This window comes from Mustelus asterias, chromosome 23 (assembly GCF_964213995.1).
Source record: "Mustelus asterias chromosome 23, sMusAst1.hap1.1, whole genome shotgun sequence".
Taxonomy (NCBI): Eukaryota; Metazoa; Chordata; class Chondrichthyes; order Carcharhiniformes; family Triakidae; genus Mustelus; species Mustelus asterias.
This window is the reverse complement of record NC_135823.1, coordinates 37,804,818-37,948,996: the sequence shown is the minus strand read 5'-3', so window position 1 is coordinate 37,948,996 and position 144,179 is coordinate 37,804,818. Positions and strand designations below refer to the sequence as shown.

The following is a 144,179-nucleotide window of genomic DNA, read 5'->3' as shown; positions in this document are numbered from 1 at the left end:
TTTCCTAAAGGAATCTGATGGGTTTTTACAACAATCGATGATAATTTCATGGTCGTCATTACTGAGGCTAGTTTTATATTCCAGGTTTACTAATTGAATTGAACTTCTACCAGCGGTCATGGTGTGATTTGAACCCAAGCCCCCAGGGCTCTGGATTAATAATTCAGTGACATTACCACTCGCCTCCACCTCACAGAAGGAACGCATCACTGGTGGCACTTCTCCAGTGCTTACAATCAATGACAGACATGCACACAGGTCAAGCTCTACACACACATGCATAAACATAGGGCGGGACTTTTCACACAACTGCAGTGGAGGCAGCAGGATCTTCTGGTCCTGCCATTGTCAATGGAGTTTCCTGTTAAATGCACCACTCGTCACCTGGAGACCCACAGTGGGGGTGCGCCATCAGCAGGACTGGAAGATCAGACCAGTAAATTCCAACCACAGTTCAGTCAGATTCCTCACACTCTCAGTACAAATGTACACAAGCACAAAATCTCTACATGGACAGACTATTTTTGAAAGGAATAGTTCCTGAGTTTTCTACTGAACGGATGATGAAAATATGGTCTATTCCAAATTTTGCATACTCCCCATAATAAAAAATACTTTTTTCTTCCCATATCAGGGAGAGCAGATACAGATGCAAACAGAGACAGCAAAGATGCAGATAACACCAACACAGATAAACAGACAACACAAGTGCAGGTTATGCAGACAGAGAGCCTGCAACACAGACAGAGAGAAGGAAAACAGATAGTTCTTTAATTTCATAGCTACTGGCTCAATAACAAGCCTGTCGTGAATGTGTTAAAATCTCCCCACAAGCAAAGCAAACTCTCCCATGGGCTGATCACAATGAAGCTCTGGGTTCTCCACAGTTTGCTGCATCAAGGGTCCAGTTTCTGTCCCCGGTGTGGAAACTGCTCTGTCCTTGAATGCTTTAACTGTCCTTGTAGAATGAGCAGCAAGCTGAGCTGCCTGCTGTCTATTCTGCTACCATCAGCCAGTATAACTCATTACAACAGTCAGTGATGTGTCCCCTGACAGTAAGCCTCCTTTCCTAATTACTAGCAGGCTGTTGATAAGATTGAAATGGTAGGAGTCACGCCATTCGCTGCCTGAATACCGTATGGAACTGTAAGTGTTCCTCTAGTGATCCTGCCAGATCAGATGAAAAATAAAGCTATGTGTCTGATAACAAGTTGTGTTTATACAGCACTCTTAATGTCGTAAAACATCTCAAGGTGCTTTGCAAAAAATAATCAAGTGTTTGACACTGAACCACATTCTGAGATATTAGGACAAATGACCAAAAGCTTGGTCAAACAGGTAGATTTGAAGAAGTATCTTAAAGAAAAAGAGGAGGGAATTCCAGAGCTTAGGATAGAGGAAACTGAAGGCATAGCCGTCAGTGCTGGAGCCAATTAAAATCAAGGATGTGTCAGAGGCCAGAATTGGAAGAGTGCAGATGTCTTGGCGGGTTATAGGGCTGTGGAGGTTACAGAGATGGGTTGAGATGAGGCCATGGAGAATCTTAAAAGGCATGCCACACTGGGTGCTAAGGTATATTAGAGAATCCTGTTTGTCAATATCATGCGTGTGACTGACATCCCAGTTAGGACACTGTTATTCTGCTGGCAAACAATTTTGGTATGTGCTGGGGCAGTTCTGCGCTCATTTCTTCTGGAACTTTCTAATTTGTTTCTCATTTCATCAGCTCATGTTTCAAGGGAAGAGACCTTGGTTGTTATCTCTAAGCTGTCCATGTGCACAACCAAACAGTGGTCGGAAATGCATTGCACAAGCATTGTTCCCTTTAAGATGTATGCATATGTGGTTCTACACCAAAGGACCACAAAGTGCAACAAACCAACCATGCTCAGCAAAGAGTTAGAGGGAACATTGCTATCAGTGGGATGCTGAATGTCCCTCACTGCTTTATTGAATTTCCAATCTCAGTCAGATGGCCAAGATGTCTAAGAGCTCAATCCACAAGACAACTGGTTAGACTTAATTTTAGGGAACGAACTGGGGCAGGTAGAAGGGGTATCAACAATACAACATTTTGATGGTAGCAATCATAATTTAGTTTGGCAATTTCAAAGACAGACTAAAAGAAAAAGTTTTAAATTGGGCAAAGGCCAAATTTTCTAAAGCTGCAATGTGATTTGGCAACATATATATGAACACATGAATTAGGAAAAGGAGTAAGCCACTCAGCCTCTCAAGCCTGCTCCAATAATGGCTGACCTGATTGTAACTTCAACTCACATTCCCCACCTACTCCCAATAATCTTTCACCGCAATATCTACCTCTTTCTTAAAAATATTCAAATATTCTGCTTCCACTGCTTTTTGATGAAGAGAGTTCCAAAGACTCATGTTCCTTAGAGAAAAACATCTCCTCAACTCTGTCTTAAATAGGCAATCCCTTATTTTTAAACAGTGATCCTTATTTCTTTATTATCCCACAAGAGGACACAGCATTTTCACATTCACCTTGTCAATATCCCTCAGGATCTTGTTTCAAACAAATCGCCTCTTACTCTTCTAATCTCCAGCAGATAAAGGACTAGCCTGTCTAACCTTTTCTCATAAGACAACCTTCCTATTCCAGGTTTTTACTCGAGTAAACCTTCTCTGTACTGCTTCCTATGCATTTACATCCTTCCTTAAATAAGGACACCAAAACTGAACACAATACTCCAGATGTACTCATCTTTGCCCTTTATAACTGAAGCATAATTCCTTAACTCTTGTATTCAATCTCCGTTGCAATAAATAATAGCGTTCTATTAGTTTTCCTAACTATTTGCTGTACTTGCATAACCTTTAATAATTCATGTACTACGATACCTAGATCCCTCTGAATGTTAGAGCCCTGCTATCTCTCACCATTTAGACACTACGCTTCTTTATTTTTCCTGCCAAAATGGACAATTTCACATTTTCCAGGACATTGTGCGGCCCCATATTTAAAATTCTTCCACGGGCTTTGCTTGTCAGCGTTTGTTGCCCATTCTGAATTGTCCTTGAGAAGGTGGTGATGATGAGCTGCCCTCTTGAAGTGCTGCAGTCCATGTGGTGTAAGTACACCCAGAGTAGTGTTAGGAAAGGAGTTCCAGGGTGAACAACAGTGAATGATTGGTGATATAGTTCCAAGTCAGATGATGTGTGGCTTGGAAGGGAACTTGCAGTTGATGATCACAGAATCATAGAATCCCTGCTGTGTAAAAGGAGGCCACTCAGCTCATCAAGTCTGTACCAATTCTCTGACAGAGCATCTTACCCAGGCCCCATACCCGTAGACCCACATACTTATCCCGCTAATCCCCCTAACCTGCACATTTTGGGATACTAAGGGACAATTTAGCATGGCCAATCCACCTAACCTGCACATCATTGGACTTTGGGGGGAAACCGGAGCACCCAGAAGAAACCTACGCAGACACGGAGAACGTGCAAACTCATACAGGCAGTCACCCAAGGACAGAATTGAACCCGGATCCTTGGCACTGTGGGACAGCAGTGCTAACCACTTGAAATGGAATTCACCCTGAAGAAGTGTGAGGTAATGCATTTGGAGAGATCAAGTGGAAACACAATAAATGGTAGGATACTGAAAAGTGCAGAGGAGCAGAAGGACCTGGAATTGCATACCTAAAGACTCCTTAAGCAGGAGCAGGTAAGGTTATTGAAAGACATTATTTTTAATTCATTTACAGGACGTAGCAAGGCCAGCATGTATTGTCCACACCTAATTGCCCTGGAGTAGGTGAGCCACCTTCCTGAGTACAACTGAGTAACTTGCTAGGTCATTTCAGAGAGAAGTTAAGAATCAATTATATTGCCGTGAATCTGAAACCACATAAAGGTCAGACCTGGTAAGGATGGCAGATCTTCCTTCCTGAAGAACATTGGAAAACCAGATCGGTCTTTATGACCATGGTCAGCATTACTGATACTAGTTTTTTTTTATTCCAGTTTAAATCTCCTTTATTCCAGTTAAATCTCCTTCCAGCTTTCATTTAAATCTGCATTGTAACCCTCTATTCTCTTCTCTCACATATGCTTGTCTAGCTTCTTCTTACATGTATCTATACTATTCGCTTCAACCACTTACTGGGGTAGCGAGTTCCATTTTCTTACCACTCTCTGGGTAAAGAAAGTGTCTTTTGATTTCGCTATTATATCCATTCCCCTTACAATAGCAACGTTTAAAAGACATCTTGCCAGTTACACGAATATGCAATGATTTGAGGGCTATGGACTGTGTAGAGACAAAAGGTCTTTAATTTAGACAGGTGTCATATGTCGGTGGGCCGAAGGGCCTGTCCCTGTGCTGTATTTAGTCAGAGAGGTCAATAACAAGGGGACATTTGATTTACAACAATATGGAGAAGGATGAGTAGGGAGGAGAATTTGTTTGTGAGATTTTGAAACTCATCATCTGGAAGGGTCGTAGAGGCAGAAACCTCTAAAATGTACTTGGATATGCACTTGGTGCGCCAGAATCCAAAGGCTATGAACTGACAGCTGGGAATTGGGATAAGACAGAATAACTCTTTTTCAGCTGGCACAGACATAATGGATTGAACAGTCTCCTGTGCCACAAATTTCTATGATTCTATAGATCTCTCAGAAGGAAGGGAGAGTTCCAATACTAGGGTAGGAGTCACACAAATAAGTAGTTAAAGAGCAAAGAAAACCCAGAAACTCTGGGAGCTGGATACAGTCCCTCTACTCAGGGACAGGGATAGTTCCTGGCACAGGGAGAGGGGCATAAGTCAAATCCTCAAGAGGATGGAGAATAGTTGAAGGGAAGCAGTGACCCACTGGTACTGAAAGGGGTGTGGGAAGGCAATCAGTCAAAGCATAACATTACACACCATCTGCTCTTAACTCCTTCAAAACAAGGGGCTAGATTAGTGTCCTTTTGGGGTTATAGGGTGATCAAATTTTCTTTGCAGCAATAGTATTTCATTGGTTGCTGGGAGTGCGGGTGTTGACCGTTATAATAACTCCAGGAGTTAGCTGTAAAGGAACAGTGCTTTATTGCACAAAACAAAGTAAAGCAAAATCATAAGCCTGTGGTGAACACATACAGGTCCCAACCAGGTCAATACAATAATGGACCCACTCAGGGGCCTGCTTTATAAAGGGCTTGGTATACAAGCTCCACACCAGGGAGCTCATGTTCCACCAGTCCTACATGGAGGTCAATCAGTGATTCCCCCTACAAGTCCTGGGGGTTATTTACAGGTCTTCAGACACGCACCAAAATAGAAAAAAAAAGGAAATAAATACCTAGCTCTTCCTTGGGCCTAACTTTACACATAATTCTGCACAGTAAATCCTTCCCACTCCAGGACAGCCTCCTCTCATTCACAAGTGGGCTTGCTTCTCTCCTTATCAGGACTCAGTACTTTGCTTATACAGTCTGATAAGGCTGCACAACTGCATCAATTCTTGAGCAGTCTGCCATGTGACTTCCTGGTAGGGGAAGCTGGAGGATATCATGAGGGAAATACCGCCCTTCCAGCACACAGCCCCTGGTGACTCAATGCGGCAATGCCACAGAACATGATGGACCAGTCAGCTGAACACCAATTGTAAAAAATTGAGGTTAGCAAGGGCACAGATGTAATCTAGGTGCAGGACATCAATGACCATCATCAAGAGTGACTCGGTAACACTGACCAAGCTGGCCAAGTCCTGAAGGTCGCAATAGTAGATGATTAATGTTTCATATGTGGGCCATGGAGCTCCATCTTATCTTGTACAACTCTAGCCTGACTCAGGAGGGTTACTTCAAACTGCTTTATTAACGCTATGAGCTACGAAGCAGACACATCTCTCGAGTGCAGACTATTCCATTTGCTCTGCACAATCGATAACACTTGATTATGCCTATCCAATAGCTTCTTAAATGTTCCTAAAGTTTCTGACTCCACTATCCCTGCAGGCAGTCCATTCCACACCCCAACCACTCTCTGAGTAAAGAACCTACCTCGGACATCCTTCCTATATCTCCCACCATGAACTCTATAGTTATGCCCCCTAGTTACCGCTCCATTCACCTGAGGAAATAGTCTTTGAACGTTCACTCTATCTATCCCCCTCATCATCTTATAAACCTCTATCAAGTCTCCTCTCAACCTCCTCCACTCCAAAGAGAAAAGCCCAAGTTCCCTCAACCTTTCCTCATAAGACCTACCCTCCAAACCAGGCAGCAACCTGGTAAATCTCCTTTGCACTCTTTCCAGTGTCTCCACATCCTTCTTGTAGTGAGGTGACCAGAACTGCACACAATATTCCAAATGTGGTCTCACCAAGGTCCTGTACAGTTGCAGCATAACCCCACGGCTCTTAAACTCAAACCCCCTGTTAATGAACGCCAACACACTATAGGCCTTCTTCACAGCTCTATCCACTTGAGTGGCAACCTTCAGAGATCTATGGATATGAACCCCAAGATCTCTCTGTTCCTCCACATTCTTCAGAACCCTACCTTTGACCCTGTAATCCACATTTAAATTTGTCCTACCAAAATGAATCACCTCGCATTTGCCAGGGTTAAACTCCATTTGCCATTTTTCAGCCCAGCTCTGCATCCTATCTATATCTATTTGCAGCCTACAACAGCCCTCCACCTCATCCACTACTCCACCAATCTTGGTGTCATCAGCAAATTTACTGATCCACCCTTCAGCCCCCTCCTCCAAGTCATTTATAAAAATTACAAAGAGCAGAGGACCAAGCACTGATCCCTGTGGCACTCCGCTGGTAACCGGTTTCCAGTCCGAAAATTTTCCATCCACCACCACCCTCTGTCTTCTGTTAGATAGCCAGTTACCTATCCAATCAGCCAAACTTCCCTCTATCCCACACATCCTTACTTTCTTCATAAGCCGACCGTGGGGGACTTTATCAAACGCCTTACTAAAATCCATGTATATGACATCAACTGCACTACCTTCATCTACACACTTAGTTACCTCCTCAAAAAATTCTATCAAATTTGTGAGGCAAGACTTGCCCTTCACAAATCCGTGCTGACTATCCCGGATTAAGCTGCATCTTTCTAAATGGTCGTAAATCCTATCCCTAAGGACCTTTTCCATCAACTTACCGACCACCGAAGTAAGACTAACCAGCCTATAATTACCAGGGTCATTTCTATTCCCTTTCTTAAACAGAGGAACCACATTCGCCACTCTCCAGTCCTCTGGCACCACCCCCATGGACAGTGAGGACGCAAAGATCAATGCCAAAGGCTCTGCTATCTCATCCCTTGCCTCCCAAAGAATCCTAGGATATATTTCATCAGGCCCAGGGGACTTATCAACTTTCAGTTTATTCAAAATTGCTAGTACATCTTCCCTCCGAACATCTACTTCCTCCAGTCTATCAGCCTGTGACACCATCTCTTCCTCAAAAACATGGCCCCTCTCCTTGGTGAACACCGAAGAAAAGTATTCATTCATCACCTCTCCTATCTCTTCTGACTCCATGCACAAATTCTCACTGCCGTCCTTGACCAGCCCCAGCCTCACCCTGGTCATTCTTTTATTCCTCACATAAGAGTAAAAAGCCTTGGGGTTTTCCTTGATCCGACCCGCCAAGGACTTCTCATGTCCCCTCCTAGCTCTCCTAAGCCCCTTTTTCAGCTCATTCCTTGCTAACTTGTAACCCTCCATCGAGCCAACCGAACCTTGTTTACTCAACCGAACATACGCTTCCTTCTTCCTCTTGACAAGACATTCCACCTCTTTTGTGAACCATGGTTCCCTCACTCGGCCATTTCCTCTCTGCCTGGCAGGGACATACCTATCAAGGACACGCAGTATTTGTCCCTTGAAAAAGTTCCACTTATCATTAGTGCCTTTGCCTGACAATTTTTGTTCCCATCCAATGCTTCCTAATTCCCGCCTGATTGCATCATAATTACCTCTCCCCCAATTGTAAACTATGCCCTGCCGTATGGCCCTCTCCCTCTCCATTGCAATAACAAAAGACACCGAATTGTGGTCACTATCTCCAAAGTGCTCTCCCACAACCAAATCCAACACTTGGCCCGGCGCATTTCCCATTACCAAATCCAATGTGGCCCCACCTCTTATCGGCTTATCCACATATTGAGTCAGGAACCCCTCCTGCACACACTGCACAAAAACTGCCCCATCCGAACTATTCGACCTATAAAGGTTCCAATCAATATTTGGAAGGTTAAAGTCCCCCATGACAACTACCCTGTGACCTCCACACCTATCCATAATCTGCTTAGCAATTTCTTGCTCCACATCTCTATTACTATTTGGGGGCCTATAGTAAACTCCTAACAACGTGACCGCTCCTTTCCTATTCCTAACCTCAGCCCTTATTACCTCTGTAGGCAGATCCCCTTCGAAATGCCTTTCTGCAGCCGTTACACTCTCCTTGATTAACAGTGCCACTCCTCCACCTCTTTTACCAGCTACCCTACACTTACTGAAACATCTATACCCCGGAACTTCCAACCACCATTCCTGTCCTTGTTCTACCCATGTCTCCGTAATGGCCACAACATCGTAGTCCCAAGTGCCAATCCACGCCCCAAGTTCACCTACCTTATTTCGGATGCTCCTTGCATTGAAGTAGACGTTGCATTGATGTAGCGTAGACCAGAAAAGGATAGCAGTTCTCCATCCCTGAACAGCATCAGTGAACCAGATGGGTTTTTCGAAGAATCAACAATAGTTTGATCATCACCATATTTTCTTTCATAAAGAGTGAGAGGGGAGTTAATTAAGGTGTTATAAATAAAATAGGAAATAAATAGCTGTTTGGTAGTATGGAACTTGTGTATTGCTGAAAAAAATACATATTGTCAAACTTTTTCATTTTGCACTCAGCAGAATGCAGCAGGGAAACCCAGGTTTCTTCTGGATGCTCCAGTTTTCTCCCACCGTCCAAAGATTTGCGGGTTAGGTTGACTGGCCATGCTAAATTGCCTCTTAGTGTCAGGGGGTTAGTAGTCGGTGCAGACTCGATGGGCCGACTGGCCTCCTGCACTGTAGGGATTCTATGATTCTATGAATGTTATATATTAATGTGGTCAGCTCACTTGTACAGCAAGACAAAAAGATGAAAAGGCTGCCACACGGTGGGTTACTTAACTAGTTAGTCGAGCTTTATTAGATCGTTAAAAGCAAATTACTGCGGATGCTGGAATCTGAAGCAAAACAAGAAAAATGCTGAAAAATCTCAACAGGTCTGACAGCATCTGTGGAGAGAGAATAGAGCTGATGTTTCAAGTCTGGATGACCCTTCTGTTCTCCTTCCCCAGATGCAGTCAGACCTGCTGAGATTTTCCAGCATTTTCTGTTATTAGATAGGTGTTGCGTGCTTATAGCCCAAGAAGGAAGAGAGGGGAAAACCTGCAAATGTCTGATGATGTCACTCCACATTATGTGACTAATCAAACAGAGATGTATTAGTTTACAATTAATAACATCCCTGCCCCTTCACTTCAATAGTACAACAACGAACTTTAAACATTAACACTGCTCACTATGAACATGGGTTACATTACCAAATATTATTATATACATAGGTACAGTTAATACAATAGTATTTTTGGTGAATGTCAATTTCATTTTGGTAAGATACAATGTTCTGGAGTCTTACCTGCAATATCCTCAGTAGACTGTTCTTCACTAATATCAGGTACTTCATCTTCACCTTGTGAAGTTGCTTCCTTGTCGGTTTCCATAGATGTGGGTTGTTCTACCGGAGTAGAATCTGAACTCAGTCCTGAAGTGATCCTTGGTTCAGGAATTTCACAACTGAGAGTGTCTGATGTAACCCTTTCTGATTCAGACTCCACTAATTCACTCTTTGAAGCGACGATTTGATCTGTGCACCTCTTCCAAATCCTCGTCATCAAGTTGTACAGTATAAGAAATCGGATCTGTCTTGGCTAGAATGTTTGCAAGTAGCCACTTCTCACTTGTAGAGTAGTTTCTCACTAAAACTCTGTCTCCTTGATTCGAGCTCCTGTTTCGATGTTTGTTCACAGTGAGTAACTTGCGCTTGTTGTCACTCGACTATTGTAGTAGCATCAAGTGGTATGAGTAAATCAAATTTACTTCACAGTTTCCTTCTCAAGAACAACATTGCCAACGGATTTTGTGTTATCATATTAGCAATTTTCCGATAGGACATGAGTTTACTCTCCTGGATAACGAATTTTCACCTTTTAACACTTCAATGGCATTCTTCAGTGACTGTACAAGCCTCCCCGCCAATCCATTAGTGGACGGCACACTAGCACAGTGGTTAGCACTACTGCCTCACAGCGCCAGGGTCCCAGGTTCAATTCCAGCCTTGGGTTACTGTCTGTGTGGACTTTGCACATTCTCCCTATGTCTACGTGAGTTTCCTCCGGGTGCTCCGGTCTCCTCCCACAATCCAAAGATGTGCGAGTTAGGTTGATTGGCTATATTAAATTGACCCTAATGTCAGGGGGATTAGCAGGGTTAATGCATGGGGTTACGGGAGTGTAGGGCCCAGGGTGGGATTGTGGTCGATGGGCTGAATGGCCTCCTGTACTGTAGGGATTCTATGACGGGTGATATGGTGCAGTTCTTATGTGCTGTTGCATTGCTCTTACAAATTCCTTAGATGTAAGTTGTGTTGTTATCACTGACTAGTTGTTCAGGCTTTTCAAATCTTGCAAATAATTCATCTAACTTCTCTATGGTTCTCTCTGTTGTGGCAGATTCCAGATTGGAGCCATTTTGAAAGCACATCAACTGGAACATAAAATATACACCCTCCGAATGGTCCTGAAAAGTCTATGGTGTGTTCTCTGCCATGGCTGTTTTGGCCATTCCCAGGGATGAAGTGGTTGTAGATTTAGAGTATTTTGTAATCTCGTGCAGGATTAGCATTGCTCTAATTTTTCTCCTATTTGTGAGTCAAGTCCCAGCCATCAGGAAAAGCTTTTTGCAAGCTCTTTAATTCTTACTATCCCTCAATGACCTTCAAGTAGTTGATCCAAGATTTGGTTTCGCAAACATGGAGGAATTATCACTCTGATCTCCATCGTAGACTCCATTTTGGACAGTTACCTCGTGATATAAGGTCTGAATTCAGGATTCTTCCTTTGTTTCTCCAGTGATGTTTCTCATAAGACAATGTCCATAACCTTCCCCATCACCGGATTATTCCTTGTGTGCCTCTGCAGCTGAGACAATGTTATTGCTACACTACCTTGGGAAAGTATAATATATTGATGGAGCTGTCCTGTAATTCAGTTTTGTCCTGAATTGGCAATCTCAAGTGTTGGCATGTTGCTCTGATCTCCTATATTTGATACCATAATTATCCGCTGATAGTATTATAGACCATCTTTGTACACAACTTGAAGCTAAGGATGAAATTTCCTTATATAGATCAAAAATTGTCAACGGCCTGTGGTCAAAGTGAAGCATCTCCCATATGTGGTGAAATAATTTGATTCCAAAAATTATGGTCAGGGCTTCTTTCTCAAATTGAGCTAAGTTCTGTTCAGAACTCAATAAAGTTTAAGATGCGAATGCTATTGGTTGTTCTTTCCCTGTTGGCATGCTATGTGAGACAACTGCATCCACCCCACTGGGTGATGTGTCACACGGCAGTTGAATTTTCAACTTTGGGTTAAAATGGACCAATACTTCAGATTTCATACACACTTCCACACTCTTTCATCCAATTCCATTGTTGATTAGCACACAATAAGGAATTAAGTGGTTTTAGTAGTGTTGCAAGGTTTGAAATGAATTTTCCATAATAATTTATCAGTCATAAATTGATCACAACTGTGACACATTCTGTAGTCTTGGCACCTTTAGGATTGCTGTCATTTTCTTTGGTTCTTTTTGGAGACCATCTTTATCTATTATGTAATCTAGAAAATGATTGATGATTTTTTTTTAAATCACATTTTTCTTTCTTTACACAGAAATTGTGCTTCTCTCGATGCTCCAGTGTTTTTTTCTAAGTTTTGTAAATGTTCCTGTTCATTTTTGTCTATGATTAGAATGTCATTCAGACAACAATGGACACCTTTGGAGCCAGTTAGGATTTGATCCATAGATTTTTTGGAATAACGGCGGTGTCGATGTTATTCCAAACATAAACGATGTTTATGCTGGGACAATCCTTTGTGAGTAACAATCGTTAGCAGTGGTTGCGACTAAGTTGCCAGCTTCATTTGAAGGTATGCTTGGGACAGGTCTATACTAATGAACTGCTAACCACCAGACAGTCCAGCAACAGTGGTTAGCATTGCTGCCTCACAGTGCCGAGTACCCGGGTTCGATTTCTACTTGGGTCACTGTCTGCACATTCTCCCCATGTGGGGTTTCCTCTGGGTGCTCCAGTTTCCAACCACAATCTGAAAGAAGTGCTGGTTAGGTGCATTGACCATACTCAATTCTTCCTCAGTATACCCGAACAGGTGCTGGAGTGTGGCAACTAGGGGATTTTCCCAGTAACTTCATGGCAGTATGTTAATGTAAGCCTACTTGTGACACTAATAAATAAACTTTAAACTTAAAATAGGTCCTCTATTAATGGTAAGAGGTACTGGTCAACACACACCACTGGATTTATCGTCATCTTGAAGTCCATAGGACAATATCTTAACCAGAGTCAAGCTGCCTGGTGTAAATTTCAAACTATGCTTGTCAGTTAACTGTCAGTCATCATCAGCTGATGCATTACCCATGTCAGTGCCTCTGCTAATCAGAGTATACTTGCCAACCAATCAGCACACTCTTCTCATACAGTACAAAGTTCTTGTATCCCCGTCATTGTTTTTTTTGTAATTGTTCTGATGTGTACAAGATGAAAAGCTTCAATAAAGTGTCTTTTTTCAGCAATACTCAATAAGATATATAAAGAGAATCTATTCCCTCCAATGGAGAAATTCTGAACAGGGGGGCAAAATTTCAAAATGAGAGCCAGGGCATTAGGGAGTGAAATCAGAAAACACTTCTTCATATAAAAGATACTTACTGAAAATCTGGAACTTCCTCCCTCAAAAGAATGTTTTGACCAATTGGAGCTCCAAAACTGAGACAGACAGATTTTTTTCTGAGTAGGTTCATCAAGGGAAATGAAGCAAAGGACTAAATAGAGTTAAGGTCCAGATTAGCCATCACCTGATTGAATGGCAGAACAGGCTCAAGGGGCTGAATTGTCTCATTCTATTCCTAGTAGATCAGAAATAGTGATAAAGCAGGGGAGAAATTGGTGGTTATGTTAAAATGTTTGGCGCAGGAGTTGGTTAGTTGCAACTGGGATTTGTTCAGTTACAAGGGGAAAGTTACAAAAGGTCAAACTGCTGGAATAAAATGGATGTACTAGCACATCAAACCTTGTAATGTGTCAAGTTGAAAAATAACACTCTGTATTTTCAATAAGATTTCTAAAGGGCATCTTTACCAAAGTGTCAACAGCTCTTAGCCTGGACAAAGGTCACTTAGTGTCCCATTACAGTCAATTTGTGCTCATGTCCCACTGACTAATGGGGTGCAGCGCAGAGTGAAGTACATTCACAGAGAATGAGAAGGGATAGTCACTGGCTCGACAGAATCAATGGACCTGGCTAGAGTCACCAGGCACTTTAGCTCATAAACCAATGAGTGCTGAGGGAGCGCAGCACTGTGGGAGAAGCAGTACTGAGGGAAAGCGAGCTCTGGAGGAGTGCTGCACTGTCAGAGGGGCAGTGCCGAGAACGAGCTGCGCTGTCAGAGGGGCAGTACTGAGGGAGAGCTGCCCTGCTGGAGGAGCTGTGCTGAGGGAGAGCTGCCCTGCTGGAGGAGCAATGCTGAGGGAGAGCTGCCCTGCTGGAGGAGCTGTGCTGAGGGAGAGCTGCCCTGTCGGAGGAGCTGTGCTGAGGGAGAGCTGCCCTGCTGGAGGAGCAGTGCTGAGGGAGAGCTGCCCTGCTGGAGGAGCTGTGCTGAGGGAGAGCTGCCCTGTCGGAGGAGCTGTGCTGAGGGAGCGCTGCCCTGTCGGAGGAGCAGTGCTGAGGGAGCGCTGCCCTGCTGGAGGAGCAGTGCTGAGGGAGAGCTGCCCTGCTGGAGGAGCAGTGCTGAGGGAGAGCTGCCCTGCTGGAGGAGCTGTGCTGAGGGAGAGCTGCCCTGTTGGAGGAGCTGTGCTGAGGGAGAGCTGCCCTGCTGGAGGAGCTGTGCTGAGGGAGAGCTGCCGAGGCCCGGAGAAGGGTCTGCACGAGGTGCGAAATACCATCACCAATGCAAGGAGGGGGGGGGGGGGCGGAGGTAATTGAAGAAAATATGTTCGACACACACAATACCTCAGGCGGTCAAAGTGATAAACAGAAAATCCGTCAAGTGATGATCAGCTGTTGTGCAGCTCGTGGGCCCTGATTCAGGCGAGAGGCGGCTCGCGGGCCCTGATTCAGGCGAGAGGCGGCTCGCGGGCCCTGATTCAGGCGAGAGGCGGCTCGCGGGCCCTGATTCAGGCGAGAGGCGGCTCGCGGGCCCTGATTCAGGCAGGAAGCGGCTCGCGGGCCCTGATTCAGGCGGGAAGCAGTTCACCGGTGGCAGTTAACGGTCACTGCTGAGGGCCACGTGTTCGGCAGCATGATGGGGTCAGCGGGGCTGGTCAATGATTGGTGGTGATGGGGGGTCACATGTTGGGTGGGATGAGTCCCCGGGAGTCGTTGGGATCTGTTGGAAGGGAATGAGAGCCGAGGCAGTGGTTGGATTGGTGAAGAGCAGGTAGGAATCAGATTGGAAACATTGCCAGGCTGTGTGTGTCCCAGGTTGGTCCAGATACTTGGCGGGGATTTCTATCCTGTAAAGCTGGTGTTTAAGGTGGGAGAGGATTAGTGAAGGCACATGTGCCTGGCCTCTGGCTTCAAGGCCCCTGTTCTCTCCACGCTGGCCTTCCACACTGCTAACCAAAAAACATTTCCCTCTCGGCTGCTTTAACTGGAGATTAAAGATCCCACGGCCCCTGGTTGAAGAACGTTTTCTTTGTGAAATAACCAACATTACTCTTTCCTATCTCTCATCATTCCTCATTATTAAGGGCTTGGGGGGATGAGGGGCCTGGAAACAGGAGAAGCACCAGGGTCCATGATTTATCTCCTGGCACTACGCCCTACATTGTGGGAGGGGCCGTACTGAGGTAATGCTGCACTGTCAGACATGCGACCCTTCAGATGAGACATTAAGCCAAGGTTCTGACAACTGCCTGAGGTTCAAGTTTATTAGTGTAAGAAATACACTTATGTTAACACTGCAGTGGAGTTACTGTGAAGATAGGTGGACACAATCGGGAGCTGTGTCATTCTCCTTGGTGTCCTGGCCAAGATTTATCTCTTAGCCAGCATCACAAAAACAGATTAACTTGATTGTCATGTTGTAGGATCTCGCTCTCCACAAATTGGTTGCAACATTATCCACATTACAATAGTAAGTGGTACTCAATTAATGCATGCTGCATTATCCTGAGGTGGGATATAAATGTGATCTTTCTTTCCCTTTACACAAGAGTACTCAATTTATATTTTAAAGATTGGTTGTTCTTTTCCTTCCTGTCCTGTGTGAAGGTTGTTACCAGGACAAGGGACCAAAATGTCCCGATGTAATCCTGAGAGCAAGTGACCTATTGCAGCAAGTTTAGACACAGTGAAGATCCTCCAAATGAGCATTCTAAATGTCCTTAAATTTGAGTATCCAGAGCACTGCTTGAACACTTAATAAATTCCTATCCCCTGACCATTGCCCCTCGCCAGAATAGTGCAACCGCTCCCACTTCTCTCCATGTCCATCCCAATTCTGAATGAAATTCACATATTTTGGGGCAAACTGTGTGCTCACTCTAAATTCACTGATCAAGCAGCTTTAATTTTCTGAGTACGCACTGGAAATGTCACCACTCCCCCCCCCCCCCCCAGCCTGTGTTTGTTGGAGCAGTGTATTATCCTGAGCTGCTGTATAAATGCAATCTTTCTTTCCCACTGCAGATACTTTAATCAGTACCTGACCCATGATCAAACTGTGCCTGATCCTGTATCCACATCCCAGTACTCAGACTCATCAGAACAGTTCACCCAATGCCTAATCCAGGGGATGCCAAGTGAGCACGCACTTGAGCAGGGGGGGGGCGGGGGCAGGGGGGGATTAGGGATGGGATATAACCTTGGTTGTGACCTCTTCAATTAGGAATAATTGATAGAAAGCTAATATGTCATGACTGTCAATGCCTGTGACACCAGAGAAAGATAACACATTGACCTGGGAGCAGAGAGTGTTTGTGTTCTGTAATGTGAATTGATGACCCATTACATTCCTCAGTATTAACCACCATCTGCTCCTCATCTGTGTACACCTGTCTCTTGTGGATTTTAGCCTTTCGCTTGGAGCAGATCTCATGAAATTATTTGGAACATTATTAAAATCTTCAGCAAAGTTGTTCATAATTTTGCAAAACAGGAGTTTACCAATAGAAAGCAAATATTTCAGCTGTAAATCTCCCTCGACACTGTCCCATCCAACACTCCTGTGTGGATTAGATACAGAGTAAATCTCCCTCTACCACTGTCACATCAAACACTCCTGGAGAAGAAACATCGCGGGATACATAAAGAATAAAGTTTATTCCACACTATCCCATCAAATTAAAGGGAGTCCTAAGAGTGAGAATCCCATTTTGCAGGTAATTGTAGTACTTGTCATAATGATGCAAGGATTTTTAAAAATCTGTTGAACTTAAGTGCTCAATCTATCACCCACTGCCTCAAACTCTTCTCTATTACCTGCACTCTTATTTCTGGCTGCAGTACTATCTCTACACTGCACATATCTCTGCATGGTATGGGCTATCTAACATTCTACAGGAAATGAATCATCATTTGCCAAGAACACATTGAGAATTCCCACACCACACTAGGAATGATAAAGGGCATTCTCGTCTTGACAGTCTTCCCGGCCTCTGTCAGCAATTGCTTCCAATTGTATCTGACACTCATTACATAATTCAGCAGGATAATACGCCACAATTTTCAGCATTAGCAGCAAGAACTCGCAGCTGTGATTTCTTATCAACCCAATGAGGAATGGAGTCATGATAATTGGGGATCAGCACTTCACCAATGGTGAGCAGGTTAGCAGTGGAAATAATTCGCTGCTGCTTAAAACCTGTCATAAACATAAACTGCTGTCATCATAGCAAACAATTCCACCTGCCTCCATGACAAAAGTTCCAATTCAGGGGCTGGATAAAGTGTTAATATTTCTGTCCTGCTTTGTCTTTAATCACTCTCTGCCAATATTAATAAAATTTTTCACATAATCGTTTGACGAGAACATGTGTGACCCACAAGTTTGCAATTTTTGGTACCCCTTCCTTTCTCCTTCCATTCACTGTGTTGCAATCTCTTCTGTCATAGACCCTGCCCACCCATTGAATTTCCTCCCATACCCAGTGTACAATCTGTTCTATGGTCTCCGCAGTGAACAGCCTCTCTGCATTCAAGTTTCCCTCTGTGATCTCTGCAGCATTCGAATCATCATCTTACTGTACAGAATAGACCAGATTTTACTGTCAAAATAATGGAGAGGCTAACGATGTTCACAGTTATTTATGCATAATAGCCACAAGTTCAGGTGAGGGGCAGAGATACATTTAAAAAGTCAATATCCATATGTTCTATCCAAGATGGCCAATCTACTGCTGAATTTACACAAACAGCGTCTTTGCTTGATTCACTATCAAAAGACATTGAACAATGTGAAGAATGTATTTGTGTGCTCGATACAACATTAGAATCATTGGGGGGACAGAGTACTGCTTTAATGGAGGGGCAGTACTGAGGGAGTAGTGCACAGTCGAAGGGTCAGTACTGATGGAGCGGTGCATTGTCAGAGGGGAGTAGTAAGGGAGCGCTGTACTGTTGGAGGGGCAGTACTGAGGTGCTGTGTATGGTGGGCATGAAGCACCTTTAAGGGAACGGGGTCAGGTGAGCTGGGTGTGGGTGATCTGCCCGGGGACCGTACCTGGGAGGGCAGTTGTAGGTTTGGAATGTGGAATGAGTAAGATCTGAATAAATACCTTTGTTCCCTGATGTCTGTCTGTGGAGTGAGTCTTAGGGATAACATGAGGGAGAGCTGCACTGTCAGAGGGGCAGAAGTGAGTCGGGGAGAGGGGCTGCAGAGTCATGGGCAATACTGCGGGACAGCCGCACCCTCAAGGGGAAGTACCGAGGAAGAGCTGCACTATCAAAGAGTAGTACCGAGAAAGCTGCACTGTCAGAAGGGCAGTACCGAGGGAGTGCTGGACTCTGTCGGAGGGGTAGTGCCGAGGGAGTGCTGCACTGTTGGGGGGGAGCTGTGCCGCCAGTCGGGGCAGTACGGGGGGGGGGGTGGGGGTTGCTGCGCCTCCAGGTCGGGGCAGTACTGAGTGAGGGGGTTGCTGCCGGGCAGGGCAGTATCGGGGGGAGATGTTGCGCCGCCAGTCGGGGCAGTACCGAGGCAGTACTGCACCGACTGAGAGAGCACTGCAATGTGAGGGGCAGAACTGAGCGATTGCTATAATATCAAAAGTGCCGCAGTTTGATGCAAATTTAAACTGAGACCCCCATCTTCCCTCTCCAGTGAATGTCAATGATTCCCATTGTGTTTGACAAGTCTTTCCTTCCTCCTCCACTGGAAACCAATTCATTGGTATTTGTCCACAGCCCTTCACTGAATCAATCTATTTGTAAAACTAGGCTCACAGAATCAATCACCGTAGAATCCCTACAGTGCAAAAGGAGTCGGCCCATCGAGTCTGCACCAACTCTCTGACAGAGTATCTTCCCCAGGCCCTCTCTCCCACTTTATCCCCATAACCCTTTACCATGGCTAATCCATTTAACCTACGCATCTTGGGACACTAAGGGGCAATTTAGCACGGCCAATCCACCTAACCTGCACATCTTTGGACTGTGGGAGGAAACCGGAGCACCCGGAGGAAACCCACGCAGACACGGGGAGAATGTGCAAACTCCACACGGACAGCCACCCTGGGCCAGAATTGAACTTGGCACCTTGGTAGCAGTGCTAACACTGTGCCACCATCTCATCCACACAACAGGTTTGTAAAATTGATGAGACTCAGTACAATATTCACCTTCACTCTTTTATTGTCTGTGAGTTCATACTTAACCTCTCTGACCCTGAATGTGAGTCATGATGTGGAGATGCCGGCGTTGGACTGGGAGAAAACAGTACCACTGCAGGGAAGTCCATTGTCAACTTGTCGGACTACACACTTCAACCTGAATGTGGGCACATTAATTGTCCTGTGTGTGAATTGTCAACATTCTGAGCTACACCATGTCTCCTGCCATCTGGTGGCAGTGCTGACTATTGCAACGTGCCAGATTTTCACAGAAAAGGAATTCGGCAGGTTTCCCTAAAAATCACCGGTGGGATTTTACCACCTTGCTGCGCCCAGCGATCAGTGTGACGAGCCAGAAAAATAGCAAACGATGCTAAAAATCTGATTTGCACCCAGCTGCGGTGAATCATTACTGCTCTAGTGTGCTTCAGGTGCAGCAGGAGTGAACAAAGAACAGTACAGCACAGGAAACAGGCCCTTCGGCCCTCCAAGCCTGTGCCGCTCATTGAAGGGGAATGAGGAGGTGAGTACCACTGAGCACCAACCTTCGAGGGGGGGGTTCTCAGCCACTGCCGTGATGCAGGATGGGTGGGGTGTTAGTTGGGTGCAGGGTTTTGTGGGGGGGGTGGGGGGTTGCCGTGCCGGTCCAGGGACCCTCAGGTTGAGGGTTGTGCGCATTCCCCCTGCCCACAGAGTGACCTCCAAGGGGTTTCATATGAGGTCAACTCCCAGCCCCCACTAATGTAGCATTAGTTACTCTGCCATCTGTCTGCTGGACAGGCTCTGTGGCTGACTGCAGAATCCCATCCCCAGGCCCCAATAACAGTGACAAGCACCAGGCCTGGCAGCTGCTGCTCCAATCAAGGGAGCTCGGCAGGTGTTAACACGTCTTCTCACACTGCTTGGACTCTGCAGTGTTGCGCTCGATGGGAACCCATCTCCTGCTAGTAATGAGGGTGCTTCCCCAATGTCTGGACTGCAGGCCATTCCAGGAAGCCACTGCACTAGACATTCAGGTCTGTGCACCCCTGTCTACTCTTCAGGAGTTCTCAATGGGCCCTCCTCACAGCCACCCCCAAGAACAATAATGGATTTTGCATTGGAGCCAGTAGAACTGCCAGTTATTCTTGTGGCTGCTGTGCAAGGCCAGCCCAGGCCGGAAGCCGCAGCCAGAGGACAGGGACTGGCTGCCAGCCGGGGGCAGATGTGGCTGCCCATCGAAGTGCAGCACCTGTGTCAGGTCATCGCGGACCTGGCACCTTGTGGTGCAAGAGGACACCCACTTCCTTTGGCAGTGAATGTCACAGCGGCCCTCAATCTTGACACCACCGGGTTCTTCCAGGCCTCCAGGGGAAACCTCTGTGACATCTCCCAGTCCTCTATCTGTGAGGTGATGGATGCCCTGTATGCCAGGAAAACCAACTACATTCACTTTGTGGATCAGGCCCAACAGGAAGCCTGGGATGCAGGCTTCATTGGGTTGCCCCATGTGTAGGGGGCTATCAACAGATCGCACGTCACCCAGTGTGCCCCATACGATCAAGGGGTGCCTTTCATTAACAGGAAGGTGTTCCACTCCCTTAACATTCAGATTCTGTGTGACCATCAGATGAACATCATGCAGATGTTTGCATGGCACCCGGGGAATGTACATAATAGCTACATCTTGCACAGCTCGGACATCCCGAGCTCTTCGAGGACCACCCCTGGCTGCCAGGATGGCTCGTAGGGTATCAAGGCTACACGCTTGGGTCATAACTGATGACGCCAGTGCGATGCCTGAGTCCGAAGCAGAGACCCACTACAATGAGGCCCATGCTGCCACCCAGTCCGTCATAGAGCGGTGCATTGGGCTACTGAAGATGCAGTCCGCTGCCAACCGCTCTGGCAGTGCCCTGCAGTGCAGCCCCCAGAGGGTCTCCCGCATAGTTGTGGTCTGGTGTGCGCTCCACAACATGGTGGAACAGTGGGGAGAAAAACTGGAGGAGGAGGAGGGAGGTCAGGTGACTGTCCCTGGGGAGGAGGAAAAGGGGCCCAGGAGGATATGAAGGACAAGGCCGAGGAGGAGCTGTTGGATGGGGGATAGACCCAACAACAGTCTTGCAGGGCAGGAAGGCGACGGAGGCCCTCATCACAGCAAGGTTCACTGACTAGAAGACGTGGTGTCCAGCAGCTCCAAACTACACCACCCCGCCCCACCTTGGAAGCTTTCAACACATCCCACGCATCCTGCCATGGGTCCCACTGACATCACACTAGGGTGATGGGCCTAGGTGACTGTGTTAGCGAATTATTGGTCCAGGCAGGAGGGTGATGACGACTCGCTCTGCGGCATGCTGTGATGCTGCCAGGGTGCCACACAAGTCTGACTTCTGCCTGTTCTCTGCCTGCACACTGGCAAAATTCCCTGGGGTGGGCTGGGGGGGGGGGGGGGGAGGAGGGGGTTTCTAGGGTCCGGTGGGTTTGGAAGATGCCATCCCGGATTGTCATTATGGGCCTAGAGGGCAACCACTGCTGAAACTGCTCGGGGAGCGGTGGAAACTGGAGCAGAGGAGCTCATGCCGTGAGAGCCCATCGGCGATGGAAGCCGGTGACCTCACGCCCTAACAGCATTTTCGGATGAGTTGCTTGGAGTACCATTGGCAGTCAGGGGTCTGGCACAGGTGCTGGGAACTGGAAATTGTAGACTTGTTGGGCCAAAGGGCCTTTCTCATGCAGAACGACACTGTGAGCCTCTATGGATATGGTTGGGGTATGGACATCTCTGTGGGAGGCGGATCACAGAGGAGTCACTATAGTGACTGCCTTTACCTGTGCCCTCATGGTGACCCTACAACTTCTAATCTTACGTGGCCTACTGCCCACAGTATGCACATCAAAGGTGGAGGGGTCAGCTGGGTTCTGTGCCCCATGGTTTGTGATGCCTTTGCAGGGTATCCTCTGGGGGAGACCAAGACCTGGAGGGCCCTGGCCAACTTTCAAGTGACGCGAGATGCACCAATGTCAGGAAGGAGAGATTCAGAAGGGCTGGGGACGGCCAAAGTCTCCTGAGTGGAAAGCCCCGGCTTGGACTCCGGCCTTTACTTCTCCCTCAGGGTGCCTGTGGGCCCCAGGACACTCCATGGGATGGCAAGGTAGCCTGACTGAGCTCCAGAAGCCTCTGTGTCACCTGGCTTTGCCAATCCTGGAGGCCCAACTGCATCTGCCCCATGGCGTGCGAGCCCTCAGCGATGGCCCTTTTCTGGGTCAAGCTCTGGAGCCCCTCAGTGATGGCCTGCTGTGACCGGGCCAAGCTCTCAAGGCCTGCAGCCATGACTCTCTGTGCTCAGGCATGCTCCCTGGTCCCTCAGCCATGGTCCTCAGCGACTCGGCCATGCCTTGAACCCTATCATCCATGGCGACCATTTCCAACCCCAGACTTTCCACTGCTGGTGCCACCCTTGCAGTGTTGACCTGGGTGCCATGCAGTACCAGCACCATCTTGGCACCTGAAGGCTGTGGACTCCTCCAAGTGGCCTTGCAGTTGTTGGAATGTTGCTGACAGCCCCTTCTGCAATCCCTGGCTCTGCTTCTGTATCTCCAGCAGCTTTGGGAGAACTGATCCCAATGGCTCAGCACCTGGCTGTGTGACAGCTATTTCCTTGGCTCCGGGAGACCTGCCTGAGCCCTTGGACATTCCTACATCCACCTGATGTGCATCAATGACTGTGTTGTGTGCACCAGAAAGTGTCCCAGAATTCTCACCACTAATATGTCCCACTGTGATGACTGTATCTGCACTGGTGGATGGGGTGTGTGATGCCTGTGTTGACTGGTTGGTGTTTTCCTTGGAGCTTCCCTCCGAGGTTTCTTCAGAGCTCTCCTCTGATGTATCGATGGGGGTCTCAGTGGTGGCTGCAGGGGTGCGACAACTCCTGACCACCCAGACTCATCCGGGTCATTTCCTGCAACAGAGGACACATGCAAGTGTAGGGGAGAGACAGGTATCTGGGCAGATTGCAACTTAGTTGAGATAGATCATTTGAATGAAAGTTTTGTGGCTCCTCACTTCCATGGCGAACCCCAACCTGGCTGTCCGTCATGGCTCTGTCCTTGGCCTCTCCCGACAGCTCCGGTGCTCGCTCCTCAAATGGAATGGGCTTATACTCGGGAACCCCCCCTCTGGTTTTCTCCCTCTCCCAGCGATTTATGGGCTATCTTCTCCTGCGGGGACATAAGAGGGGATTTAAAACCTAATGGCTCGAAGGGCACGGGGTGTTGGGCGCATTGGAATGGGAACAATCAGGTGGTGTCTGTTAGCAGCGTGCCCCAGCAGGCAGGGTTGTGACGGCGGGGGGGGGGTTGCCAGAATGGTTGGAAGAAGGTACTGGGGGGGGGTAGGGTGCTGGAAGGCTATGAGGGTCTCAGGGAATGGATCGACGTTGACATTCCAGGTGAAACAGACGGGACTGATGCCAGGACGGGGTGGACAATCACCCTTGCTGCCTGAAGGAGGTCGTTCGGCACTGGTCCTTTGTGCCAGTGGGCACTCGCTGCTGCCATCGCTTCCCAGGCCGCATTGACGGCCTGACCTCTGGGTTGCTGACTGTCTCGAGAGAAGATGATGACCCTCCTCTCCTCCACGGTGTCCAGTAGCCGTCCCAACTCTCCCTCCGTGAACCATGGAGCTGCTCTGCGTGATGCCATCTTCCTGGTGTGACTGACTGTGTGTGCATCGTTTGTGTTTAAATGCAGCTCCCCTGTGTAACGGCAGTCACTTTGGCTGAATCATGCGCCTGGAACCTCCACAATGACGTGATTCGCATGGAGGCTCTTTCATTGCACTGAGTGTCAAAAGATTGCAGTGCAGAGTGCGCCCAAACGACAGGCACAGAGGACTCGGTTTTCTCACCACTATGATATTTAGAATATTTTGGGGAAAATTCCACCATTTTTTAAATGGTGGCTCTGGAGGAAACTGAAATATGGAAATCACAATCCCTTCACTAATGAATAATTTAAAGTTATCCTTGGTGTGATAAACTGGCCATTCATTTTATAAGGTGTGCGAGTCAAGGGACATAGGAGCTTACGAATCAGGGGCAGAAGGAGGCAATTCAGCCCTTCGAGCCTGCTCTGACATTCAATCAGATCATGGCTGATCTCTTCCTGGTCTCAAATCCACCTCCCCACCTGTTCCCCATATCTCTTTAACCCATTTTTTTTCCAGATATATATCTATTTCCTTCTTGAAACCATTTAATGGTTCAGACTCCACCGCGCTCTGGGGCAGCAAGTTCCACTAATTCACTACCCTCTGAGAGTAGTAGTTCTTCCTCATCTGAGTTTTAAATCTACCGCCTCTCAACCTATACCTGTGACCTCTTGTTCGAGATTGCCCCAGGGGAAACACGTGGTCTACGTTAACTTTATCAATATTTTAAAATATTTTCTATACCTCGATCATCCTTCTAGACTCCAGCGAGTATAAGCCCAAATTGTTTAACCTCTCCTCATGTGCCAACCCTTTCATCCCCGGAATCAATCTGGTGAACCTCCTCTGAACTGCCTCCAACACCACCACATCGTTCCTCAAATAAGGAGACCAAAACTGGACACAATACTCCAGATGTGGTCTCACCAACACCATGTATAATTGCAACACTTCTGTACTTTTATACCCCAGTCTTTTTGCAATAAATGCTCATGTTCCATTTGCCTTTTTTATTACATGCTGTGCCTGCATTCTGACTTTCTGCAAAGACATCCAGATCCCACGGGTAAATGGTGCTTAATGGGCTGAATGGCCACCTCCTGCTCCTGTACCAACAGGTTCAACTCCTTTGAAATGGGAAGGAGATAAATCAGCCAAAGCTAAATCTCCCAATAGTTATCCAACTGGAAATTGCTGACATTAAATGAGAACAGGGTTAGAATCATTTGTAATGCACTCCAAACTTGAGTAGCTGAATGACTGCCTCAGTCTGACCTCACATACACAAGTTCAGACAGTTAAACTATTCAACATGCAGTCACAAATTGAACTTTTTTTTATGACAATTGGCACTGCAGTCATTCATCTGGGAGTGGTCGTAATTGTGAGTATTGTCAGCAAGATCAAAACTAACCATTGAACCGCGACCACACCGCTTCACTTTAATCCCAAATAGTAAACACTCAGCTCCAGCACCTGTCTAGCCAGTTAAAACACTCCTTTCAATAATTATTTCATAAAGCTTTTCTGATTCTTGAAGACATACAGTCCTGAGTTACAGTGAGGATGAAATGTAATGGAGGGGAGAGCTTAGTGAAAGAGAGAACCTGACCCACCTCATAAATTATGCAATATGCTCATAATTCATCCTAAAAGGAATGGACTGAGCAGCTTGGAGATCTATTATTTATCAGCCAAGGACCAACATCTTCACTTTACCAAGCTGGTTCCAAGCAATGGTCAGTCATTAAGGTTTATTAAGTACCTGAAAGAAACAAATGTTAAATATGTGCCAATGTATTGATGAGAGCCTGGGTTAATACCTATATTACACCTGTGCAGCTTGCTCAGGAATATTTTCATCCCTCGGATGGTATAGATTTCTGTGTCTATGCACTGTTTGAGAGCAGATATCCACTCCATCTGACAAAGGAGCAGTGCTCCGAAAGCTTATGGTATTTGCTACCAAATAAACCTGTTGGACTTTAACCTGGTGTTGTGAGACTTCTTACTGTGCTTACCCCAGTCCAACGCCAGCATCGCCACATCATAAATGACACTTGTCAGAGTGGAAGGTCTCAGAATGGACACAAGCAGTGCAACCAAACAACCATCTCCTGAGGAATGGGATTAGCAGTTCTTGGGATAGAACTGAGATGGTCAATCACTGCAAGGACCACAATAGTTTAGTCACCCAGAAGGAGCTTTGCCCGGGGTATCATAGTCCATTTCCCAGATCCTGGCTCTTTGGTAGTTTCCCCGAGTGTTTATCTCATATCTTCATAAAGACATTAGTGACTGTGTTTCCATTGTGCCTTGTGGAAATAGATTCCAATGTTAATAATCCCAACTGTTCAGCCAACCACATTGGTGTGGGGCTGCAACCCGTATAAAGGCAGGTTTCCTTCACTAAAGGACATTAGTGAATGAGGGCATACCAGGGTCCACGGGCACCCTGAGGGAGAAGGAAGGGTCGGAGTCCATGCCACAAAAGTCCACGCGAGAGGTTTCGAGTACAGGAGCGGGGATGTGTTGTTGCAACTATACAGGGCCTTGGTGAGGCCACACCGTGTGTGTAATGTGTGCAGTTTTGGTCTTCTTTTCTGCGCAAGGATGTTCTTGCTCTCGAGGGAGTGCAGCGAAGGTTTACCAGGGGATGACGGGACTGATGTATGAGGTGAGATTGACTAGGTTAGGATTGTTTTCACTGGAGTTCAGACGAACTTATAAAATTCTAACAGGTCTAGACAGGATAGATGCAGGGAGGATGTTCCTGATGGTGGGGGAGTCCGGAACCAGGGGTCATAGTCTGAGGATTCAGTGTACACGATTTAGGACGGAGGTGAGAAGACATTTCTTTACCCAAAGAGTGGTGAGCCTGTGGAATTCATTATCACAGGAGGTAGTTGATGCCAAAACATTGAATTCACTCAAGAAGTGGCTGGATATAGCACTTGGGGCAAATGGGATCAAAGGTTATGGGGAAAAAGTAGGATTAGGCTATTGAGTTGCATAATCACAGCCATGATCTTAATGAATGGCGGAGCAGGCTCGAAGGGCCAAATGGCCTCTCTTGCTTCTATCTTTCCATGTTTCTAAAACAGGCTTTATGGGATGTTTGTCCGCTGCCCAAGAGTTAAACCTTAAAAAGTCAGAGATAAAACCAGAGATAGAACGTGCATAATAGAGGGAGAAATACAAGCAGAGGGAAGGAGGGAGAGAAAGAAAGAAACACAGAGAGGGAGAGAGAAACAGAGAAAGAGAGAAACAAAGACAGCGAGAGATACAGAGAGAAAGAGACAGAAAAGAGAGGCAGAAGAAGGGGTAAGAGAGAGACGGGGTGAAGAGATCACGCGGAGGTAGAGGGACATAGAGAGGGAGACACAGAGTGAAGGAGGAGAGGGGAGAGGTTATTTACAGTCCTGATATTGGTGCCTTTTAAATCGTTGAAGGCGTTGCTTGGGAGAGTTCGTGACTTGGAGCCAACTGGAACAGTGACCACAGTGGGGTTGCAGCAAGTGACTTGGGATTAGTTACCATCCTTGGTAAAATGGCATCTGTTTAATGAAAGAAGACAGCTCAATTCTACCTGTCAGCTCCAATTTCCCTTCCCTGTATACAGCCCACAACTCTGTACCTGCGCAGCGTTCAACTGGGTAATGAGACATACCTGATCTCCTGTTAGCCATCCCTTCACTGTGATCTGCTGCTCCGAAATATCCAAGGATTAAGTTCACAGGCAAGACACATCAATAGTAATAGCATCCTGGGACTTTCATTGCAGATATCATCAGAATTAACTTGCTACATTTCACCTGAAACAGCTGTTCATCTAATATTACAAATGATTAATCACTACATGGAATTAATTTATTCCTAGTTTCGCCAAAAGTGTCAGCAAATGCAGCCCTAAAGAAAATGCAAGGTTATGGAGAAAGAGCCTGCACAGGCACAATGAACTGAATGGCCTCCTTCCCAACTGTGTAGATGCAATGATAAACTGAAATTTGAATTTTTGACAATGCCTCCAATGTCCTGTGCAATTGATTGCATCAGACCAATGCACATAAAAGATCTAACATCACTAATGGAAGAAGAACATAGAGGTTCTCCCCCTGTGTTCCAACCATTTTTTTTTCTCTCAACAACATCATTAAAACATGATCTAGCTATTTATCACATTGCTGTTTGTGGAAGCTTGCTAAGTACAAATTGGTTGCCTCATTTCATAGAAATCATAGAAACCCTACAGTGCAGAAACAGGCCATTCGGCCCATCGAGTCTGCACCGACCACAATCCCACCCAGCCCCTACTCCCATATCCCTACACATTTACCCGCTAATCCCTCTAACCTACGCATCTCAGGACACTAAGGGGCAATTTTAGAATGGCCAATCAACCTAACCCGCACATCTTTGGACTGTGGGAGGAAACCGGAGCACCCGGAGGAAACCCACGCAGACACGAGGAGAATGTGCAAACTCCACGCAGTGACCCAAGCCGGGAATCGAACCCAGGTCCGTGGAGCTGTGAAGCAGCAGTGCTAACCACTGTGCTACCGTGCCGCCCACTTAATCATTTCCTAGAGAACAAAGACTACACTTTAGTTGGAATGATGACACACCATTGGCTGAAATAGTTCCCTGTTACATAAATGAAAATCTCATGCTGGCTTTGACACGTGGGGAGATGATCTGAGTACTGTAGATTAAATGATGATAGGAGCAACACTTGCTGTTTTTAACCACTGTGCTAATTTATCATATTCTGAGTGAGAGGGGGTGATAAATTTTTAGACCTGTGCATAGAAACCTGCAGGGGTATTGATCCTGTTGGTGACATTTATGTATCATCTTAAAGGAGCCCTACTACTGAATTGTTGGGAGTTTAGTGTCAGCTATAAATTCTAACCAGTTATCAAGATAATCACCGAGACTGGGTTACTGTCAATTCAGGAGGCACATCACTGAAAAAGGGAGGAAATGTTTCCAATCAGAGCAGAATTTAGAAGCTCAGCGGGTACAAGTGAGTCTCCAACCCAAAAACACCAAAGGATCTTTGTTAAAAGCAGAAAATGCTGGAAAATCTCAGCAGGTCTAACAATATCTGTGAAGAACAAACAGAGCCAACATTTCAAGTCTGGATAACTCCTCATCAGAGCTAAACAGTAGATCATAGATAGATAGATAGATAGATAGATAGATAGATAGATAGATAGATAGATAGATACCCTACAGTGCAGAAAGAGGCCATTTGGCCCATCGAGCCTGCACCGACCACAATCCCACCCAGGCCCTACCCCCATATCCCTATGTATTTACCCACTAATCCCTCTAACCTACACATCTCAGGACACTAAGGGGCAATTTTAGCACGGCCAATCAACCTAACCCGCACATCTTTGGACTGGAATTATGAATTGGAGTACTGGAATTAGGATGAGATATAGACTATTGTGGGGGAGTGGATGGGGGATGCGGGGGGTGGATGGAACAGTGGTGGCTAGATAGAGGGCCAGTGATAGGTGGAGGTGAGGGAGAGATTGATAAAAATGTCAAAGGGATCTGGGTGTACAGGTACACAGGTCACTGAAAGTGGCAATGCAGGTGGAGGAGGTAGTCAAAAAGGCATACGGCATGCTTGCCTTCATCGGCCGGAGCATTGAGTTTAAAAATTGGCAAGTCATGTTGCAGCTTTATAGAACCTTAGTTAGGCCGCACTTAGAATATAGTGTTCAATTTTGGTTGCCACACTACCAGAAGGCTTTGGAGAGGGTACAGAAAAGATTTACCAGGATGTTGCCTGGTATGGAGGGCATTACCTATGAGGAGAGGTTGGAGAAACTTGGTTTGTTCTCACTGGAACAACGGAGGTTGAGAGGCGACCTGACAAAAGTCTACAAGATTATGAGAGGCATGGACAGAATGGATAGTCAGAAGCGTTTTTCCAGGGTGGAAGAGTCAATTACTAGGGGGCACAGGTTTAAGGTGCGAGGGGCAAGATTTAAAGGAGATGTACAATGCAGTTTATTTACACAGAGGGTGGTGGGTGCCTGGAACTCGTTGCCGGGGGAGGTAGTGGAAGTGGATACAGTAGTGACTTTTAAGGGGCGTCTTGACAAATACATGAATAGGATGGGAATGGAGGGATATGGTGCCCGGAAGGGTAGGGGGTTTTAGTTCAGTCGAGCAGCATGGTCGGTGCAGGCTTGGAGGACTGAAGGGCCTGTTCCTGTGCTGTAATTTTCTTTGTTCTTTGTCATGGACAAAAGGACAAAGGGAATGTAAGTGCTGGTGATCATGGCTAAGAACAGTGCAGATATTTAATTTGATTTATTGTCACGTGTATTGGTATACAGTGAAAAGTATTGTTCCTCACGCGCTGTACAGACAAAGCATACCATTCATAGAGGAACAAAGAACAATACAGCACAGGAACAGGCCCTTTGGCCCTCCAAGCCCGCGCCGCTCCCTGGTCCAAACTAGACCATTCTTTTGTATCCCTCCATTCCCACTCCGTTCCTATGGCTGTCTAGATAAGTCTTAAATGTTCCCAGTGTGTCCGCCTCCACCACCTTGCCTGGCAGCGCATTCCAGGCCCCCACCACCCTCTGTGTAAAATATGTCCGTCTGATATCTGTGTTAAACCTCCCCCCCTTCACCTTGAACCTATGACCCCTTGTGAACGTCACCACCGACCTGGGGAAAAGCTTCCCACCGTTCACCCTATCTATGCCTTTCATAATTTTATACACCTCTATTAAGTCTCCCCTCATCCTCCGTCTTTCCAGGGAGAACAACCCCAGTTTACCCAATCTCTCCTCATAACTAAGCCCCTCCATACCAGGTAACATCCTGGTAAACCTCCTCTGTACTCTCTCCAAAGCCTCCACGTCCTTCTGGTAGTGTGGCGACCAGAACTGGACGCAGTATTCCAGATGCGGCCGAACCAACGTTCTATACATCTGCAACATCAGACCCCAACTTTTATACTCTATGCCCCGTCCTATAAAGGCAAGCACGCCATATGCCTTCTTCACCACCTTCTCCACCTGTGATGTCACCTTCAAGGATCTGTGGACTTGCACACCCAGGTCCCTCTGTGTATCTACACCCTTTATGGTTCTGCCATTTATCGTATAGCTCCTCCCTACATTATTTCTACCAAAATGCATCACTTCGCATTTATCAGGATTGAACTCCATCTGCCATTTCTTTGCCCAAATTTCCAGCCTATCTATATCCTTCTGTAGCTTCTGACAATGCTCCTCACTATCTGCAAGTCCTGCCAATTTTGTGTCGTCCGCAAACTTACTGATCACCCCAGTTACACCTTCTTCCAGATCATTTATATAAATCACAAACAGCAGAGGTCCCAATACAGAGCCCTGCGGAACACCACTAGTCACAGGCCTCCAGCCGGAAAAAGACCCTTCCACTACCACCCCCCGTCTTCTGTGACCAAGCCAGTTCTCCACCCATCTAGCCACCTCCCCCTTTATCCCATGAGATCCAACCTTTTTCACCAGCCTACCATGAGGGAAAGGGTGCAGAATGTAGTGTTATAGTCATAGCTAGGGTGTAGAGAAAGATCAACTCAATATAAGGTAGGTCCATTCAAACGTCTGATAACAGCAGGGAAGAAGCTGTTCTTGAGTAGGTTGGTACGTGATCTCAGACTTTGATAGCGGCACGTTAAGAGATCAGAATGTGTTAATTGCAAAAGAAGAGCAATGTGTCAAAGGACAGCCTGGAACAGGTAATAGATGGTCCTAATGGGGTGGGGGGAGAAAATGGAAAACGGGATTAAAAAAAAGGGGATGGAAAATGAATCAATTTCAGAAATGAAAATAAATTGATAGAAATAAAAAATGGGATGAGGTGGAGGAGAGAGTTCACAGTCTGAAATTGTTGGACTCAAGCTTTAAGTCTGGAAGGCCTTAAAAAGGGTCTATGTTTCTGGTTCTGTTATAAAATGAATTTGTTGTCTCTTCACACCAAGACAGATGTTGGGTCAAAAGTCACGGTACAGATTGCCCTGCAATGTTTTTAGTAGCTTATGAGTTGGAAAAGAAAGATTTGAATTTTGATGGTTTCTTTCACAACCACAGAATGTCCCAAACAACTTTACAGACAATTGCTTCTTGAAGTGTAGTTGTTGTGATGTTATGAGAGTCCAATGCCCATAGCTCAGATTGGAGCTAAGCAGTATGTCCAAGAGTGAAAAAATACAAGTTATTCATTCCAGTCTAGTTAGATTCCCCAAGTTTGCTGGAGAGTTTGTGTCCAACATATTCATCTGTGTCTTTCCCCGTCCTGGATAATTGCTCCTCCCAGCCAGGTTTCTTTCTCAATGCTAAGCTTTGTTTACATTTACTGCTGTGAATCCAAATCTCATTTTCTTTTGGATATAATCCATTTTTAAACACACTGAGTGAAGCAGCTGTTTGTTCATTGTGTCAAAGTCAGGTCTATTTGAGAATATGAATCTTCAGCTCTCTCTCTCTCTACCTCTGTCCCATGGAATCAATTACCATTGATTTTCTTATTAGGTTTCAGGCGTTTTTCATTGGGTTATCTCAGCAAAGAGAACAGAAGATGACAATCCCAGTCGCACATGGGACAAGTCATCACTCAATTAAAACAGAAACCACATTTTACAAACAAATTCATTCTCGGGAAGTGGCTGCTGCTGTTATTTGTTACCCGTCCCTAGTTATCCCGAGTCTGGTATAAATGAGTAACTTGCTCAGCCACTTGAAACAACAGTTAAGAGTCAACCATATTGTGTAGGACTGGTGTAACATCCAGGCCAGGCATAATTATGGTTGTTAGGCACCATTGGCTCAGCCCCAGGACATTGCTGCAGGAGTTCCTCAAGGAATCACCTTTCCTCCATCATAAAGTAAGAAGTGGGGATGTTCACTGATAATTTCAGTGCTCAGCTCCATTTGGAACTCTTTAGATAATGAAGCAGTTCGTTGCCTTGCTGAAACAAGATCTGGACACCTGGGCTGATAAGTGCACAGTCACATTCATGCCACTGAATAACCATAACAAGAGAAAGTCTCCCAGACACTCAACAGCATTACCATCCTCTAATCTCCCACTATCAACATCCTGTGGGTAACCATTGAACAGAAACTGAACTGGTCAAGCCATGTGGCTACAAGAGCAGGTCAGAAGCGGGCTATACTGTAGCAAATGACTAATACTGTGGCAAACAACTAATCTTCTGACTCCAAAAAGCCTACCCAGCATCTACAAGGCAGAAGCAAGAAGTGTGATGGATTCTCACTTGTACCTCCAACAACACTCAAGAAGCTCAATGCCATCCAGGACAAAGCAGCTTGCTTGGTTGCTACCCTTTCCACCAATTAAAACATTCACTCACCCCACCACTGGCACACCACGGTTGCAGTATATAATAGCTACAAGATGCACTGCAGCAATTTGCCAAGGCTTCTTTGACAGTATATCCCAAACCTACAACTTAGAAGGACAAGGATTGCAGACACATAAGAACATGTGTGCAAGTTCCTCTCTTAAGTTGCATCCTAACTTGGAAATATAAAATCACCCAGGTCAAACTCCTGAAGCTCACCACCACCACCATCTCAGTTAGGGATGGGCAATAAAAGCTGGCCTTGCCAGCCAGAGGCACATCCCTTGACCAATAGATTTTCTTCCATAAAGGACATTGTTTATTTAAAGTTTTTTTTTAACCCAACAATTTTGTGGTCACCTTTACTGATTTATTTGCAGATTTTTGAAATGAAATTCAAATTCTTAAACTACCATGGTGGGATTTCAAGATTATTTTTACAGTGACATAATCATTACGCGCTGTGCCCTTCAGACTCACCCTATGAACGCAGGACATCAGTAGACCATTCAACCCTTGGCCCGTTCAATCAGATCTTACACTGAAAGCCAACTTACATTTTTATAATGCCATTCACAACCTCAGAACAAGAGTTTTAAGGTAATTAAGTATTTCTAATGTAGTCACTTGTAGGAAAAAACGACTGCCAATTTACAGACCGACAGCTCCCACAGTGAGATTAATGACCAGTGAATCAGTAATGTTTTACATTTGTCCAGGACACCCGAGAAAATTTGCGTGCTCTTCTACAAATTGTGTTGTTCACCTGATATGGCACAGAAATCTTGGTTCAAGGTCTCATTTATTAAAGATATATTGGGCTTCCTCACCTGAAGAAGGAGCAGCTCTCCGAAAGCTCGTGATTCCAAATAAACCTGTTGGACTTTAACCTGGTGTTGTGAGACTTCGTACTGTGTCCACCCCATTCCAAAACCGGCACCTCCACGTCAAATACAGCAGTGCTACCCCTCCAGGAGTGTGGCACTCTCGTAGTTTTGCCCTCCAGCAGTTGCCCCGACAGCAGTGCGGCACTCCAGCAGTGGGGCCCATAGTAAAGTGTTAGCTTAGATTTTAAGTCGTTTCTGGAATAGGATTTGAATCCATGACTTTGTGTACGACGAAAATATTACCAACTATGTTAACTTTAGGCGTGACAATCAATTGTCCATGTGCACAGGTCACTGTTCACCTTCGAGAATGTTTATAATGAGATCCTGTACCAATCACTGCACTTCAGATCCACTATTAAACACCTCAAACGTTTGATGGTCTAAGGTCCGACATAAATGCAAGAGTTAGATTTTTAGCATCACAATATATCTTTAATAAATTCGGGTATTTACTGTATTTGAAAGTTTGCCGTTATGCAGATTTTCACTCCAATTACAAGTTGGACACCCCACAGTCTGGATAAAGCAGATTCCACTTTACCACACTACCATCTGCAGGCAGCGAGGCGACACTTCAAGTACGTTTTTATTTTGTAAGATACACATTCGGCCCATCGTGCCTGTGCCGACTCTGAAAACTATCCGATTAGTCCCGCTCCCTTACTCTTCCTCACTCGCCTGTAAATTTATCTCATTCACATCGTTATGAAACTTCTCTTGATAATAACTATTGAATTTACTTGCATCACCCTTTCGTACAGTACATTGCAGGTCACAACTTGATGTGTTAAAGTCCTCATGAAACCAGTTTTTCCAGCACCTTTGGATTAAGGTACAGCAAGGTGACCAACGAGAAGTGTGCAAATCACCTCCTCCCCTGGAGAAGAGGAATTAAAAGTCAAACAGTAAGAGCATGAGACACGGGTTGGACTGATTTTTTTATTTTTTGCTCCTTGTTGATGGTTATTCTGACTTACATGAACTTTATACAAACTGTTCTCAAATAAACATTTTTAAAACATAGAAAACAATACAGACTCTGAATATTAAAAAGTGCATACACCTCCTGTTAATAAAACATATAAATAAATTATCGAAAGGCAGTAACACATCCTCATGCACCTGCCCAAAATAACTTAAAATGGTTTCAGCAACACCAAATGGGTGATCTAATTTACAAGGATTACACATGGATCTGGGAACTGGGCCAATATTGTTCACATCTCTCTACTTTTCCAAGTTCTTGCCGTGGTGCACATGGAGCCTCGCGGTCACGAGCACAGTTGAGGGTGAGCAGAGTCCAGTCAGCGACCGGGATGAGACTATTCCCTTCCCGCCCCTAACCCGACCTTGTGTCCCAGTATGAGGATGCAAACATTTGGTGGGGTCAAATCGGCGCCTGTGGGAAAAATCGACGAGCCATCGTTAAAAACCGAAGTTACGAAAACTGGTTAAAATAGGCTGTCCCCTCCAAAGATAATGATCGATCTAGCATGTGATTCCGGTATTGTCTACTTGTGTCAGATGTGCAGCATCCGCTGATATGTGATCCAGGTGGAATAGGCAGCCTGACCCGCAGCTTTTTTTTCATTCCAGTGTGTTCAATAAAACAAAATGGAAGCTAAATGGGCTCAAAACATATGAAAAATAAAATACAAAAGGTGCAACCTACAAACCATAAAGCTGTCCAGGTCGACTCCTGGTACAAAGATTAAAACCACCCACTTCTGATTGATCCGATTACATCCACACCAAAGTCTGGCAGCGGCTAACGAAGCAGCAAAGATTAAGTGTTTATAGCACTGCTATGTACAAGCCTGGAATTATGTTTCATATGGTACCGTGGGCCAGGGAGACTAGTCACAGGCAGCGATCCCCATCAAAGGGCTTCTTCCCCCGATTAACCAGTGGTGCATGCTCAAGATCGTTTTACAAATCTCATAGTAAAGTCACTAACTTTGGTTTATACAGAGTAATAGATTTAATCGTTCTATAACTCAGGTACATGATTTAATAGCTCTATTTACACAATCTAATAGGTTTTCTAGTCTCTCTAAAAGAAACTTCAATTTAACAACTATATTTTTGTTGGGTATTAGGGAGAATTTAGTTCACTACCGCTGTTATCTCAACATCTGTATAACCCAACTGTTGGGAGATATCAGGGAATTAGTACCACACAAAAAATTAAACACCATTTGTATATCGCACTCGGCGCAATATTGCCACCGGGCCACCAACTGGGAACTTGGACGTCGTTGGGTTACTCTTCCTCCCGTGAGGGAATTAACCTTAAACTGCTCGCATCTCTGCAAGATCTGGTAAGCGCAAGCACTTGTAGTTATATTGTTTCAGTTCTACTAACGGTCCCACAGCAGGCCGCTCTCACTGCTTGGCAGCAACCGTGGAATAAACACATGTCTTCCTAATGAACTCTGGACTTGTCCTTCTTTACCACATCCCGGAGATCGCACTGGGCCCCAAGATCGAGGTGCTCTGCTCCTTTCTGCCAGGTAGGTCCTGTTCAAGTGCCGACTAATTATTACAAAATACGACTCCCCCCCCCCCCCCAAATCTTAATCATTCTTATCGGAAACGTTCAGAAGGCAAAGGTTTTAAAAGGAAAACTACATTCCACTTGTAAATCATGAGGCCATGAAAATATGAAAGGCTGGGATTTTACAATGCAGTAACCGACAGCAACGTCAGTGAAGAAAAATTTGAACTTTTACTGAGATGTTTTGTTTCGATTCCAATGAACAAATGGGGAGTGAACTTCAATTTTGGGTCCGCATCTTTACAGCTTACGAATTTTTTCATTATAAACTAATCTACAACTATTCATATTGATCTCTCGCGCGGGAAAGAGAATCAAGTTGTGCAAACAAAGCAATGGAATCAGACAAACCCACAATCCGTAGTGTTAGGTAGGACTTTGTATCGAACGCAAAATCCAAAGGGATAAACTTACTACAAAGTACCTCAGTGCATTCAATGTCCGTGACACTTGCATAGTAATACATGTGTTAAGTGCATGCAGACAGGAGCACGAACAGGTGGAAGAGCAAGCTTATGCGGGAAGCTTCCGTTACACGCACACAAGTAACAGTGCAAACGACCCTGCGAATCAGCACATTGTCTGCACCTGAATTATTACAAAGCTGTACATTGGCCTGAGCAGGGAGCCCACCTCCCCAACCACCGGCTAGGCAGGAAGCCCACCTTCCCAACCACCGCCCTGGGCAGAGCTTCCCTCAATGTGTCTTTGCCACCTTCTCCCCCCACCCATGTCAGGAAAACACCATCAGAGCTGAGAGCTTATTCAGCACCGACATATCAGGATGGGAAGGTAAGGAATAGGCACACCGCGCTCGCTGGAATGGTGTTAAGGGCGAGCGGCTTCAAGGCAAAATGGACTGCTGTGTTTATAGATGTAACAGTGATTATACTTCAAATGTACCTCACTCATTGGCTATGAAGCACTTAAGGATATCCTGAGAAGGTGAAAGGTGCTATTATAAATGCAACTTTCCATCTCTCCAGTCCCACAATTTGAATAATTGCAGCCCTTCTGCTGTGAATCTCAGACCTTCAGCAATTTAAATTCTTGGTTGGTGAAGCATACACAATGTAGATGTTGACCCGGATGGTAGAAGATGTGAGATTACAGGCTTTACAGTCAGAGTACAGCCTCCAGTTAGGGCTCAGGAATCTACTTGTTGTTTCATTCTCAATTCAGCAGCCTCTGGTCAGGATTATCACATGCCTTTCCCATCCTGGTTCAGAAAAAGCAACTAAAAGCTTCATAAATACCTTAGAAGGCGAATCTCACCCATAATTGCAATCACCAACACCTTTGTGATGACAAGAGCAATAGAATACATGAAACTAGGCAACTCTAACTCAGTTTCACAATTGTATTTCCATTCGAGCCTTAATGGGAAGCCACATATCAAATTAAGTGGATCAGAACATTGGTTTGGTTTAGATGGTGTAACCATGTAGTATACAAGAGTCCTCCTTCTATGACCAATTTGGAGTAGAGTTTGCTTTTGCCCAGGAGGCTTGGGAATAGAAATCAGTTTTATAACCACTCTTTTCCAGATAACAGAAATTCTGCATGGGGTGTGGAAAGAGATGCAGTGGGTAGATATACTCTACAACATGTTATTGGCAAATTTCATAATTAAGACTGGTCATCACACCCTAAGTTTACATTATTACACCAGAGAATTAATCTGCCAATGTTTATGAAATGTGAGTGGACAAGAAAGAGTTAAAGGACAAATTTGGAATGCACTTCCTAAGTGGGAAGTACAAGTCAATTCAAGAGTAATTTTCAACAGGGAATTAAATACTTGAAGAAAAATGAAAAAAAACTGCAGAGTTATGGGAAAATTGGATCGTTCTTTCAAAGAACTAGTATACAAAGGATATGCCGCACAGATTCTCTGAAATCAGAAATGTAACTTCTAAAATGTTGAACCCTAAGATATTGAAATATAGACAGAAGAATAATATGATAAAAAACAAAGGGCAACATTTTTCCTCCTTAGTAAGAGTATGAATGAAATTTAATTGATTACTAACCTAGGTGAGGTGTGTGCTGGTAGACTATGCTTATTACCCATCTGAAAACTACCATTGATTATCATTGATGTTCAATAACCATAAACTTTCAACAGCAAGACAGAGTTCTCCATAACTCAACTGTTATGATCCAAGAAATACATTCGGTCAAGGTGTTGACGTCATTGCCTAGGACTGTAAACTTCAAATTTCAGATTCAAATACTGTGCACAAGACTCAATTTTCAATTATTTCTGACAGAACAACATTTGAGCTCAACTGTTTATCTGAAATGTTAATCACGGCGAGGCCTTTGCAACCAGGTGCAAATAGGTTGTTTCAGGCTGCAAAATGGTGGCAGGACAGGCGATGTGTTTGGGGCAGGTTATTGCAACAAAACCATTTATGTGAAGGGCTCTCAAGTCTCTGAGCAATAGGAGGATTCAAACTTTGACCCATGGAGTCTGAAGCCACAATTGAAGTTGAAATCCCCATTTCTATTCATCTGCAGATAGACCAAGCTGCTAATAAACAACAGACCACGTGCAATATGCTGATGCAGCGCTCACTTGTTAAGCTAACAAAAAATGGCAGAAGCTTTGCATCTCATTATACTCCATCACTCTCACCCTTCCTTCTGCTAAACATGGGGGGCTGTGGTTATTTTAGAAAGCGGGCACACTGTAATTAAAGCAGTCAATGCCTCCATTTGCTTCTCATGTTCACATGAAACTTGCTGTTAAACAGTACTTAACATGGCATCAAGCAAACAAACCCTTGCTGGAGAAAATAAAAGTGATTACTTAATTTGATGGCTTCCTCAGAGCATGCAGCAGTCACGTTAGTCTTAAAAAGAACATTTATAAAAAAAACCTTTTAAAATCAAACCATTCATTGAACAGTACATAGTGTTATTCAGCAACAAAAAGTTCTTTAGGTTGATACAAAGTGCTGTGTTAAAACCACCAGGGAAGGCCAGCCTCTGGGGAAAAGTAAAGGTAACCGATGAACTAGTTCCATGATCCTCGCATACCACATTTTCGTTATTTGGTTTGATGGCACAACAAAAGGCGCTTGAAATCAATAATCTCCCTAAACAATGTAGGCACACTAACCACAAAAAAAAACATTAAACCTTCCTCCAAACTGAAAGTCGGTGTAATAAATGGAGAAAGCGTCAGAAAGAAAGAGAAAGTGTCATAGTAACAAAACCAGACTAGCATTTCTGGGGAGCCTTTTCCTTTTTTTCCCTCACGTTTACTTTTTGTTATGGCGCACAGAAGACTGCATGCCACTAGTGACAATCTTTCTGGATTTAAATGTTTTTTCTGCAGGTTTCTTCCTGCTTGTCGGAGACTGAGCCCCCACCTCTGGTAGCGCCGACTTGGATTTGGTAGCTGGAAGAAGTGGGCGTTTGATGGGAGTGGTATCTTTGCTCGGCAGCTTCACTCGTGTAGCAGCTTTGCTGGTCAGGGTCAGGGCTGAGGCAGCGGCAGATGGCGGCTGTTCAGTTGTCAATCGTTTTCCTTCCTTGGCTGCCCCCTCACCTGGCACTTTTTTACTTGCCATTTTGGAAGGTCCATCTGCCGATTTCTTGGCAAGAATATTGCTTTTCCCCAAGTCAGCTGACCTCCGACTCTCCTTCTGCCTCAGCGCTGCCCGAAAGAATGACAGTCCTTTGTCATCCGACTTGCTGCTGTCTCTCCTCAAATCAGTCCTCGAGCTGGTATCCGATGACTTTGCTTCCGTCATGGAGGAGCTGCTGCTCGAATTCCTCAGTCTTCTGTTTTCCAATCGGTTCCCTGACTTAGCATGAGAGAGTCTGCTCATACTGCTAGCTTTAGAAGACGATGTCAGTCTGCGTTTTTCAGGAGAGGGACTGCGTTTGGACCGACCCTCAGAAGTCTTGGACCTTCCAGGCACCTTTTTCCGTGCTGGAGAAGGAGACTGGGGGGAAGGCGAGACCAACTTAGGTTTCTGCTGATACGCTGACAAGGCTGATTCCTGACCTTTGGCTGTGTCCTTTCGGAGAACTGAGTTTGAAGAAGAATGTCGGGCTCCCACTTTTGGTTCACTCTTTTCACGCGCAACTGAAACCTTTTGAGGGTTCTTGTGCGATGAAGACATAGCTAACTGAGCTCTGGACGAAGAGCCTTTGGCCTGTTCATGAAGCACTCTGGAAGCAGTGGTTTTCTTCTGCAGGCTCTCTGCATTCACAGCTCCCTTCACAAAGCCTTTCTTTTGTCTTTGCTCTTCTGCTGAAGAAGCTCCACTAATGCTTGGAGATAGAGGGCTTCCCAAGCCAGGCGTACCTTTTCTATTGTCTAGAGCATCTAGCAAAGGGGTCAGTGTGTCCAACCCTCCCGCGTCATTCCCACACTGGTCCAACTTTTTATCAAGGGGCAAAATGGGTCTGCTCTGCCCAGTTGCTTTTCCGGTGACTCTCAATTCCTCCTCACGGACCATGCTTTCCATGACTGCTAGGGGTGCTCTGCCTGATTGTGCGGCATGAGCTGCCCCCTGGCCTTGCAACGGGGAGGTGCCTTGGTTGGGGCTCCTGCGCCCGAGGACGTCTGCTGTTGGAGACGGGCTGTGAGTTGGAGACTCGAAGGAGAATGGTGATGGAGAACTGGACCGCATGTGCAGCTTGCTGGATAGCGACCTCTGAGATTTAATTCCGTTCTCATTGAGCACCAAGGGACTGGCAAACGAGGACCTAGACGACAAGCTCTGGCGCTGGACACTCCTCACAAAAGGCCGAGTAGAAAATCCACCTGAACAACAGAAATAATTAATTAATCTGACCTTCAAACTGATTAAAAATTATGAGCAGCTCTCATGTCACAAACCAAAGCGAAACCTCTTTATGAGGTCACATTAACTACATCAATAGTACAGACATCATAAAGCAGGATCAGCATCTTCTGTCTTGAGGGCTTGGAATTAAAACTGCACTGTTTTAACAATTTTACCATAAAATGTCATCTGATAGAAAGCAACATTGTGTTCAGGTATCAGTTGTGGCACATAGGCACTCTCACCCAGATCAGAGGATCATGGGTTTAACACCCTTCACCTCATCCCACCCCCATTCAAAGATTTGAGCACTTATTCAGATTAACACTCCAGTGAACTGAAGGAGTGTTGCACTGTCAGTAGTACTATCTTTCAATTGAGACATTAAAGCTCTTTCCCAAGATCCCAAAGAAGAGCTGGTGCTTCTTAATATCCTGGTCAGCATTTGCCCACTAACCAACATCACTAAAATGAATTAGCTGGTCTTTCGTATTGCTGTTTGTGGGATTTTACTGTGTACAATTACCATATTTCCTACATCAGAGACTGACTAGATTTCACAAAGTGCTTTACTGACAGAGAACTTCTTTTGAACATCGGGTGATTATAAAATAATCAGAGAGCGAATACAATGATATTGCACAGAAGGAAGCCATTTGGCCCATCCTGTCTGTGCCAGTTCCATGAAAGAGCTATCCAACTCATCCCACCTTCCTGCCCTCCTCTCTCAGTCCTATAAATCTTACACCTTGGTCATAAGGTGTGCTTTAAGCCAAATGATTTTTAATCCACCAGCTGGAAATCCGAATTCAGCTTTTAAAAACAGACTTTTAAAAAACGCAGGTTAAAGTGATTTGAACTCTCAGCCCAAGATGGCTAATCTCAATTTGTATTACTATACATTCCACATTCTAATTCACTGAGTGGAGTCAGTCTGCCTGCACAGCCCATCAAAGGCAATGACTTCAGGCAAGTGCAAAGGACTCTTATTTCCTGCCTCATGAGCAAGGCATTTATTGCAATGACCCCAGCTATTCAACTGTTGGAAACGGGACATTAAGACTAATTGCTTGGACAATGGGACCCTGGCTAAGTTTGAGACATGAGCTAATGTCTTCTTTTAAAATTCTCCTGGCAATTGGAGGTCACATGACAAGCCACCCCTTTGTAAAGTTTTAATTATTACCATTTCCTGAAGAACAACCAACTTAGTCACCTACATCTTTAAATTGGAAGCATCAGGGCCATAAAATTCAGCCAAGTGCCAAACTACGGACTATATACTCTTAATTATGGATTATAATTTGACCAACCTCTCCCTGCCCTCTCTATAATCTCTATTTATGTGTGTGTGTGTCCACACGCATCCAGAAGTCAGTACTTAAACAGTACTAAATAAGTATAATAAATCTTCCTTTGTTAAACTCAAGAAAATATGTCCTATTTATTTTATGATCACTACGTGTAAACAGTTAAGTACTCACTGAATTAAGTATATCCTTTTCGTACAAAAAAACCTGCTGCGGTCAAATGAGGAGAAGGCAAAGAGGGAAGCCTCTTTGATTCCTCCTCACCTGGTCATAACACCTAGTATTTATCCAATTTGCCCGCTGCATGCTCTCACAAATAGAATTGTGACAATAACCAGATAATTTGATTCTGTGAAGGTGATTGAGTAATTAAGATTGGCAAGGAAACCAGGGATAACTCCCTTTCTCTTTGAAATTGTGCCATGTGATCATTAACATTCACCCGCAAGGGCAGGCAGGGCTTTGTTATGATGTCCCACCCAAAAAGACAGTTTCTCCAGTAGCACACTCCCTCAATACAGTACTGGCATGTAAGCCTTAATTCCTGTGCTCAAGCTTTAGAATGGAATATGAACCTACGACCTACTGACTCAGAAGCAATATTGCTACCCACTGTCACAATATCTAGTGAACAATATTTCACAATTGCCCTTTACACATCTTGCACACAGGAAAATACCACAGGAATTAAGCAATGTTTTGACACTAGTGTGACAAAGTCACCTTGCAGCATAATTTCAACTTTTTTTTTGTAATACATATTAATAGAAATATCATGGGCACCTGAGATCTGTTTTCACATGATGAAGAGTCTTCAGTAACATTGACCTTAATTCTTGAAAGCAATGAATACTCCAGAAAGAGAAATAACAACATTCTGGGAGCAGTTGCATAGCCCCAAATACCAGGCAGTGGGGATGGGATTTCCTTAATAACATTGCGTTAATAACATCTTCACAATCCCTCACACCTTCAGGGATTACATTATCATTATTAATAAAAGAGCTATTCCTCTTTCTAAACAGGCGGGGGGGGGGGGGGGGGGGAGAAGAGAGATGGAGTTTCTATTTGTTAAAATGTATTTTGTTACAGGAGAAATTAACCTTGGCCCACACCCTCCTTTCTGATTTAAACACAATGCAGATGCGAGGTTGGGGAAGAGGAAAGAAATATGCATAGACTGTACCATCATCCTGATCACTGCGGTCCTGTGTAAATTCCACAGATTCTGAAAGCGAGACGAGAGATGTCCGCCGTGATGATGCAGTGGAAGTGATGCTAGGCTGCTTGCTGCCCGTGAGGCGATTTACCCAGTGTTCACACAGAGACGAGCTGGTGGATCCTGAAAAAAATTACCACACGTCGGTAATGGAGTAAAATTTATTTACAGAGTATCAAGCATATATAACCCACCAATAGTGATCAAAATTAGACATCTCACAAAAGCAGTCAACTGATTCTGCAGACAGCATAGCTGAAGTACTAAATGAGTACTTCACATCAGTCAGTATTAGAGAAGAGGCTGCCCACGTAGCAGTAAAATAAGCAATATCAATACTGTTCAGGATCCTTACTTGAGAAAGGATACACTGGCACTGGAGGGGGTGCAGAGGAGATTCACTAGGTTGATTCCGGAGTTGAGAGGGTTGGCTTTTGAGGAGAGACTGAGGAGAGACTGAGTAGACTGGGGCTATACTCATTGGAATTCAGAAGAATATGGGGAGATCTTATAGAAACATATAAGATTATGAAGGGAATATATAAGATAGAAGCAGGGAAGCTGTTTCTACGGGTGGGTGAAACTAGAACTAGGGGGCATAACCTCAAATTAAGGTGAAACAGATTTAGGACTGAGTTGAGGAGGAACTTCTTCACACAAAGGGTTGTGAATCTGTGGAATTCCCTGCCCAGCGAAGCAGTTGAGGCTACCTCATTGAATGTTTTTAGGCAAGGATAAATTTTTGAACAGTAAAAGAATTAAGGGTTATGGTGAGCAGGCGGGTAAGTGGAGCCGAGTCCATGAAAAGATCAGCCATGATCTTATTGAATGGCGGAGCAGGCTCGAGGGGCCAGATGGCCTACTCCTGCTCCTAGTTCTTATAAAAAAAGAAGGTACTTAAAAGATTGACAACCCTCAAGTTGAAAAGTAACCTAGTTTACTGAAGGAAGGGTAGGAATTGAAGATGCTCTGGTCAGAGTCTTCCAATCTTCTTTGGATATGAAAGTGATGCGAGAGAACTGGAGGATTGAAAAAGTTAATCTCCTGTTTTTAATAAAAGGAAAGAGGGACAAACTCAGCAACTGAAGGAAAGAATACTCATCAGCAGCGGGGAAACCTTGAGAGACAATAAATTGGGACAAAATTAAACATTTGTAAAAGTATACTTGATAAGTGAAAGTCAGCAAGGATTTGTTAAAGGCAAATTCTGTTTAACTAATCAGATCAAGTTCTTAGATGAAGTAACAGCAAGTTGATGATGATGGTGCAGTTAATATTACGTATATGGACTTTCAAAAGCCATTTGACAAAGTACCTATCAAAGCCGAATTAAAGCCCATAAGGTCAAACAGACAGTGGCATTATGGATGGAACACTGGCCGAAGAGGAGAAAGCAAAGAGTAGAAACAGTTGCTTTTCAGACTAGAGGGAGATGCACATCGTACTTCCAGGGGTTGGTACAAGAACCAATGCTCTTTTTGATATATATTGGGTATACAGGATATAATTTCAAAGTTTGCAGATGACATCAATCTCAAAAATGTAATGGAGGAATTAAATATGGTCACCATCACTAGAGAATTAGTTTTAGGCAAACGAACGGGCTTAAAGGCTGACAAGTCCCAGGAATCCTGAAGGAGGTGGTTACAGAGATCGTGGATGCATTGGTCTCTTTCCAAAAATCCCTGGATTCTGGAACTGTGCCAAAAACTGTCAACATGGTACCCTTGTTCAAAAAAGGGAAGGAAGCAAAATGCAGAAAACTACGGGCCAGTTAGTCTAACTTCAGTTATCGTAAAAATATTAGAATCAATTATTAAGGACATTTGGAAAGTCATAATCTGACCAAGCAAAGTCAACATGTTTTCATGAAAGGGAAATCATGCCTGACACATTTACGAGAGTTATTTGCTAAGATATCAGACAGAGTAGATAGAAGAGAACCAGTAAATGTTGTACATTTGGGTTTTCAAAAGGCATTTGATAAGGTGCCACACAAAAGGCAAGATAGGAGATCATGGTATTGGAGGTATATTCTGGGGATAGAGGATTGGTTAACTAACAGGATGCAGCGTGTAGCGATAAGGGGTCTTTCTCAAGTTGGAGGGCAGTAACCAGTGGAATCTCACAGGGATCAGCGCTGGGACTCTTCACAATATGTATTAATGATTTGGAGGAAGGAACAGGGGGTACTGTGGCCAAATTTGCAGATGATACAAAGATGGAAGGGAAGGCAGGTTGTAAAGAAACAAATAGTTTACAGAGAGATATTGACAGATTGTGAGTGGATAGAAAATTGGCAAATAGAATTTAATGTGGGAAAATGTGAGTTTGTTCATATTGGAAGAAAGAATGAGATGGAAGATTATTATTTAAATTGAGAGACTGCAGAAAGGTGATGCACAAAGAGTCTTGGAGGATCTCGTTCATGAAACCAGAAAGGTAGCATACAGGTTTAGAAAATAATATGGATGGCAAATACAATGCTGGCTTTTATTTCAAGGGGGCTGGAATGTAGAAGTAAAAAGGTGTTGCTGCAACTGTACAAGATACTAGTGATACTGTGTACCGTTTTGGTCCCCTTATTTAAGGAAAGGTACATCAATGGAGGCAGTACAGAGGAGGATTACTAAGATGATCCCAGGTATGCAGACTGCCATACGTGGAAAGATTAAACAGGTTGGGTTTGTACTCCTTGGAGTTCAGAAGAATCAGAGGTGATATGAGTGAAACATAAGATTCTTAGGGGGACAGACGGGGTAAATGTTGGGAGAATGGTTCCACTCATGCAAGTGTACGACTAGAGGGCATAGTCACAGAATAAGGGGGTGCTCATTTAAGATGGATTTGAGAAAGAATTTCTTCCCTCAAAGTGGTGAATCTTTGGAATTCTTTACCCCAGGAAGCTGTGGAGGCTGAGTCCTTGAACATTTTCAACGCTGAGATCGATAGATTTTTAATCAGTAGGGGAATTAAAGGTAATGAAGATAAGGCAGAAAAGTGGACTTAGTGAGCGTTAGATAAGCCATGGTTTTAAATGGCAGAGCAGGCTCACAAGGATAAATGGCCTACTCCTGTTCCTATTTCCTATAGTAATAAACAATGAGGAGGTTAGTAACAAACTTCAGGAGGACATAAATTGTTGGCAAATGCGAAGACACATGGCAGAAGTTAACAGAAGTGTGAAGTGATTTTGGTAGGAACAACAAGGGGTGACAACATAAACTAACTAGTACAATTCGTTCAAGTGTCTCATGAACGGAGACACCCGCGTCTGTGTTTACACACATCTTTGAGGGAAGCAGGATAAGTTCAGACGGATGTTAAAAAGAACATGGGATCCTTGACTTTATTAATAGAGGAATGGATTACAAAAGCAAAGGATGTTAAGTGTCAATAAAACACTAGTTAAGTAAAAGCTGGAGTTGTGTTCAATTCTGGAGACCTTACTTTAGGAAGGATTGTCAAGGCCTTGGAGAGGATGCAGAATAAATTTACACAAATGGCACCAGGTATGAGGGATTACCATTAGGTGAAAAGACTGGAGAAGCTGTGGTTGTTCTCCTTAAAGCCAGAGAAGGACAGAGATTTGACAGAAGTCTTCAAAATCATGATTAGTTTTGAGAGAGTTAATAAGGAGAAACAGTTTACATGTACAGAATGGTCAGTAACCAGAAGAGACAGAATTAAGGTGACAAATCAGAGGCAAAAAGGATTTAGAGGCTATGACCTGGAACTCACTCTGGAAAGGGTGGCAGGTACAATTGTACCTTTCGAAAGGTAACTGGAAAACATAAATTAGGAGCAGGAGTGGGCCACTCAACCCCCCTCGAGCCTACTCTGCCATTCAGTAAGATAATGGCTGATCTGTTTGTAACCTCCACATTGTTTGTTGCCTACCTCCGATAACCTTCACCCCTTTGCTCATCAAGATTCCATCTAGCTCTGCCTTAAAAATATTCAAAGACTCTGCTTCCACTTCCTTTTAAAGGCTGTCAACCCTCAGAAAGAACCCTCCTCACCTCACCTTTGTCTTAAATACGTAACCTCGTATTTTTAAATACTGACTCCTAGATCTAGCTTATTCTCATAAGAGGAAACATCCTCTCTACATCCACCCTTATAAGATCCTGAAGGTTCTTGATGTGTTTCAGTCAAGTTGCCTCTTACTCTGCTAAACCCCAGTGGGTACAAGCCTAGCCTATCCAACCTTGCCTCATAAGAAAACCTTGCCCATTCCAGGTATTAGTCTAGTAAACCTTCTCTGAAATGCTTCTAATGCATTTGCATCCTCCCTTAAATAAGGTGACTGTGCACAGTACTCCAGATGTGATCTCACCAGTGCCTTGTACAATGAAAGGACAACCTCCCTACTTTTGTATTCAATTCCCCTTGCAATAATCAGTAAAATTCTATTAACTTTTCTAATTGCTTGCTCTACCTGCTCAGTAACCTTTTGCAATTCATGCACGGACTCCCAGATCTCTCTCCATTTAGATAATACATTTTTTAATTCTTCCTGCCAAATGGACAATTTCACATTTTCCTGCATTTTACCCTATTTGTCAACTTTACCCACTCACTTAACCTATCAATATTTTTTATAGCCTCCATCTGCCCTCTTCACATCTTGTGCCCCTACCCATCTTGTGAAATCGGCAAATTTAGTAACCATACCTTCATTCCCTTCATCCAAGTCATTATATAAATTTTTAAAAGTTGAAGCTCCAGCATTGATCCCTGTAGCACACCATTGTTCCATCTTGCCAACCAGAAAATGACCCATTTATGCCTATTCTCTTGTTTCCTATTAGCTAGCTGATCTTCTATCCATGCCAATATATCTCCCCAACATCATGAGCATTTATTTTCTGTAAAAACCTTTGAGGCAACACCTTATCAAACGCCTTTTGGAAATCCAAGTACAATACATCCACCGGTTCTCCTTTATCCACAACACATGTTACTTCTTCAAAGAACGCTAATGAATTTGTTAAACATGATTTCCTTTTCAAAAAACCATGTTGACTGTGCCTGATTACCTTGAATTCTTTTTTTTAAGTGCCCTGCTCTAACATCTTTAATATTAGCTTCCAGCATTTTCCCAATGACAGATGTTAAGCTAACTTTTGTTACATTTACTGGGCTACAGGGAAAGGGTAGAGCACAGGTCTATCAAATAGCCAACAGGCATAATGAGCTAAGCAGCATCTTTGGGTGCTGTATCAAGCTATGATTTCCATTACACGTCCTGGAGAAGAAAAATACTTCCTCCTCCCATCACAGGCTCACTAGAATACCATTTGGCATCAACATATACAATATCAATAAAGGCTCAGAACTCGGCTTAAATATTACAACAAGGTAAATTAGATGATAATTTTAAATACTATGTCAAATCTATGAAAAGATGATAGAAGCAGCCTGTTCCTAGTAATTGAGGGTCTTGAGTGAGAGATAATAGATACTGTAATTGGAATCCTTTGCTCATGTGGAAGCTAAACAGTAACACAGACTGGTTGGGTTTTGACTTGTCATTATGTAGTAATTTCCATGTTTGGTTTGTTAGTACTGACAGTATCATAAACAACCTGCAAATGGCTCTGTTACCACCGCCTTGAACGGAGGGGGTAAAATCAAAATGTTACAAAAAAACAACTTTATAGTTTATTTGCAGCAAACTATACAACAGTAGTGATGGCATTAATCCCTCATTACTGTTGGATTGCCTGGGGCAACGGAACAGCATTAAATGATCTCTTGCTTTTGGTGATAGATCATCTCTCTCAATCTCCATTAATTGGTGGCAACTCCAAGTGGAATGGTTGATGGCATTTAGGCATGATCAACAAAACTGTCTTAAAAAAATAAAGTCATGATGTGGAGATGCCGGCGTTGGACTGGGGTAAACACAGTAAGAAGTTTAACAACACCAGGTTAAAGTCCAACAGGTTTATTTGGTAGCAAAAGCCACACAAGCTTTCGGAGCTGCAAGCCCCTTCTTCAGGTGAGTGGGAATTCTGTTCACAAACAGAGCATATAAAGACACAAACTCAATTTACATGAATAATGGTTGGAATGCGAATACTTACAACTAATCAAGTCTTGAAGAAACAAAACAGCATGAGTGGAGAGAGCATCAAGACAGGCTAAAAAGATGTGTAAAAAGAGACAATACACATCTTTTTAGCCTGTCTTGATGCTCTCTCCACTCATGCTGTTTTGTTTCTTCAAGACTTGATTAGTTGTAAGTATTCGCATTCCAACCATTATTCATGTAAATTGAGTCTGTGTCTTTATAAGCTCTGTTTGTGAACAGAATTCCCACTCACCTGAAGAAGGGGCTAAGAGCTCCGAAAGCTTGTGTAGCTTTTGCTACCAAATAAACCTGTTGGACTTTAACCTGGTGTTGTTAAACTTCTTACATTAAAAAAATAACACAATATCCTGTTTTGTAGGAACCATTGGAGCTTGATTGAGTCACTTCTGTACCAGTCACATCTCAGATCATTTACCAAATCTCTTATTCCAACGATTTGCCCATCTGGTTGTTATAGTTCAGGCTTTCTCCAAAAGCATTTGTATTCACAACAAAAAGGCCGCCCGCCTCCATTAGCATACAGGCTGCTTCAAAACAAACCCTGCACCCTTACACCAAACTCCTTTACACTGCATGAATATCAGACCACCGCTTTCAGGCTAAAACTAAATGAGAGTTATTTACAAGTGTAATGCACAGAAGCAGCAAGATACCAACAAAGATATAAAAATTCCACAAGGTTTCCAACAGTCTTTTAAAAATATACAGTATTTCTTTTGCTACTTAAGCCATAGGGCATTTGGATAAAGAGTTCTTCATAAACCCTTGCAACGCCAGATTGCACATAGATGACATGGCTGAACTATCTTTAGATAGCTTTGAATACTCAACTTCACTGCAATGGTTTATTGCCATGGGAAACTTCCACATCACAGCTTGCCCTACAAAGATGCAGAAATCCAAGATACAGGAGGACCCGGATATTATTTTCTTCCTCACAAAACACCTCCCGTAATGCTTCAAAGATTAAATTGGTATTTTCCCCTAGTCCACTGAGCTGCATATGTTAACATTCGAAACAGACTGTTCTGACCACCTTTGACTAACTCATTCACACCAACAAAATAAAATCTATCTGGACAGAAGGTTTTAAATTAAATATGAAGAGGGAGCGTCAGATCAATTCCATGCATTATCAATTGCCTGCTAAAAGGAGCTTTCTTTACAACATTTTAACATCACATTCACTCTATCTCAAGTAATAAAAAGTAGCAAAAATCTCCCATTTTGTTAAAGAATATTTAAAACCAGGGTTAGAAGATAATCTCTTAATGATCAACATTTTTGTATTACTCTAGGAAGGGCATTATAAGCAACAAAGTTTGGGTTGGTATTAAGTAAGATGCGTTAAAATAGGCAAAACATTGGCACACTCACCATGACTCCATATGCCCAGTAATAATCCTGAATATGTAAATCTTGCTGAGTAGAGCTGCATTAAAGCCAGCTGTTTCCTTGATAATCACCCATTATTAGCACGCTATTTGACTATAGAGTGGATCACAGACAAGTCTGAATCTACATTCACCAAATATCCACTTATGCACATTTTCTAGCTACAGTCACCAGAGAGCATCAGAACCTTGGCTAATTCTTTTGTAAGGTTTTTAAATTTATTTATTAGTGTCACAAATAGGCTTACATTAACACTGCAATGAAGTTACTATGAAAATCCTCTTGTCGCCACACTCCTGTTCGGGTACACTGAGAAAGAATTTGGCATGGCTAATGCATCTAACCAGCACATCTTTGGACTGTAGGAGGAAACCCATGCAGACATGGGGAGAACGTGCAGACTCTGCACAGATAGTGACCCAAGCCGGGAATCAAACCCAGGGTCCCTGGCATTGTGAGGCAGCAGTGCTAACCACTGTGCCACCCCAACTACTCCTTAGGGCACTGAAAGCAATTCCAGAGATATCTAACACATTACCTGCCAGAGAGCTATTTGCTGACCATGAAGGGATAGTACTTCGCCGCTGGTAGAACAGGATGTACGCAGTCTGCTTGCAGACATCATCTTCCATGAGCTGCTGAACATCACTGTCATCGAAACAGTACCACAGCCCATCCACAGAGTTCTTGCAGTAAGCTACATAATAGGATAGGAGAGGCATTGGTCAGTCAAACTCAACAACTTTGCGCACACAGACGAAAATAAAAACAGTGCACTTGGTAGTCACCAAATTGGTACTAGTGAAGTCAGATTGTCCACTGAGTTTTAGAGCAACAGCAGGATTCTTGGACTCTCCTTCACCCCCAGATAACAAAGGTGCTCTCCAGGGAAAGGTGGCTAACCAATGTAATTAACAGATTAGCTAATTCCAGTCTGCACACACAAAGGCAAAGGGTCCCGTCAAAAAGATTTGGGGAACTCCTGGATCCTTTCCCGCTCTTCATCCCATGAAAGAACACTGGCATTACTGAAAGCTATGTAGCATCTGCACAGCTGTAACAGGTACACACACTTGAGAAAAACAGTAGCTGGGAAGGCAGATAGTGACAAAAACTGAGCAACATGGGACTAGCTGCAGCGCTGGTTTGCAGTGGAGGTCCCTACCCGTGTAATGCCCTCCTTGCATGGTGCCATGATGATTGCACACCGCGTAAAGATCGTAGAGGTAGTCTTCGGGATCCCTGCCAAGCCCATAGGGCCGTCTCCATGGAGACCAGTGAGAAGGAAGGCTCCAGCTGCTCTGACTGCGCTTCACCACATGAGGAGTCATGTCCAGGCCTGTGAGAGGGAATTTCACCAGGTTCTGGAGCTTGGTTCTTTTATCTCCTTCCTTTGGAGGAAGACAAGACAAAATGTTTGTTTAAAACAAAGGTACGTAGTTACACAGCAAATACCAGGCCAAGGCAATGACAACAGCATGAAACCTTGGATGCTGGATACAACAAACACCAAATGCTATATAAAGCACCCACTTGCAATGTCCTATCTTAGGGGTTGTGGGTTTTACACAAAAGAAAAAGACGTGGTTTCCACAAGTAGATTCAAAGTAAGACACAACAGGTTTACCGAAAGAGATGTTCTTTGTACAGAACAGAAACTAAAAACAGGAGCCTCTGAAACACCTCAGTGACTTGACCATCAAATCATATGATCGGCTCTTAAAGCAATCATGCAACTATTTAAATATATAACACCACTGATGCATAGAAAATACCAGATTTACTCTATATAGGACACCCATCCTGACCAAAACATCACTTAAACAAAAACCACGTATTAGAAGGGTTTGCCTGATATCCCTCTCCCTCATGACAACTTGAATGGAATCAGAAGCAAGGACTGTGCTTTCGCTTTCCCCACCCCCCGCCCCTTTAAAGCACTCACCTGTTTAAAGCGTTTTAGATGGATGATGAGAACATCAGGAAGTGTCCACAAGCTCAGCTTGATGCTGCCCTGCTGAAGCTGCTTACAATGTGGGCAGCGCCAGGCGTCATCTGGTGCTAGCTGTCGAACAAAAGACAGTCAGAAAAGGCACTAACAAAAATCAAGAATTTAGAGGCAGGATAGGAGCCCAGGCACAGATCATTCAGCTGCTCTAACCTTTTATGATCAACCATATTCTGTCTGAATGCAGAAATCAGCAGTTATACCAATTATAAAACCTACAATGCTGCAATTTGTTTTTGGTCACAGCACTACAAGGCTGCTTTGGTGAAAAGAGGTTCTTCAGCTGATTGAAAGTGAAAGTGCTAACTGACTGAACCTTGCTAATACTTGCCAACACAGACAACCCACAGGAATTTACCATGTGTCCGCTTGAGCATTCCTGTATTTTAAAAGCACTGTGCAAGACATCCATGCCCCACCCAAATGCACACTTTGCAGTCACACACTTGCTAGTATTGTTTCCAGAGCTGGTGCCCTCTCTGTATTTACCTGTTCTTCTTTGGTGTAGAGATGAAAGCACTGGGATAAGCTGTAGGTCTGAGGTTGGTGATGAAGCTGCTGCTGTTGGCGAACACTCTCCGAGTCTGGCACATACTCATCCTCAGCGCTCCCAAACAAACTGCAAACCAAATCAGGGAACTTTAAATTTGGACACCAAAAAACGCAAAAGTATATTTTTTTGCACGTCATTCAGAAATATTTTAGAATGCATCCCTTCCCCCTCTTCAGCACTCACCCAATTAAGCCTTGGAACATCATACCACCTACTGAATGGGAATGTAACAGGACATTCAGCAGCTAATTTCCATCAGCTCGCATCCACTCAAGTATAATCGTCTTTCTTGCAACTTACTCGCAGTCACTGCTCCATGCAGGGGACAACATATTGGAAATGGTCTTCCTCTGCCCGCCCCCTCCCTCCCGCCCCAACACACGCACGCACGCACACAGAAAAAAATCTACCATGGTATCCTGCTTTCAAGACCCAAACTTTGACTGGATTAGATTGCTGGTCTGCGTTAATGCACAGGAAGCCATGGAGGGATGTGAAAAGAAAGAACAGCTTACGTTTACAGTAAGTTTGCAATGCTTACTATTCTTTTGTGTCTCTGTCCCACTCTACAATAATCTTAATGTGTTGGGGTCCACCAGGTCTGCAGGATTTCCACGCTCTGAAACAGGAGACATTCAGTTTAAGTCACATCAAATAGACATACTTTCAAAAGGAAATTGTACAGTTATCTTAAAAAGGAAAGTTGTAGGGTTATGGAAAGAAGACAGGAAAATGGCACTTTTGAATAGCTCATTTTGGAGAGCCGGTATGGATACAATGGGCCGAAGCCCTCCTTCTGCACTGTAACAATTCTGTGATTTTGGTCCTGGTTTCACGAGTGAAATCTCAAGAACAGCCTGCATTTAAATAATGCCTTTTAACTAAAGCTGACGTAATCCAAGCAATGAGTAGGTTTGTTTTTTTTTCAAACAGATTCAGTGGTACAGGTCCAATGACCAAATTCCAGCACCCCCAGGACTGAGATCATGTCGGATTTGGAATTATCCATCTGTGGAACAAGCAGCTCGTGTGTATGATCGATTCCCCTCTCCCATCTCATTGCAGAACTGGCAGCATCCGTAAAGAGAGAAAGCAAAGACAGCTCTAAGTCCTTTTGGCTCTTCATCAGAATTTCAGTTCCAAAGACTCGAAACATTGGCTCTGCTTTCTCTTCTTATAGATGTTGCTGGACCTCCTGAGTTTTTTTCTGGCAGCCTCTGTCCTTGTTTCAGATTCCAGCATCTACAGTATTTTACTTAATTCATTGTAGAGCTGTTCAGACGCAAGTTACCGTCAAACATTGGATAAAAGCAAATTACTGTGGATGCTGGAATCTGAAACCAACTGAGCTTTGACAAAGGGTCATCTGGACTCAGAACGTCAGCTCTTTTCTCTTCTTACAGGTGATGCCAGACCTGCTGAGATTTTCCAGCGTTTTCTCTTTTGGTCTCTACCGTCAAACATTAATAGGGTGCAATAATCATTCTCAAAACTAAAAACGCAGTTGTGACAGGCTCTGAGCAAGCAGATGAGCGAGGAGATCCTGCAGGTGGAGCAGAAATACAGCTCGCTGTGGAAACTGCACTTTGACTGCTGCAACCAGCTCATCGAGAACATCCCGCTGTATTCTTTCACCAGTGCATTGCACAACCTTCTCAGCTGATGCAGCCTACACAGAAACCCCACTCCCACCTTGCCTTACATTGCAGAACCTCTCAACTGGTGCAATTTAGAGAGAGAGAACGCCCACAGATACTAGGAGAGCACACTCTGACTGAATTTATATTCTTAAGTCAGGGGTGCCGAGACTAAAGGGGCGGCACGGTAGCACAGTGGTTAGCACTGCTGCTTCACAGCTCCAGGGACCTGGGTTCGATTCCCGGCTTGGGTCACTGTCTGTGTGGAGTTTGCACATTCTCCTCGTGTCTGCGTGGGTTTCCTCCGGGTGCTCCGGTTTCCTCCCACTGTCCAAAGATGTGCGGGTTAGGTTGATTGGCCATGCTAAAATTGCCCTTTAGTGTCCTGAGATGCGTAGGTTAGAGGGATTAGCGGGTAAATGTGTAGGGATATGGGGGTAGGGCCTGGGTGGGATTGTGGTCGGTGCAGACTTGATGGGCCGAATGGCCTGTTTCTGCACTGTAGGGTTCTATGATTTCTATGATTCTTGTAGCAATTCCTTCCCAGATCAGCTGATTTAACAAAGACTGGGAATTGAACCTAGAACTATAGAAACAGAAAGGAGGAGCAGGTGGAGGCCATTTGGCCCTTCGAACCTGCTTATTAACTAAATGCCTTAACCAACTGAAGCACTAAGGCCCCCAATGTGCACAACTCATGCTGATTCCATCCACTGGAATCGGACAGAGAAAAATGCCCAGTTTTTGGGCAGGACAATTTTGGATAATGTACCTGTATACACTGCCTGGAAGCTGATTCAACTCAAATATCATTAAAATCAACACAGGCTGAGTACATGGGTGGAGTACATACTGAGCATCATAACCAAGATAGGATGTAACTGTGAGGACAATAATGGGCCTTACGAGGGTGGGGTGTCCAAGAGAAAGAATTATTTGGAGATTTTTAAAAATCTATTGCACAAGGGGCTGTACATTTTTTTACTGCTTAAATTTTAAAGTGAACATTTGCTGATGAGACTAAGGAACAAACTCAATCTCACTCCAACTACATGTTGGGTACTGAATGTTTAACTATGCACTTTAACTTGATGAATGCCATTACTCGGAGATTCTCTGCCATCATTTATGAAACTAAACCAAAATCTCCATTTCCTGTTCGCAGCTTATCATGTCCCCAGTCTGGACTCTGATCCAGCTAACAAAATAGGAAACAAATACCAAATAAGGAACTACCTTTCGGCTGCTAATTGGCACAAGGGATATTCTTCCTGGGGTGAAAGGTATGACTTTCCCATGCCACCTCCAAGCACTCGCAAACTAAAAGGACCAACCTAGGGAAAGAGCAAAGAGAATGTAAAAATCATGAGGGCTCCAGCCCTTCACACAACTTTCAACACAAGACAGCAGGGAGTCAGTAAAATCACTCAGCAAGTTAGACAGCATCAGGAGAGCAGGATTATGTCCCATAGCGGTTAGCAATGCTGCCTCACAGCGCCAGGGACCTGGGTTTAATTCCCAGCTTGGGTCACTATCTGTGTGGAGTCTGCACGTTCCCCCCCGTCTCTGTGTGGGTTTCCTCCGGGTGCTCTGGTTTGCTCCCATAGTCTGAAAGACATGCTGGTTAGGTGCATTGACCATGCTAAATTCTCCCTCAGTGTACCTGAACAGGCGCTGGAATGTGGCGAGAAGGGAATTTTCACAGTAATTTCATTGCAATGTAAATGTAAGCCTACTTGTGACACTAATAAATAAACTTAAACTTTAAATCTATATCTTTTTCATGTTCTTTGCCTCTGCATTTTCCCAACCCTTCAGTTTCAAATTCCTCGTCTTCACAATCTTTCTTCAGTCTGAAACTTGATGCATTTAGCTTACTCTTCCAGAAAGTATCTACAGCTCCATCTTCCAAACCCTGCCCCCATCACAACACATGTTCAAGAACATCAGGAATTTCTCCCTTCACTAACTTATCTCTTTGCCTCTCTGAAGAACCTCTTGGCATCAATCCTAAATTTGCCTATTGGTACTTTGAATCTCTGCCTCCTTTTCTTGAATGCTACAGTTCAGTTTTAAATTTTCAATCCAGTTTGCTATCACATACAATCTAGGGTCCCTGCCCAGGCACCATCTTCCAAACTCAATTGCCTGAGTCTTTCCAACCCTCCCTTATAACTCAGTATTACGATGCTAATCTAACTCCTGAATCTCCACACTATGGATAAAGGGCACCAACTAACAAGGGGGTCTGTTATACCATTTAAAAAGAATGCATGTTCAAATCTAACAGCAGCAAAACTCAAGCCTTTTATAACAGATCGACTTAACCACAGATTAACTTATCCTGGCTAACATACCTTCCCAACACTGATGTTTAGTCATCACTTCCTGAGAGAGACCTACCATGCAATTTTTACCTTTAACATAACATGGAAAGCCAAGAAAAAAAAAAGCAGCAACCGAGACACATTTTTATATGTGCCTACGGGTGACAGGGATAGAGCAACAGGATATAAACATCAAAACATTGCCAACTAATCTCACTAATGCTTACATTGTAGATATTTCAATTACTAAAGAGCGTCATTAAATGTTTAAAAATGCCAAGTTATTGGTAAACATCAATTCCTCCATTTGATTGAATTGTAATGAAACGCACATCGCTTGCTTAATTATTAAACTTAAAAAGCTTGAAATATGGTCTGGTTTCTCACACTGGAATTTTCACAAAATTCCCAAACTCTCTGGATTTCTTTCCAGAGTTAGGCACACAGTTGCTCCACAATGCTACATCTACACTCACCACTCCCCCACATTTCTGTATTGCAATTATATGATATCACACATCAAATTCAATTGAAGGTGCAGGTGGGCAAGTGTCTTTTTACCCTCTTTCTCTCATATTTGAAGCGGTTAAATGCTCCACAAGAAAGATTGATTGACAATACAAAGCTGATCTTGGATCCTGTGCTGGTGTTGCTACTTCACCTGGAGTGTTCTTTTAAAAGACGACTCTCTAGGTCATGGGGACCCAGCAGCCTCCCTTACCTCAGTGAACATCCCTGGCCTAAACAAATGTCGCATCTTTTCCAAGATATCTTTTTGCAGTCCTTCCCATGTTATTTTACGATCCAAACAGAGTACAAAGGGATGACCAAACCTAGAAAACATATGTCAATAGGGAGTTGGAAACAGGAGAAACAGCTGAAAACATAATCAGACATTTAATGACAAAGTTTCAAGGACTCATTGAAAAGTCAGTGCAAAATCTTAACCCTAACTTTTATCCTTCTAAGAGATTAACCTGTAACCAGACTTCATTTTGTGTTAACCTGTTCATTGGATTAGTTAATTAAGCCACAGAGGTTGATTTTATTAATCATTTTGCCAACAAGGCTACAGAGTTAGAATTCTGAATTAACAAAATGAGTTTGTGTGTTTACGGAAGATGGCTGGAAAAGCCCGTATGGTGCCAACATCCCACAAAAAGTGGACATTAGCCTGTGCACTCGGTCCCACAGCATCCACAAGGAACCAGGAAATTTCTGCATCGGTTCGCAATTATATGTTTTGTCTTAAAAAAAAAATATTGAACACAGGTAAAAGCAATATTTAACACAGGGCTAGGCGATAAGAGAACTGGTAGATTAAAATGGATTATAGTTATATTAGCTAAATCTAACCTTCTCAGGTAAAGACCCTTTTAGCTTAGTTTTATTGATGGTATTGGCAACCCTTCACAACAGTTGATACCAAAATTATTTCCAGACTAACATGATGGAGGCAGGGGCAGATCACTCTGAATTGATCCAACTAAATGCTCAACCTCACATCACCACATGGTGCATTTCATTCAAAACAAAAATCCAGCACTAGAAGTGTCCTAATCTAACACATCACCACCCCCCAATCACTCACCCATTCCATCCATCTGATCTCAACTCAAACTTATATAGAGCAGCAACTACACCAATAGTCATCCCCAAGCAGCTGAAGGATTTGGGAGCTTACAATCACTGCCAGCAAAAGGGTTGGCTTTACCCTATTTTAGTATTGCAGTTTATGCTTTAGGTCACACTGGAAATGAAGCTATTAGGAACACAATTAGTATACATCAATTGAACTTTGAAGGACATAGATTCAATGCCAAAACAAGAGGTTGCTCAACACTGCCAGTCAATTTGTGACCCAAACATTACTCATTCTCTTGTTTAACACAACTCATTTATCAAGCAGTTATAATAACACAAATATTGCTGAAAATAGAGATATGTCACTGAATTTTTTTATTTTACATTCATCAGGACAAACACAAGAATGCCAAATTTCAAATCACAACAATTTATACTACAGGAGAAAAGGGTGCTGACTGGTTGGCAAGTTGACCATGGCTGAGGCATTGCCATGGAGAATGGAAAACTATAGGCTTCCCATGCATCCAAGGATTCAAAAAAGTCGCAAGGCTTGAACATATTCCTTTTGTTGACAATGAGCTCCCTGCGCATGAAGATATGTTCCCTCTAGTGAGTGCAAATGAGCCACATTACAAGCAAGATTGATTATCTTAAACTGTTTGATAATGTAGCTATTAACACACTCAGCAAAAATCGCATTTATTTTGGGCTGTGCAAGCGCAGGCTGGTTAAGTATGGTCTGGACTCTGCCTATTACAATAGTCGGAGGAACATGTTCAAGCATAAGTAGTCTATTGTTTTTCCCATTGCTTTCCCCACTGCAATGCCTTGGACCATCAGCGCTGATTAGCCATCCAATCATCACCCCTTTTTCCTGTGGTATAAATTGTTGTGAAAATTTAAAATTTGGCATTCATGCATTTGTCCTAATGTGTGCAAGGTGAAAATCTACAGCAACATGTCTCTATTTTCATCAATATTAAAGTTCTATACCACATGACTATATAACACTTGACAGTCAGGCTGCTCTAGGAAACGAACAATGGGCATTTGGCAAAAACAAACAGAATCATGGAAACTGATAGTGCCCAAAATGTGAGTTTTTTTAAAAATCCTGAATCCTGTGCAATAGAAACAGAATGGGATTTACTCAGCTCATTGTTAACCAGTAACTGATTATTTAATGAGGCTCTTTTCAGATTCAAGGTAATCCCAGAATATTGCTGTGCAAGATGAACAGTTATGCATGTGTTCTCATTGGTACCACATATTTAAACAACTGCACAACAATTCCATCCCTAAAACTACTACCCTACAAATTAGTAGAAATATTCAATTACTTATGAATTCAAAATAAATCAACATTTCAGTTTGCACTCCCAAGATAATTTACCTTTTTGCTTGCTGTCCAGAGCAGCATTGGTTACACACCAGCAGCATCCATTTCTCATGCCCCAAACCCTTGTTGTACACTCTCTCCAGTTTGATCTGTTTCACTCCTCCATGAGGGTAAACTGTGGATCTATGATCACTGCTGAACTTCAAGTTATTCTGATTTATGTTTGTAAGCATGGCTGAGAACAAATATAGAAACAGAGGATTAGAAACATGATCTGGTAAATTCAAAGACAGCTGTTAATTATCAAAAAAATAATCTGTGAAAGAGAGATTGATCATAGAATGGAAGCATGCTCTTTTAGCCAATGAGCTCCTGAGCAGAAGATCCAACCAAAAAACTATCCATGAAAAATGATCAATTACTTCTCAACTACCTATTTAACAGAGCTTGCCTAGAAATATATACAGTCACATTACAATATAAATAGTCTAACTAACTGAAGCTTTACAAAATCAAGCTGTTAGGTGCTGTGGTTTAATTCTTGGACACAAGCATACCTCTTTGACCAATATAGACATCAGGTATCTCAAAAGCATAGATACAGTCATTTTCATGAATAGTGTCCAGGGCATCACCATCACTGAAGGTGCGATGGAATCCATCATAATAAATTTCAGTTAGAACAATCTGAAACAAAAAAAAATGAGTTAATGAATGAAGGCACAATATTTGAATCATTGAAACAACTTGCTCAGTGATACATGGCACAGTAGTCCTCAGTGACAAACTATACACAATAAGCCCTAGTATATTCAAGTTGAATGGTTCAGGATTCAAAGAGTGGGTGATACAGTCAGTCACCTTTGCCTCTGAAGACCTGGATTGCATTGCAGCACAAGCTGATGGAATGAAAGTCTCGTCTCAGCCAGATGACAATGGCTACCATTCCTACGCGTGGTGTGCAGGGTCCCTGCTCAAACCCTGGGAGAAAAGGGCAAGAGTTACCATGCAATAGACAAGGATGGATAAAGAAGAAAGTCCAAAGGAGCAGTGAAAAGATAACCAAATTCAAAATTGCAAGTCTAAATGTCAGTAGCCTGACGGGGGGAGCAGTGAAGGAACTGACCTGAGGGTGAGAAAGAGAATACAAATCAAGGGTCTCCAGGAAACAACAGAAGGGCAGCAAAGCATGAGAAATTGTTAGTGGATATAAATAAACCTTACCACCAGGATAGGAAAGCAAATAATGTTGGAATAGTATTAAACAAGGAAATAAAGGATGAGGTATTGGCAGTGAACAGAATCAGTGACAAAATCAGTGCAAAGCTAGAAATCAGGGTGAAATGCGAATCATGGTTAGTTATTATGCACCACAGAGCAGGTGTGGACCAGAGGAGAAAGAATAATTCTGAGAGCAGATGGCTAACACAATTCAAACAATACCAAACAGTGACCTAATTGGACACGTGGGAGAGAAAGAAAGGGATCAAAAGTATTTTTGTACCAATATTCAAATGAAAGGTTGCAAAACTACCGAGAAATTAAACTGTTATATAGTTGGGATGATGAGAACATGATTTGAGTATATGAAGAGCTGGAAAAAAACACTGGGGTATGAAGATCAGAGACCAAAAATCTAATTATACGGACTGTCAGTTTGAGTCTAAGGAAGAGATTCAAGTAAAGATTACGGGTGAAGACATGGAGAAAGTGAGTCGTTTCAAATCTCTGGGTCAATGGTGGCAGAAAATGGAAGTATAGAAATTAAATGACAGATTGGCCCCCGGTGTGGTAATTTGAAGGAGTGCATTGGCATGCTATGTGATGGAAAAGTATCAATGAAACTGAAAAGAAGAATCTACAAGATAATTGAGAGACTGACCTTGCCACACAGTTTGGAAACTTGGGCAACATCAAGAAGAGCGAAACAATGACTGATACTGATGAGATGCAGATGCTGAGATGGATGTGTGGAGTAATGAGAAAGGATAAGATCAGAAACCAGCACTTCTTTTGAGGGGGTGCACGTGCATGCATGCATCTATCATGCAGCCAATGCAGAGAAAAATCAGCCTCTCATTGGATAAGCAGCTTCGTAGCATTTTTCAAATTTTATACATCAGTCTGACCTATCACAGAACCCTGGATGTATCCAATGAGGAAAGCAGTTTGGGAAACCCTGAGCTAAAGGCCGTGTTCATCTTTCTCTTCTTGGGTCTCAATAATCACTGCCACTGTCTTGAAAGCAGTTAATAGTGACTCTTGCTGGCAAGGCAGGATACAAGGGACATCCTTTGATGAGCTCAATAACTCGCCCCATGCATTCATCAGTGCTCAATATTTAAATCATGGTTGTGGGGGGGTGCAGTGTCTAAAATAGAGAGATTTCTTTTTCAGCTTAGTGAGCGGTGAGAAACCTCTCAAAGGAAAGGTCTGGGTGAAAGGAAGGAGGAGCTTTGAGCTGTGTGGGGTACATACTATTATTGAAACAAGCATAGTTCTTTTTACCTATTCTTTTCCCCTTCTCTCTCCCCAAAGAAAAACAATGACTACGTGTAGAAATAAAACGTTCCAAGAATTACAGGCGATGCTCATCGAAAGTGGTTACTGATGAATTTCTGGCATTTTGTCAGCTAGAAATTTAGTGTCGAACAGCAGAGTTTCTTGCCCTCTAGTGATAAGATTTAACACTGCTTTCAACTGTCAGTTTACAAAATACTGCAGTCTGCTCCCACTGCAGCCTGTTCTTTTCTCACTATCCAATTGGCTGTTCTTCAGGAACAGCCTCTCCACCCAGCCCATCCATAATCCAATCTACAGTCCGTACCGTGATCTTGCACATTGCCTGGATGTACTGCAGTGAAGGCACAGCAAACAATGCCACAGCGATGCTAACAGAACAACAACAGGGATACAATCTGGAAAATCCATATCAGAGTGACAGCAGGACGGAAGTGGGAGGAAACATAAAATGAGTAAACAAGTACGAATGCTGCAATATGAGAAACGGTTGTTGGGGGAAATTAGGATTTACACATTTACTGTGCATTCACACCAATCTATGCTTTTAAAAAACATTTACATTTATACAGCACTTTTCACATCTCAAAGCACTTTACATCTAAGGAAGTACTTTTGAAGTGTGGTCATTGTTCTAATGTAGGAAACACAGCAGACAATTTGCACACAGTAAGACCTCACAACAGCAATATGTCAATGACCAGATAACTGTTCTTTTGCGATGTTGATTGAGGGATAAATATCAACTGGCTCACCAGGGATTACTCTTCTGCTCTTCAAAATGGTGCCATTAGATCTTTTAGACCCATTCAACCAAACAGATGGGTTCTTGGTTTGAGACCTCATATGAAAGATAGTTAGTGTAGCACTCACTCAGTACTATACGAGTGTGTCAACATAGCTTTGTGCTCAGATGTGGGACTTAAACCTGGAACATTATAATGGAACTGCCAAATATGCTACCCGCTGAGACCAATTATTAGGCCAGTGAAACACTGTGCTCCAGCTTGCACTTAAACAGGATGTTTAATGTAATGACTAGGTCCCTAAATGTTTCACAATGGGGTTGCCAAAGAAGGAGAGTGCTTTTAAAATGTAGGAAGGGATGCAACAGGATGGACAGGTATAGGAAGAAAAATGGCAAAGTTCAAAGATTGAGACTTTGAAAAGTAGGAGTGGGAAGGAGAGCCAGACTACATAGTGGGTAAGTCACAGAATACTACAGTGTAGAAGAGGTCCTTTGGCCCATTGAGTCTGCACCGACACATGAAATGCCCTGACCTGCCCACCTAATCCCACTTGCCAGCACTTGGCCCATAGCATCCCGCTTCCACCACCCTCCTAGGCAGTATATTCCAGACCATCACCACTCTGAGTAAAAAAGATTTTCCTCAAATCCCCCCGAAACCTCCCACCCCTCACTTTTAACTTGTGTCCCTTCGTAACTGCCCCTTCAACTAAGGGGAACAGCTGCTCCCTATCCATTCTGACCATGCCCCTCATAAGCTTGAGCACCTCAATCAGGTCACCCCTCAGTCTTCTCTCCAATGAAAACAACCCAAGTCTATCCAACCTCTCTTCATAACTTAAATGTTCCATCCCAGGCAGCAGCCTGGTAAATCTCCTCTGCACCCCCTCCAGTGCGTTCACATCCTTCCTATAATGTGGCGACCAGAACTGCACCCAGTACTCCAGCTACGGCCTCACTAAAGTGCTATCCAACTCCATCATGACCTCTCTGCTTTTGTAATCTGTACCTCGATTGATAAAGGCGAATGTGCCATATGCCTTTTTCACCACCCTGTTAACCTGCCTTTCCATCTTCGGAGATTTATGGACAAACACGCCAAGGTCCCTTTGTTCTTTGGAACTTCCCAGTGTCAGACCTTTCATAGTATACTTCCTTGTCAAATTACTCCTTCCAAAGTGCATCACCTCACACTTTTCAGGGTTAAATTCCATCTGCCGCTTATCTGCCCATTTGACCATCTCATCTATACCTTCCTGTAACCCAAGACTCAACCTCACTGTTAGCCACCCGGCCAATCTTTGTGTCATCGACAAACTTACTGATCCTACTCCTACGTAGTCATCTATGTCATTTATATAAATGACAAACAATAGGGGGCCCAGCAAGGATCCCTGTGGTATGCCACTGGTCTTCAGTCACTAAAGCAGCAGTCTGTCACCACCCTCTGTCTCCTACCGCTAAGCCAATTATGAATCCACGTTATCAGATCACCGTGTATCCCACGTGCATTAGCCTTCTTAATAAGTCTCCCATTTGTCGAAGGCTTTGCTGAAATCCATGTAAATCAACCACACTACCCTCATCCACACATTTGGTTACATGCTCAAAAAATTCAATCAAATTTGTTAGGCATGACCTCCCTCTGACAAAACCATGCTGACTATCTCTGATCAAACTTTGCCCCTCCAAATGGAGATAGATTCTCTCCTTCAGAATCTTCTCCAGTAGTTTCCCAACCACAGACGCGAGACTCACTGGTCTGTAGTTCCCTGGCTTGTCTCTACAACCTTTCTTAAATAGTGGGACCACACTAGCTGTTCTCCAGTCCTCTAGCACCTCCCCGGTGGCCAGGGAGCAATTAAAAATTTGGGTCAGAACCCCTGCAATTTCCTTCCTTGCCTCCCACAACAGCCTGGTACACAATTCATCCGGACCTGGAGATGTGTCCACTTTTAAGTCTGCCAATACCTCCAGTACCTTGTCACTCCCTATGATAATTTTCTCTAGAGTCTCACAGTCTCTCTTCCCAAGTTCCATAACCATCTCCTCATTCTCATGGGTGAAGTCACAAAAGCAGAGGGTCCTAAGCTCTGCCCAACACAGAGTGCAACTTACCTAGAACTGTGGCACCCTCAACCTGTCCCATTCAATCATGATGTGGAGTTGCCGGCATTGGACTGGGGTAGACACAGTAAGTAGTCTCACAACACCAGGTTGAAGTCCAACAGGTTTATTTGGTAGCATGAGCTTTCGGAGCGTTGCCCCTGATGAAGGAGCAGCGCTCCGAAAGCTCATGCAACCAAATAAACCTGTTGGACTTTAACCTGGTGTTGTGAGACTACTTACTGTGCCACTCTATCATGATAATCCTTGTCCCTAGTCCTCTGCTAATCCTCTTTTTCCTCAACAAGGAATTCAAATTCCTCAACTCTGTGGACCAAATTGGCCTTCTGTGTTGTACTATTTTGCAATCCTTTCCTAATCTACAATTCCCTGTATCCCACTCTTTTTCCATCGATGGATGAATAACCAGAAGAGATGTGCTACACTCAGGGACAAGGAGGAAAGACTTAGATTTATATGGTGCCTTAGACAATGGATAACAGAGACTTGCATAGACAAAGGTAACAGCCATTTTACACATTGCAAGACCTCACTGAAAGCAATGAAACAAATGACCAATTGATGAGTTTTTCGTTACTGGTTAAAGGAAGAAATATTGGCCAAGTCACAAGCAGAACTCACTGCTCTCCTTATAGTACCATAGAAAAGAGATGGCTGAAGAATAGCCTCATAGGGGCTTAAATGATGAAGTAGTTTGTTAGGGTAAAGGGAAAGATGATGTTTCGACTTGTGGGGGAGTCCAAAACTAAGAATCATAAATAGAAGATAGTCATTAATAAATTCAGTGAGAAAGGTCATAATCCAGAGACTGGTTAGAATGTGGAACATTCTCCCACATGGAGTAGCTAGTACAAATACTATTTAAGGAGAAGCTACATGAATGAGGGATTAAAAGAGGGCTACATTGATGGTGCTGGATGAGGAGGGATGGGAGGAGACTCAATGAGCATAAAGACTAGCATGGACTAGTGGGCCAAATGGCCTGTAGACTTGATGAACGAAGAGCTCCCAAATCTCTGCTCTGCAAGTAATGCCACTGAATTAACAAGCATAACATGACCTTGGTTAAATATGTCATCTAAATGACACATGCCCAATTGCTGATATTACATAATCCAAGTGAAAGGCTTGAACCCCCAACCTTCTGACACAGGAATGAGGTCTGCCAACCAAATCTGCCAAAGTACAGCATTTATGACAATTCAGATATAATAAAACGACCGCAGGAATTTAAGGACATTTCATTCATGACCTCAGGACTGTTGCAGTCCTGTTTCTTTCAGACTGCTCAAATCCTGACCTCTACTTCCTAAAAGGATACAGTCATCAAATACATCATAACTCCACCATCTCCAAGTACCCCTTCAAGGGACATATCACCCGAATTTGGAAATACAGCATTCCTTCATCAAAGCAGATTCAAAATCCTGGAGCACCCTATATATCAGCACTGTGGGAGAGCCTTCAGCACATGGACCACAGCAGTTCAAGGCAGCGACTCACCACCAACCTTTTGAAGGCAATTAGAAATAGATAATCGATGCTGCCCTTCCAACAATGTCCACATCAAATGAGTGCATAATAAAACAAATATTTGACTCCCCAACTGAGCCCCATTTCTAAACTACAAAGTATTCCAATAAGGTCCAATGGTCATAGATTCAAGTCTCATTTGGGTGCATCATTTACATTCTACAAAACTGAGCAAGTGCTATCTTCCGTAGATGTTAAAGCAGCAGGTGAGGCTCAGGTTAAGAGAAATTTCAAAATGCATAATTCATTATCAACTTTCACCCCTCAAATTACTCAGTTGTCAACCTTTGGAATTTTCAACACTAGAAAGCTGTTAATGCTCAGTTCTTGAGTATGCTTTCTTTCTTTACTATATTCATTACCACCTCTATGTCTTTTGTTCCATGGCATCTTAGTTATTTAATCTCTCCTGCCCACTAGCCTACCTCAGGCCTCCCTTTTTTGTTCTTCATCCCCCTTCCCCCTTTCAACAGTATAACATCCATCACAACTCTACCTCCCTTCAGTTCTCTAAAAGAGTCACATTTGAGTCAAATTGCTAATTCTGTTTCTTGCTCCACAGATGCTGCCAGGTTTGCTGAGTATTTCCAACATTTTCTGTTTTTAGTCCACAGTATTTTGCTTTTATGATGTTTGTGGTACCTTGGGCATTAAATGCTTACTGCATTTCACTATATAACAATGACTACACTTCAAATATAGCTGTTTGGTTGCAAAGGGCTGTCGGGCATGAGGGGAATTATATAAATAAAATTCTTTCCTACAATATGGATGGAATACAATTGAAGAAATGTGTTGCACATATTAAACAATCCAAACCATTTTACACCCTCAAATTCCAGCAATATTGTTCAATTGTTAACTATCCTGAGAAGCAATGCACTTGGGAGCCTGCAGGTACTTTACACAAAACAGTAAACTAATAATTTTGATCTTAATAGCTTAACGTTTTCCTCGGTTTCTTCCTTACACCAACTGGATCTCAGAGGTTTTCCACCAACATCCTATCTGACACAACATCCTTCTCAGTCATCCTGCCTCTCGATCTTCTATGGCTCATCTCCCCAGCACTGATTTTAAAAACTCATTTGCAAATTTCAATATGAACAATCTGTGCTCGGTTCTGTACATTTCAGCTCGGTTTTCTCCTTCTCCACATTCCAACATCATAGAAAAACACTGACTAAAATACATCCAACGCAGAACGAGCAGAATTTTTCTCCAGCTAAATATCAAGACTGAAGTGATTCTTTTTGGTCTCCACCACAAAATCCATTCCGTAGTCACTGACTTCATTCTTGGGTGGTACAGTGGCTAGCACTAGTGCCTCACAGCGCCAGGGGCCCAGGTTCGATTCCAGCCTCGGGTCACTGTCTGTGTGGGTTAGGTTGATTGGCCAAGCTAAATTGCCCCCTAGTGTCAGGGGATTAGCAAGGTAAATAAATGAGGTTACGGGAATAGGGATTGTGGTCAGTGCAGACTCGATGGGCTGAATGGCCTCCTTCTGCAATGTAGGGATTCTATGATTCATACTGACACTGTCTGAGGCCAAACTAGGCTGGATCAAATATAACGAAGATGGCCATACATCCATATAATCACCAAGACCACCTATCCCACCTCCATAACACTGTCTGACTCCACTCCTACCTCAACTCACTTGCTGATGAAACCTCTGATCCTTCCCTTTCTAGACCTGACCCCTGGACTTGACTATTCAAACACACACCCCTGATCAGCCTCACAGGTTCTCCTCTAAATTCTACTTCATCTAAAACTCTGCTGTCCATATCCTAACTTGCGCACCAAGACCTGTTCATCCATTATCCTTCTGCTCTCTTGACCTCCACTGGCTCCCAGTTAAACAACATTTTGATTTTAGAGTTTTCATCCTCGTTTTCAAATCCACCCATGGCTTTGCCACCCTGTCAACCCCACCCCCAATCTCTCTCATCTTCTCGGCTTAATAATGCTCAGATAGAGTCACAGAGGTGTACAGCACAGAAAAAGATCTTTCAGACCATCACAACTTGCTGGTCAAAGACAAACCACCTAACTAGCTATTCTAACCCCATTTTCCAGCACTTGGCCCATTGCCTTGAATGCCTTAGCATCGCAAGTGCGCATCTAAATACTTCTTAAATGTTACGAGGATCTCTGTTTCCACCACCTGCAAGGTGAAAAGTTTTTCCTTGCATCCTCTCTAAACCTCCTACCCCTTATCTTAAATCTATGCCCCCTAATCATTGATTCCTCCACCAAGGGGAAAAGTTTCTTCCTGTCTATTCTATTTATGGCCCTCAATTATATACTCAATCATATCCCCTTCCTCAGTGTCCTCTGCTCCAAGGAAACAACCCCAGTCTATCCAATCTCTCTTCATAACTAAAACTCTCCAGCCCAGACAACATCCTGATAAATCTCCTCTGCACTTTTCCTACACTCGTCTAAATCTGTTCTTTTAACATTCTGGTTTTAATTGCACCACCGCTGGTGGCCTTGCCTTCAACTGCCTGGGCTCTAAGTTTTGCAGTTCCTTCCCGAAACCTCTCTGCCTCACTTTCCTCAATACTCCTTAAAACCTAATGCTTTGACCAAATTGGTTATCTGCCCTAATATTTCCTTATAGCGTTTGGTGTCATCTTATATTATAGTGCATCGTGGAATGCTTTATTAGGCTAAAGGTACTATATAAATACAAATTCTTGCTGTTGAAGTAAAGATAATTACATCAATGGAGTATTTTATTAAAGAGAAGGATCACCTTATGCTCATCAAGATAAGGGATGCTGGTGAAAAATTTGAATTATTTCAAAACACCTAATGTTGTAGCAAATATTTTCTGGTCAGGTACACCCCCTCTACTTTTCAAGATTCCAACTTGGAAGACCCACTTACTAATCCACTCCCATTTGCCACTCCAGCCATTCCAACACTTTTCAAGTGAGATGGGCAATTTAATTGCAAACTAAGGATTAATTTGAGCTGCAGCCTCTAGCACACTGAGCATCTGGATTCAGACTATCCAAGCTCACCACACAGGACCCTTACAGACAGTACATAGGACATTTAAAAACATTTTTTAAAATGTGTTTGGGTAAAAGGAACTCCACATTGTTGGTGCATCCCTTAAGAGGAGGTAGCTGCAGGGGTGGTACTGCCAATGTAACACACTTACCCCTTTTGTGCCCCACAGTGGAATTTAACTGCCTCCTTCCTTTGTGGAAAAATCCTTAGTTGAAGAGCTTGTCCAGAGATCCCAGGAGGCAGGCATTCCCTCGGAGCAAAGTAGACACAGTTCACCGACATCGCGTTCCTTGTGTTGCAAGCCCAGGCATGGCTGTGGTTGGTCTGTTTTACCATCTGACTGAGACTACGGTTCCCTTTTAAATGCGGTGCCCTTCAAGTTATGCTGTGTTAATAGAAAAAGACTTCGCTGAGGACCCCCGCGGAGCAGCACTTCAACAAAGGGATTTTCCACAAAGCTAGAGAGTAGTTTAAAGATGACATGATGTGGGGCACACAAAATAATAAATACTTTGGCATTCAAAGTGGCCCTCCCCCAGGTTACTGAGCCTAAACAGTCTACTTACACTATATGGATTTATAATAGTCACAGGCTCAGATAAAATGAGCTAATCTTAGTGCGTTAAAATCAAACTTATGTTTACCTGATCAATGGGGATTTTGGTTTCTTGAGATATTGCCTCCCGGAGTTTGGCCACTGTACTTGACAGTGGAACAGCTACCCCAATGCGCATGCAATGCGAACATTTTCCTTCATAAACCACAGTGATATTCAATGGCCTGCAAAAGAAAAGGGAGATATGAGATTACCAGTCAGCAATAAGTAAACTTGCACCCTTGATTAATATAGGGCTCTACAGTGGCAACCGGATCTAAGCAAAAGGAATCAAATACAAGGCTGATGAGAAAGACAAATGGGAACAAATATGCCACAGATTTATCTCACCCTCTCCATGCAATCTATTCCCATCTCTCCACTGCCCCTGCAATATGTTCCCATCCACTCTTCCCCCAACCCTGTGCAACCTATTCCTATCCCCTCCCACCATGCAGCCCATTCCTAACCTCCTCCAGCAGAGTCCAAGCTTCAACCCATAGGCCACACATTCACAGCCAATGCCCAGCAATGTGGTCTTGGCAGGCAAGTCAGGCTAGTTCCACTGGTGCTGATATTTCCTTATTTCATCATTTATCCTCCTAATGTTGCTGGCCTGGGGTTGGAAATAGTAGCTGAAGGAATTTCACAAACACATTAAGCCATCTGACATTTGAGAGGTGCACTGCCAATTCTATACCATTTTTCCTGTGCAGGTTCTTTTTCTGCCTGTTTACACGAACGATTCCAAAATAATGCTGACACAATTTTCTGACACATCTCAAGCGACTGAAGGCTGTGAAATTAGCTCAACAATGTGTTCCATACATAATTGAAAACAGCACCACTTTCATTTATGATTAGACGGTGACATAACCACATTGCAGGGCACATTTTAGCATGCATTATGTTCTCCTAAGTATTGGGCTTATGTTGCTGCCAACCAGTCTAACAAAAAGCTATGAAGTGTTTTACAGCCCACTATGAGCCAGCATGATGAATACCAGCATTCATGGCGACGTTTCCCCTCGTCACTGCTGCCCACAAAATACCAGTCTTCTAAATACCAACATCCACTGACAGCTGGTCAGGGAGGGTCCTGCTATCCAATTTACGCTATATCTTCATCTCCGGATTCAACGCAAGTCCCATAAATTACAAAAGCACAACATCACGGAATGAGAGTTTTGAGCCTGGGATTCTTTTGGAGCTTTGAAGCTACAGAGCATACAGAGCAGAGGTCAGGCCACAATGTCACTCACCCCAACGATGCAGCAATAGTCATGCTGATACTCATGGCAACTGGATTTTTAGGGGTGGAAATGGAAACCTCACTTTCAACTTCCACTATACAGCAACATTCATTTTTTAAAAAGAGTGCAATCAGTTATAATAAACAGCTACCATCCAAAACATTAGTCTTTCTCCGAGATTCTGAAGGGCCTTCAGAACATTTCTAGCACTTGTTTATCTGAGCCTTGAAAATAGTTGCCCTTTGATTCCAGAACTTCTTTCAAAATCCAAACAAGCATTATCCCCACCCATAACTGAGTTATGGTTGCTTACTTCACAAAGTCAATACCTGCTCAGTAAGGATTTATTTGCCCGTCTTTTACAGGTTTATTTTTTTAAACTTGCTTTTATACAGTGCCTCTAATGCAGCAAAACATCCAAAAGCATTTCACAGTTATACTATTGGACACAAATTGACACCTAACAAAGCAAATATCTGTGCAGGGGACCAGAACTTCAATCAATGAGGTAGTTTAATGAAAGACTTTAAAGAGAGAGATGGGTGGAGGCTTTTGGGTAGAGAATTCCAGAGTTTAGGGCCTAGCTGATTAAAGTCAAGGGCGACAATGGTGGAAAAGGAAGTAGGAGGCAGAGTAATTTTTAGACAACTGGTTACCATATACTTCATGCCTCCAAATTGCTCCCACACCCAACATCAGCTCTGCTCAAAACTTTTATAAATGCATCATTAGATATGCTTGGACACAATTTTAAACTCAAAAAGAAACATCAATTCCTTTCTGGCAACCAAGAAGCAACTGAGTGCAGATAAGATTAATTTTATGGTGCTGGTCCTTGAATTTAATCATCAAATAATTAGTCATGAATTGTTGAGCTGACTCCATCCAGAATTTAGTGAGGCTCTCACTGTAACCAAAATGTTCTCAACATCACTCCTATTACACTTAAAATTCAAATGCACTGAATGCAGCCTCAAAACTCACTGCCGACCTGGTCATAGAAAACCACAAGATTCACTGGTACTACCAAGTTAACACCAACGCGTCTCCTTTCCACCAGAGGCCCAAACATCCTAGACCACTGCTACACAAATATCAGTAAGAAGTTTAACAACACCAGGTTAAAGTCCAACAGGTTTATTTGGTTTTGCTACCAAATAAACCTGTTGGACTTTAACCTGGTGTTGTTAAATTTCTTACTATGTTTACCCCAGTCCAACGCCGGCATCTCCACACAAATATCAAACATGCCTACCGCTCTATCGCCCGCCCACACTTTGGCAAATCAGACCATAAGGCTGTGCTCCTACTCCCCGCTTACAAGCAAAAATTGAAGTGGAAGAATCCGTCAAAAAGAAAGTCGTGCAATGTTGGTCTAAGGAATCGTATGATCTCCTACAGGACTGCTTAGAGTCAGTGGACTGGTCAGTATTTAAAAACTCTGCGACCAGCCTGAACAAGTAAGTGTGTAGAAGATTGGCAAATCCGCGTGTTTCCCAACTGGAAACCATGGATGAACAGGGATATCCACTGCTTGCTGAAGTCTAGGTCTGAGGCGTTCAAGTCAGACGACCCTGATCTATACAATAAAGCCAGATACCATCCAAAGAGATCCATTAAAGATGCCAAAAGACAGCACCGGACCAAGCTAGAGTCCCAGGCTAGCCACACCGACCTCTGCCGACTATGGCAAGGTCTGCAAGACATAACAGGCTACAAGATGAAGGCATGTAAAATCGCTGGCTCCAACGCATCCCTCCCGGATGAGCTCAATGCATTCTACGCCCGTTTTGAGCAAGAGGTCAGCAAGAGCACGCCCTCCACTCCGGAAGCCCCAGATGAACCTGTATCTGAGGTCACCATTGCAGATGTCAGAGCAGCTGTCTCAAAGGTCAACCCACGAAAAGCAACTGGCCCGGATGGGGTATCCGGGCGGGGTATCAGATCCTGCGCGGATCAGCTGGCGGAGGTATTCGCAGACATCTTCAACCTCCCTTCACAACAATCTGAGATCCCTATCTGCTTCAAGACGACGACCATTATCCCGGTACCAAAGAAAAGACAAGCAGTGTGCCTTAATGACTATCGTCCGGTGGCTCTGACATCTATCATTATGAAGTGCTTCGAAAGGTTAGTCATGGCAAGAATCAATTCCAGCCTCCGGGACTGCCTGAATCCACTACAGTTCACCTATCGCCGCAACAGGTCCACAGCAGACGCCATCTCCCTGGCCCTGCACTCAACCCTGGAACACCTAGATAACAAAGACACCTATGTCAGACTCCTATTTATTGACTACAGCTCAGCCTTCAACACCATTATTCCTATGAAACTCATCTCCAAACTCCGTGTCCTGGGCCTCTGCTCCTCCCTTTGTGACTGGATCCTGAACTTCCTAACCCACAGACCACAATCAGTAAGGATAGGCAACAACACCTCCTCCACGATTATCCTCAACACCGGTGCCACACAAGGCTGTGTTCTCAGCCTCCTATTATACTCCTTATACACCTATGACTGTGTGGCCAAATTCCCCTCCAACTCGATTTTCAAGTTTGCTGACAACACCCCCATAGTGGGTTGGATCTCAAATAATGACGAGACAGGATACAGGAATGAGATAGACAATAATCTCTCCCTCAATGTCAACAGAACAAAGGAGATTGTCATCGACTTCAGGAAGCGTAAAGGAGAACATGCCCCTGTCTACATGAAGGGGATGAAGTAGAAATGGTTGAGAGCTTCAAGTTTTTAGATGTCCAGATCACCAACAACCTGTCCTGGTCCCTCCATGCCAACACTATCGTTAAGAAAGCCCACCAACGCCTCTACTTTCTCAGAAGACTAAGGAAATTTGGCATGTCAGCCACAACTCTGACCAACTTTTACAGATGCACCATAGAAAGCATTCTTTCTGGATGTATCACAGCTTGGTATGGCTCCTGCTCTGCCCAAGACCGCAAGGAACTACAAAAGGTCGTGAATGTAGCCCAATCACGCAAACCAGCCTCCCATCCATTGACTCTGTTTACGCTTCCCGCTGCCTCAGCAAAGCAGTCTGCATAACTAAGGACTCCACACACCATTCTCTCTTCCACCTTCTCCCATCGGGAAAAAGACACAAAAGTCTGAGGTCATATACCAACCGACTCAAGAACAGCTTCTTCCCTACTGCCATCAGACTTCTGAATGAACCTACCTTGCATTAAGTTGATCTTTCTCTACACCCTAGCTATGACTGTAACACTACATTTTGCACTCTCTATGAACGGTATGCTTTGTCTGTATAGCGCACGAGAATCAATACTTCTCATTGTATCCCAATACATATGATAATAATAAATCAAATCAAAATCAAATATTAGAATATGGCTGATCTGTCCCATTTCCTTCTCATTTGTGCCTTTGTTACCTCTAGACTTGGCTATTCCAATACACTGGTCTCCCACAATCTAACGTTTGTAAATTATCCAAAATTCTGCTGTCTGTGTATTAATTCGCACCCAGTCCCATTTACCTATCACACTTGTTCACTGATCTACACTGGCTCCTGTTCAAGCAGCTGCTTGATTTTAAAATTCTCATCTTGTTTTCATTTCCCACCAAGGTCTCTCCCCTCCCCATCTCTGTAATCTCCTCCAGCCCCACTGCTCTCGGAGATCATTGAGCTCACCTAACTCTGGTCTCTTGAACATCCTGATTTTAATTGCCCAACCACTGGTGGCCATGCCCTCAACTAGCTGGGCTCGAAGCATTGGGAAAGCCCTCTTATACCCCTCTGTCTTTCCACCCTGCTTTCTTTCTTTAAGACATATCTTAAAACTCTTTAACCAAACTTTCAGTCATCTGACTTAATATCACCTTAAGCAGCTTAATGCCACATTTTGTTTTATATCGCTCATGTAAAGTCCCTCGAGATGTTTTATTATGTTAAAGGTGCAATATAATTATATAAATTGCCTTTGCTTCCTATTCCTGATGCAGCTATTTATTGATCTCGGTGTTGCTTCAGTCATCTTCCAGCATCCACAAGTTTTAAGAGAGTGTTCCAGATATTCTCTATCCTTCTTCTGAAAAAGTACTTCTTGATTTCACTTCTGAGCAGCCTACCTCTAATTTTGAAATTGTGCCCACTCGTTTTGGATTCTATTGCCAGATAAGATCATAAGAAATAGGAGCAGGAGTAGCCCGGGGAAAAAGTTTCTTTGTATCTATTATATCTCTCCAAAGCAAGTTATTTGTAGTCAAGTGTAAGCAAATGATTGAAGAACAACTTGTTTTTCATAAGCTGCAGTCTCAGAACATAAATCTATCTTGTAAAGTCACAGAGGGCAACTGCTGGAATATTATAATTCTGACAGCTTCAGCACTAGGAAGGGTGGAGAGGTGGAAATTATTCAGTTCGCAATCAAACTGGATTTAAAAATACAAGTCACAAAAGCACTGGCTGACCCAATAAACATTATTATTCGGGTCAGAGTCACATGGCATCTCGCTGTTCTATCTGGACCCAAGAAGATGATTAGTACAGCAACAGAAAACATCAAATCTGTCAATAACTCTCTAGTAAGTTGTCAGACAGGTCTGTTTTCCTTATTGTAACCTGTCTGGATACATGTATACCATGTCAGAATATAACAGCAACAAACACTGGAGTTGGCCAGTCTTGGAATGGACTCTGCTGTTACTGACATTCAGATAGTAATTTCAATCATCAGCCTCTGACAGCACCATAATTTTATCAAATGATACCAGTTTAATACAACTTCTTGATTACGATTTCACAAAATGGTGTAATTCATCACACCGTGACTTTGAAATGGTTGAAACATTCACACCAACCTCAACTGAATTTGAAACCAGGTTTTGGAAATGTGTTCAAAAGGAGTAAAATACAATGATCAACATTACAGTCAGAAAACTGAAAGGCTGTAAAAAGCCTTTCAAATGGAAAAAGGAGAGAGAGAGCACGGAGTTTGAATGTTTTAGAAATTAATGCTACCTTTTCCCCTCAAAAAAGGTACAGTTTTCATCATTCCAGACTTAAAATGCAACCATGCAAATGCTGCTTATTTCAGTGAATGCACATAACCAATCCTAAAACACAAGCATGGTGCAAGGCAAGCTCTTTCAAGACAGCAACTTATATTTACACAGCCCGTTATCATATAAAATCTCCCAAGATGCTTCACAGTGTAAAACAAAAACTGACAGGGGGCACATCAGGAGATATTAGGATTGATGATTAAAAAGTTAGGATAATCTTAAAAGGAGAGAGACAGAGAGATTTAGGGAGAAAATTCCAGTAGTGGGGGCCTCAGCATTTATGACAGTTTCCAATGGCAAAGCAAAGGGAGCAAGAAATGTACCATAAGCCAGAAGTTGAAGACTGCAAAAATCTCAGAAGGTTATAGGACTGGAGAAGTTAGAGAGATGTTGAGGGTGAAGCCTGTACACCAAAGTCTAGGTCATTAATATACATCAGGAATAGCAAATGTCTCAAAACTGACCCAAGGGATTCCACTATAAATCTTCCTCTGGTCCAAAAACCATCCATTACCCACTGCTCTGTTTCCTGTCACATAGCCAATTTTGTATCCATATGGCTACTGATCCTTTTATTCTTTAACAACTTTGCCTGTAAGTCCATTTTGCGGCACTTTATCAAATCTCTTCTGGAAGCCCATATAAATCACATCAACTGCATTACCCTCATCAAAAAAGCCAGCAAGTTAGTCAAACACAATTTGCCCTTAACAAATACATGCTAGCTTTCCTTGATTAACTTACATTTTTCCAAATTGGACTATGAATTTTGTCCCAAATTATAATTTCTAGAAGTTTCCTCACCACTGAGGTTAAATTGACTAGCCTCTAATGTAAGAACAGGAGTAGGCTAATTGGCCCATCAGCCTTCTGTCATCCAATTTGATCATGGCTGATCTTCTACCTCAATGCCACTTTCCTGCACTATCGCCATATCTCGATGTCATTGGTCTCCAGAAATCTATTGATGTCTGTCTTGAACATGCTCAATGATTGAGCTACAGCCCTTTGGGGTAGAGAATTCCAACGATTCACCACCTCCTCTGACGAAATTCCTCCTCATCATGCCACCACTGGGGCAGCACGGTGGCACAGTGGTTAGCACTGCTGCCTCACAGCATCAGGGACATAGGTTCAATTCCAGCCTCGGGTGACTGTGTGGAGTCTGTACGTTCTCCCTGCGTCTGCGTGGGTTTCCTCCGGGTGCTCTGGTTTCCTCCCACACTCCAAAGATGTGTGGGTTAGGTGGATTGGCTATATTAAAATTGCCCCTTAGTGTCAGGGGGATTAACAGGGTAAATACATAGTACTGCGGGAGGGATAGCTGTCCGTGCAGGCTCGATGGGCCAAATGGTCTCCTGTACTATAGGGATTCTATGATTCTATGATCTCAGTCCTAAATGGCCTATCCCTTATCCTGAGATTATGTCCCCTGGTTACTCACCAGCCAGGGGAAATATCTTATTTACACCCACCCTGTCATGTTGTGTATGAATTTTGTAAGTTTCAAAAAAGTCACCTCTCATTGTTTGAAACTGTAAAGAATACAAATGCAATCTCCTTCATCTCCCTTCATAAGACAATTCCACCATCCCAGAGATTAACCTGGTGAACCTCTGTTGCATTTCCAGTATGACAAGTATATCCTTCCTTCGAAAAAGAGATCAAACTATGCACAGGTGAGGTCTCACCAAGTCTCTATATAAATGTAGCAAGATATCCCTACTCCTGTACTTAAATCTCCTTGTGGTTAAGGCCAACTTGCAATTTGCCTTAATGGCAGGCATTCTTTTATTCACTCGTGAAACAAGGACACCCAGGTCTCTTTTGACACCCGCACTTCCCAATCTCACCCTATTTAAGAAATACCCTGCCTTCTTGTATTTTTTACCAAGTGAATAACTTCACATTATATTCCATCTGCCATGTTCTAACTCATTTGTTTAGCCTATCCAAGTCTTCTTGAAGCCTTGCATCCTCCACCCAGTTTGGTGTCATCAGCATATTTGTTAATATTACAATTGGTCCCTACATGTAGTTGCTGGGCTTATCTTTATACCCATTTTTAAACAAGGGTGCAATATCTAAAGTTCTCCGGCTCTCTGGCACAACCCAAGTCCAAGGAAAATTGGAAAATTATAACTAGTGTCTCTGCAATTTCCACTCTCATTTCCCTCTGTATCCTTGGATGCATCCCATCCAGTCTTGATGCCTTATCGAAGTACACATATCCTATTACCACCTTATTAATTTAAAACCTTTCCAAAGGTCTGAATTACCTCCTCTTTCTCCATAATTTGCGCAACATCTTGTTCTTTGGTAAAGACAGAAGCAAGATATTCAATACCACAGCCATGCTCCCATCTCTATGCGTAAATCCCCTTTTTAGTCCCTGATCAACCCAGCAGCTGGCAGTGTCAGAATAAAGTGCGTAAAGCACATTTCAATTCTCTTACAAGTTGAAGGGAAGCACTATAACCCTGGTCAGTGCACAGACTGCACAGTATTCACTATTCCAAATTATTGTATTTTCACAAAAATATAAATATAAACACACGGTAAATGATAAGTCTGAAGTACAACATGCTTTCATCTAAACCAGGATTACAGCCAAACAAGTATAAATACTGCTTCAGCTCTTGTAGTTTGCATAAAACCAACTTCTTCAGCACTGCTGCTCTGCTATATGAAATGGCACCAGGTGTCTACAATGACCCAGTGAGTTATTCTTGGAGCCTATGCTCTATGTTTTGATTTTTCTCGTACTTCCAAATCATTTACACCAGTTACCTCACTTCAGATAATTCAAAAGCGCCATCATTAATGAAAAATGCAACTACTATTAAAATGAATTCAGCAAAGTAAATAACCAAATAATAAATAACTGTTAAAAAAAATAAACTGGCAACTTGAACTAAGCAACCAAATTAAGAGTAGGCTGCATAGAAACTCGACACAAAAGGACAGTGCAACTGATTGAAGATTGGTTCGGAGACTTCTTATGGTCCAAATCTTAATACAAGTTATTTGCTTATTTCTAGAACTATAACTTCAATATGCAGTTGTGAGAAGTTAACCAAAAACTCTAATTATTGTAGAGGAAAAACAAACATTCTTGTTGGAGCTTCAGTTACAATCTTGAGCTTTAAACTTGGATTTTTTTAAAATATAAACTGAATTAGCATCTTTATTCGGCACATTCAAATAATTTTTAACTCAAATAACAATTTTTAATTTATAAATTTAATATACTGGGCCAGCTTTCATCTAAATCAAGATTACATCTGAGCAAGTGCAAATTTGCCAAAGTTTTTGCATGTCTTGCAAAATCAACTTCCTCAGCTCTGACTCACAGCATCTTTATTCCGCTATCTACAACAGCACGTAAACTCCTTGAAATTAACAAATTCAATAGAGAAAGGAGTTTAGGCAATGAAAGATGAAGGATTAGATCTGGGGAATTCAACACTTTCAGGCACAATGTGAAGTAATGCTAGGTCACTTATAGCTTGGTTAAATGCAGAGTGGAACATCCTCTACACTGCCCAATAACACGTCGCACACTCAACTTTGCACCAAATATGCCATTTCTCAAATGGGCTATGTGGGCTTTCCAAGTTGGTGCTTATTATGGACAGTAATGTGCTGTGGACACATCAAGAACTGGGTTAAGACTGTGTAACATCATCTCACAAGAATTTTACAGAAAAGACATCCCAGCAGTTGGAGGTGAATTTGTTTCCAGGTCCCAGAATTGAAGAGCCAGTGTTTAATCCACTGCAGGACAGAGGTCTCAGAAAATTAGTTATGGAAATTAAATGTTATTTTAGAAAAGGAATAGCCCCTCAGGTCTGCTCGATCATTCTAAGATCATGGTTGATCTAAACCTCAACTTCATTTGCTTGTCTTTTCTCCATATCCCGTGATACCCTCAATGAGAACATCTATCAATCTAATTCTTGAACATTTGAGCCAACCTCTGCAATCAGTGTTTTCAGGGAAATGATTTCCAGATTTCCACTCACCTTTGTGGAAAAAAAATTAAAGTTTAAAGAAATTGCAGTATTATTTTGCACCATGATGGGCCGAACGGCCTCCTTCTGCCCTGTAGGGTTTCTATGGTTTCTATGTAGAAGATCTATTTGTATTAGCTTGAAACAGACAAGCTGCAAAATCACTGGACAAACTTTTTATATTGCATTTTCTTTTCCTTCGAACCAATGCCATCACCAATCTGTTCCACAGCAAAGCAGTTCCATCTGCAAACAACTGACCAGCTCCTGGGTTTTTTGATCCTCTTCCTAGACCAATCCTACCAATTTATGGTCGCAGTCAAGGTCTGGAAGTCTGCACAGAGACACAATCTGACTGCTCCATCAAAAAGCCAATTGGTCATTAATTGATCCAAAAATCAAGATTCCTCTTTCCTCCCAAAGATTTATTTTCCCAACAAATCAATTCTCTATTCAATGCAAAGTCAGAGTGAGATTTCAATACTACTCCGGTAATTGATACAGTTCCAACTTCACTCATATCCTTGGCCACGATACAATTATATGGGCGATCCTCATCTCCTCCACAACCTCTCCTGCCCAGTCTCCCATTTCTCTCCACTGTTCTCACATATCCCTATCTCTTTCCATTTCTCAATACTATGGTCACTATACCATGCTAACCTTGCTATTATGTACGAAGCTACCAATACACCACTCGATATGCAATTGTTGCAATCTGCATCCTCACTAAAAGCTTGCTTTCTCGCCAAGAACACCGACACTATGAAAGTTTCCTCTCTTCTACAACCTATAGGCTTTGAAATAATTCTCGCAGATTGATGTCACCTTACCCAATTTCTGCTTTGTTTCTTTTTTTTTCCAACTTTGCCTTGCTCCATAAGCCTTGCCCCTTTACTTGAATTTCTCAATTGAAATCTGTCTCAATGCAAAGGGTCAAACACAATTCTGATGGATGGCCCTATAGCAGGAACCAAATCTTTTTCATTTACTACTCAGTGCTCTCTCCATTCAAAGAGACACACCATTGGTGGAGCCATGTCTTTATCCATTCCTTCTTCAATAAATCAGCTATCTCGCATTCTGTCCCCATCAGAGTACATGGGTACTTGGAGAAGATTTGATTCCGTGAAACACAAGTATATCGAGCAGCAGGATGCAGATTCTCAATTGGTCCGTCTCTGCATTCAGCTGACAGAACTAGAAAAATAAATCAGGTAAACACCATGACCAAGCTGATTATATGATTACCAGCAATAGGTTACTGTAACATTGGTACGGGTAAAGGATCAGCCTCTCTGTCAGTAGTGATGTCAACTTGAGAGAAGAAACGGAAATGGCTCATCAATAGCTCAACGCGAGTAAATTCTGCTCCCCCCAAAAAACTACGTTTATTTGTGTCACAAGTAGGCTTACATTAACACTGCAATGAAGTTACTGTGAAAATCCCCGAGTCGCCATACTTCGGCACTTGTTCGGGTACACTGATGGAGAATTTAGCAATTGCCAATGCATCTAAGTAGCGTGTCTTTCGGACTGTGGGAGGAAACCGAAACACCTGGAGGAAACCTACGCAGTCACCCAAAGAATCGAACCCGGATCCCTGGTGTTATGAGGCAGCAGTGCTAACCACTGTGCTACCGTGCTGCCCTGGGCATATCCACATGTGCGTAGCAATTTTGAAGCTTGCAAACCAAAAATGTGCTGTACCAAATTTATTGAGCAAACTTCCCCTTGGGCTCTGTACAGTCCTAATACTGTAAGTGACAAATCACTGGCCCAAAAACGCAAAGATTTCAAAACCTCATTCCACATTCTGTTTTGTATAGAGTACTGTCAACGCCCCCTATATTGATACATGTTCAAGCTTCTCTTCACAACATTTTTTTAAGGAAAGGTGGTGGAAAATATAAAAACAGCCTTAGCACTTCTACTAATTTTCTTAAAGCACATGACAAATACAAGTGGTTCTACATCAAATTGATCCACTTAATCAACTAGGATTAAAATATTAGCAGGAGCTGCAAGCATCAGAGCAAAAGTCCCACATCTGACAACATCTTTTACTAGATTTGCTCACTCTTCCAATTGCAGGCACCAAGTACAAGTTTAGTCAACCAGCCTGTTGGCAGTTTCTAAATACTCTTAAGCACTCATTTACAAATACTATCAGAATATTACTGTCTGAGAACATTCATCTGAAAATGATACATCCATTAGACTTTTTTAAATGCCTCCAGCAGGTGGTGTTTGTCCCAGAGGGTAATACTGTCCAAGTCAGTTGAAGCATGATACTCCGATATGACATCTGGCTGCCCGAGGCTATCAGCATTCTATTTCATCTCTCTCCTCCTTCCCACAGAGAATTTTTCTATGGGTGAAGGAAACAAAGCTGATTCATATTCTTCCGGCCTGAAACTCTATCTGTGCATTTATGCCACTGGACAACTCTTTAAAAAGTCTACTGCTTGAAGAGGAAGGCAGCCGCTCTGAAAGAAAAGAGATGGATTTTTAATCCTCTCAATCTCTTTGCTCTCCTTAGAACAGAAATGACTGAGGGAAGGTTTAATGGAGGTGAAATCATGAAGAGTTTGGATAGAAGTAAATGGGAAGAAATAGTTTCTAATGGTAGAAGGGTCAATAACCAAGAGTAAACAAATTTATGTTAAATGGCAGAAGAACTAGAAGTGAGATGAGAAAAAATATCAGCCATGGCACAGTTGGTAACAATCTCGTCTGAGCCAAAGTTGTGAGTTCAAGTTCCACTCAAAGATTTGAACACAAAAATCAACGTTAACACCCCAGTTCATGCTGAGAGGGGGCTGCACTGTTGGTGGCATCATATTTCATATGAGATGTTGAACCAATATCCCATCTGCCTACCAACATGGGCATGGAAGATCCAATGGCACTATTTCAAAGAGCAGCGAGATTTATCTCCAGTGTCCTAGTCAATATTTACATTCTCAATCAATTATCTGGTTATTATCACATCACCATTTGTGGGAACTTGCTGAACATTAAATTGGCTACCGCAAAACAGTGATGATGCAGCAAAACTATTTCACTGGTTGAAAAGTGCTTTGTAATGTTTTGCAGTGGTGAAAGGCACTATGTAAATACAAGTCTTTCTTTACACAAGTATGAAGATCTGGAATACACTGCCTGACAGACTGGTGGAAGGAGACTCAAAAGTGGTTTTCAAAGGGGAACAGGATAAATACTTTAAAAACAGAAGGTTGCAGGGCTTTGGAGATATAGGGAAGTGAAACATTAAATGGATTCCACTTGTGCTGCATGACCTTGATGTAGCTACTGATGATTATGCCATAAAATTAACTCTCCTCTAGAATTTCCATTGGTGTTTAGAATAATCACCTGACTCTAGCAGAGCTGGGGGATTCATAAAGGCTAAGAATTCTGACATTTGTTGCTGTAACTCAACTCTTACCGGGTTTGAAGTGGAGGGATGGGTAAGGAGATGCAGAGGAATGGGTCAAAGGTGTTGCTCTGCTTTTGACAATGAGGACACGTCAACGAAGACCTAAAAGGAAAGAGAGACAAAATTTAACAGCCAACCTACCAATGACAGCGTGACCAGACAAACTTGAGAATTCTTTCCAAATAGCTTCAAGATACAATGCTAAATGCAGAGTATCATCTTGCAGCTATACTGGGAGACATGAGGGCATAGTAAATTAGTTGTCATGCTGCTAAACTAGTCACCTAGAAGCCTGGATTAATGATTTGGAGAGAAAGGGCATGATCTTACAGCCGCTCATGCTACGCTCCCCTGGTGCAGCGAGGTTGGAGAATTTGGCACCCAGCCGAATCTCCATTCACTGCGGGATGGGAAAATACTGCTGGCGTGAACAGCTGTAAAATTCCAGCCATACCTTCAAATCTCATCACAACAGCTGGATAACTTAAATTCAAAAATTAAATGACATCTGAAACAAAAAATTAATATCACCAATAGTGACCATGAAAACTGCCAGATTGTCATAAAAACTGGTTCACTGATATCCTTTGGGGGAAGTAACTCTGCCATCCTTGTTGCATCTGAACTACGGGATTCAAGAGTCACAACAGTTTGGATTCATTATTAACTTCCCTCTGAAATGACTTCGTAAGTCACTCACCCAAGGGCAATTAGGAATGTGAACTAATGAAAAATGCCCCATTAAAAGCCAGGGGCTTTATCAGTGATTAAATAAATGATCAAATTGAGGTGTTTGTTGATTGAAGCACAAGCATGGGCCAGGACATTGAGAGAGCCCCCTGTTCTTCAAATGTTCCATCTCAGAGTAGATATTTTGAAGGCCTCATTTTGAAGTCGTATTTAAAAGATGGCACCTTGAAACAGTGAGGATTCCCTCAGTACTGCACTGAAATATCAGAAGGGAGACAAAAAACAAAGAAAAGAACAAAGAAAATTACAGCGCAGGAATAGGCCCTTCGGCCCTCCAAGCCTGCACTGACCATGCTACCTTGAACCCATGAGGCCACTAAGCTACAGTGAACATCCTGAATAAAGTATATGGGGCAGTATTAAAACAAAGCTTCACACCAATTGCTGGAGAGCTGGCCCAGGATTTTTCAGGATCACTGAATCCCTACAGTACAGAAGGAGACCATTCGGCCCATCAAGCCTGTACCAAACACAATCCCACCCAGGCCTTACTCCCATAACCCGGCATTTACCCTGCTAATCCCCCTGACACTAGGACAATTTAGCATGGCCAATCAACCTAATCTGCGCATCTTTGGACTGTGGGAGGAAACCGGAGCACCCAGAGGAAATCCACTCAGACATGGGGAGAACGTGCAAACTTCACACAGTCACCCGAGGCTGGAATTGAACCCGGGTCCCTGGCGCTGTGAGGCAGCAGTGCTAACCACTGTACCACCGTGTCAGATCGTTTCACCTACCAAGAAAATACACTGCAAAGCCTCTAACCCAATTAAGGAGTACAACTGTTTGTGTGCCAGGGAACATCCAATAGCACCAGGGAAGTTACCCCCAGTCCACTACCTCTACTAAAAGTGTAACTTTTTTTTAAATGAACTCCTCCACCATTATCACTTGCTTACTCCACACTCGAAACTCTCACCTGTACTGTGCTTGAAAGAGCTCTTGCACAAAGCTGCTTCTCAATGGAAGTGAAGGTCCTTCACACAGCTCATCTTCATCCTTTGGAGGCTAAATAAAAGAAACATAAATTATCAAACCAGTTGCCTCATATATAATCAATGTGTCCACAATCAATAGGGAAAGAATTCAAGTAATGTGGTAAAATGATTTTACTGCAGATTTTTTAGGAAATATACATTCATTATTCGCAACTAGAAATTGTTTAATTTGTGGTGGTGGGGAGGTGTAGTGCTTCCATATCTTGACATTATTAAAAAAGGGGCAAGAAATGCACAAAGTAAAAACACTCAAGTTTAGTTGTAGAGGATGGGAAAATGACACAGGTAATGAATACATGTTTTGCAACAAACAATGGTGGAAATTAGAACATAGGCATACTAAAGGCAAGCATGGACCAATTTTGAGCAAACTGTAGAAAAATAACTGATTCTGAAAATATACAGTAGTTTGCAGACCATTAGTCAGCAGTCCTTGATGGGAAACACTCAACACTGCTGAAGATTTGTTGGTGGTCCACATCATGCAGTCTGGTCAATGCCGCTACTGACTGCGAGCGCAATAATAGGAAGGGGAGCCAGTGTGGCAATTCAGTGAGCTTAAAGACAATGGTTTATACCCTAGGTTTTTGGGAAGGAAATTTGCCAGATTACCAGACATTGTGCAGTGAACCCCAAGGAGCAACTTACTGTATTGGTTCAGAACATGAAAAATACCTTATCATTCAAGCTCCCTTCAAACTTTCTGCCTCTCAAGTCTGATATAAGAATTGATGCTGTTAACAGCACAGCATTGTGTAACCTTATATTGAGCTTTCCTTGCACAGGGCAAAAGCTGTGGCTGTGAGCAAAGGCAGTTGCAACTAGGAGTTCTTGTTATTAACTGTGCTGCCAGAGAAAGACAAAGGAGACACTAATGTCAGATAAAATGGCAGAAGAGGTGGAAAGGAAGTAGATAATACATTACACTGAAACGTCTCAGTTTCCTGTTCCAAGATTGCAATTTTGGACTCATGACAGACACACAGAAAAATTAGACAAGGAATGCTGAGGACATTGAAGGAACCCTGCATTAAAATTAGGCCCACTCATTTCTTACACACATGATGAGATAGACATTATCTGGACAAAATATTTGATTAAAATCTTTTAAGGACTTAAGTGGATCCTGCAATCGTGTGTTTGTCACTAGAAATTCTAAGTAAGTTGTGCAGGTCAAAATAACTCAAACTTCACAGGGGCTGAAAACACAGGATCAACCCATCTGTGATCTCTGGCACTGATCCCAAAGCATTCAGAGTCATGGAGAGATCAGATTCAAATACCACAGATAGGTACCCATGTCACTACGACATGTTTCCTTCCAGAGGAGATATTACAGAGAACAAGAAAATTCCCAAACCGAGAGGCCCCCTCCTGGCCATATGCCCCAATGCTCAATCCCAAACACAAACTGCCAAGAGCCAAAAGCAAGCCATGTAAAGAGCAATGTGTGCTTTCAGCCTCAAATCTGGTGGAATTTAAGTATACTACATGCCTACAAAGACTTTTAGATGGATTTTTTTAAATATAAAGACCAAATGCATAGATCCTTAATCTGTAGATCCTCCCCCCAACCAATTTAAAAAAGGAACTGAAAACATTTTTTTTTTTAAAAAGTAAAATTGTCCCTTGCAACAGAATAGTTGGTAACCAGATAACATAACATTTACAGTGAGTGGGAAAAGAACCTGATGTGACCTGAGGAACCTTTTATATAAAATTGAAACAGCAAGGTGTTCTGATCTGCAATACATTGTCTAAGGGGCTGGTAGAAGCAGGTTTAAACATAATTTCCGAAGGGAATTGGATAAATACCTGAAAGGAAAAAGAACTACAATGCCACGAGGAAGGAGCAGCTAGAGAATTAGCACAGGCACAAAAGGGTCAAATAGCCTTCTAGGGTTATACAATTCTCTGAACAACACTCAACATGAATGGCCTAAATATAAAATTTGTCTGCTTTTCTCTATCCCTTTTTTCTATTAAATATAAGCAATCAAACCTTGACTGCAGGCCTCCCATTTGTTAGAACAATATTGTTCAAGTCCTCGTGGACCCTATCAAGAAGCCATAGCAGAAACTCCTGAGCATCGTGCTGTGAGGTGCCACGATATTGGAAAGCATTCTTGGACACAACATTCTGAAAGAAAAAAAAGATATAAGTTTACTTGCCAGAATCCGATTTAAAGAAATAATTTGCATTTATAATCACACTGTGTTCTGCAGTCACCCCAAGCACTTCATGGCTGATTAATTACTCCTGAAGCATGGTCCATAGGCAATGTACATGCAGCAAAGCCCCATAAAATACAACAGAGCATCTGTTTTGTTGAGGAAAGAGTTGAACATTGACCAGACACGTACACAAACTCTCTGCTCTTCAAACAAATGCTACAAGTTGCTTGAATCTAAGCGAACATGCCTGGTTTAATGTCTCATCCAAAAGACATACATAAGAATGGAGGAGCAAGCAATGAGGATCCTTGCAGAGAGAGTAAATGGAAAAAGTTTTCAATAAATAAAGCAGCAGAGTCAATATATGTAGATATGGAAAAAGGTTGGAAATGTAGAGTCAAGGCGGAACAGATCAAATAAGGCAAAAGGTAAATGGAGTGATCAGATCAACTTGAGAATGGCAGTGGGAGAGGACGAGACATAAAACAGTACCTTACTTGCCTACTTGATAAAGGATGGAATACTAAATGTGGTGGCACAGCGCAAAGGTTCAGGAACACACATTAACAGAGCGGGGAATGTATTGAGTACATGACTGCAATGGGATAATACCAACATGAATAAACATGGAACGATTTTGAATAGCAGGAAACTTCCTGCTTTCCTGTCCAACATTGCTCTTCCAAACACAACCACTAAAAAAAAAAGCCATTTATTTCACTTATGATTTGTGGGATCTTGCTGTCCACCTGGCATTGAACTTTAGAACAAGAGATGGCTCATAAATGCAGCCTTTGCCAGAATCACCCACATCCCAAGAATCTTTTTAAAAACACCTCACTTGGCACATCCATCTAACAAAATTGATCAGAATGATAATGGAGAATGTATCCATGTTTATTCTGTCTATGGCCCAATACATTCTAACAGCTCTGATTACCAGATAATAGTTAGCTCTGCACTTGAATTACAAGAGACGACATTCTGGTTTCCAGTGAACATGCAAAAGTAAAGAACAAAAGAAAGAGCAGGAGGACTTCACATCACCACCCACCCCCTCCCCACCCCCCCGCCCAATTCAATAAAATAATAACTGATTGTATCTCAATTCAACTGTTCCACCCTTTCCCCATATTCCTAGATTCCCTTCACATCCAAAAATCTATTGCTGTTTTGAATATAATTAATGGCTGAGTAGCCACAGCTCTGTTGGATAGAGAATTCCAAAGATTCACAATCCTGAGTGAAGAAACTTCTCATTTCCATCTTAAATTTCCAACCCCTGTTCCAGAGATTATTTCCTCAAGGTCTAGATTCCTCAGTCAAGGAAATAACCTCTCACCACCTACCCTGTCAAGCCCCCAAGGAACTTCATAGATTTCAATGAGATATGCCTCATTCTTTGAAACTGAATATAGACCCATTTCTCCTCAATCTCTCATTGTAGACAGTGTTCGCAGCACAGGAATCAATCTAGTGAGCCTTTGTTGCACTCCCTGCAAGAGAAGTATGGAAATCTTGCGACACAGCGGGTAGCGGTGCTGCCTCTGAACCAGAAGCACCAAATCGGAGTGCCACTCCAGGACAGTCATGGAAGGTGTATTCATGACATGGCCAAACAGATTATCAACCTGTAAATCCTCCCATCATACCAAAGGCAGGTGTTAATAGATTGGGAAGGTTACCTGATTGGTCACGCTTGATGTGAAGTGGCTGCAGCTACAGCCTCTGGTGACAGGCTAGCAACTTGTCCCAGGAAAAACTAGCTATGGAAATAGATATGAGCACATGCTTCATTTGCCTTGCTTCTAGGCACAGAAAGATGAGAAGTATATTGGAAAAGTAGCTCAATCCTGTACACACTACTCCTGGTGTGGTCTCACCAGAGCCCCACTCATTACTCTTAACCTGCAACTCCTATTTGTCTTCATTGCTTGCTTTCTCTACATGCTAACTTTGTGATTCATGGACAAGGACACCCATATCCCTCTAAACACTGACATTTACTAGTGTCTCACCTTAAAATTATTCTATACTGCCACACATTATGCTACCTTCTTGTCAATCACATAATCCATCTATATCCTTTTGAAGTCACTTTATGCCCTCCTCACAGCTTATCTTTTCCAACTCTCCTCTAAATCGTTTACATTTAATCATCCCGAGGCACTTAAACTCCAGAAACAGTCCACTGCTATTTATCCTGTCACATCCTTTGATAATCTTAAAAACTAATGATAGCATCCCAATTAATGGCACCAATTAATACCTTTCTGAAGAAAGAAACTCTGTTGAATAAAGTTTTGGTTAGCAATAAAATTAAAGGTTACAGGAGAAGCCCAGATAGAGGTGGTCAAATATTGCACGGAACTAGATACTTCCTGAGCTCCTGGGGCCAAGGGAATGTTAACAGGGAGGACAGCTGCAATGCAGGATGCAAGATTAGGTTGGCATCCTGGCGTCTGGTTCAATTGTGTGCACAGGAAGAGGGGATTTGCAGAATCTTTCTGCAGGAATCTAAATGGGGAGGTGTGTAATGAGAAACCAGTATGATAAACCAAAAGGCAATGCTAATTCCATGTATTACGAGGTTAACACCAACTAAGAGAGAATTCCAGACAATGCTCCCTCTAACTGTGCAGCCTCCTTCATGCACAAATAGGCAGTGCATAACCAATGTTCCCTTTTAAGACGGGTGCATATGCAGCTATCTTAAAAGGACTGTTCAGTGCAACAAACAGGCCACACAGAGTGCAGAAAAATGAAAGCGAACATTTGATTCCATCGGCAGAATAGCTTACATTCAAGGTGCCATATCAAAAGGTTACTACATAAAATAAAAGCTCATGGTGCAGGGAGTAACATATTGGCATGGATTGAAGATTGGCTAGCTAGCAGAAATAGTTGGCATAATTTTCTGGTTGGCAAGATGCAATGAATGGTGTGTCAGTGATCAGTGCTGAGGCCTGAACTTCTAACAATTTATATAAATGATTTGGATGGAGAGACTGAAGGGACAGTAGCTAAATTTGCTGACAATACAAAGATAGGTGGGAAAGTAAATTGTGAAGGAGGCTACAAATGGCCAGATAGTTAAAAAGTGTATTTATTAGTCACAAGCAAGCTAACATTAACACTGCCACAAAGTTACTGTGAAAATCCCCTAGTCACCACACTCCGGCACCTGTTCGGGTACACTGAGGGAGAATTTAGCATGACCAATGCACCTAAGCAGCACGTCTTTCAGACTGTGGGAGGAAATTGGAGCCCCCAGAGGAAACCCATGTCCGACACAGGGAGAACGTGCAGACTCCACACAGACAGTGACCCAAACCTGTAATCAAACCCGGGTCCCTGGCGCGGTGAGGCAGCAGTGCTAACCACTGTGCCACCCATTATGGTTAAGTGAGTGGACAAAAATGTGACAAATGGAGTGTAATTATTTTTTTTAATTATCACAAGTCGGCTTACATTTACCCTGCAACGAAGTTGTGGGCAAATGTGAAACTGTCCATTTTGTCAGGAAGAATAAAGGCATCCCAAAGAACAAGGGACCAAACCTCAATCTATACTTAGCCCTTACAGAGCCAATGTGAAAACTCTAAGAAAGCTGAAACTGCTCGAGAGACTATTGTGTATTTAAATTATGAATTAACACATGCAAGTTAAACACAAGGCAAATGCCAAAAAAAATGAAGCAAAGGAGATAAGCAGGTCAAAACAAAGGAGAGAGAATACTGAAACAGCAATCTAGAAAACCCACAGGAAAACAATCAAAAGTTATTCTATTTAGCAATCTTTTGGAGTAAGATTTGGTCAACTGCTACACAACAGTAATGCAGAACAATTGCTGACAGGGTCAAAGTTATTTCAATTTTATGTACAGTGAACCATTAAACTGCTATAATGTTGGGCTCAAGGTTCTATTAAGGCTGCGCAAGTCACTGACCTGAACCCCAATGTAAAGTAAAATACACTCTCATTCAACACCCACAAGCCCAGTTTTCAACAATAGGTCATTACCAGCAAGCAAAATATTGAATCAGCTAAGTTATCAAGAAAGCACTGGTTTGGGGGCAGGGACAGGGCAGTCTGCTTGCAACAGAAAACATTGCTACTTAAGACTCACTTCAATCATGCAATTTTCTTTACACTGATAATTCATGTGAGAATTCTGTAAGCATTACATCACTGATCAGTAACCCATAATAAACACACTGGTCACTTTCATGTCCTTTTTCCTCCAGTCCTGGAGCGAGGTGATTACAATCATTAGTTTGTGAACAGATAGCAGCCACTTTCTATTGCATGTACTTTGGAAGTACCTATACTACTGCTGAACTGGCGCTGTGAGATAATTGAGGTATATCCACAGATTCTCGCCTAAAGGTGTTTTCCGTCAGCAGAAGCCATAATACAAGCAGTCACTTGCTATGACCTCTAACAATCTCAACCTTTCTGCACAAGTCAGTCAATGCTGCAACCTTTCCACCCACTGTCAGACATTTGCATTTACATCACTATTTGCTTTATGTAAATAAAGGTGATTCAATCAATTTACTAATGGTGGCATTGTCTGAGGGAAGGATGTTGGTTAATGTTAAGAATTGGGGAAAATTAAGATTCAAAAAATAAAGCAAGGAGTTGATTCGAGGCAGATGGCTAGAGAAATGATGAGATGCAAATTGCAGAAAACAAATATTTTACAGTGACTAGAGAAAACAATGGGGCTATGGAGGTGGTAACTTCATAGTAACGAGATAAGGAAATTGACACGTACCTGCCAAAAACAGACTCCACTGGGGGATAAAATCAAAGGGAAAGAAATGGTGCAACTGTAGAACACTAAGAGGATGAGAGACAGCTAACATCAGAACTGCAGCAAGTTGCAGCTATAGTCTCCTAAGAGAAGCAGCCATTTTCCACCTTCGCTGAACCAGAAGTCTATTTCCCAGATGTGACCACCTTAACCTGGTTGTAGTAATTATTTGCTGGATTTAGCTCAGTTAATATTGGATGTTATTTGGGCAAAGGGATATCTCAGTAAATGCAGGTAGTTTTGGGGACTAAGGAATAGTTTTGGGTAAAATTGTGAATGCATAGCCATCAGTATCTTTAAGTTTCATAGAGTATTATAGTCCTTCTTGACGTGTATTTTCATTTTTCTTTTAAGTTAGTAAAAATATTCTTTAATTGTTCACAAAACAACTGAACTGTTTCCTCACTGGGTTGTACATCATTCCTCACATAATACCAAACACACCAAACCGGAAACACACTGGACATAAACTTTCTCCAGCCTTTCTAGGAGGGTCAGCAACCAACAACCACAAATTGCAAACTATGTGCACAAGCTCACTGCTCCATGTTGTGGAACCCAATCAGCAGCAGCTTGCACTATAACAGATGTACAAGCAATTCTGCAACAGAAACATCACAATTTGAGATCTGTAAATAGTTAACTCAGTGCATTAAGTGTAGAGACTCATACCCTTGAATAATCACACAACTATGAACAAAAAATTATTGGTAGGCCTAAAAGATCAATGTCTGCAGGTTAAAACCATGAAATTAATATTGAACAGCTGCCACAAGCCAAGGATTTTCATCTGTACAAATTATCTGCTTACTGTCACATTCCAAGTGCAGCACAGGGAATATACAAAGATCAGCCCATCTCCAAACCTGGAAGAACAGCTGTAAGATTGAAGTGTAATGCAAACTGCTTTAAATGTAGTCTGCAGTCAGAGAACAGATTTGCTGCTATTCTAAAGAGCTGTTTTCTCTGTTTGGGATTGCATGGCAGCACTGACAATCTGCTGAAACCAGCTGCAACATCTCGCTGCTGGTCAGTGGTGAACAGCTGTTCAGCTCTTATCCTGACACAAAGATCTATATTTGGTTTTGAACAAGCTGGGCCCCAGACAAACATCAGGCTGAACCTCTTTGTCCTGAGTTTAATAATTTAGGTTTTAAACAATGTTTTAAAGCTGTGCACCACTCACAGGTTAAATACCAATTGAATGCGAGAAAACGAGGAACTAGTAAACACAGCAAAGACAGCACACATCAGTGTGTAATCCCTGCAATATAGATTTCCAATTCATGCCATGCCAACAAGAGGATGCACTGAGTTCAGGCTGCAGAATTGCCCTGTGCATCAAGCACCCTGCCACTACACCCCCATAGTCCTGCATTCCACAAGGGCAAATTCAATAGTATCATTAGTTGGGAACTAACTGGTAGTGGGCTGGAGCCATAGAGTTGGATGAGCAATTAAAAACAAAAGGCAGGAGAAAAAAAACTTAATCAATGGTGAAGAATATTAAAATATGCACTAGCCCAATAAATATCAGTATTGGCTTCCTATCAAAGGGTTGGAAGCCAGTACTGGCAAGTTGGAAAAATGGACCACCTGCACCCCGCTGCATTCCGCACCTCACTGAACACATCATCCATTACATGGCTCCGTGGGTGCATTTTCCCTTTCTCTATTCCCCACACATACACAGCTACATTCAGATGGCACATGGCATTTACTTAGTGTCTAATCACATCTCAGATGTCCAAGTACTTCATGGCAATGAATTATTGTGCATTGTAGCCTGTTCTACAAGCAAACGGCAGACACTTTTCACATTGTGATGGTTTTGAACTGCAACAAAATCACTCCTCCTACATAAATTACAACACCTTTCCATTTCCTAAATTCTCAGTGAGACTGTGCATTAAATTAGGGCATATTTTGGGCTGTAGACAGCTTGCAGCGATCCCAAATTAATTTCCAGTAGGCCCTCCGCAGGCACCACTGGGCTGCATTAAAACACAGGGTAGATGAGAGATAAAAACAGAAATTCTGGAAATACTTGGCCAGTTAGGCAGCATCTGTGGAGAAAAAAACAAAATTAACATTTCTGGTCAATGACCTTTCATCAGAACTATAATAAAGCAGATTTAAGCAGCAAGTTGTGATCTGGAATACATTGACTGAAGGGTGGAGGAAGCAGATTCAATGGTAACTTTCGAAAGAGAAGTTAGGTATATACTTGAAAACTAAAAGGAGCAGAGCTACGGGAAACAGCATAGACATGGTGAGCTGAGCAGCCTCCTTCAAATACTGTAAGATTCTATAATTTAATCATGGCTCAACAATGGAATTCCCAAGATTCAAACTGGCTGCAGGTGGGACAAGAAATGACACATAGGAGTTGTCCACACTTCAAGTTTTGACTTTTGTGGTGACAAAATCTAATTGTGATAGAGATAGTCTGAAGTGAAGTGTCTGTTTTCACCATCTGTTGTCCCATCTGTCCCAGATTAAGCTAAACTGAATCATTGTGCAGAGGCTTTTCAACAACAATTACAGGTTCATCTTGGGTTGATAGGTTTTATCGCATTTTCAATTGTTACACAATTTTTACAGTTTAACTGAGTGCCATGCATTGTTTAAAAAGCTGAATTGAGTAAAGTCTGCTTTAACGAATAACTCTGCAGTGGCAGTTCCGGTGATCAGAAACCATGCCATTTATATTTGTACAACAGCCAGCCCATAAAAATAGTACATGTTTAAATTGTGATCTGCAAACATGCACTTCTAATGTTCATTCTGGGGATACAGGTACAGTTAACATTCCTAGTTATCTTTGAAGTGCTGGTACTCTTCTTGAACTGCTGCAGTCCTCCCAACATTACTGACCGATAGGAAATTATAGCTTTTCAACCCAGCGGCAATGAAGGAATAGCCAACTGACATTCAAATTCAGGATGCGGAGAGACTTTGGTGAGGGCGGGAGGGTCTTTGAGGTGATGCAGTTCCCATAACTTCATTGCAGTATTAATGTAAGCCCACCTTTGCCACTATTAAATAAACTTGAACTTATACTTGCTGCCTCTGGTCTTCTAAGTGGCAGAGATTGTGGGTTTTGGAGGTGTTATCAGAGAAACCCTGCCGAGTTTCTGCAGTGCATCCATGGATATATCTTGTCCAAAGTTTTGATGCGTACCTAAAACCATGCAGGGCAACAAATGCCGAATTAATTCTGTTGCAAGTCTGAGTTGAACAGCTGAGCTTCCCAGTGGTTAGAATGAATGGCTCCCCCAACTCCCACTGCTTTCCTGAACGGTTATGCCTCCAGGCATCCATTGAAGTTGACCTTCTGGACTCAGTGGAACCACCTCACTCTCAGCAGCAAACAAGCTCTGAAAGGAAGCTGCAAATCAGCCAATCAGTGGAGTGCTCATCTTGTGTGAACAGCAAGATGTAACAATGCTGCATGCCAAATAAAGTAAGAAGTTTAACAACACAAGGTTAAAGTCCAACAGGTTTATTTGGTAGCAAAAGCCACTAGCTTTCGGAGCCTTAAGCCCCTTCTTAAGAAGGGGCTTAAGGCTCCGAAAGCTTGTGTGGCTTTTTGTTACATCATGCATCTCCACATCATGCTAAATAAAGCACAGCATGTTTGTCCTTTCCTTCTCCTAGCCAATATGCACAGATTTTATCAATTATCAGTTAACACAATAAAGACATGAAACAGTTTTTCTAAGTTCACCCTGCAGTCCAATATAAACTGGCTTCAATTGAGTCAAGTGTGTGGAATGTGCATTTACAATCTGGTGCCATACTCTAAACCAGCTGGCTCCATAACCAAAGATTCATGGATTCAAATTCCCATTGACTGGATGTTTCAAAATTATGTACATGAAAGGCAGAGCCATCAATTAACTCCACACAAAGGTATTTAAAAGGCCCCACCCTAGTTAGCCACTGTGCTGCGCCTGCAAATATTTAAGTCTATTGTACAAACAACATTCCATGAATTCAGTGGTCACAAACCATATGTAGTTGTTATAGTCTCCGATTCCAGAAATTCATATTACCTACAATACCAAATCCCAAAGGATGGAAACTGCAGAGGAAGTGTTACAAGTTACTGAGGAACATATACCTACAAGCAATCTGTAAAGTCATAACACAAGGCAAATAGAGAGGACCCACAGATCATGAAATACAAGCCAAACAAAAACTAAGATTGTCATCCTCACCCAACATTCAACGCAACCCTTGGAACACACAGTCAATCCTTCAACGACATTAATGCCTGATTTGTCCCCTCCAGTACTGCACCCATTCACTGGACATGTAGAGAGCTCTTACATCCTGGAGTGGCTCCATTCAGTCAAATGTAGCACAACAAACATCTCAAGGAGCTGGTCCACACCTGCCATAGAATCTCTACAGTGCAGAAGGAGGCCATCTGGCTTATCAAGTCTGGCCAACCCTGGGAAAATACTTACTCGTTTTGGCACCACTATAATTTTCAAATAAAAACAAGCCAACATATTAATACTCAGAAAAGGAGAGTGCAATCCCAAGATGTTCTTTCCCCTTTAATAGCAAAGCAGGATGATAAATTAGTCTGAACTGGTGTTCACTCCAGTAGCTGCTTATTCAAATGCAATTGCCCTGCTCTTTTCCCATATCCTGTCTTTTCAATGAGTTACTTATGATGCATTCCATGTTCCAACACTGTGGGAAAAAATCTGCTAACTCTCCTTTATTTCTTTATTAATAATGCTGAATATATATAAACTTAGTGTAACTCTGACAGCTGACTCTCAAAACCTTTCAGAAATGGTCAAACCCTCCCCATTAGATTCACACTTTCTGATGGAAAAAGTCCTGGTACTTATAAGCCTCCTTCACAACGATAATCTCTCATTCCTGGTGTAATTCCACTAATTTTTATTGTATTTTCTCCATGGCTGAAATGTATTATAATAGGCTGCCTTAAACTCCGTGCAATTTAATGTAAACACTTTCCTGCACTTCAGAAATACTTCCTTGGCTGCTAAGTGCATTAATTAATGCTGCAGAAATCACTATACAATTGCAAGTTCTTTCTTTCTGTAAAGCCAACAATTCCACTCACTTTAATGCTTTTCCTACCAGCACTTGGCCCCTTTAAAAGGGCAAGACCTTTTATCTCTGCACTTAGAGAATAAGGTTCAGGCAATGCCTTCATCAGAGTACATGAGCAATTCTAACAGCCTTTGCCAGCTAACATGCTGCTTATTATTTATTTTCCCCAATAACCCGCTCTTTTCCTGTTGGGAAGGTCCCAGCAACACAGTCACAAATTCATCAGGGTCATACATCAGCAAAAACAATCACAGAATCTTGTTATGAGTTTTGTGGTATTACAACAACTTGCAATTTTACAGTCCCTTCAACATAATGGCCCAAATCCTCCTGTCTTCAGATGGTCATACACCAGACGATGCACTATGGGACCCCTTTGAGGCCCCAATACAAGGACTTTGCAGGAATTACCTGGGAAGTTTCTTCAACTTCTAATGGGCAATTCCCCACTACCCAAAATACAGGTGGAGACTTTGCAAGGTTCCAACTCACTTACCTGGAGAGTTATTTAGGAAATGTTAGACTGAAAAACAAAGGTCTAACTCCCAGATGATCATACAACTGACACCCCCCCCCCCCCCCAACACCAACAAGCCAAATCCGCTCACCAAGCCTTCGACACTCCCCCTCCGACCCCAACCCCCAGCCCCCCACCCCACCCCCAACCCTCCATATCCTCTTCTCGCTCCCCCCAACCTCACCACCCTACTCACTCACGTCCTAACAGTGAAAAGTTATTTAAATGTTCCAAAGCTTTTTAGTGTGTTAACAAATGAAGACTTAGCAAAATACAGCAGCCAGTGTCATAAAAAGAGGGCATGGCTTGACTCCCCTGACGATCCTGCAGTATAAACGTAAACTCCAAGAAGAGGTACAATCTGCGTTTCTGTTGAGGTCCATTTTGGAAGTCCGGACCAGAAATGCGGAGCTTCTTCTTAATGTAAAAGAAATAGGGACTGAGTAGCAATCCGACTGCAACTGTCACTCTTTGGAAGATTCAACCAAATAAAACATCCGAAAGCACTTCTCAGAGGCAATCAATATGATCAGACATTGAGTAATGATGTGTTAGTGACCAAACACAAGTTAAAGAAGAAACTGAAAGTTTATAATGGGAGGGGAGGGGGGGGAGAAAGAGCAAATCAGAGGAATTTAAGGGATACATGTGGGCACCTCAGTGGCACAGTGGTTAGCTCTACTGCCTCACAACACCAGGGACCCGGCTTGGGTCATTGTCTGTGCGAAGTCTGCACGTTCTCCCCGTGTCCGCATGGAGACTTTGGGTTCTCCAGTTTCCTCCAACAGTCCAAAGATATGCTGGTTAGGTGCACTGGCCATGCTAAATTCTCCCTCAGTGTACCCGAACACACTGCCAGAGGCGACTAGGGGATTTTCACAGTAACTTCATTGCAGCATTAATGTAAGCCTACCTGTGACACTAATAAAAATAAAATAAACATTCTATATTAGGGAGCTGAGACATCTTATGGCTATGCACCCAAAGATGCAGTACAGGGCTCAGTCCAGTCTTTAAAATAGTCAGTTAAAGAGCATACTAGGACACAGCATTGGAGTAGGTCACAGGTGAGGAGCAGTGAAGCCCTGCAAGAACCGAGAGATGAGGCAAACCAATCATAAAGGGACCAAAGGAAGGTTTCCAAGGGCAGGGGAGTTAAGGGACTGAGGTTTGGTTTCGTAAAAAAAACATGTAGAGGTTTGGAAAAGTTCTGATTTGTGAAGAGTAGAACTTAGATGAAAGAAGCAAGGATAACATTAGAATAATCTCTGGAGGTGGCAAGGGTATTGATGAGATTTAACAGTGAAAGGGTGATATGGGGGTATATGAGGACAATTCAATCGTCCTTTAAATATTTGTTCGAGATGGCTAGAAGCAAAGGACTTTATTTTGCATGCAGTAGCTTACAGGGTTATCTATTACATGATGCATTTATAACATCACAACTATGCAGAAAAACTTGCTGGAGTTGTTTCGGATGATCACAGTTCAGACCCCAGGAGGAGCTGAGTAACAATAATCTCTTCCTGCATTACAAGCGGCGAATAATGATTAGGGACACAAGCAATGGACCAATTTTCCACTCAACAAAACTCTGCAAAAGAAGTGCATGACCTGCCCTAAATGTATGACCAACTTCAATCATTGCAGGACTGAGTTAGGAAGATGGACGGGTGTGGGCACTTCACTTGCAAAAGGAGGAAACCAGCTAGTGACATCAACAAGATTCGGTAACAGCAGACCGAGAACACTGGTTCAAAACATGGCAGTCAGACAAAAGGGCAAATTTCCAACTAGTTATAAACAAATTTAGGTCAGAAAGAGGAATAGATTTCCAGATAAGACAGTGAAGGTAAAACCCCTAGTATCATCTAAGAGCCGATTGGAAGTTATGGTTGGTGCCAGAGGGGAAGAGGACAAGTGGAGGGTTGTTCCTCATTGGGCAGCCTATGATCATTTTCTAGCTTAATGAGAATAGCTGCAATCCGATAGTCATAGAGTCAGAGGTTTACAGCATGCAAACAGGCCCTTCGGCCCAACTTGTCCATGCCCCCCTTTTTTTTTAAACCCCTAAGCTAATCCCAATTGGGCAGTACGGTAGCACAGTGATTAGCACTGCTGCTTCACAGCTCCAGGGACCTGGGTTCGATTCCCAGCTTGGGTCACTGTCTGTGTGGAGTTTGCACATTCTCCTCATGTCTGCGTGGGTTTCCTCCGGGTGCTCCAGTTTCCTCCCACAGTCCAAAGATGTGCGGGTTAGGTTGATTAGCCATGCTAAAATTGCCCTTAGTGTCTTGGGATGCGTAGGTTAGAGGGATTAGTGGGTAAATATGTAGGGATATGGGGGTAGGGCCTGGGTGGGATTGTGGTCGGTGCAGACTCGATGGGCCGAATGGCCTCTTTCTGTGCTGTAGGGTTTCTAAGATTCTAAGAATTGCCCGCATTTGGCCCATATCACCCATGTAACTAAATGCTTTTTAAAACACAAAATTGTACCTGCCTCTACTACTACCTCTGGCAGCTTGTTCCAGACATTCACCACCCTCTGTGAAAAAAATGCCCCTCTGGACACTTTTGTATCTCTCCTCTCTCACCGTAAACCTATGCTCTTCTAGTTTTAGACCCTCCTACCTTTGGGAAAAGATATTGACCATCTACCTTATCTATGCCCCTCATTATTTTATAGACCTCTATAAAGGTCACCCCTCAGCCTCCTACGGTCCAGAGAAAAAAGTCCCAGTCTATCCAGCCTCTCCTTATAACTCAAACCATCAAGTCCCGGTAGCATCCTAGTAAATCTTTTCTGCACTCTTTCTAGTTTAACAATATCCTTTTTATAATAGGGTGACCAGAACTGTACGCAGTATTCCAAGTGTGGCCTTACCAATGTCTTGTACAACTTCAACAAGACGTCCCAAACTCCTGTATTCAATGTTCTGACCGATGAAACCAAGCATGCAGAATGCCTTCTTCACCACCCTGTCCACCAGTGACTCCACTTTCAAGGAGCTATGAACATGTACCCCTAGATCTCTTTGTTCTATAACTCTCCCCAACACCCTACCATTAACTGAGTAAGTCCTGCCCTGGTTCAATCTACCAAAATGCATCACCTCGCATTTGTCTAAATCAAACTCCATCTGCCATTCGTCAGCCCACTGACCCAATTGATCAAGATCCCGTTGCAATCGGAGATCACTTTCTTCACTGTCCACTATGCCACCAATCTTGGTGTCATCTGCAAACTTATTAACCATGCCTCCTATATTCTCATCCAAATCGTTAATATAAATGACAAATAACAGTGGACCCAGCACTGATCCCCGAGGCACACTGCTGGTCACAGGCTTCCAGTTTGAAAAACCACCCTCTGGCTTCTGTCAAGAAGCCAATTTTGTATCCATTTAGATACCTCACCTGGATCCCGTGAGATTTAACCTTATGCAACAACCTACCATGCGGTACCTTGTCAAAGGCCTTGCTAAAGTCCATGTAGACAACATCAACAGCACAGCCCTCATCTACCTTCTTGATTACCCCTTCAAAAAACTCAATTAAATTTGTGAGACATGATTTTCCACTCACAAAGCCATGCTGACTGTCCCTAATCAGTCCTTGTGTCTCTAAATGCCTGCAGATCCTGTCTCTCAAAATACCTTCCAACAACTTACCCACCATAGATGTGAGGCTCACTGGCCTGTAGTTCCCAGGCTTTTCCCTGCAGTCCTTTTTAAACAAAGGCACAACATTTTCCACTCTCCAATCATCAGGCACCTCACCCGTGTCTATCGATGATTCAAATATCTCGGTTCGGGAACCCGCAATTTCCTCCCTAGCCTCCCACAATGTCCTGGGATCACTTCATCAGGTCCCGGGGATTTATCTACCTTGATGCGTTTTAAGACTTCCAGCACCTCCTTCTCTGTAATGTGTACACTCCTTAAGACATCACTATTTATTTCCCCAAGTTCCCTAACATCCATGCTTTTCTCAATAGTAAATACTGATGAGAAATATTCATTTCGGATCTCACCCATCTCTTGTGGATCCCCACACAGATGACCTTGTTGATCCTTAAGAGGCCCTACTCTCTCCCTTGTTACTCTTTTGCCCTTTATGTATTTGTAGAAGCTCTTTGGATTCTCCTTTGCCTTATCTGCCAAAACAATCTTGTGTCCCTTTTTTGCCCTTCTGATTTCTCTCAACTCTACTCCTACAACCCCTATACTCTTCAAGGGATCCACTTGATCCCAGCTGCCTATGCAGGTCATGTGCCTCTTTCTTCTTATTGACCAGGACCTCAATATCCTGAGTCATCCAGGGTTCCCTACTTCTGCCAGCCTTGCCCTTCACTCTAAGAGGAATGTGTTTACCCTGAACTCTGGTTAACACACTTTTGAAAGCATGCCACTTACCAGACGTCCCTTTGCCTTCCCACAGACTCCCCCAATTAACTTTTGAAAGTTCCTACCCGATACCATCAAAATTGGCCTTGCCCCAATTTAGAATATTAACTTTTGGGCCAGACCTATCATTCTCCATAGTTATCTTAAAACTAATCGAATTATGGTCACTGGTCCTAAAGTGATCTCTCACTAACACTTCTGTCACCTGCCCTTCCTTATTTCCCAAGAGGAAGTCAAATTTTGCCCCCTCTCTAGTCGGGCCATCCACATACTGAATGAGAAATTCTTCCTGAATACACTCAACAAATTTCTCTCCATCCAACCCTCTAATACTATGGCTGTCCCAGTCAATGTTGGGAATGTTAAAATCTCCAACTATTACCACCCTATTTTCCTTACATATTTGCTCCTCAATTTCCCGCCAACTTTTTGGGGGCCTATAGTACAACCCTATCAAAGTGATTTCCCCCTTCTTATTTCTCAGTTCTACCCATATAGACTCAGTGGCCGAACCCTCAGATATATCCCCTCTCAGTCATAGGGCTAAAATTAAATGAAGAATTATAGGAAATATTTCTGAGATTAATGTCTAATCTTTACTGACCGGATAATGGGAAACATACTAAAAAAAAGGGCAGAATAGTACAAACATAAACATAACTGAAATCAAACAAGTATTAACTAACACGAATAGTATAATGGACACCTTTCTTACCAGCTGCCCAAAAGAATCTGAAACCATACACTGCAAACAACACAGAAAATAACCAAGTATACAACAAATGGCAAATATCTCAAAACCAGACAGCTCTGTTCCATATGCTACATGTGAATCATTGATCTGTGGTGATACCTACAACGACACTCAAAATGAGCAAGGGCAGCAGTCGCCAGGGTCCACATACACAGTCAAACTGGGTTGCCAAAACATACTGGCCCTCCAAGAGTGGGCTGGAATAAGGAAGAAGTTTAACAACACCAGGTTAAAGTCCAACAGGTTTATTTGGTAGCAAAAGCCACACAAGCTTTCGGAGCTCCAAGCCCCTTCTTCAGGTGAGTGGGAATTCTGTTCACAAACAGGGCATATAAAGACACAGACTCAATTTACATGAAAAATGGTTGGAATGTGAATACTTACAACTAATCCAGTCTTTAAGATACAAACAACGTGAGTAGAGAGAGCATCAAGACAGGCTAAAAAGATGTGTATTGACTCCAGACAAGACAGCCAGTGAAACTCTGCAGGTCCAGGCAAGCTGTGGGTGTTACAAATAGTGAGACATGAACCCAATATCCCGGTTGAGGCCGTCCTCGTGTGTGCGGAACTTGGCTATCAGTTTCTGTTTGTATCTTAAAGACTTGATTCGCTGTAAGTATTCGCATTCCAACCATTTTTCATGTAAATTGAGTCTGTGTCTTTATATGCCCTGTTTGTGAACAGAATTCCCACTCACCTGAAGAAGGGGCTTGGAGCTCCGAAAGCTTGTGTGGTTTTTGCTACCAAATAAACCTGTTGGACTTTAACCTGGTGTTGTTAAACTTCTTACTGTATTTACCCCAGTCCAACGCCGACATCTCCACATCTGGAATAAGGAAAGCAGCCTAGTGACATTATACTATGAGTAAGCTCCTGCATGGGAGGAAACAATCCCAGCAACCCATCCTTCACATAGCCTTTCTGAAGCTACCCTACCCGGGTGACCCTCTCCAAGACAGAACATTTGTTCAGTATCAAAGCTTAGCTGTCTGCCCCATTTTTGTCCACTCACACTTCCTTTTGTTCAAAAGCAAAATACTGCTAATGCTAAACAACCAAAATAACAGAAAATGCTGGAAATACTCAGCAGGTCAGGCAGAATCTGTGTAGAGAAACAGAGTTAACATCTCAGATCAATGACCCTTCATCAGAGTTGAGGAAAGATTTGAACAAGTGACAGTGAAGAGAATTTGTGTATGGAGCCAGATGAGGTGGGTGAGGTCCTTAACTGCTCATATAATCCCTACAGTGCAGAAGGAGGCCATTCAGCCCATCGGGTCTGCACCAATCACAATCCCACCCAGGCCCTACGCCCATAACCCCATGCATTTACCCTCGCTAGTCCCCTTGACATTAAGGGGCAATTTAGCATGGACAATCCACCTACCTGCGCATCTTTGGATTGTGGGAGAAAACCGGAGCACCTGGAGGAAACTCACACAGCCGCGAAGATGTGCAAACTCCACACAATGACCCAAACCGGGAATTGAACCCGGGTCCCTGGTGCTGTAAGGCATAGGGCTAATCACTGTGCCACCATGCCGCCCCAGTATTCACAAAGGAGAAGGATGTGCTGGAATGTGAGTGTAGAAAGGAGGATGTTGACATTCTAGGACATGTTGAGATAAAAAGGGAGGTGGTGTTGGAGGTTTTGAAAAACATTAAGGTGGACAAGTCCCCAGGGCCAGATAGGGTCTATCCCAGAATACTGAGAAAGGCAAGGGAAGAAATTGCTGAGGCCTTGGCCAAAATCTTTGTATCCTCTTTAGCCACGGGTGAGGTACCAGAGGATTGGAGAGTGGCTAACATTGTTCCTCTGTTTAAGAAGGGCAAAAGAGACAATCAGGGAAATTACAGGCCTGTGAGCCTTACATCAGTGGTGGGGAAATTATTGGAGAAGATTCTTAGTGACAGGATGTACTCACAACTGCAAGAGAATAGGCTTATTAGTGATGGGCAGCATGGTTTTGTGAAGGGGAGGTCGTGTCTCATAAAATTAATTGAGTTCTTTGAGGAAGCGACAAAAAAAATTGACCAGGGTAGGACAGTGGATGTTGTATACATGGACTTTAGTAAAGCCTTTGATAAGGTTCCTCAAGGCAGGTTGATACAGAAGGTGAAGTCATATGGGATCCGAAGTGAGCTGGTAAGATGGATACAAAACTGGCTTGGGCATAGAAAGCAGAGAGTAGCAGTTTCTAACTGAAGGTCTGTGAGACGATACAACAGAATATAAGTCGGCTGGAGACCTGAGCCGAAAGATGGCAGATGGAATTTAACCCGGTCAAATGTGAAGTGATGCGATTTGGAAGGTCGACTGCAGAAGGAAAGTATACAGTAAATGGTAGAGCCCTGAGAAATATTAGCATACAGAGGAATCTAGGTGTGGAGAACCACAGTACCCTGAAGTTGGCAACTCAGGTGGACAAGGTGGTCAAGAAGGCATGCTGGCCTTCATCGGTCTGGGCCTTGAGTATAGGAATTGAAAAATTATGTTGCAGCTGTATAAGACTTTGTTTAGGCCACATTTGGAGTATCGTACACTGAGTATTAGAGTTTGGAGTATTGAGTAGTGTGGTCACCACACTACCGGAAGGATGTTGATGCATTAGAAAGGGTGCAGAAGAGATTTACCAGGATGTTGCCTTGCTTGGAGGATATGGGCTGTGAAGAAAGGTTGAACAAACTTGGATTGTTTTCATTGGAGTTTTCATTGGAGGATGAGGGAGGACCTGATAGAGGTTTACAAGATTATGACAGGCTTGGATAGAGTGGATAGTCAGAGTCTTTTTCCCCCCAGAGTAGAAGGGTCAACTACTTGAGGACATAGGTTGAAATCAAGAGGGGGGAAGTTGAAAAGAGGTGTAAGGGACAAGTTTTTCACACACAGGGTGGTGAATGCCTGGAGGGCACTGCCAGAAGAGGTGGTGGAAGCAGATTCCACAACAACGTTCAAGAGGCATCTGGATAGATACATGAAAAGGCAGGGAATAGAGGGATATGGACCATGTAGAGGCAAGAAAATAATTAGAGGGGCACCTGTATTGGCATAGACTTGGTGGGTCGAACGGCCTGTTCCTGTGCTGTACTGTTCTTTGAAGGGAGTGGGACAAGAGATCTGTGATTCACACCCCACTTCATGCAAGAGATCGCTCCCATTCTCCCAGTTTCTCCCATCTCTGTTAAATCTACTCCGAGAATGCACCCTTTCATATCAGCATTTCCAATGTGTCATCCTTTGTCCTTAAACAAAGATTGCCCTCAGAATCCTGTCCAACCAACTCGGGTACTTCTGCTCTCACCCATTCCACTCCCTCCCAGAACTATGATAGCGATTCCCTTGATCTCACCACCAGCTTCCATATTCAATGGATAATTCTCTACCATTTTCACCACCTCAAGTGTGATGCCACCGCCAAACAGATCTTCCCCTGCCCTCCCCTTATTGAAGGGATCATTTCCTCCACGACACCCTAGTCCACTCCCCAACACCCCATCCCTTTTCTATGGAAGTGAAGAGATTCTATTAAGGAAATGCATCAGCTGCAATACCCATTACCACGCCCTTTGGTTTTTGTACCATGAAGCCTTTTGCCATTTTATGTCTCCTGCAGTCTTCCCTGTCACAAACCTACTCTGTTCTTCCCCCTCCCCTTTGCTCAAAAGCTATTAATTTCTCACCTCCCTCAGTTCTGATAAAGTATAATTGATCTGAAATGTTAACCCTGTTTCTCTCAACAGATGCTGCAGGAACTGCTGAGTATTTCCTTCATTTTGGAACGGTTTGACTCAATATTTGCCTCTCTAATGTATTTTTCTGTCCAGCAGGTTCACCCTTTTCAGCACCTATGGGACCTCAATTACTGTTGCATCTGCCATGAATAATTGCTGCATTTCAGAAACGTAATTCAGTGGGAGGCAACATAAGTCACTTCCACTCCAAAGAATACAATTTACAATCTGTTCAGAGACACAAAGGAAAACTCCATCAGAGCCTTGTGAACCTATACTTTAGAGACCTTATCTTCCGAGGATAGAGGACCCCTTTCCAAAGTTTTACAGCACTCAGGCACGACTGATGCAAGTCTTTTCTGAAATTTACTCCCTCGGGAAGGGGAAAAGAGAATAAACAGCCTCATAAAAATGGATAAAGACGAATGGTCGAAAATATACAGCAGCTATTTACGATACACCCTACTCAATTTAAACAAACCCATCGGAGGCAGATAGTCATAGAAGACACCATCCAAGAATGAGATATATTTCAATCTTTCCAGATCTCATTGCTCAGAGTACCAAATCTTCATCACATCATTTTCCGAGAATAGACTACCTCTTTGGCACACGTTTTAACCATTGAGGACATTTTTTAAACCATTGGTTCAATAACAGCCTATTTAGAATAGAGTACAGGAACTGGCTATTCAGCCCACTGTGCTTGTCCCAGTTCTTTAAAAGATCTCTCAATTAGTCCCAATCTCTGCTCTTCTCCGATAGCACTGCAATTTTTCTTAATGTGCATCCAATTCATTTTTGAAAGTTAATACTGAATATTCTTCCTCCACCTTTTCAGGAAATGCATCTCAAATTACAACAATTTACCGAATAAAGTAAAAATTCTCATCTCCCCATGGTTCCTTTGCTAATTAACTAAACTCTGTCCCCTCTAGTTACCAACCCTCCTGCTAGTACCATAGAATGAATCAGATCTGATACACTTCCACCATGTGGCTCAATACAGCTCTCCAGCTGATCCTACTTTCTGAAAAGTTGAGGATTGGGGACGTGACAGCTAATCACTGCAGGTCACTCTTAAATCACACCTCTTCCCAAAATACATCACATTAAGATGCCTGGGGTAAGTGAACTATAACTAATGAACACATATGTAGTAGAAAGAAAAAGGCACAAGGTATTAGAAACATAGAAAAACTACAGCACAAACAGGCCCTTCGGCCCACAAGTTGTGCCGAACACATCCCTACCTTCTAGACCTACCTATAACCCTCCATCCTATTAAGCTCCATGTACTCATCCAGGAGTCTCTTAAAAGACCCTATTGAGTTTGCCTCCACCACCACTGACGGCAGCCGATTCCACCCACCCACCACCCTGTGTGTGAAAAACTTATCCCTAACATTTCCCCTGTACCTACCCCCCAGCACCTTAAACCTGTGTCCTCTCGTAGCAGACATTTCCACCCTGGGAAAAAGCCTCTGAGAGTCCACCCGATCTATGCCTCTCAACATCTTATACACCTCTATTAGGTCTCCTCTCATCCTTCGTCTCTCAAAGGAGAAAAGCCCGAGCTCCCTCAGCCTATCCTCATAAGGCATGCCACTCAATCCAGGCAACATCCTTGTAAATCTCCTCTGCACCCTTTCAATCTTTTCCACATCCTTCCTATAGTGAGGCGACCAGAACTGAGCACAGTACTCCAAGTGGGGTCTGACGAGGGTCTTATATAGCTGCATCATTATCCCCGGACTCCTAAACTCAATCCCTCGATTGATAAAGGCCAGCACACCATACGCCTTCTTAACCACCTCCTCCACCTGCGGGGCCGATTTCAGAGTCCTATGGACCCGGACCCCAAGGTCCTTCTGATCCTCTACAGTACTAAGAGTCTTTCCCTTTATATTGTACTCCTTCATCCCATTTGACCTGCCAAAATGGACCGCGACGCATTTATCTGGGTTGAAGTCCATCTGCCACTTGTCCGCCCAGTCTTGCATCCTATCTATGTCCCTCTGTAACTTCTGACATCCCTCCAGACTATCCACAACCCCACCAACCTTCGTGTCATCGGCAAACTTACCAACCCATCCCTCTGCTTCCTCATCCAGGTCATTTATGAAAATGACAAACAGCAAGGGTCCCAGAACAGATCCCTGGGGCACATCACTGGTGACCGACCTCCATTTAGAAAAAGACCCATCTATACCCACTCTCTGCCTCCTTTGGGCAAGCCAGTTCTGGATCCACCGGGCAGCAGCCCCTTGGATCCCATGCCCTCTCACTTTTTCCAGAAGCCTTGCATGGGGGACCTTATCGAACGCCTTGCTAAAATCCATATAAAGCAAATATATTTTAAAATATATTTTTGAAACCAGAAATGTTCCCACATATTACGGTGGCACAGTGGTTAGCATTGCTGTCTCACAGCGCCAAGGACCCGGGTTCAATTCCAGCCTTGGATCACTGTCTGTGCAGAGTTTGCACATTCTCCCCGTGTCTGCGTGGGTTTCCTCCGGGTGCTCCGCCTTCCTCCTACAGTCCAAAGATGTGTGGGTTAGATGGATTGACCATGCTAAATTGACCCTTAGTGTTGGGGGAGGGCAGCAAGGTAAATATGTGGGGCTATGGGGATAGGGCTGGGTGGGATTGTGGTCGGTGCAGACTCAGTGGGCCGAATGGCCTCCTTCTGCACTGTAGGGATTCTATGAATATTCAAACTAGAATCATGCAATAGGGAATTATGGCACACAGGTAACAGCAGCAGCAGAGGAATAAAAGGACAAAAGTGAAAACATCCATAATAATTCTGTTAAGATCAAAGAGGTATAACATAAGAATCCTTATATTGGTCAGTTTTATTCAACTCTGATAATGTTCCAGGTACTAAATGCAACTGGATCTGTGTTAAAAGGAGCTGAGCAAAAAGTACAAAGTCTAGCATTAAGGATTTTACCCTATGTTCATTCAACAATCTTACAGCAGAGATCAGAGTTTTAGAGTATAGTTTCCTGACCATCCAACTGGTATATTTCCCTGTAGAGATTTGCATTCTAATCAGTATTCTGTAACTTGATTTTGTGTCTCTGTGCCCTGTTTGAGAGCACATTTCCACTCCATCTGACGAAGGAGCAGTGCTCCGAAAGCTAATGGTATTTGCTACCAAATAAACCTGTTGGACTTTAACCTGGTGTTGTTAAAACTGTTACTATATTTCCCTCCAAACAGCTTAAACTTCAAACTGAAATTTTCTTCCATTTTCCTCCCAGCAGGTATAAAAGAAATGGTTGAAAACACTGAAATTCAGATTCTTCAGTTATCAATCTCAAAAAAGATACTGCTGAGGAAAACTACTTTATCCCGGAGTTCATCCACTCAAAGAATCTGGCATCTCCTGGTATAGCAGTTAATGTTTTTTTAAACTGAGACCAGGGATTTTGCATCAATGGACCCATCCCAACGGTTGTTCCACACATCACTGAGCAAGCCTTAAAGTTACCTTTCACTCACTTCAAAGAAAATATTGAAACCAGAGAGATTTGACCATATATTTATTTATTCTTTAAACTTTGAAATGAATTCATTTACTGTGTTGGTTCAATTCCTGAAATAAAGTTCTTCAACTTAAGATATTGTCACCTTTTATTTCCAAGAATATGACTGAATCCCCATGTCTGCGTGGATTTCCTCCGGGTGCTCCGGTTTCCTCCCACAGTCCAAAGATGTGCAAGTTAGTTGATTGGCCATGCTAAATTGCCTCTTAATGTCAGGGAACATAGCAGTGCAAATATGTGGGATTACGGGGATAGTGCCTTGGTGGGACTGTTGTCGGTAGAGGCTTGATGGTCCGAATGGCCTCTTTCTGCACTATAGGGATTCTATGATTCTATGAAGACATTGGTGGATGAGGGCGTGAACTATTAGTCCAGCTGGTACCAAGATTGGAACTGAACAACTCCATCATGGCTGCTACAGTTTCGGGTACAACAGAGAAAAATAATATACAAATTGGACACATGGGTAACATTACTTAATTACACAACAAAAGTTCCACCTTAAACCTACAGATCTCACACGTCTATCCAGTTGGCACAAAATTACACACAACCTTAGAACAATTAAATACATGAACAGGTCCTTCAGCAAGTTTTAGTTATAATCTTTGGTCTCTTTTCAGTTCTCAAACATTAACTCCATACAGTTACAAACAGACCATGTGTAATTCCAGCCATTTGTTTTCGGATTTATTTACAGCATATGCAGTTTTTCATTTTAATCAAGGTCAATATGATTATAAAAGAAAATCCAAGGGAAGTTGAAGTTTTAGAATAAGTATCAATCTTCAAATCACTAGCAGCACCAAGCCAAACCTGGAATTCAACTGTGTGCGTAGAGAGCTACAAGATATTTACCACAGCCCAACTGTGAAAGTAAATTGTCACATCCGAAGATTACTAGGTTTTGGCAACTGGGAGAGATTAAATAAAACAAATTATTGTATTTTCCACTTGCACTCCAGGGCAGGTCTGGTCAGGTCCAGCTATTATATACAAATCATTCAAAAGTCAAAAGGAATGCGATTTCGTTCCCTGAAGCCTCTCATGCTGGGGTGCAGCACTACAATATCCAGACACCCTCAATGCTCATCAGACAAGGACAGGATTAGATGAGCAATCAGGAGGGGACCCCATGCCAGATTTCGGCCTCCTCTATTCATGGCCTAAGCACCAAAATCCAATGATCCAAATGCTCCCTACGACCTTATCAGCTAACATTAGCATGACCCAGGAACAAAAAATGGGATTTCCTGTCTTCTACCCTGTTGTGAACATTAATATAAGGCATCCCCAAAACAGCCTCAAAAATCTTGGAACTATCGATCTTCAAGTGAGCTGTGTAGGTTCCAGTGCGTGCAGGGTCACTACAGAATATTGTCTGGGTCGTAAGTTATTCTCTCCAGTAAAGCACAATTCAATCAACCAGAAACAGGTCATGCAGTACCAACACTGGCACAATATCCAATTGATTCACATCACACCACATACCAAGGTGCAACACATGATATTTTAAAACTAGGGAAAAAAGGAAAACTGCAATGATGGTAATAAAATGAAACAGAAAATGCTGGAAATACACAGTAAGCCTGCAAGTTTGTGAAAGGAAAAGACAGGGTGGTAGGTCATATCTGCTTTTTACACTACATTAAGTCAGTCATCACAGCCACACATGGCAGCATTTGTGAAGCCCCCTGAGGTTTCCCCCACAGCACAACAGCTGGCCCTGTTGGTATTTACTAGCCATACCCCTGAACTTGGGGTGCCTAGCATACTACAGTTCATTATTTTTCCCCTAGAGAAAATAAAACTACACAGGGACAAATTTAAGACAAGCTCCCCTATTAGCTTTGCTTAACTAAACTGCTGTAAGCAGTTTTTATGTACCAAATTTCCACTGAAGTACTGGTGAAACATTGCACAGCTGTTGTTAGCACAGGATATCAATCAAAGCCAAATGGCCGGATGTTAATTTGTTCATTCTTTCCAATCATCCAATGTCTTTAAAAAAATTCCAAATGGAAAGCTCCCTCTTTAAAGTTTCCATGAATTGTTTTTCTGAAATGAAATAAATTATCAACTAGGCACTTCCTGAACCTGCAGCGGATGTTTGTAATAGTTTTTCAAATATAGAAACACTGGGCTGGGCTTCCCCAAATTTACTTTCTTTCCCTCTACTCACATTACAAGTTGTACCCACAGGTTTCTTTTTTGATCTGATAAGAATTGACAAAGGAAGAGACAATTGCAGCAATATCCCATCTTACTTTGAGAACTTGAGAATGCTCTACAAAGTGTCTGTGTCACATCCATAAGACAAGAGATGACAAACTGTGTAAATCAAATTTTACTTCCTACTTATTTAAAAATGGGCTTTACTGGGATCAAAAACATGGCGGCAACAGGTCATGTGATTTGTAAGTTGGTTACAATTCTGGAAACTTTTAACAGTAATTACAAGAAAAAGCTCAACCCTCATCCTTATGGAACCTCACAGCTGATATTATGTGGATCCATTACAATCAATGATGGTCTGTATTGCCAGCCTAGACTTGTAACAAAGAGGGTCATCGAAACTCATTATAGCGGAGGATGGGCTAATAGCTCATCTATTTCCTAAGGTGAACAATGGATTTTGACCAGAGATATAGAAACTCTTGTTAATCTAAAGCAGACTCATCAATGGGAAACACCACATGACCAAAGCTCCCTTGGTCTTTGGAAAGTTAATGTTAAATTCCTGGACATCTAGGGCAGTCTGCTATTAACAGCCAGCCTGTCAACACCAAAGCAGAACTCCAGGCTGACAATAAAGCCGGTCTCAAGTCTAAATCTCCTCAAATCTCCTCAAAAGGAGTTGCCCCCAGGTTTGAATGTATGAATAAACAATACTTCCAATTTCACCGCAAAGAGAATTTGCTGCAAGTCACTTTAAAATTCACTTCAAAAACAGAGGGTTTGGGGAAAACACACCACAGCCTCTTTCAAAAATTAAAACACCTCTGCTTATGGGCAGACAGAGAGAAAAATAAAGGACTCCAGTTTGCCTCTCTCCCATCTCCATTACATGTGCCATAAAATAAACAGTGTACTTCATTTGTTCCTCATAAGACTGCAATACAGTAAACTTCCTCTGATATTAATCCCACATGCAACATTACAACTTTTTTATAAGCAATTTTTATAAGCGAAATTAACAAAACAATCTGTTACAGTACAAACCTCCAGAATCAAACATTCTTTGGTATGCCTTCAAAATTCAATTGAAACATTATCCTGTTTGAAGGCAGGATAGCGGTTTTTTAAAGGTTAAGAGTTTATTAGATGACATTTTTATGCGATGCCGCAACACCACTCTCCCAGGTTGCCTCAAAGAGTTTGAATTGGAGTCATGAAGACCAGAATGTCTTAGACTGGATCCCCAGCCTAAATTGATCACTATAATTAGCCTCACTGCTGTCAGTGCATCAGGGGTGGCCAGTTGTTCAGCAAGTTGTAGAAAGTTCTGTTTCTGCTTCTGACAAAACGCTCTGATCAGGATCAGAATTCCGATACAGTTGATCAACCCCCAACCTGAGAACACTCAACCAGTCTCACAGATGAGGAACGGACACTTGGACGAAGCAGAGGACACTCATAAACCATACAGTGGCTGGGAACAGAAACTGCTGGGAAATACTCATTCCACATTATGTTCCGTCAATGGAGTATAATAGTTACTGGATTAATAATAGACAGTTGAACTCTAAATCCCATCATGGCAATTATAAATCAAGATCCAAGTTTTCTTCAAGCAGTTGGAATGTCATAAAAACCCAACTGGTTTTCCAGCGTCCTTAAGGGGAGGAAACCTGCAATCCTTCCCCAGACTGACATACATGAGCTCCAGTCTCACACCAACATGGTTAACAAAACATCACTGCAGTGGGCTGCTTCGAAGTGGTTCACCATTAACTTCTCAAGTCAAGAAGGAATGGCCAATAAATGTGTACCTTGCCTGAGACACCCACATCACAAGAATGAATTTTTAAAAGGCAGAATGTCAACCACCACACAGCTATTTATTTCACAGATGCAAAGTTCCATATTCTTCTCTGGCACATTTTCATGCCCCAATGCAGAATGTGGACTTGTGCTGGAATAGGAGAGGAAGGTGCCGTGTTTCTCATACAGTGGGTGCCCAACATGCCACTGTGGGAAGGCATTGCCCAAGAAGGAGAGCCAGGCCAAAAATCAAGTGGCACAGCAGCAGAGGTTCATGCAGCTGCTGTCAGAATGCAACACAGACCAACACCAAATAGAAGAGGAAAAGTTTATAAGCAGAGATCCAAGCTCATAGCAGACAAGAGAATCTCCATTGGGCTGCCATGGTTTTCCAAGAGGGAGCCCTTTCCCCTGCAGATACTCCATATTTGCTCTGACATTGCAATTTCCATTGGGAAGGAACAGAGAGAAGAGAACACAAAATACAAATTGTTTTTCTTCACTCCCCTGAAGAGGTATCAGATGTGCCAATCAAGGACTCAACTAATTGTTATAAAATATAAGCTGCTACAAAATGGGGTTAGAAGATAGACCAGCTGAAAAGTAAACAGCTATTTACAGCAGGGAAAGGTAACCCATTCTAGTTGGATCTTCTGGGGATCACTGATGCCTGTTCAAGCAGCTAATGGTAATAAACTGGATGCTGAAATACAATCTCTCACAGATCCAAAATGATTCAGAGTTTCCCCACAATACTGTGAACTATTTCAGAATTTGAAATGTTCAAGTATTATTCTGTCCAAAAGAAACCCTGATTACAGAAGACAGTCATCAAATTGCTTGCATAAAAATATATTTTCTCTCCCTTTCCAATTAAAAGAAAAGTCAAAAAGTTTCGGGGTCAAGAACAGGCTACAAAAACTTTATATATTTGAAAATACAAGTTTGGAAGTGGCTACCATGTACCATGATCCTATAAAGTCATAAACTAGGACACTGGCACAACTAGAATTCCACTGCAAACTGGACTAAATAGCAAACACTTTCAGTTTGAGTGCAAGCTGCAATTAGTGGCTGTCACCTTTCATATCAGCTTCCAATTTCCAAGTGTTTCATGCTGCAAAAGCCACTAGAACACCCTTGAAATTGTAGGACAACGGAAAACAGCAGCAAAAATGCTGACCAGCCAAGAATTCAAGGACATGCACAGCAGCTTGAGAGAAGAGACCTATCTATTCCAGCCATCCTGTAAAACTGTACTCAAAATCAAATACTGTAACCTCATGGCTCTGTTTGAGGGGACGTAATTTCTCCCAGATTCACCTTTCTGTATTTAAGTAATATGCAATTAGGATGGTGCCTCCACTAGTACCAGAAGCACATTGTAAAAGCTGCACCTGTGCCCAAGAAAAAACAAAACAAGTGATAGTAAGGCAATCCCCAAGGGGCACCAGTAACAGAGGATCTGTGCAGAAGGGTCACCTGATTTTTCTCCCATTTGATCATCAGCTTTGAGGGAAAGGACAACTCTTCACCTCTTTCATGTTCAACCTCAGAGATGGCCATTTGACAATAGCACTTGCGCCACTGTTACCTTCCCCAGCCCATCTTCCATAGCCCCGTACCAGTTATCCCCACACCGATCCCCCTACACACACAGCCTTGTGCCACATTCACCCTCTACCCAACAGACTTTCATCACAGTTAAACCACCAACAAATTCTTATACCTATTACCCTGCCCCCAAGACGCACCCTTGCACCAGCACAATCCCTTCACCTCCCTGCAACCCACCCCAACACCCAGTATGAATATCTAGTCTCAGTACTTTCCATACATTACAGTTCAGGAGGACACACTGAGTGAATTGACAACAGACAACAGATATATGGGATAGAAAGAATCTGTGAATACGTTTTGTACAAATCAACTAAGTAAGAAATAGCAAAATAATAAACACAAAAGGGATAATCCAATGAGGAGGAGGTGTTGACAAGGGGGCAGAATAGGACACAGAAAAAATAGAAGTCTCTCAGAAGCAGCACTGGTTGCTAATGACATGTTTTTAAATAGATGCTTGTGTGTCAATTCCCAAATCATGTCTAGTTAACACTGCTTTCCACAGGCTAAACTTGATATAATTTCAGGTGCAGCAAATATGCGGCACACTCAGCAATTTGCATTTTATATTTCCACCATCAACATCTTTCTTGATATATAAGATATAGAATAATTAACTCATCCTTCAATTTGTATGCAAGATGTTTATTTCAATGCTCATATTCAGAGACCCAGCTGATAGCTTTGCCAAAAAGCTAAATTAATGCCAGTGATATGAATCATTACCCAGGAGTGTTTCAGTTTCAACCAAGCAAGTTAAAATTAGCCCAAGGAACTCTTCCAATCCGCTAAACTACCTTGTTGAGGTCATCAGTACTCAAGAGCTTAAAGAAAAATATTCAACAGAAAGACAGAGTTAAACCAGTACTGATAATGACACTTGTTTAAAAAGTGCACAAACACAAGCAGTCGGATGCTAGTTCAGGGCCAACTCCCTAAAAATCAAGTTCTCATATCCTGCAGAACTGCTGAATAAAGAGTCTCTCCTCAAGCACCAGTTTGGAAACTCTACGGAATAAGGAAAGTGCATTGAGGGTTGATGAGGCTGAGGGAGAAGGGGGGGCTGCCGAGGGAAAAGGAGGGGGTTGCGCCAAGGGAGAAGGAGGGGGGAGTGATGAGGGAGAGGGGGGTGCTGACGGAGGGGTGCTGACGGAGGGGTGCTGACGGAGGGGTGCTGACGGAGGGGGGCTGCCGAGGGAGAAGGGGGGGGGGGCGCCGAGGGAGGGAGGGGGGGGGGGGGGAGGGAGGGGGGGGTGGTGGTGTGTGCGCCGAGGGAGAAAAGGGGGGGGGGGGGGTTGCCGAAGATGGAAAGGGATTGTGAAGAAAAATAAAAATCACTATTCATTAATCATAGCTTGGAGAACTGGGATAGTGTCATCAATAAGCACATTTCTAATTTCTATAATAAAGGCTTCAGCTTGGCTACTTTGCTCCTCTACAACTAATCGACTCTAGATATTCCGTCTCCTCACCACAGGTGACCACTCTTTCAAACTCAAACCCCTGTGCCTTAAGAAGGTACAAGTGGCTGTAGCCAGGAAGAAAGTGTACCAGCAGAGCCTGTCCTGACAAAATGTCACATCTGAACAAATCAACAGGCAGTCCCAATTCCGGCAGAATCTTCTGCCGCAATAGGTAGAACCTCAACCCCTTCAAACTTGATAAGGTGATCAAGGACAGTGGGACAACTCTCAGATAGTGCAGACCTGGGCCAATCAGCATCTTGCGTGGAAGTATGGTCAAAAGAGAATTTCACCTAATCCAAATACTTAAACGGCGGCACGGTAGCACAGTGGTTAGCACTGCTGCTTCACAGCTCCAGGGTCCTGGGTTCGATTCCCGGCTCGGGTCACTGTCTGTGTGGAGTTTGCACATTCTCCTCGTGTCTGCGTGGGTTTCCTCCGGGTGCTCCAGTTTCCTCCCACAGTCCAAAGATGTGCGGGTTAGGTTGATTGGCCAGGTTAAAAATTGCCCCTTAGAGTCCTGAGATGCGTAGGTTAGAGGGATTAGCAGGTAAATATGTGGGGGTAGGGCCTGGGTGGGATTGTGGTCGGTGCAGACTCGATGGGCCGAATGGCCTCCTTCTGCACTGTAGGGTTTCTATGATGATTTCTTAAACGGGGAAAATGACTGGTCATTGATTCAACTGCTCAGAAACTGGCAGCCTCATTGCTTCTACAATGTTTCATTCAAAATTACAATACTTGGGTAGCGAATCACCCTACATGCAGGAAATGCCATAAAATGTCATACCATAATTTCCTCCTATACCCACCAAAAAAAAAGCAACAAGTTCTGCATGACGTTTTCCTAATTGCCAGTTAAAGGCAGGAGATATTTAATACTGTGACCTTTCAAAAACCCAGACAAGTAAGAGGTTTCAGTGTGATTTGAAGTGATTAAAAACTTAAGAGTTAAGCTGACAAAACAACTCTTTGGAGAACAGCTATGGAGAAGAAACTAATCCAAGTCTTTAAAATGCTAAAAGAAATGGACAGAATCAAGCTAATTAAATGTGTAAAACCAAGTGACAAGTCTAGGATGTCACTAGTCATGACACTAGTCCATCACTCAAACCAGCCTCCCAAACATTGACACTGTCTATACTTGCCGCTGTTTCGGAAAAGCAGCCAGCATGATCAAGGACCCCACACACCCCGGACATTCTCTTTTCCACCTTCTTCTGTCAGAAAAAAATACAAAAGTCTGAGGTCACATACAAACCAACTCGAGAACAGCTTCTTCCCTGCTGCCGACTGACTTTTGAATGGACCTACCTCGCACTAAGTTGTTCTTTCTCTACACCCTAGCTATGACTGTAACACTACATTCTGCACTCTCTCGTTTCCTTCTCTATGAACGGTATGCTTTGTCTGTATAGCACATAAAAAACAATACTTCTCACTGTATACTAACACGTGACAATAATAAATCAAGTAAAAATATAACATTCAAACAAGAACACAGATAAAGGAGAAATTTGTCCACAATTAATGTAATGGTGATTTATCTTTTAAGAAACTGGATAAAATTTTAATTAGGAAAACAACCAGAGAATGCAGAAATAAGTATAATACACCATAGTCCTAACCGCGTGTGAACCATGAGAACGTCATCTGAAGAATTCAACACAACCACACAGAGTTCTCACTCCACTGGATCACAGGAAATTCTTCTAAAAAGTTTCATTTCTTCTTTACTCCCTCCCCAGAACCAAAGGAACAGAGGGAGGTGGAGGTAGAGAAAACCAGCTGTTCATATTGTAGGCGGCCCACAGGAAGGAGCAGACACCTAAAGGACTCCAACCCCTCTCACGGGCAGATTACTACCGACAGGCAATAAACAGCAGTCACCCAGATCAGCTGCAGGCAGCAGCTTTTCTGGGGAAGAAAAAGGGAGGAGGAAATATTTTATGTTGTGCCTTCAATTCAACCGTTATGAAATGTATCATTAACCTTACTTCAAACCAAGATGTCACAACAGTAAGGTGTTCTACCCACTGGGAATACAACCATTTCTTAAATGCTTTCCTATCATTTAAAGCTCAAGTTTATTTATTAGTGTCACAAGTAAGCTTACATTAACAGTGCAATGAAGTTCCTTTGAAAATCCCCCAGTCACCACACTCAAGCTCCTGTTTGGGTACAGAAGGAGAATGTAACATGGCCAATGCACCTAACCAGCACGTCTTTCGGATTGTGGAAGGAAACCCACGCAGGCACGGGGAGAACGTGCAAACTCCGCACAGTAGCCCAAGCCGGGAATCGAATCTGGATCCCTGGTGCTGTGAGACAGCAGTGCACGCCATCGTGCTGAGCTTCATCTGCTAATTCACTGACAGATCATCAACAGCAATTAACCATTGAAGCACAACCTGAAAGAAATAGCAAATTAAAGATCACTGTATTTTTCTAATGTGTATTTGATTCCCCTGCTCAGCAAATAAACAATATACACAAACACTTCTCTGAATTAAACAGAACCACAATTTGAGTTCCTTCCTCACAGATGATCACAATTTAGCTCCTTCTCAATAACCCTCTCTGAATATATTCTTCAGAATTTCCCAACCCTCACTCTCAAGCAGGGGTTAAGTTAATTGATCAGACTTAAACTATTTGCGAAGATAGGAAGACAGCCTATGTATTTAGCATGCACATTCCAACCAGAAGGCAAGAGTAAGTGGTCTTACTTGGCACCAATTACTGTGGTGGTCATGCTCTATATTTCTGAGGTTATGATAACCAATGCTTACAACCAGGCCACCATGACTACACCTAAGAATATGATCAAAGTATGAGAACTAGGGGCTTCAATTTTAGAAAATTCATTTTCCATGCAACTCTTGAAACAAGACAGGGCAGTCTTGCAAACCCCTAGTTTTCCTTTCACAAGACAAGTTACACAGATTTTCATGGAATGATATGGAACAGAAGGAAAATACTTGCCAATGTTGACTCTTTGAAAGAGCTATCCAATTAATCCCACTCCCTGTTCTTCCTTCAACCCAATAATCCTCTCCCCTTCAAACATTTATCCAATTTGAAAGTTAAAGTTACTGCGCCTAGCACCGTTTCAGGCAAGGTATTCCAGATCACCTCAACTCATTGCTTAAAAAAACATTTCTGCCCAGCTCAACTTCGCCTCTTTTACCAAATTCCTGAAATCCGTGTTCTCTGGTTACTAACCCTCCCAACAGTGGAAACAGTTTCACCTTATCTGCATTTATCAAAACACTTCATGAACTTTTCTATTAAATCTCCCCTTACTATCTTTTCAAAACCAAGGACATTCAGATGATTAAACCAAGAGCCCGAGCAAAATTGAAGTCAATGGGAATCAGGAGGAAAGCTTCACTGATTGGAGTCGTACTTATCACAATAGAAGATGGTGGTGGTTGTTGGAGATCAATAACCTCAGCCCAGGACACTGCTGCAGGGTCTCTCAAGAACCTTGAGCTGCTTCATCAATGACCTTCCTTTCCTTCAACATAAGGTCAGAAATGAAGATGTTTACTGATGATCACACAATGTTCAGTACCATTTGCATCTTCTCAGATACTTAAACAGTGTCCACATGCAGCAACATTCAGGCTTGGCTGGCAAGTGACATTTGCATGTCATACGAGTGCCAGACCATGACCATCTCCAACAATGGAGAATTTAACCATTTCTTTTAACTCCAATGTCATTACAATCACAGAAACCCTCACCAACATCCTGAGGATACCACCGACCAGAAATTTAACAGTATCGGTCATATAAATAGAGTGGCTATGAAAGACCAAGCCAGAGTCTAGGAATTCTTTGGCGAATAACTCACCCCCTGACTCCACAAAGCCTGTCCGTCACCTACTAGACACAAGTCAAGAGTGTGATGGAATACTTTCCATTTTTTGGAGCTGCACTTATTCAGAAAACACTCAAGAAGCTTGACACCATCCAGGACAAAGCAGCCTATTTGATTGCTCCCCTTCCACAAACATTCAATCCTCCCAACACTGAGGAAAAGTAGCAGCTGTGTGCCCCATCTACAAGATACACTGCAAAGAACTCACCAAGATTTCTTTGCCGGCACCTCCCAAACCCCTGACTCCTAGCATCTAGAAGGACAAGAGCAGCAAATACCTGGGAACAGCACCACCTGCAGGTTCCCCGCCAAGTCACTCACAATCCTGACTTGGAAATATATCATGATGTGGAGATGCCGGCGTTGGACTGGGGTAAACACAGTAAGAAGTTTAACAACACCAGGTTAAAGTCCAACAGGTTTATTTGGTAGCAAAAGCCACACAAGCTTTCGAAGCTCTAGAGCTTCGAAAGCTTGTGTGGCTTTTGCTACCAAATAAACCTGTTGGACTTTAACCTGGTGTTGTTAAACTTCTTACTATTGGAAATATATCGCCATTCCCTCACTATCACTCGGTCAAAATCCTGGGACTCTGTTTCTAACAGCATTGTGGGTGTACCTACACCTCGGACTGCAGCAGTTCAAGAAGGCAGCTAGCTCATCACCATATTCTCGAGGGCAACTCGGGATGGCCAATAAATGGTCTAGCCAGCGACACCCACATCCCATAAAATTACTTTTTAAAAATGGCCAGCAGTAATTTGAATGAGTTCATGTTTACAGAGAGACACTAAAAAAAACCTGCTCAGGTGATCACAAGAGACCCTGTATTGATGTGGGGGGAAGCTTGCTCATAAATACACGCAAAGCCTAACTAATCGGTCAGTTTACAATGTGGGATCCTGCAGTATAGGAAAGCAGCCTTCGGAGCAATACTGACTGTGAAGCACTGAGATATTGAAGAGACATGAACAGGCATAAACACAAGTCTCTTTCAATCCTTTTCCACAAGTCTCTGCCTGTAAGCTTTTATTTGTTCCTACATGATAGGTTTTGACCTGCCCACAACATTTCTGGATTTTAAAAACATGTTCCATTGTGTGAGCTGAACCGCCCAGGAAATCAACATTTTGTTGGGCAATTTCAGAATGTCAGCGAAACCACATTTCTTGAGTTACAGGTTGCTTCACTGCCAATAAGGAGTTAATCAACACCTCCACACACTCCAATATGCTGCAGTCTCGAAGGTTATAGTCCAATCACCATTTATTTTATGTCCACATATATAATTGCTTTGCAGCACACACACTATTCTCTTTATCAGAAGAATGAAGAATCCAGTCCCTCCTCAGGGCTTCACAATCAAGGCTAAAGGAGCACCACACTGCCGAAGGGGCCATGCTTCCAGCAAAACATCAAACCAAGCTGCCTGCTGAAGTGGACATAAAAGAATGAGCAGGGGAGCGTCACTATGTCATGACCACTATTTCACTTTCATGCCTCTCTGCAGCTTCACAAAAGCCATACAGCAGAAGTGTAGCAGCAGATAATTGACTTGCTGGAAGGTGTGCACAGCCCAGCTTTTGAAAAAGGTAAATAATCATCATCCTTAAAAAAATTGCAGAATTCACAGCATTGTCACCAAAAGGGAAAATTAAACATCGCTGTATTCCCATATCTGGGCAATGGTCCAAATGCCAGGTATTGTCATAGATAACAGCTCATCAATATTCGACAAAACATTCCACTTTTCTTTTTAAAAACAAACCACTTTCTGGGCCTGATTTCAGTTTCAGATCATGATACATTTCGAAAGCAGCAACATGGTGATTGACAATTAAATAAGCGAATTTGTCTCAGGGGCAGGAAAGGATAAACAATTTGAAAATTACAGTGCTAAGGTGCATCTGAAAAGTCACAATGCTTGCATCACCTCCTCTCCAAAGCTGGCGAAGTGTCACATTGCAGGTGGATGGAAGGACAAAAATCAACAAGCTAGTTATATCTTAAATATTACACATCCACAGCATTTCAGAACAAAATATTGCTCAAACTGCAATATCATCATACATCACTGGCATTACATACCAGATTCTAAAGTATTACCACTCAGCAATCAGGACTCCAACTGCAACTTTGGTCCAAAACATCTAAAGAGTTAGCAGCAACAATTGCTAGCAAAGGCCATTTGAAGTTTTCAAAAGTACATATTTCCACAACTTGCTTTTATATAGTGCTTTTAACTCAGTAAAATGCCCCAAGGTGCAAATTTCAGAGCAAATGCCGTTCCTCAAATAAACATGGCATACATCCAATTATTCAACAAGTGTCAACAAAATCCTGTAAAATTAACTGAACAATATAATCCAGTTTTGTTAGTGACATGGTGTTTAAACCTCAAAAGGATAATACAATGTAAAATAAACAATACAGTCATGCCAATTTTGCAGATGGAACGCGAGGGAGTTGCATGGAATTGGAGAATCAACAGTAGTCATCACACCCTGACTATCACAGTTATGCTGGATTTTTGACAAATAATTTGTATTAAAAAAACATGACAATGAAAACTCAATAATTAGAGATTACAAGAAACCCAATCAAGTGTCAAGTTATCTATCACCAGTCATCTGAACTGCTCCATTACGTCATTAATGTGTAATTGAATCCATCATTTACCAGGCTTTGATACCAGCAGAGGGTGCAGATACAATCAACATGTTCCACGTCTCTGAACTATTACATTGCATAGCTGCCAACAACGCAAGTGGCAGTCCCATCCATAGCATTGTCAAAGGGAAACCTCCCACTGCCATTTAGGCGACAACAGCCAGAGCCTCGTTTTGGGACTACAAAACTGTTGCCAGTGGCTCTTGGTGGCCCAATACAGACATTGAGCTGTTCCACATAACATGATTGTATCGTAACATGAAATTGCAACACGATGCAAGCACACATCAGGCATTGTCAAATCCCCGTCTTCTTGGAGATCCACCCAACTGCACTCAAGTTTTATTTGAAATCCATTACAGTCCTGTGCTTCCAAATAGAGATCTGCCCTGCACACAACAACAGCTGGTCCCAGTCTTCTGTACAATCACCAATAGGCCCAAAGGAGGCTACTGGGAAGGAAATGTAAACACAGCTTTCTGGAAATGTCGCATTTCTATAGCACCTTTCACAACCACAGGAAGTTCCAAAAGTACTTGATAGCCAATGATGTACTTTTGAAGTGCAGTCAATTTGATCATGTTGGAAACGCACCTATACCCTTTCAGCTATTTTGGTAATAGCTGCAATGCCAGGAACCGAGGTTGGCTCACAATGTTCTTCAGCTAGAAGCCATTAGCAGAAGCATTTATCCAGTAAGAGATTTATTTCTCAGCACAAAACAATCATCTGTCAGCCTCTCTTGCGCTGCCAACTCTGTTAGAGGCACAGAATTGAAAATTTATTCCTATTTATTCTAGCTAAGCTTATTATTTCTAGAATCTTTAAATTTAACCTGAAAACTTGTAGTCAATTTTTCAGAATACAGATTCAGGGGATTCAAGGTACACATTAATAAATTGTTTAAAGTAGGATTTACATCATATTCAATCAATCCTTAATTGTGTGAATACTCTTTTCACTTTGCATATTGTGGCATTTAATATGCATCTTAAAAATGTGAAAACTGATATTTAAGTAAGTGAGGACAGGGTTTGCTACAACGGTTCTGATCAGCTGAACAATTGGAGTCCAGGCTCACACAGCATGACTTGGGTAAGGTTTGGTAGGAAAGGCACTACCAATGGAAACAGTAACACAATCAGTAACCCTTAGGAAATAAAAATACAATGCCTTAATTCTCCATAGGTGTTGAATATAATCTCTTCACAGTTTAAGAGAACTGATGGGGAGATGATGGCCTAGTGGAATTATTGCTAGACGATTAATCCAGAAACTCAGTTAATGTTCTGGGGTCCCAGGTTCAAATCCCGCAATGCTAGAGGGTGAAATTTGAGTTCAATAAAAAAAATCTGGAATTAAGAATCTACTGATGACCAAGAAACCATTGTCAATCGTCAGAAAAACCCATCAGGTTCACTAATGTCCTTTAGGGAAGGAAATCTGCCATCTTTACCTGGTCTGGCCTATATGTGACTCCAGAGCCACTGCAATGTGGTTGACTCTCAACTGCCCTCAGGCAACTTAGGAAGGGCAATAAATGCTGGCCAACCAGCGACGCCCACGTCCCACAAATGAATTTTTAAAAACTGATTACATGTGCTTAGGCTCTGCATCTCCACCGTTGCCATCTCTAGTCAGCTTTCCGAATAACTAAGCACTTATGAGCAACTCTATATACACTATACACAAAAAGCCAACTGCAAACTTAAGGCTTTAATTGAGCTTCATTTTCAGTACAACTGCAACAAACGCCAGAGAGAGTGCTGCTCAGAAAGGAAGATGAAATTAATTGTTCCTGTCCTCCTTTTTCTACTTGCTTTCTGCCCTCTCCCACTGGAGCCAACAACTCCTTGCCTCTTGGACACTCTCCAGTATCTCATCAATCTTCATGTGAGGGCACGTGGTGAGCACTGAAAGTAATAGGCCACAGGGACATGATGATCAAACCCAATCCCCCACCTGATGCCAAGGTATGTGCACTTCCAGAAGGAGTAACTAGGCATTGATCAGGAGCAGCAATCAAAGCAACTCATGGTCAGCCGAGTCAAACTTTAGTGCCTCAACCAACTGAGCCAAGATCAGGCGAACTCAGTTAAACCGGTAACCTCCTTGTCTATGTAGCTAATGGATACACTGCCTTCACTAACTGAGCTACCTAACAGGGCCCACTGCTACTCTCCAACAAATATGAGGTTTTTGCAACTCAAGAAGGATGTTAAGATGACATTTCACATAATTAGCAACCAATTTGTGGGACAGATGCAAGGCTCCAACTAGGGGGAAAAATATAGAGATGCAAATGTACAGGAAAATTACAGAGAGATGCAAGAACTATAGAGTAGTGATAACGGAGATCTTATCATGCCAGTCTTTTTCACGATAATAGTACAATCGGCAGACGGGGAAAGAATTTCTAGAGTTAATTTTCTACATCAGTATGCACCAAGCCCAATGAGGAAGGAGGTATTGTTGGATCAGGTTCTAAGTGGATCAAGTGTCAGTAGGGGAATATTTAGGGAAAAGTAATCATAGTATCACAGGTTTTAGGTTAGCTATGGGAAAGGACAAGGTGCAATCTAGAGGAGTGAGAACAGATCAGGTCTAGGTAGTTTGCAACCAACAACTGTCAGGCAGAACTGTACCCACCACCTGGAGGTTCCCTTTCATGTCATTCACATCCCGACTTGGAAATATATCGTCATTCTTTCACTGTCGCTGGGTCAAAATTCTGGAACTCCCTCCCTAACAGCACTGTCTGAAACTGCAGCAGTTCAAGAAGGCAGCTCACCACCACCTTCTCAACCGCAACTAGGGATAGGCAATAACACGTTGGCCTAGCCAGCAATGCCCACATCCCATATATGAATTTTAAAGAACAGAACAATGGGCTGCCTTTAAAGAGATGTTTCAGATACAGCCAAGGTACATTCCCACAAGGGAGAAAAGGGCGGCAAGCAAAGCCAGGGCTCCCTGAATGACAAAGGAGATAGTTAGATAAGGGAGAAAAAAGGTGTGTATGACAGGTCAATAATAGATGCGAGAACAGGGTAAATATAGCAAGTTCAGAGAGAAAGCGAAAAAGGAAATGAATGGCAGGGAGAAAGTATGAGATTAGCAGCTAACATAAAAATGAATTCAAAAGTCTTCTACACGGAAAGTAGTAGTAAAAGGTTGACAAGAGGATTAATGGAGTTGATCAGGAAGCAAAAAGGGGACATACACATGGAGGCAAAGGGCATGTTTAAGGTACTAGGTAAGTGCTTGGCATGGGTCTTTACCAAGGAAGATGCTGCTGGAATCAGAGAAAGAGGGGGTAGTTCAGACACTGGATGGTCTAAAAATTGGTAAAGGAGGTATTAGAAAGGCTGGGTTGTTGATAAGTTCATAAGTCACCAGGACAGGATGGGATGCATCTGAAGGTACTTCTGGAAGTAAGAGAGCAAACAGCAGAGGTATTAGCCGTAATGTTCAAATTCTCCTTAGATACAGGGGTGATGCCAAAGGACTGGAGAATTGCAAATCTTATATCCTTGTTCAAAAAATGTTATATGGGTAAACCCAAAAACTACGGGCCAGTCTGTTTAATATTGATGGTGGGAAAGCTTTTAGAAAATCCCAGACAAAATTAACAGTTGTTTGGAAAAAGTGTAGTTTAATTCAGAAACACCAGCATGGATTTATTAAAGGCAAATTATGTTTAATCAAATCAAGTTTTTAGATGAGCTAACAGAAATGGTTGATCAGGTTAATCCAGTTCATGTGGTGTACATGGACTTCCAAAAGGCTTTTGATAAGAATGCCATATGATAAGCTTACCGGCAAAGTTGAAGCCCATGGAATAAAATAGATAGTGACAACATCGGTACGAAGTTGGCGGGGTGACAGTGAATAAAGTACTGCCGTATAGTTGCATTTCAGGCGAGAGAAAGGTATATAGTGGGTTTCCTCAAGAGGTCAGCAATAGGACCACTGATTTTCTTTTAATGTCCTAGGCTTGGGAATAGAGAGTACAATTTCAAAATTTGCAGCTGGCATAAAACAAGTACCGTATTTTAAACAGTGAGGAGAATAGTGAGAGGCAGGTTGGTGGAATGGCCAGACACACGGCAGATTACATTTAATGCAGTGGTGATCATTTTGGAACCAAGAATGAGGAGCGGCAAGGATGCAACTCCATAGAAGTACTGGAACACAGGCTTGGGTGTATATGTGCATAAATCATTGAAGATGGCAATGCAGGTTGAGAAGATAGTTAAAAAGGCATATGGGGTCTAAAGCTTTATAAATGGAAGCATGGAATACAAAAGCAAGAAAGTTATGATGAACTTTTTTAAAGCTCCGGCACCACCTCAGATGGAGTACTGTGTATAATTCTGGGAACCGCACTTTGAAGATGTGATGGTTATAGAGAGGGTGTGGAAAGGATTACAAGAATGGTTCCAGGTTGATGGATCATTCATGTGATCAGTGATCGGAGAAGCTGTGGCTGTTTTCAATCTTCTCTTCTGTAAGGAGAAGAGATTTAATAGATGTGTCCAAAATCATGAGGGGTCTAGACAAAGTAGATGGAGAGAAACGGTTTCCATTGGTGGAAGGGTCAAAAACCAGAAAAGACTAATTTAAAGGTGAATGGTAAAAGAAGCAGTGACGAGATGAGGAAAAAGTTATTTTACAAATGAGCGGTCAGGATCTGGAACACACTGCCTGAGAGGGGAATGGAGGCAGACTCAATTGTAGCTTTCAAAAGCGAATGGGATAATTACCTCAACAAAAATTATTTGCAAGGGGTTACAGGGAGAGGGCAGGTGAGTGGCACTAGTTGCATTGCTCTTGCAGGGAACTGGCCAGACCCAATGGGACAAACGGCCTCCTTCCGTGTTGCAACCATTCAATAATTCTATGAACATAGCAGTGAACAAAGAATTTTTGGTTCATGAATTTGCTGGGCCAAGGTAAATATTCCACAGATCATAACCATTCTCTCAGTTAACAATGTTAGAATAATGCAACTTCAATTATACTAGTAACTTTACAGCCGTGCATTTCAACATTACTGTGTTAATAGTGAATTTCATATCAGACCAGTAACAAATCCAACTGGGTCTGTTATTGGATATATTTAATGCAAATAATTTTCCTAATTAGTAAACATTTACAGCAATATCCAGAATGGAGAGACTGACAGAACTCAAAACCATCTCACCAGTGATCAGAAAGCAGAGGAGATGGCAATTGCTTCAGTACACCCACATTATCTATGTAGCATTTCAAACAGGTTATTTAACAAGCTGCTTGCAACACTAGAAAACAATTTCAGAAACATAGAAAATAGGAGTAGGCTATTCAGCCCTACGAGCCGGCTCCGCCATTCATTTTGAACATGGCCAGTCATCAAATTAAATATCCTGATCCCCACTCCCCCTCCCCCCTGTATCCCTTTAGCCCCAAGAACTATATCCAATTTCTTCTTGAAATCACACAATGTTTGGGCCTCAACTACTTTCTATGGTAGTGAATTCCACAGGTTCACCATTCTGTAGGTGAAGAAATTTCTCCTCACCTCAGTCCTAAAAGGCTTACCCCTTATCCTCAAACTATGACTCCTTGTTCTGGACTCCCCCACCATTGGGAACATTCTTTCTGAATCTACCCTGTCTAACCCTGTTAGAATTTTAAGTTTCTATGAGATCCCCTCTCACTCTTATAAACTCCAGTGAATATAGTCCCAACTAATTTAGCCTCTCCTCATATGACAGACCTGCCATCCCAGGAATCAGCCTAGTAAACCTTCGCTGTACTCCCCCTCTATAGCAAGGGCATCCTTCCTCAGTTAAGGACACCAAAACTGCACGCAATAGTCCAGGTGTGGCCTCGCCAGTGTCCTATACAATAGTAAAACATCCCTATTCCTATATTCAAATCCTCTTGCTGTGAAGGCCAGCATACCATTTACCTTCTTTACTGCCTTCTGTCCCTGCACGCTTACTTTCAGCGACTGATGCATTAGGACTCCAAGGTCTCGCTGAGTATCCACCTCTCTCAATTTACATCCATTCAAATAGTAATTTGCCTTCCTATTATTGCCACCAAGTGGATAACCTCACATTTCTCTACGTTGTACTACATCTACCATGCATATGCCCACTCAGCCTGTCCAAATCACTCTGAAGCATCTCTGCATCCTCCTCACAGCTCACCCTCCCACCCAACTTTGTATCATCATGTGCAAATTTGGAGATAATAAATTTAGTTTCCTCGTCCAAAGCATTAATATTTAATGTTAACAGCTGGGGTCCTAGCACAGATCCTTGTGGTATCCTACTAGCCAATCAGAAAAAGAGCCATTTATGCCAACTCTTTGCTTCCCATCTAACCCGCTTTCTATCCATCTCAAGTCTACCCCGCAATCCCATGCGCCTTAACTTTACATAGTAGTCTGTTGTGAGAGACTTTGTTGAAAGCGTTCTGAAAGTCTAAATAAACCACATCCACTGGATCTCCTTGGTCATCTTGACTAGTTACATCCTCAAAGAATTCCAATAGATCCGTCGAGCACGATTTCCCCTTTGTAAAGCTATGCTAACTTTGTCTGATTATATCACTGCTTTCCAAATCTGAGCTATGAAATCCTTGATAATGGCTCCAGCAACTTCCCCATGTACTGACGTTAGGCTCACTGGGCTATAGTTTCCTGTTTTCTCTCTACCTCCCTCTCTGAATAGCGGGCTTACATGAGCTACCCTCCAATCTGTAGGAACCATTCCAGGGTTGAAAGAATTTTGGAAAATAACCACCAATGGATCGACTATTTTTAGGGCCATTTCCTTAAGTACTCTGGGATGAAGATTATCAGGACCTGGAGATTTATCCACTTTCAATCCCATCAATTTCCCCATAACCATTTCTCTACTGACACGGATTTCTTTCAGCTACTCATGAAAACTTTTTTCTCTCAGAACGTCTGGTACATTATTCATATCTTCCTTTATGAAGACATAAGCAAAGTACGAATTTAGTTCCTCAGCCACTTCTTTGTTCCCCATTATGAATTCTCCTGTTTCTGATTGTAGCAGGCCTACAGATTTGTCAATCTGTTTCTCTTTACATACCTATAGAAACTTTTACAGTCAGTTTTAATGTTCCCAGCTAGCTTACTTTCATACTCTATTTCCCCCTTCTTAATCAATCCCGTGGTCATCCTTTGTTGAATTTTAAACTGCTCCCAATCCTTGGGGTCTATTGCTTTTTCTTGCCAATTTATAAGTTTCTTCTTTGAATCTAATACTATCTCCAGTTTTTCTTGGAAGCCATGGATTGGTCACAGTTCCCTTACCACTCTTGCACCAAACAGGAGTAAACAACTTCTGGGGAAAAAATAAGAGATGGGAAATCAGATGAAAAGTCTTCTCCCCTTCACTCCTGAAGCCACACATTAGATGAATTTGTGGAGCAGACTCCCACAAAACGGAACTGGAATCTTTAAGTCAGATTGCTGATGCAGGGTACACAGCCAATAGCAGTGTGACATCTGGGTTGGCCAACATCCCAGCCAGCAACTCCAACCCAACCGCAACATTGCTGGGAGTAATTTTACTTCCCCTTTCTTCAATGTTCAAGTGAGTGTTTCTTCGTTGCTCAGCTCTGTACCCTCTCAAGGGCAAAAACATTTATATAACAGCACACTATATCCTGTTGAAATTCAGTGCAGCGCATGCAAACTGTAGGCTGAGGTTCAGACTACATGGCAGTGAAATATTGCAAGAATAACCTTAAATGATTTGTCCAACATTACACAGCAAGCAAATTATAGGTGTGATTCTGACAGAGGCTGCCTGTTTTTTTGTGAAGTAGCTGCTGTTTTAACCCAAACCGGGAATTGGTCACCAAGCTACAGTGACAGGATGATGCTGGGAATAACAATGTGTAATCATTACGCTGTGAAGATTTGCACAAATTACTGATTAAGGCAGCAACTTTATGTCATCATTGCACAATTCCCAAGGAAATTATTTTACAACCCAATGGGAAGACAACAAGACAAAGACTAATGTATTTTGCAGCAGCAACAATTTGCATTTATATAGTACTTTTAACACAGCAAACACCCCAAGGCACTTTACAGAAGTGTGATCAAAAACAATCTTGACACCAAGTCACATTAGGAGATATTAGATCACGCAACCAATTGTTTGGTCAAAGACAATGTCTTAACTGGGGAGAGGTAGAGTGAACAATTTTAAAGGAGGAATCCCAGAGCTTAGGACCGAAGCAGCTGAAGCACTGTGGTCAATGGTGAGTAAAATAAGGAATGCTCAAGAAAACTGGAGAAATGCAGAGATTTCAGATGGTTGCAGAGCCAGAGGAATCTATAGAGATAGTGAAGAGCAAGACCATGAGGATGTGAATTTTAACATTGGTTCCCATTCTGACAAAGCCTTAACGTAGGTCAACAAGTGTGGTGGCCAATGAGGAGTTGGTACGAGTTGCAATATGGGCAGCAGACCTTTAGAAGTTTAAGGAGGTTGAAAGATGGGAAGCCAGCCAGGAGTGCATTGGAATAGTCAAGTCTGCAGGTAATAAAAGGCACAAATGAGAGTTTCAATAGCAGTTGAACTAAGCCAAGAGTTGAGCAACTGAGCCAGGAGTTGCACAATGTTCCCCAGGTGGAAATAGTCATCATATGAACATAAGAACTAGGAGCAGGAATAGACCATCTGGCCCCTCGAGCCTGCTCCGCCATTCAATAAGATCATGGCTGATCTTTTCGTGGACTCAGCTCCCCTTACCCACCTGCTCAGCGTAACCTTTAATTCCTTTACTGTTCAAAAACTTATCTATCCTTGCCTTAAAAACATTCAATGAGGTAGCCTCAACTGCTTCATTGGGCAGGGAATTCCACAGATTCACAACCCTTTGTGTGAAGCTCCTCCTCAACTCAGTCCTAAATCTGCTTCCTCTTATTTTGAGGCTATGCCCCCTAGTTCTAGTTTCACCTGCCAGTGGAAACAACTTCCCTGCTTCTATCTTATCTATCTCATCATGGTGACGGCGCAGGTATTTAGGTAGGAACCTCATGGTGGGATCAAATATGACAAGGTTGTGAACATCTAGCTCAGACTCAGTTGTTAGAATGGAATTGGCAGTTAGGGAACAGCAGGGACCAAAGACACTTGCTTCCCAACACTTAGTTGATTTGAGGAGTCCAAAGAAGTGGTGATTATCTAGGAGCTGTTTTGAACTCAACAAGCAAGCGCTTTTTCATCTGGGCTAGTTACTATGAATGTTTGTGTGCATGTGATAAAATAAAAACAGAAAATACTCAGGCAACTCTGCTGAAGAACAGTGTAAGCTGCCGTGCGATTCGTCACGCTGATGATATGTAGAGATTTCTCCTAACCGGGAGAATTGGAACCAGGATCAGGCAATATAAACACAGTACTGCCAGAATGGAACTATATTTCAGCTATCAATTGAACGCTGCACTCTACAGGTAGTGACCAGTCAATCATTAATCTCCGGAGAAACTGGCCATCCTTGCTTCAAAAATCAGATTTATTTAGGTATATATTTTAATAAAGGTCTCTTCCCAGATGACACTTTCTTTACTCTGTATTGAATGGGCATTAAGGAGGGAGGCGGTGACCTCTCAAGCTTCAAAAATCTGACTTTTTTCGGTATTTCTTTTAATAAAGACACAGGTGACAGTGTATTTGCTCTGCATTGGAACAGGTATTAAGGAGAGAGGCTGTGACCTCTCCAGCAATGACAGTCCTACCTTAAATTCCCGGCTGAGCTGCGGGGTGTATTCTGAAGTCCAGAGGGCTCGGACCAAAGAAGCGAGCTGGTCAGTCACCTCTCCTCTCGCATCCGCCTGGCCTTTGGATCGGAATAAAACCCCGTTGGATTTGGAAGTCTTCTCCGCCACCTCCTCCTCTGCCAACTGGCTCTGGCTCTCGCCTCCCTCGGGGAGATCCAGTCCGCCGGTCGGCCGCTCCCGGTACTGCTCCAGGGCCAGGAACTCGGCGAAGAGCTCGGTGTTGCTCAGGCACTGCAGCACGGCGTTCATGAAGCAGGTGTTGCCGTGGTTCTTGAGGCCAGCCACCCCGGGCGGCTGCCAGCGATCCCCGGAGAAGCAGCTGTCGGACGAGTCGCTGTGACCGGCAGCGGCGGCAGCAGCACTCCGACCGGCGGCGGTGGCGGGGTTGATGCCGCTCATCATCATGATAATGGAGGAGGCCGAGGAGACCACCCCGACCCCGGCCCCCAGTCCGATGCCCATCCCCATGGCCGCGCCTGCCTCGGCCGCTCGGAAGCTCCTGAAGCCGCCGTCGTCCTTCTCATCCTCAGCCGCCTCCTCGGTGCCGAAATGCGAAAGGGTGGACAGAGTCTTCAGCACTCGGCTCATAAAACTCCCGACCGAGCGCGCCGAGCCACGCCGGAAAAGTTTCTTACTGAAGGACTTTTTCTCCTTAGCTGCCGCCTTAGACATCTCCCCAACCAACCCCAAACCAATCTCTGTGACAGATATACTGTAGATTAAAAGTTCAACACCTCCCCAAATTGCAATTGCAAAAAGAAAGCAATGGAAAAGTTACAAATTGCAAAGCAAAAGGAGGAGAGGGGAGAATCAATTTATTACAAACTTAAGGAATGCAACATTTCCAAATTGCAATTTGATTTTTTTGAACTCGAGATTGTTTTATTTTAGAAACAAAGGTAATTTGTAGAAAGCAAAAAAAAAGTAGAAAACCGAAAGGTTAACAGTCTGTAGAAAGCGAAGAAAATAGGAATACTTAAAAGGAGCAAACACAAATCACTGGGAAGTGTTAGGATTGGTAGCAAAGTGTTAGGATTTGCAGTGCAATAAGGGGATGGTGATATTTTACAGAGAGTTTTGGTGGTTGGAGTTGCACTGGGATTTACAGTGCAATAAATAAAGGGATGATGTTTTATCCACAGGTTTTGCTGGTTGGAGTTGCACTGGCTGAAGTTGCAGCGGCTCCGGGGTGTCCAGCGCGCGTGCGCCCCCCGGCCGGGCGCGCGGGGCAGGCGGCCTGACCCCGCACTGACCCCCCGCCCGCCCCCCGGCCTGTTCTCCACCTCAACGAGGCGCCCGGTCCATGAGGGGCCGCTCGGCTCCGCTGCCTGGCTCCGTCCCTCGGCCGGGAATCGGCATCGTCCCCCGGGCCGGCGGGCTCGCTCCGACTCTAGCGTGGGTTTTTTTTTTAAATTCCCACTCTTCTCCTTCTCGGTCCCTCTCTCACACACTCAGCGAGGCGGCTCAGGATTTAATCCTTTCCCCTTGGAAGCCTCTGGCCTGCGGGCTGGCAGCCGCTGTCCGAGACGGGACCCCTCGTCCGACTCATTATTTTTTTTTCCTCCCTCCCCTGAGTCCCCGGTGCGGGCCGGCAAGGCCGTCTCACACTAACAGCGGTCCGCTCGCGCCGCCCAAGCCGCTCTCCCGGCTCGCTCCCTCCGGTGGGCGGGGCCCTCCCCCTTCACCATGGCAACCGCCGCGTCCTCACCTTTTTCGCGTTCCGATTGGATCCCTCCAACTCTTCCCCGCTTCTGATTGGGTACGGAACATGTCAATCATCCGCCCCTCCCTGCGGCATCGGGCTGCAATCATTTAAAGGGGAGACGAGCTAATTCAATTTAAAGGGAGGAGGGAACTTCATAAGAAAAATCTCTGGCAATTATGTCGACTCCCTGTATAAAATTATGAAGGTTCTTTACACAGTTTATGTTACAACGCATCAACAATTCTTCAGAGGTCCTGCCTCTATTTTCCTCCCATGCACCATATTTCGGTTGCCCAACAATAAAATGTCACAGATCTGTCATCATTTGATATTGAGTTACATGAGGACGCTTGCTCTAATCGACAAGTTCTAACAAGCTCTTAAAGGAGGAGAGAGATTAGGAAAGCTTGAGGGAGGGCATTCCAGTGCTTTTTGGGGCCTAGACAACTGAAAGCACGGCTTTTAGTGTGGCAATGGAGATTGGGAATGCTGAAACAGCCTGAGTCGAAGAAAGGTAGAGTTCGGTGGGACTAAGGCTTGAACTCACAACCTTTTGAATCAGGGAAAATAAAGTTCTGCAAGTTCACAATGCAATGATTTCCAATAGGTTATTTATTGGCAGATGACACAAGTAAATGTCTCAGCCATGAAAACATTTACTGATTGCACCTAATCTTTTTTTTCTGTTGTTCCACTTGCCGAAGAGAAAACCAGAAGAAAGCTAACCCAGTTACAGGGTTATGGTTTGATGTGGACGTTATATCCTAATGTTGGTCAAAACAGGAAACCAATATTGGTGTTACATCATCGCCCACAGGATTAGTGCTCCAGAGTGATTGTGAGCACCTACCAATATACAGAAGTGACAAGACATTTCATCCAATGCAATGATTGCATTAGAGATGTTACGGTAAAAAACTAACCACAATAACCACACCATTGCAACCACTGGCTGACTACTCAGCAATAAGAAGCAAAGTGGTAGTCTCAGCTTTTTTAATATTATTTGATTGTATACTTTGGGTGGAGATTCTGGCTTGAAAGCCAAGTTCAGTGTAAGGAGGTAGAAATTTACAAGCACTTGTGGATGTAATGTCAACATCGACAGGACAAATGTAACACAAGTTGTGATGAATTTTGAATTGCTTGTTTTCATTTTAAGATATTTTTTGTTCATAAACAAGATACATTGCCAATGTCACAAAAGTTTAAGTAGCTACGAGTTCTTTCTATTGGAACACACTGTGCGTCACTGTCAATGCCTGATTACCCTTATCCAACAGAAGTTTGAACATTTAATGAGTCATTGCAAACATGAGTGCTGATTGGGAGCATGAATCCATGATTGAAATAATTGCTATATTGGTATTTTGCAACATCAATTGTGGCTAAGAAAGTTGCAGGCCTATTGGGAAAGATCAGGGGAGTGGGGCTAATTGAATTGTTGTTTCACACAGTAACAAACAGTAAATGCTAGAAATACTCAGCAGATCAGGAAATATCTGGAGAGAAAGAAACAGAGTTAACATTTCAGTTCTGAAAAGGTCATTGACCTAAAATGTTAACTTAGTTTTTCCCTCCTATTGTCTAACTTCTGTGCAATGTGATTTTATGATGAAATTTAAGTTTGCCTGATAACCTAACCAGGAAGGAAGAAAGGGATTACAAGAAGGTCCCTGAAATACTACCAGTGTCTTGGTGCCTCTGGTGTTTGATCAAGCAGAAAGCACTCTGAATTACTGATGAATGGAGACAATTCAACATAATGTTACGCATATGCCAAACTTATCCTGTTAGTTACCAAAATTATGTCTTTAAAGATGCAAAATACAGTTATATTTCTTCAGAAGCAATGATTTTTGAGGTTAACTGACCTTTTAAGAACTTATAGACATAGAAGACATAGACATAGAAACCCTACAGTGCAGAAGGAGGCCATTCGGCCCATCGAGTCTGCACCGACCACAATCCCACCCAGACCCTACCCCCACATATTTTACCCGCTAATCCCTCTAACCTATGCATCTCAGGACTCTAAGGGGCAATTTTTAACCTGGCCAATCAACCTAACCCGCACATCTTTGGACTGTGGGAGGAAACCGGAGCACCCGGAGGAAACCCATGCAGACACGAGGAGAATGTGCAAACTCCACACAGACAGTGACCCGAGCCAGGAATCAAACCCGGGACCCTGGAGCTGTGAAGCAGCAGTGCTAACCACTGTGCTACCGTGACCGTTATAGACCTACACTTTGGGGTGGATTCTCCAACCTTGCCCACAGCTGGGATTCTCCCGTCCCACTGCAGGGAATGAAGATTTGGCTAAGTGCCAAATTCTCCATTCTTGCTGGTAGTGGTGGCAAGGCATGATTTGCCAAAACTATTGGACTTCATAGCACAAATAAATATGTAAATGTGAGCCTATAAAGCCTATTTTAGGTTTACCGTCAGTCATTCCAGATAGGACTGATGGTATCATGGAAAAATAGAATCATATAAAACAGAAGGAGGCTATTCAGCTTATTATGCTCTTTGGGAAAGCTATCTAATTAGTTCCACTCCTGCTGTTGCCTCTTCACAGCTTGTATGTCAAAAACAATGTTTCCTAATGTTGCTTCTGGTTCTTTTGCTGATCTCCTTATCTTAAATCTGGGTTATCAATGCATTTGCCACTGGAAACAGTTTCTCCTTATTTATTCTATCAAAATTATTAATGATTTTTGAATACTTTTATAAAATCTCCTCTGAATCTTCTCTGCTCTTAAATTGAACAACCCCAACCAACTTCTGCAATCACTCCATTTAACTGATCTGGCTTAGAGATCTGGCACCATTCTGATAAATGTTTTCTGAACTTTCTCTAAGGCCTTAGCATCTTCCTTAAAGTGTCTTTTCCAGAATTGAACACAATATTTCAGCTGAAGCCTAACCAATGTTTTATAAAAGTTTAGCATAACTTCCCTGCTTTTGGGTTCTATTAATAAAGCCAAGGATCCCACTTGAGTTCTTAACAGCTTTCTCAATTTGTCCTGCCTACCTAAAAATAAAAGTGTATGTATGTTTACAGATCTCTCAGTTCTACAAACCCTTTAATATTTAATGTCTTCTGTAAGCTTTGAAATTGTGCTTTGTGTACCCAAATCCATGTCATTAATATCTATCAAAAAGAGCAATGGTGCTAACACCAAATCCTTGGAAAAGCACTACCCTTCCCTTGAGTCTGAAAAACAACTGTTTAACATTAATCTACTCTCTGTCCCTAATTTTGTATCCATACTGCCACTCTTGTTAATTCACATCGGGTTTAGTTTTGCTAACACGTCTGTTTTTGTCAAACATCGTTTGAAAGTCCATATATACATCTCCACTGCCGTCATCAATCCTCCCTATTACTTCATCAAAGAAGTCAATAACATTAAGTTATTTATCTTTACCACACAATTTACCTTTAACAAATCCATGCTGAGTTTCATTTTTTAGCCCATGCTTTTCCAAATATCACCTTTGTGGCCATTTATTGTCTCTCAATGTTTCCCCACTATTAATGTTAAAACCATAAGACATAGGAGCAGAATTAGGCCACTTGGCCCAACGAATTTGCTCCACCATTCAATCATGGCTGATATTTTTCTCATCCCCATTCTCCTGCCTTTTCCCTATAACCCCTGATCCCCTTATTAATCAAGAACCTATCTATCTCTGTCTTAAAGACACTCAATGACCTGACCTCCACACCTTCTGTGGCAAAAAGTTCCACAGATTCACCGCTTTCTGGCTGAAGAAATTTCTCCTCATCTCTGTTTTAAAGGATCGTCCCTTTAGCCTGAGGTTGTGCCCTCTGGTTCTTGTTTTTCCTACTAATGGAAACATCCTCGCCACATCCACTCTATCCAGGCCTTGCAGTATCTTGTAAGTTTCAATAAGACTCCCCATCCTCCTAAACTCCAACGAGTCAGACCCAGAGTCCTCAACCGTTCCTCATACGTCAAGCTCTTCATTCCAGGGATCATTCTTGTGAACCTCCTCTGGACCCTTTCCAAGGCCAGCACATCCTTCCTTAGATATGGGACCCAAAGCTGCTCACAGTACTCCAAATGGTGTCTGACCAGAGCCTTATACAGCCTCAGAAGTACATCCCTGCTCTTGTATTCTAGCCCTCTTGAATGCTAACATTGCATTTGCCTTCCTAACTGCCGACTGAACCTGCATGTTAACCTTAAGAGAATCTTGAACAATGACTCCCAAGTCATGTGGCAGTGACCACAACATGATAGAATTTACTCTGCAGTTTGAGAGGGAGAAGCTGGAATCAAATGTAACGGTATTACAATTAAATAAAAGTAACTACAAAAGACATGAGGAAGGAGCTGGCCAGAGTTGATTGGAAAGGGAGTCTAGCAGGGAAGACAGTGGAACAGCAATGGCAGGAGTTTCTGAGAGTTATTCGGGAGGCACAACAGAAATTCATCCCAAGGAGGAGGAAACATGCTAAGGGGAGGACGAGGCATCCATGGCTGACGAGGGAAGTCAAGGACAGCATGAAAGCAAAAGAAAAAGCATACAAAGTGGCAAGGATTAATGGGAAACCAGGAGATTGAGAAGCCTTTAAAAGCGAACAGAGGACAACTAAAAAAGCAATAAGGGGGGAGAAGATGAAATATGAGTGTAAGCTAGCTAGTAATATAAAAGAAGTTAGGAAGAGTTTTTTTCAATATATAAAAGGTAAGAGAGAGGCAAAAATAGCCATTGGACCACTGGAAAATGAGGCTGGAGAAGTAATGTTAAGCTGTTTTGTCTGTACTTGCTGGGTTTAATTTCTCCCCTTTTTAAAACATGGGTGTAACGTTTGAAATTTCCCAGGCTTTTGCATCCACATCCAAGGAGGATGGGAAGATTGTCACCAGAACTTCTGTAATGTCCACCCTCCGTAACCAGCTAACCTTTCTGCTTGAGGACTGCAAACCTTTTAGGTACATCCTCTTTATTTATATTTATCCTATCCAATATTGTTAATGCCTCCTTTTATGCTGCACTGGCAGTATCCTTTTCTCTCGTGAAGACAGATGCAAAGTATCCATTCAGTACCTCTGCCTATACAAGATTATACACCTTTTTGGTCCTTAATTAGCCCCACTCTTTCTGTGACTATCCCTTTACTACTTATATGTTTATAAAACATTTTTGGGTTCCCTTTAATGTACGTTGCTAATCTATTCTGAATTCTCCCTATGTCTTCCTATTTTAGTTCTCTGTACTTTCTGTATTCACCTTGGTTCTTTACAGGATTATGAACCTTACATTTATCATAAGCCTCCTTTTTCTGTCTAATTTTAAACTCCATATCATTAGTCATCAAGGAGGTTCTAGCTCTGGATACCTTTCCTTACTCCCTTATGGATCAAGCCATTTTCCCTTGAATGTCTCCCATCGATCAATTACAGTTTTCCTATCAACCTTTGATAGTTTATTTAGTTTATAATCTTAATATCTTGAAAGCTTTAATCAAACCACTCCTTAAACTTGTAAATTTCGGGAAATATAACACTAACTTCTGTAATCTCTCCTTGTATTTTCACCCTTGGAGAACAAATATCATTCTGATAAATCTATGCTGCATTCCCTTTCAAGGTTAATCTATCCTTCCTAAGGTGCGGTATCTAAATCTGCTCTCTACTCTAGATATCATCAAACTAGTGCTTTGTACAGCATAATTTCTGTCCCATTCCATTCTAGTTCTCTAGATATAAATAGCCTTTTTTGATGATTTTCACACTTGTCTGACATTTTAATGATCTGTGTACCTGGGCCCCAAGTCTTTTCGGACTGCCACAATTTCTAGCTTTTCACCATTTAGAAAATAAACTAATCTATCCTTATTTGGTCCAAATACCGTGGCGGCACAGTGGCACAGTGGTTAGCACTGCTGCTTCACAGCTCCAGGGACCTGGGTTCGATTCCCGGCTTGGGTCACTGCCTGTGTGGAGTTTGCACATTCTCCTCGTGTCTGCATGGGTTTTCTCCCGGTGCTCCGGTTTCCTCCCACAGTCCAAAGATGTATGGGTTAGGTTGATTGGCCATGCTAAAATTGCCCTTAGTGTCCTGGGATGCGTAGGTTAGAGGGATTAGTGGATAAATATGTAGGGATATGGGGATAGGGCCTGGGTGGGATTGTGGTCGGTGCAGACTCGATGGGCCGAATGGCCTCTTTCTGTGCTGTAGGTATTCTAAGATACCAAATAAGGATAGTGTGAGATTTCAAAACCTCACACTTTGAAATTCATTTGCCACAGATTTGTCCATTCACTTTATCTATTAATATTATTTTATAGGGCAGGAATTTTAGGCCCCAACTGGGTGAGCATGGTGGTGGGCAAATGCAAAATTCAGCATCATTGGCTGACATGTTGGTTTAATGTTACCATTTCTGCCTCTGGCAATTTTGCTCAGGATGGGGAAAGGCGAGAGTCAACAGCACGGCCAACTTGGATAAATTGCGAATTAATCTTGTTAATCAGTTTATTGTTAGTTCAGTAATGGCCAGTTTAAATTTTGGCAGGGTGCAGGGTTACACTATGGACCAGGAACAGTACAGGTGCATGAAGGTGGCAAAACTGTGGGGAGACAGAATTGGCTGCACCATCACACGCAGGTGCCATTGGGTGAGCAGAGGTTCCAGAGCAAGAGGGCTGTGTACACTCGGACAACGGAGGGCGTCATTACCCTGCAGGAATTGTGTGCTTGTAAGAATGGTGAGGTTCAAAAATTCTTGTGAATGCAGCTGAACATGAGCAAGGTAACAGTTTGACAGAAGATTAATCTATCCTTATTGTAAACTCTAGTAATTTCCTGACAGCAGATGTTAGGCTAACTTGTCCTTAATTCCATCTCTAACCTTTCTTAAATAGCAGAGTGACACACATAATTTTCCAATGTAA

The 144,179-nt window shown here is 43.0% G+C and overlaps 1 protein-coding gene across 1 annotated transcript; it reads right to left on the bottom strand.

Moving 5' to 3' along the window:
- Nucleotides 1-35,063: 35,063 nt before the first annotated feature.
- On the bottom strand, nt 35,064-136,376 carry usp31 (ubiquitin specific peptidase 31). The gene is made up of 16 exons (XM_078240343.1): nt 135,498-136,376; nt 89,036-89,173; nt 86,955-87,043; nt 85,292-85,384; nt 71,578-71,713; nt 61,536-61,665; nt 61,033-61,213; nt 58,774-58,885; nt 56,962-57,059; nt 54,630-54,707; nt 54,025-54,154; nt 53,473-53,592; nt 52,693-52,918; nt 52,066-52,224; nt 44,000-44,155; nt 35,064-41,481 (listed from the first exon to the last, which is right to left on the bottom strand). Exons 1-16 carry the CDS (start codon nt 136,209-136,211, stop codon nt 39,965-39,967), a joined length of 4,077 nt encoding a protein of 1,358 aa, XP_078096469.1. The 5' UTR covers nt 136,212-136,376; the 3' UTR covers nt 35,064-39,964.
- Between the last annotated feature and the right edge of the window lie 7,803 nt (nt 136,377-144,179).

Coding starts and splice junctions, on each gene's coding strand:
- usp31 (XM_078240343.1), bottom strand. CDS start 136,211: ATGTCTAAGGCGGCAGCTAAGGAGAAAAAGTCCTTCAGTAAGAAACTT. Junction 54,708..56,961: donor TGCCAATTAGCAGCCGAAAG/GTAGTTCCTTAT, acceptor CTCCTGTTTCAG/AGCGTGGAAATCCTGCAGAC. Junction 54,155..54,629: donor GACAGAGACACAAAAGAATA/GTAAGCATTGCA, acceptor TTTGGTTTGCAG/TTTGTTTGGGAGCGCTGAGG.